The 144179-nt window shown below is 36.9% G+C and overlaps 1 protein-coding gene across 5 annotated transcripts; it reads left to right on the top strand.

Annotated features, from left to right (window-relative positions):
* The first annotated feature begins 41712 nt into the window (after positions 1 to 41712).
* PGAP1 (post-GPI attachment to proteins inositol deacylase 1) lies at positions 41713 to 129504 on the top strand. Of its 5 annotated transcripts, none has more exons than XR_004027858.1 (28): positions 41713 to 41981; positions 48280 to 48433; positions 51838 to 52013; positions 55347 to 55518; positions 59913 to 60070; positions 64341 to 64393; positions 65538 to 65604; positions 69480 to 69585; positions 70324 to 70379; positions 71801 to 71884; positions 76801 to 76847; positions 77215 to 77266; positions 82548 to 82625; positions 86880 to 86955; positions 88485 to 88558; positions 88664 to 88715; positions 89221 to 89287; positions 89700 to 89808; positions 91274 to 91312; positions 96888 to 96981; positions 114221 to 114311; positions 115050 to 115247; positions 116232 to 116367; positions 117689 to 117739; positions 118190 to 118377; positions 119435 to 119539; positions 121153 to 121872; positions 124675 to 124737. XR_004027858.1 is itself a non-coding variant. In XM_030803037.1 (28 exons), exons 1-28 carry the CDS (start codon positions 41835 to 41837, stop codon positions 124853 to 124855), a joined length of 2874 nt encoding a protein of 957 aa, XP_030658897.1. In that variant the 5' UTR covers positions 41713 to 41834; the 3' UTR covers positions 124856 to 124935. The 5 variants fall into 5 exon arrangements, 4 of the variants coding, with proteins under 4 accessions (XP_030658897.1, XP_003253927.1, XP_030658898.1 ...); XM_030803037.1 differs by having other exon boundaries at positions 121153 to 121215; positions 124675 to 124935; XM_030803038.1 differs by lacking the exon at positions 41713 to 41981 and adding an exon at positions 46242 to 46325 and having other exon boundaries at positions 121153 to 121215; positions 124675 to 124935.
* Positions 129505 to 144179: the final 14675 nt, after the last annotated feature.

Raw genomic sequence — 144179 nt, 5'->3', positions numbered from 1 at the left:
CCATACTGGTAGTCACTGTATTATACAGTGTCACAAACTTGTGGTTAAATAAAGATGATGACGATGCCGTGAAATTTATCTGTGAAGTAGGACATAAACTCCTTGGTGCACTCTCCCTGCCAGTGGCCCTTTGTGGAACTCTTCCTGGAGCCAATTTCAGTAACATCCTTGAGGAAATCTAGTATTTTCTGTCAACCAATTCCATTTCCACATTTGGTCTTTTCTGATAATTCACAGTTAATTTTCCTCTTGAAATAAATCTTTTAAGTTGCTATGGACTTGATATAGAAGTGTATTAGGCCGTTCTTGCATTGCTATAAAGAAATATCTGAGGCTGGGTAATTTATAAAGAAAAGAGATTTATTTGGCTCATGGTTCTGCAGGCTTTACAGGAAGCGTGGTGCTGGCCTCTGCTCAGCTTCTAGGGAAGCCTCAGGAAGCTTGCAGTTATGGTGGAAGGCAAAAGGAGAGCAGGCATGTCACATGGCCAGAGCAAGAGCAAGTGAGAGAGAGAGAGAGAGAGAGAGTGCCAAGCCATGAGGGGTCCACCCCAATGACCCAGACACCTCCCACCCCACCTCATAATTCAGCATGAGATATGGGCAAGGACAAATATCCAAACTATATCGAGAAGATAGCATAAACCTGTGAGAATTGTTTTTCAGATTCTTAATGACAGCATTTCTATCAGTTGAGTTTCTTTCCTAATGTAGGATCAGCTTTTGTTGCCATTGTATGAAATTGAGTCCTATATTGTTTATTGCATACGATTATTTGTATACTCAGTTTTTTAAAGAACTGGTTTGTACCGGTTTGCATTGGTATCATATTTCTGCAAATATTTTCCTTACTTGAGCATTCCCCATCCCCCATTTTGAGAACATTAACATAATTGCACTTTCTTTTTTACAGAAAAATGCAACAATTAACATAATTGCACACTTTTTCTTTTCTTTTCTTTTTTTAAATGGCAACTCAGGCTGTTAACCCTTCAAGATCCAAGAACATCGGTTGGCTGCAAAACAGGCGCCCTGAGGGACCAATTATGAATCAGAATGCGCTTTATCCCAGCCACAGAACGCAAAGGGTTACACTCTGCAGGAGCTGCGGTTGGGGAAGGGAAAGGGAGTAACCGGATTCGCCTTGCCTGTCTGTGATTGGGAAGCATGCACCCTTTATTTTCCAACTGGGAACAAGATACTGGAAATTCCTCTTTGCCTTAGAAAACAGAAGGCAAGGGTGTTGGCTATGGAAATTAGAACTGGGTAATATTTCTAGAGCACTTTGAAATTCTTTCAGGGTAAGTGTTATACGAACACAAATGATTTCTTTCATTGTTAAATTGTGTTCCTATCATTGGTAACGCCCCAAGTAAAGCCTTTTTAATTAAAAATCTCTGGATGCTATAACAAGTAACTGTGTAACTAAGTAGCAAGAGAACTTTGCCCTGTAGTGAAGGGGGAGTCAAAGATAGGCAAAACCAGCCTCTGATTAAATTACCTTTGCTTCCCACTTCCCATTACATATTATATTATAGTGTACTGCCTGCTGGACAAAATCGAAAGGAGATAAGATGGACCTAAGGGTAGGAAAATCATTCAAAATGTGAGCCTCTGAGATCACATTGAAAGGAAGAGGAGAAACCAGGTGTGGTGTGGAGACAAAGACAGGTGCCTAATGGATTTGAAGTCCACTAATGTGGGAGGGAAAATAAATCCTGGAGTTATAACTCCTGAATTATAAGACAGGAAGAAAGTCAGGAAGTGGAAACTCAAGAATGAATGTGGAAAGGAATTTGATCATATTTTGAAATGGCTTCTGAGCCACAGAAAATTAAAGTACCACACTTTACAGACCAATACTATCCGTAAAGTACACACTTTACAGACCGATACTAGTGAAAATGACATTCTCTCTCATTTCATTTTCCAGTTTATTTCATCTGTAAAGAATTAGCCCTGGGAACCATATTAGCTAATTTATATTAGTTTATACTATTAAGTTGTTCTTAAATGGGTAACTATTATAATTAGTCACGTTTCAGGGGATATGACTGGTACCCCCATTTTGTTTGCTACAACTACTCACTTCCAAAGATCGATTATATTTAAACTTTTCCATGTCTCCCTAAGGTAAGTGTGTGTAATAAACAGTTTGAACTCTCACCAGTTTTCTTATCAAACTCATTAAAGGCCCAGGTTCCTGGAATTTATTGCCTCCTTGTCCTTATCCCCTCCCCCCAGCCCCCACACTCTTTCTATATTAGCTTTTCTCAAAAGGTAGACTGCACACCTTCCCTTGTGTCCCAGAGATCCTTTGAAAGCGTCCACAAGTTAGAACCTATTTTCATTATAATTCTAAGAGGAATTGCCTTTTTCACTGATGGTGCCAAAGCAAGTTTTATAGTGGGTAAATCTGCTGGTACCTTGGCACAAATGTCAGTGTACTGGAACTGTACTGGCTATCATTGTATTCTACACTGTCACATACTTGCAGGGAAAAAAAAGATGCAGTAAAAATGGTCAATTTTATTAAACCTCAGTCCTTGAAGAAATGAAAGCACACACAAAGCCCCGTGCTGCATACTGAAGAACAATGGTTCCAGCACCGTGCGATTGCTGGAGCTGCTAGCTGAATTGGCTGCTTTTTCACGGAACACCTTTTCACTTGAAACACAACGATAAGATGAAGGATGGTTACTCAGACTAGGGTATCTGGCAGGTATTTTCCTGAAAATAAAAGAAGTGAGCCTGTCACTTCAAGGAAAACTGCTCACGGTATTTTTAAATGAATTAATGAATTTTTTTTAATGTCTCAGTTTTAATTTCTAATATCATAAATATTGATTAATATAACCTACATAAACAAAAGTTCTTTGGGATCCTCAATTATTTTTTAAGAGCGTCAAAGAATCCTGGGAACAAAAAGTTTGAGAACAGCTGCTCTATATAAATGCTTCCCAGAGTGTGTTCTTTGAAAGTCTGGCCCTTGGGGTGCTCTCATTCTGTGCTATCCAAACATACTGGATAATTTAAACTAGCCACATGTGGTTATGTATTTGTTTATTTTTAACTTTTAATTTTGATGGGTACATAGTAGGTGTATATACTTATGGGGTACATGAGATATCTTGATACAGGCATACAATTGAATGTGTAATAATCACATCAGGGTAAATGAAGCATCCATCGCCTCGAGCGTTTATCATCTCTTTGTGTTACAAACATTCCAATTATACTCTTTTAGTTATTTTAAAATGTACTATAAATTATTGTTGACTGTAGTCGCTGGGGTTATTTAAATTTACATTAAAATTTAATAATCAGTTGTGCAGTTGCGCTAGCTATGATTTAAATGTTCAATGGCCAAATGTTGCTAACAGCTTATACAACATTTTCATCATTGCAGAAAGGGTGCTGCAGTCAGGGAGGATTGCATACACCTCCTTCTCTCATTTATTCACCATGTTCATTGGAAGCAAAATTCTGAAAGGAGGAAATACTGTTTTCATTTAATTTAAACATTTCTCCAGTTTATTTGAACATAGACTTTATTTTTCATGTAACATCTCTTTCTATTTTATGAAACGTACTTCGAAAAATGCTATTCTGCCTTTTCCCAATATTGTTAACTATTCCATTGAATATGAAGTTTTGTTATAAGCAATTTTCATACCTCTTTTGAAAGTAAGTGGATATAAATAATAAAGTATAGAAGCCTGTCATCTAAATCTAAATTTCATTCCTTTGCTAGTTCACACTGAGGATTTCCTTCTATCAGTATATATTCCAGTTCATGTTACTTTTCTGATTATTTCTGAATTTTTAGTCCATGTAATGGTTGCCATCAAAGTTGTGTATCTGGGTTTTCTACACACAATCTCAAAGGCTGTACCCCTGATTGGGAATCCCTGTGACTTCTGAGTATCCCCACCAGTCAATAAGATTTTGCAAGCTTTAGAGATTTTTAATAATAAACTTTTAACTTTAGAATAGTTTTAGACAAAGAAAAATTGTAAGAGTCACAGATAATTTCCATATACCCCATACCCAGTTTCCCCTATTGTTAACAATATTACTCTAATTTGTCTCTAAGCTTTAATTTTACAAAAATGAAAGCTTATTTATTATTTTCCAAATGAAAATCATAATACTGGATATGTTTGTTCAAACCACATGCACTCCAACACCCCATCACGTGAGTCATTATTTCAGGCTTCCCTTAAATATAGTAAGCTTAGGTGCCAAATAGTTAGCTCCTAGTCTTATCAAGTAAAGCCAACAACCCCCATCACACACACCTTTCCCAGGTAGGTGAGCAGCTGGGCGTGACACTGGCACCAGGGCTGTGAGCAGGCAGTGCTGGCTGGAAGTTATTGGGCCAGAGGAAAACATGGCCCCCAGCCAGGGTCAGGTGGTAACAATGTGAAGTGAGACTCCAAAGTGAAAAGTCAGCAATGGAGAACAGGTAAGACAGACGCAGAAAGCTGAAAAAACTCCCAGAAGGAAAGGAAATGCACAGAGAAGTGGACAGCATGGGTTGCTTGCAGGTGAGTTCATGAGTTGGGTGGGAGCTGTTAAGAACACTGAACTGGTATGGATGAATTATACATTCTCTATAAGAAAATAGTTTATTAAAGTAGTATGCATATTGATTAATTTTCATGCTGTTTTTATTTTTTTCTCTCCTAAGAGAAATTCATGTATATTCATATTTATGTTTGTGAATGCATATACAAAGACAATCTGGAAGTATATACACCAAGCTATAGTTAGTGATTACTTCTGGGGGTGGGAACTGGGGGGTTGGGATTAGAGTTGGGTGATACTATATGAAGGGGATATTTTGTTTTACATTATACTTCTAGAGTGTTTCAGTTATTTACAGACTATATTAACATATCGCTCAGAGACATAAAGAAAACAAGCAGTAAAAGTAATACATGTTTGTTTATAAAAATCAGAAATACTGAGAAGTACACGGAAAAAACGTAAATTATTTGTAAGCTCATCACCCTGTGATAGTCACTTCTTTTAGTGAGTTTCTTTCTCATCCCTACTTCCCTCTCCTTAATATTTAGTTATATAGATGTCGTAGACTGTAATATTGCTCACAAATACTTGGTGCCCTTCCCTGTCCTGTTGAACACAGATGAGGCCATGTGACTTCCTTTGGACAATGAATCATGAGGAGGATTGATGAGTGTCACTTCTGGGCCAAAGCTTTAAGAACCTGCTCGTGGGTCTCCATGCTCTCCATTCTTCATTTCTGCAATCATGGAAGCTTGTCTTGAGATGGAGCGTCTGTCATCTTTATGTATTCCAGAGTATCTGTGAAAATTACAGCAACCCTGATGACTCAAGATGGACAGGCAGTATAAAGGAGAAATAAGCTCTGTTGTTGTAAGCAGCAGAGATTATCAGGTTTTTAATGTAGCATAATTACCTTACCCTGACAGAAAATATACTTAGATATTTGTGAGTATTTGTATGTAAATGCAACTGTATGTATATATGTATGTGTATACAGAGATACAGATATACACAATTCATCATCGGTATGAAGGTAGGTTCATACTCTATCATTCTTTTTTGACTTAATGTTTCACTACAAAAATTTTCCTATCTTACCAATTTTTGAAAATATGATTTTAATAGCCGTATATTATTCTGTTTCATGGACTATTCCATTTCATGGCTGTATATCATTCCATTTCATGGACTTACCATAATATATTTATCTCCTTTGGGCAGACATTTACATTGTTTCCAAGTTTGACCCATGTACATTGTCAGTAAACATGTTTGTGGACAAATATTTGTCCACACCTCTGACTCAGGATAAATTTCAAACTTAGGATAAATACCAAGAAATGAGATAATTGTTAATTCTAGAGCTGACTCTTTTCTCACTCTCTTGGCTCCTTATAGCTCCCATGATTGCCTCATCTCCATGGGGCTCCTCTATGTCAACAAGGTAAAACAGTTCAGCTGCCAACCCACAGGTACAGAGGCACTGAATCTCTGGCAGTTTTAATAGATGGGATAAAAATCCTATCCAAAGACAAGGTTGAGATTTTCTTCACTTAGGAATTTTCATTAAAAAACTAAGAATAAAACAAAACAATACTTACAAAATGGAACTTTCTGCTGCATATAACTTCTAGCCAAAGAGTACCCTTCAGGGTTTCCAGTCCTGAGGTCTTTTACTCACCTCCTCCCCAGCTGGGTTAGATGTGATAGTTGCCTGGTCCCTCCCAGAACCAGATTTCCGGCATTGTCTGCAGCCCACTCTCACATATGCGCTCATCCTACACTGTCGCTCCTCAGGAGCTCTGCACGAACCTGAAAGTAGCACTTTCTCACTCTATAACTGTTGGTTTCGTGTTCTGTCTTTCCACTAAGTTACACTGTGATCTTCTCGAAGGCGGAGACTGTATTTCACTTCCACAACCATAATGATTAGCATGGTACCCAGAACTTATCTGACTTAGATAAGTGAATACATGGATGCAAGCATGAACTAATGCGTGGACTCATACATACGTGAATGCATGAATCAATGAATAGTCAAAGGGAGACATGAGTATGTTTTTCCATCTCCAGCATCTCAAAGGGACTATCTTCCCACTTTCAGGATAGTTAATTTTTACATATAAATGAGCAGTTTATTTGTAAGGTGTGGGTGCTTATAAGATTGGTGTTCATAACTTGCAGAATTCGTGTACCTTTGAGGAACATCCTGAAAACCAAACAAGTATTTCTTTTTTCTTCCCTTAGGATTAAGTGGCACTTATGAAAAGGAAAGAGAAAATAAAGGAAAATAAGAGAATGAGGCAAGATTTTTATCACCATGTCTTTCTGAAGTGACAGACACATTCCTTTATTTAACTAGTCAGTGCCTTGATACAAAGTGTGAGGAGCATGTAGGGAAACAGGCTCTCTTAGTCGTCATTGGTGGGAGTGTAAACTGGTGCCAACATTTTGGAGGTAATTTTGGGAATATTTATCAAAATTCTAAATGCATATACCATCTGGCCAAGCAATTCAACCCCTGGGGGTTTAGCTCCCAGAATGCTTCCATAATGCATAAATACGAATGTATAAGGATGTTAGTTGCAGCACTATCTCTAATAATCAAAAATTGAAAATAATCCAAATGCCCATCAAAAGGGGATTGGATAAATAATGTTACATCAATATAGTGGGATCTATCCAATTTAAATTATTTAGTGATAAAAGCTAAATTGCACATAACATGAACCCAAATTCTAGAAAGAAGATGTAAATGCATCAGGATGTAAGACAAGAAGGATATATTGCAAATGTAATGGTGGCTACCTGTGGGGAGTAGGGATTGGGGTAGGAGTGGAAGAGACTTTTTTTTGAGATCAAGTCTCATTCTGTCGCCCAGGCTGGAGTGCAATGGCATAATCTTGGCTCACTGCAACCTCCACCTCCCGGGATCAAGCGATTCTCCTACATCAGCCTCCCTAGGAACTGGGATTATAGGTGCCCGCCACCACGCCTGGCTAATGTTTGTATTTTTAGTAGAGATGGGGTTTCACCATGTTGGCCAGGCTGGTCTCGAATTCCTGACTTTAGGTGATTCACGCACCTCGGCCTCCCAAAATGCTGGAGTCACAGGCGTGAGCCACCACACATGGCTGGAAGAGACCTTTTTGATCTTATGTATTTACTTCTGTATTTAAAAAAATTATCTAAAACAAATATGCATTACCTTTTAAATAAATATTTTAAAAATAAAAACAATAATTAATTGCTAATTTGTCAAGCCCTGGGCTGAGAATTGACCTATTCTTGGGCATTAGAAATCTTTAGTGATCGTAAATATTTCCTTTGAGGTCATTTAAATGATGGGAAGAACAAAACTGAGCAAAACACTAGAAATTTCAAAATTTCAGCCGTCTGATCCACATTAAAGTCCTGTTTTAGAAATATCATAGCCCTATGTTGAACTCTTCTTTACTATAGAATAGGAACTTCTGAATGAGACCATTTAAAATTCTCTAAGACTCCAATTCTAGAAGTTGTTTTTTTTTTTCAGCTTTCTGCTTCACCTACGTGTCAAGTCAGACTTGGTGTTGGTTGGATTTATTTTAATTTATCCTCAGCCTTCCAAGAGCAAGTCCCTCAGTAACAGTTTCTGAACAGCCTGGTATCTGTTATGTTTTGTTTGCACGTGGAAGTTGTCACGTGTTCTCTGTGACAACATGATTTCTCAGTATTCAAGGGCTGAATCCTTTTGCTGACCACATTTTCTACTTGGCTTGGGATCTTCTAGAGGTTACCCATACCAAGCTCTTTTCAACTTACATAGGAATTAGTTGCTATTTTGAGCCAGCACCACACCAAGCTCTAGACAACCTCAAGCTCCCTATTATTCTATCTACTTCTACATAATTAAAGCCATGGACAACAATATCTGGCTACATCAGCCAGTGCTTTGGGCAGGCTGAAGAATGGAGAAAGTTCACTGAACTGCTGCTATGTGCTTTATTGCCATAGCTCTGGGCAAAACCTTCAAGTGGTTGCATTGTGTATGCAGGATTGCTGGCCAAATTTTGAATTATGCTACACAATGTCACAGGCCATTTCAGCTGGCATCCAGACACTCCTAGTATAAACACAACCACCAGCACCCACTATACATTTTCTCTCATTCACGTGGCTGGGTGCTTTTGTTTGGTAATAGCTTGGGGCAGGGAAGAGGGGTGATGAGAATGATGGAGATGATAACATGACACTGAGGCCATTGGGTGGGTTGTGAGCCCCTAGAACCACAGAAATTTTTTTTCATGAACAGGACTTGCTTTGGGGCCCAGATGTCAAAGAGTGACACAGAGTTGGAGAGGGCCATTTTTTTCCCACCTCCCTATGGAATCCAGTATTGTTCTGGTACATGTGATGGGGGCTTTGGAGACATTGGGAGACAGTATTCTCAGCACATTCTTGGTCAAATGTTTCACAGTGGACTTCCTCAGTGAAGGCAGTGATAAAAATTTCTTCCAGCTACTTACCAGGACTTCATGTTGACAGATGAGAACTGGAGCAGACAATGAAAAATACTAGGGATGCTCCAAGAGGGCCAGGACAGAGATTTCTGTAGGACTCTGTCGTATCCTTTCACATAGTATGCACTCAGTACCTATTAATTAAGTGGGTGGATGATTCTAGTAGTGATTAAAGCTGATAGATTGGTTTGTGAATATGAGGAAAGCATATGTTCAGGGACTCCCAGAAATAACCAGGACCATTTTGAAGAAAAATAGCTACTGTTTAAAGCAAATAAAATTTGAATCCCATTATAATTTATACAATGTGTGACCTGAATTTGTTTCTACAGGTAAAGTGTGTGACCACATTTGTTTCTACAGGTAAAGACAGGTGACAATTGGATTAGAAATATTTTCTAAACCACAATTGGTAAAATAACTTGTATGAAATCAATGATCTACTTGGCTTTTTTTTTGGCAGGAGTATAAACATCATTTATAAAATTAAGTCATTTTCATTATGGTCTTGACTAGATTTTTCCATAGGATCTGTAACTCCATACCAAAATTATCTTGTTTCTAAAAATTTAGTGATAAGTTTGGCTCTGTGTCCACACCCAAATCTCATGTTGAGTTGTAATCCCCAGTGTTATGGGAGGGACCTGGTGGGAAGTGATTGGATCATGGGGGTGGATTTCCCCCATGCTGGTCTCATGACAGTGAGTTCTCACGAGATCTGATGGTTTAAAAGTGTGTGGCACTTCCGCCTTTGCTCCCTCTCTCTCCTGCCACCATGTGAGGAAGATGTTTGCTTCTCCTTTACCTTCCAACATGGTCGTAAGTTTCCTGAGGCCTCCTAATCATGCTTCCTGTTAAACCTGCAGAACTGTGAGTCAATTAAACCTCTTTTCTTCATAAATTACCCAGTCTCAGGTAGTTCTTTATAGCAGTGTGAGAACAGACTAATACATGCAGTAAATATGCTTAAGGAACAAAAATTCTATGGATACGATATAATTTACTGAATGTTTTTGTCCTCTAGCTGGATTAGTTGAAACTGAAGCCAAATGTGTGATTACTTAAGGCTGTGAATGCTTACAGACTTTGAATAGCCATTAGAGTCTGTTCAACTATAACTAATAAGCTTCCTTCTAGTTCTTAGACTTGGTTTATCACAGAAGTTCCTGTTTGCATTTTAAAATTCATTTCTGGGTAAGGTCTTGGCTAAGGAGGAGAAGGAAGGAAAGGAAGGTAGATTCTGTTTGGATTTTAAGGTCAGGCAGTCAATTTGGCAGCTGGGCTTATAAAACCTTCAACTTCTCCTAATTAGAAATTTTCAAAGTACCTGGCTCTCCCCAGGATGCCAATTTGCTAGAGAATCTGCTTGCAGCCTCCATGTAAGTCAATCTGAAGCTTTAACCAACAAAAACAACAAAAGGTTCAGCTCCATGAAACAAGTTATTCTCCATTGTTTGACTCATTGTGAGCCTGGGGTTAACCTGACAATTTTAAACTCATTCATCTCAATGTACACCCTATTCAATTACCCCCATGTCCTACAAATAGGTCAAACTTTCATAAACCTTCAGAGAGAAGCCAGTCATAGAGGAGAAGTGTTTTCCTCTCACTGGTGTTTGAAAGTAACTCTTTTAACATCATTTCCAGATAAAGGTTTTAAAAATATGGCCAGGCAGAGTGGCTCAGGCCTGTAATCCCAGGGCTTTGGGAGGCCAAGGCGAGAGGATTGTTCAAGGCCAGGAACTTGACACCAGCCTGGGCTGGTCTCTACAAAAAAATTAAACAATTAGCCAGCATGGTGACACACGCCTGTAGTCCTAGCTACTTGGCAGGTTGAGGCAGGAAGATCACTTAAGTCCAGGAGTTTGAGGTTACAGTGAGCTGTGATCACTCCAGCCTGGGTAACAATGAGACTCTGTCTCTAAATATATATATATATTTTATATATAAATATATTGATTGACCTCTCATGTCTTCATATATAAATATATATGATATAATATATAAAGACATGAGAGGTCAATCAATATATTTATGTATATAAATATATATATATATTTATGTACATAAATATATATATTTATGTACATATATATATATTTATGTACATATATATATTTATGTACATCTATATATTTATGTATATAAATAGATATATATTTATGTACATATATATATTTATGTATATAAATATATACATAAATATATATATAAATATATATGTATATAAATATATATAAATATATATATGTATATAAATATAAATATATATGTATATAAATATAAATATATATGTATATAAATATAAATATATATGTATATAAATATATATATAAATATATATGTATATAAATATAAATATATATATTTATATAAATATATATATATATATTTAGAGACAAATATGTGTAAGATGTACATTTGTTCACTCCAGAAAGGTAGGAGGGATCATAGGTAGATAAGAGACAATGGGTTGCATTTATATATATATACAAAGTTTGTTATTCTTTTACTATGTGAGAATGACAATTAAATTGTTAAAATTAACAATCCATTGAATATTGGTTGTGATAAAGAAATCAAGTATCTTTTTAACAAGAAAGTGAAAAGCAAAGGGAAATTTCAGCTTGTATTAAAAACTTAAGAGCTCAGTTTATTTCAATATAGAATTTCAGGATAATGTGCTACAGTGTGAATGTACCCATGATTCTATAACTATCTGTGCTTGTCTTCATCTATTGTAACTTTATCCCCTTCCATAGTTCCAATTACTATTTATAGCCTTTCTAAAGCTGAGTTCAGTAGCTTTCTTTCAAACTTCTTTCTTTACTTAAAAAAAAAAAAAAAAAAAAGTGGCCAGGCAAGGTGGCTCACACCTGTAATCCCAACACTTTGGGAGGCCGAGGCAGGTGGATCACCTGAGGTCAGGAGTTCAAGACCAGCCTGTCCAACGTGGTGAAACCCCATCTCTACTAAAAATACAAAAATTAGCTGGGCATGGTGGCGCGTGCCTGTAATCCCAGCTATTCAGGAGGCTGAGGCAGGAGAATCACTTGAACCCAGGAAGTGAGGTTGCAGGGAGCCGAGATCGCGCCATTGCATTCCAGCCTGGGCGACAGAGCAAAACTCTGTCTCAAACAGCTTTAATGAGATATACAATTCACGTAACATTACTATTCACATACCATACCATTCAACTTTGTTTTAAAGTTTACAATTCAGTGGTTTTTAGTATATTCACAGGATTGGCAACTATCACAATCTAATTTTAGAACATTTTCACCACTCCTGTGAACCCAGAAAGTATCTGAGACAGGTCTCAATCAATTTAGAAAGTTTATTTTGCCAAGTTTAAGGACGTGCCCATGATAAAGCCTCTGGAGGCCCTGATGATGAAACTGCCGTTGGAAAATTATGACTGAGACAGTGAAAGACACCTAACGTAACCGGGAGATTGATTTGAGTAATAATAAAACTCCAATCCCCTGCACAGCTGGCTCTGCATGAATTGCCCTTTCTCTATTGCATTTCCCCTGTCTTGATAAATCGGCTCTGGCCAGGCAGTGGGCAAGGTGAACCCACTGGGCGGTTACAATGACATGTGCCCAAGGGGGTCAGGGCACAGCTTGGTTTTATACACGTTAGGGAGATATAAGAGATCAATCAATATGTGTAACATGTACATTGGTTCACTCCAGAAAGGCAGGAGGGATCAGAGGTAAATAAGAGACAATGAGTTGCATTCTTTTGAGTCTCTGATTAGCCTTTCACTGAATACACAAAAGGGTAGAAGAATAGTCACTTATGCCTTAGTCTGGCTCAGTGATTTTTACATAAACAATAAGGCAGAGGAAGCAATCAGATTTGCATTTGTCTCAGGTGAGCAGGGGAATGACCGTGACATCAGTCCTTTATCCAGCACCTGTGAAGATTAGCTACCAATTTACATTGCCAAGGTAAAATACAACATAAATGTTTTAGGGTAAAAATCTTGAGTCTCACAAGGAATTTTCTTGTGGGCAAAGTGTGAGGGAGGTATGTATTATGTTAGGGCAAAAGTAATTGAGGTTTTTGCCATTTAAACATAGCAAAAACCACAACTGCTTTCGCACCAACCTAATAGCTTTTTTATCTTTGTAGCTATCTCATTTAGGAATAAAACAGGAGCAGGTTTGCCTGATGCAGTCTCAGCTTGACTTTTCCCTTTGGCTGAGTGATTTATTTTCTTTCATACCCCAAAAAGAGACACCATATCCATCAGCAGTCACTCCCCGTTTTTTACTCCTCTACCTCAATCCTAGGCAATCACAAATCTATCTTCTGTAGCTATGGAGTGCCTAGTCTGAAAATTTTATATGAATGGAGTCATACAACATGTGATCTTTTGTGACTGGGTTCTTTCACTTAGCATAATGTATTCAAGATTTATTCATGTTGTAGCATGCATCAGTACTTCGTTTTAGTTACTGAACAATGTTCCATCGTATGTCTATACCACATTTATTTATCTATTTACTAGTTGATGGACATTTGGATTGTTTCCTCTTTGTGCATATACTAGAGTCATCTTTGTCCTTTATTTTCCTCTATTCTTCAACATATAATCGGTAGCCATCTTAGTTTCATAATATCACCATTTCTCACTTTGTATTACTTCAAACAGCTTTCTACATGTTCTTTCCTCGCCCAATCTTGTCTCCTTCCCTAATCCATCCTGAACACTACAGTTTTAGTGTACTTTGTAGTCGCTTAAAAACACCAAATAGATTTCTGTATCCTATGGTGTTTCTAAAATGCAGAGCCTATGGATGAGGGATGGGTTTGAGATGGGGGTGGCAGGCAAAGACTTTTAAAATATTTTTATTTCTGGGCCCCCACATTCTGTAGAACTGGGGTAGAACTGAGGAATCATTATTTTAAAAAGATAGATTCACAGGGGAATTCTATTAAACCATAAAAGATGAGATCATTGGAATGCTATTTTATCCAGTTGAGAGTACTGGAAAAGTAAGAAAAGTTCTAAAATATTTTAAGAAAACCATAAACTAATCTCACTTATGAGATGTAAAAAATCTTAAAAATTAGCAAAGAGAACCAATGGCATACTGATATAGGAGTTAAAAAGAAACTATTTAGGCAGATAGTGAAGTAAAAAAGTCCTCAGTAAGGTTTTCTTTTTTATAAAAAGCAGCCCCCAAATCCTTTCTTTTCTAACAAAAAGCAGCCTGAAAAATCAAGCTGCAAGCGTAGATAAGCAAGCTAAAAGCTTGCATAGGTAGATACCAGCAGCTGTGCCAATAGAAAAAGGCTACCTGGGGGCCAAGCATGTTCAATAATGGAGGCTCCATCTTCCCCTTTCTTTGTCAACCATATGTACAGTAAGGAATAGACAACACGGCGCCGGCCATGTGGAGAGTCCATCTGCATAATAAAAGATTAGGGTGATATGGCCAGCTTTCTCATGTGTTATGCAAACGTCACACCTAGTCCAACCAATCTCCCTCAGGCCCTATGTAAATCAGACACCACATCCTTAAGCTCTTCTATAAAACCTCATGTGTTTCACCACGAAACTAGAAGATCCAGTCAGGGGTCTGCAAGAGAGAGATCTAGTCTCTTTTCTCTTTCTTTTGCCTATTAAAATTCTGCTCTTAAACTCACTTCTTGTGTGTTCACGTCCTCAATTCCCTTGGCATGAGATAACGAACCTCAGGTATTTACCCCAGAGAATGACACTGCTTCGATATTTAATAATAATATATAAGTATTATTATAAAATGTATTCCAAGAATATAAGAGTGGTTCCTTAGTAGAGCATCAATTAATACAATTAATCATATTAATAAAGCTAAGGAAAAAAATCAGATTGCTGCTGCCATAAATGCCAAAAAGGTATTTGGCAAACAAAATTCAATATGCATTCATGTTAAAAAGACTCAATTAATAGAAATTGATGGCTATTTCAGCCAAAGCCAGCTTCCCACTTAATGGGAAAACTTTCTTTTTTTGTTTTTTTTTTCTGAGATGGAGTCTTGCTCTGTCGCCCAGGCTGGTACGATCTTGGCTCACTGCAACCTCTGCCTCCCGGGTTCAAGTGATTCTCCTGCCTCAGCCTCCTGAGTAGCTAGGATTACAGGCACGCACCATCACGCCCAGCTAATTTTTGTATTTTTAGTAGAGATGGGGTTTTGCCATGTTGGCCAGGCTAATCTCAAACTCCTGACCTCAGGTGATCCGCCTGCCTTGGCCTCCCGAAGTGCTGGGGTTACAGGCATGAGCCACCGCACCTGGCTGGAAACATTATTAAAAGTAGTAAGAAGACAAAGATGACCACCATGTCCATTACTATTAAGCCTTGGAAACAGGGATTAGCCAATACAATTATATAAGAGAAAGCTTTTTTTTGTTTTTTTTTTGTTTTTTTTTGAGACAAGCTCTTGCTTTGTCACCCAGGCTGGAGAGCAGTGGTGCAATCATGGCTCACTGCCCTGGCTCAGGTAATCCTCCCACGTCAGCCCCCCATGTAGCTGGGACATCAGTTGTACCATCAAGCCTGACTATTTTTGTTGTTGTTGCTGTTGTTGTAGATGAGGTTTTGCCATGTTGCCCTGGCTGGGAGAAAGCATTTAATTACACAAGAATTGGAAGGAAAGTAAAAAACTATCTCTTTCCAGATGATGTGATTACATATCTAGGAAACAAAAAATAGGCCTGGCTCAGTGGCCCACATTTCTTGTAATCCTAGCACTTTGGGAGATGAAGTGGGATCACTTAAGCCCAGGAGTTCAAGACCAGCCACAGCAATATAGGGAGACCCTGTTTCTACAAAAAAAAAATTTAAAATTAGCTTGCCTGTTGTCTGAGCTAGTCAGGAGGCTGAGGTGGGAGGATTACTTGAGCTCTGGAGGTTGAGGCTGCAGTGAGCAGTGATTGCATCACAGCACTCCAGCCTGGGTTATAGAGCAAGACCTTGTCTCAAAAGAGAGAAAAAAGAAAACAAAAGTAAATGGAGAAATTAATACAAATAATAAGAGAATTTGGTAAAGAGATAGCATACAAAATTAATATAAATAAGTCAATAGTCTTATATAAATACATAATAAGCAGACAGAAGAAATAATGCTTGATACCTATAAGCATTTCTGTGAATTTTTGTAACATATTCTACAGCTGAGTAGGACTAGGTGGTTAGATATAGAAGTGGCAAGAACAGCTTTGACTTTTCCTTTTATAACATCCTGTATGAATGATTAACAATAAATTGATATGCTTAAAACAAAACTAATTAGTAATAGAAGAAAGAATAATAATTGTTTTAGTTTTCCAGAGGATTGTGGTGGATGAGCTAAGATGTAAGGCATCCACAGGAATCCTGGAAGTTCAGAAGCCTCCAGACCTTCACCTCTTGCCACACTCCACCCCATATTCCTTATGCCAGAAAAGCCCCGTCTAGTTGCGGTTCCCTGGAACAGAATGTTGTTTCATTGCTCTGTGCCTGTGCTTTTTGTAGGAACTATAGAAGGAGGTCTCCTTTCAAGGGTCACACTCACTGAGGCCTCTTGAGTGCCCTCCTCTCTCCAACCCACATCCCCAGCTCCGGGTAGAATTTACTACTTCCTTCTTTGTATCACTCCATGAACCTTGCTCATTTCCACATCTGCTTTATCCCTCAAGACTGTCTGACTCCTCTCCAAGCATACTCCTTGCCCTAACATATCTGGTCAGTAAATTGAGTGAGTGAGAAAAGAAAATATTTGGCTTAATTACTTGATAGGTGGCTGTCTCAATTTCTGGGATAAGAATCTTTAAAATATCCCTACTCTGGTTTTCCCAGCCAAAATATTTGTCACATATCATGATGGTGAATTAGTTTTGAAACATACTATAAAAGAAATATTCATACCTCTTTGAAGTAAAAAATGACTGTGAAAAATATTTCCTTTTCAAGTTGTATCATTTGCAACCAAGAGGTAGAGAAGGTACCATTGTATGTAATTAAACAGATTTTCAACTTTTTAATAGATTGTCTCTATAAGTTAAAGATACTTACGTGCACAATAGTCATTGCCCCCCCTAACCTAGTACTTCAGAACAAAGCTAGAGCTGTAGGACCCATGAGTGCTGTGTCCTCCAACGCCTAGGGGTACCGTTAGTGAACTACCTTAAGAAACCCAAAACAGAAATTTGCCATGCAGTCTGAATTCCAAATGACTTGCAAGCAGATTATGCTCCAAAAATTCATTTGTAAATTGAGGACCTTGAACTCATCAAATCAAGAGGAAAAGGTAAATGAAATAAAACATATCTCTGATAATACATAATTAGAAAAATAACTTTAGAAAGTAGTTGTCAGGATAGAAGAGAGACTTTTTACTGTTTACACTATACCTTTCGAAATTTGTACCATGTGATAATTATTCCTCCAAAAAAGTTTATTTTATTTAAAAAATGTTAAAAGTGTTAAATTATATATTTAGATCGTTTCTCTAATGTGAAAGTGAACATATATTGTTTCTTTAACTTCTGGCCTCTTTCTCCTACTGTTGAACTTGAACCTACTTACTGTAAAAATTACTCTACATGCTGACTTCTCCTTTCTGTAAAAATAAGCACATCATGGTGGGAGTAACTTGTTTTGTCTTAATCATAAAATTAGTATCTTTCACAGTAATATTTATTCCCTACTTCTGGGGTTTTCTTCTGTGTGAAGGGTCATCAGTTAGTATAATTCTCCTGACCCCTCTGCATCCACACACTCTACCCTAGGGAAGGGAGTGACCTACCTGCTGAATTTGGGAGCCCCATGCTTCCTCCTCTCCTCCTCTTGGGACCAGCTGCCCACAGGAAGCACCCTTGTTTCTAAGCCAGTGTTATAGGACCAGACCTCACACAGATCGCCAGCAGTGGTCCACACCTGAGTGGGAATGTCAGTCTAATTCTGGGATGTAGTATTGTTCCCAGACATAAGTGGCATTTTCCAATAGCTGCTTTACAATTAATCAAAATGATATGTTGATCTCCATCTGTCTTACCCCATGCCTATCTCTTCAAACCTCAAGGAAGAATGGAGGTAATATGTATTTGTCCCAGTGGATATCACCTGCTATGCCTTCCTTCAGTGGTGCTCTGAAAAAAAGTAGGAAAAAAAATATTCAAGTAAGATGCATTGAAAGCATATTGGTAATTCAGAAAAATATATTAAAATGAGGAAAATCTAATTTCAGACTGAATTTCCTGTGCTTTATTCCTTCGTTTCTACCTATTTTTGCCTCCTCCTACTATTTCCTGGCTCGCATTACATTCTTATTTCCTTAATCAGTTGTTCACTCACTACTCCTTCATTCATCCATTTAACAAACATTTAGTTAACTCCTATGTGCCAAATGAGAACATAGCATTCCAAGATGACTAAAACAGTCTGGTGGAAGAGATAGATAAATATATTGCTAGTTAAAATGCAATCAGATAAGTACAGTGGCAAAGAAGTGCACAAAGAGTTACGGAGGCATTGAAGTGCGACATCTAATCCAGCCAGGGGGAGCCAGAGAAGGTTTCTGGAAGATGTAGAACCTGAGTAGCATCTTAAAAGATGAGTGGGAGGCCGGGCATGGTGCCTCATGCCTGTAATCCCAGCACTTTGGGAGGCCAAGGTGGGCAGATCATCTGAGGTCAGGAGTTCAAGACCAGCCTGGCCAACATGGTGAAACCCCATCTCTACTAAAAATACAAAAATCAGCCGGGCGTGGTGACACGCACCTGTAATTCCAGCTACTGGGGAGGCTGAGGCAGGAGAATTGCTTGAACCTGGGAGGTGGAGGTTGCAGTGAGGCAAGATCATGCCATTGCACTCCAGCCTGGGAGACAAGAGCAAAACTCTGTCTCAAAAAAAAAAAAAAAAAGAGTGGGAAAAATAAGTTCTGATAGTTCTGATGAATAATTAAACATTTTTTTTCATTGCCACTTTTATCTCCAAGGGTGTGAATTTGCACAAATGATTTTTAAAATTTTTTGATTGTAAATTGACAATTTATAATTGTATGAACTTATGAGGTCCAAAGTGATGTTATTTATTAATACAATGTGATATAATTAAATCAAGCTAGTTAACTTATCCATCACCTCAAATATTTAACATTTTTTTTGTGGTGAGACATTTGAAATTTACTCTCTTAGCAATTTTGAAATCTAAAACAAGCAACCTGTGTGTTGTGAGTATGCTTTTCAAATGTGATGCCTGGCTCTGTCATGCTGGTTGTGGCAGATCCTTTGGTGCACCCTTGGCCTACCTCTGGTTGCAGCTGCAGCTGTGGTAGACAGTTCCATGTGTGCTGGTAGGATCTACTTCCTGTACCATTGTATGCACAATTCCTCTTCTGCCTCTAGGTTTCCTTGGGAGCCTTGTACCTAGTCCAAGTGCAAGCATAGCCCAGAAGTGTCGGTCAGTTAATACCCCTGGGAGCAACTCTCAACCAGTGGGGGCTAAAGTCAGTCAGTGCACAGTCTCCTGTTCTTCAACACAAATTCAGGAGACATTCTTTGTGCTTCTCAGAGGTTTTGGTGGAATTGAGCCCTTGCTGTCTACAGAAACAACCTAAATAATACATAATTTATTGACTTTTCTCCTTCCCTCTCAGTCTGCTTTACTGTATCACAATCCTGCTTCCTGTGATCAGCCCAAAAGTTCACTACCTGCACCCAAGCCCTCATCACAGGTTCAAAAAATCCAAAGATTTTAATTATTCAGAAATAAAGAGCAATGGGGCCACCCGGTTCATTGGGGAGTGAATTCTTTTATAGAACTGAGCTCTTATCTCAATCATATCAGCTAAAGTATCTCAATAATTAACAATCTCGGTTGTTTTTTTGCTTTGAAAAGATATTTTGTTGTGAAATATTTCATATCTACAGAAGAGAAAATACAGTGTAAATGAGTAGTGTAAAGGATAAAACAAGGCCAGGTGTGGTGGCTTATGCCTGTAATCCCAGGACTTTAGGAGTCTGATGATGGAGGATTGCTTGAGCCCAAGAGTTTAAGACCAGCCTGGGTAACATAATGAGACCCTGCCTCTACAAAAATTTTTAAAAATTAGCTTGATGTGGTGGCATGTGCCTGTAGTCCCAGCTATTTGGAGGCTAAGGTGGAAGGATTGCTTGAGCCTGGGAGGTCAAGGCTGCAGTGAGCTGTGATTGTGGCACCTGGGCAACAGAGCAGGACCCTGTGTCAAAAAAAAAAAAAAAAAAAAAGAATAAAATGAACAATTCGGCTTATAAAATAAAGCATAACCAGTGCCTTAGAAACCCCTTATATGCCCACACCCCTTCCGCCCTCACAGGTGTAACCCCAACCAGAATTTTGTGTTCCTTGTTCTCTTATTTTTCATCATAATATTAGCATATGTATGTATCACTAAACAATATGTCATTTAGTTTTGCCTGTTTTTTATATTTTACATAAATTATTTATATTCTTATTTAACTTGCTTTCTCTTTTCTTTTTTTTCTCAAGGTTGTTTTTCTGACTTCTCCATGGTGATACATTTAAGAGTAGTTCATTCATTTTCACCATGGTACAGTGTGTAATATACTATTCTTTATGTAGCCATTCTACTGTTGATGAACATTTAGGTTATTTCTGTTTTTGTTGTTGTTGTTGAAAGTATCCCTTTGTAACATAGTTACAAACAATGTTACTATGATCATCCTTGTACAATGTCTCCTGAGTACATGTACAAGAGCTTCCATTCTATGGAGTGGAAATACTGGGTTATGGTCTGTGCATGTTCAACTTTTTTATGTACTACCAAACCGCTGTACCAATTTACATTCCCACTGGAACTATATGACAGTTTCCATTGTACACATCATTTCCAACATTTGATGTTGTCTGAGTTCTTAATTTCTGTTAATATGGTAGAGGTTTAATGGTGTTTCATTGTGATTTTATGTTACATTTCTCTGACCACTAAAAACATTGAGTAGTTTAAAATATATTTGTATTCCATTTGTGTTTTCACTTCTGTGTCATTAAATCTTTTTATCCACAAGCATCATAGATTATTATCCAATTTTTATTTAGATTTTCTTTAAGGTCTTTCAATAAAAATTTAAAATTTTCCTATAAGGACTTACGCATTTGTTTTCCAGATTTATTCTTAGGTACTCTGCCTTGTTGCTATTATAAATAATACTTTTAAAATTATTTTTTTCTAATATGTTTTTGTTATTTAAAAATGCAATTCATTTTTTATATATTGATTTTTTTAATCCAGCAACCTTATAAAATTCATTAAGTCGAACAGTTTATCTGGAGATCTTTTGAGGTTTTCCACATAGGACATTGTATTATCTGTAAATTACAGTTTTGTTTTTTTCCTTTTTAATTCATATGCCTTTTAGTTCTTCTTATCTTAATACACTGGCTAGGATCTCAAGTTTAATGCTGGATAGTCTTGAGAGTGAATGTCCTTGTCATAAAATAGAGAATATAGAAAGTCATGGTAGTGAATATCCTTATTTTATCCCTCATCTTAAAAGGGATACTTTCAACATTTTGCCATTAAATGTATAATCTCCTGTGGTCTTTTTTTTTGTAGAAGTTTTATCAGATTAAGCAAGTTCCTTATAGTCACAGTTTGCTAAGAGTTTTTCTGAAAGGATGTTCAGTTTTACTTAAAAATTTCTGCATCCGTTAAGATAATCACATAGTTTTTCCCTCTAATCTGTTAATGTACTATGTTTTTAAATACTTCTTAACATCTTAAAAACATTTTTACATTTTTAATGTTAAATCAATCTTATATTTCTGGGAAAAAAACCTAACCACTCATAAAGTATCTTTTTATACATTGATAGGCTTGTTATTGTTGTTTAGGATTTTTGTTTCTGTATTTACGATTGAGATTGATCTGTACTTTTTCCTGTTTTGTACTAAATTTTGTATCAAGGTATTTTAAACTCATAAAATGAACCAAGGAGCCTTTTTTTCCCCTTCTCTGGGAATATTTGTTTAAGAATTGAAATTAGGCTGTTTAAGTCATCTTTATTTTTATTGATATTGTGTCTGCTTTATCTATCAGTTGAGATAATTGTGTTACTCTTCCACTATGGTTGTCTTTTTTGTCTCTTAATTGTTGAGTTTAGTGTGTTTTATGTTTATAGCGAGTATTGTACATGTGAATTTATTCCTAGCTTTTTATATAGCATTTTAAAATTTATTCCACTTGAATATTTGCTAAAATGTGCCTGAAAAGTTTTTGGGGCACAGTGTTTTTCTTTTAGAATGGTTTTTAAATTCTGCTTTAATTTCTTTATTAGATATAGGACAATTCGGCCTGCCCCATTCTTCTTAGGTCAATTTTGTAAATTAAACTTTTCTAGGAATTAATCTATTTCACAGGTTTTTCAAATTTATTGTATAAAGTTGTTCATATCAACTAATAAATATTTGAAGGAATATTATGCACCGTAAATTTGTGTTCTAGAGGCTATTTTTCTTTTTAAATGTGTGTGTGTTTTTTTTAGTTTTAACTGCTTTAAAAATAGGAATGCTTTGGTGGGAGTGTAAATTAGTTCAACCATTGTGGGAGACAGTGTGGCTATTCCCTAGAAATACCATTTGACCCAGCCATCCCATTACTAGGTATATACCCAAAGGATTATAAATCATGCTACCATAAAGACACATACACATGTATGTTTATTGCGGCACTATTCACAATAGCAAAGACTTGGAACCAGCCCAAATGTCCATCAATGGTAGACTGGATTAAGAAAATATGGCACATACACACCATGTAATACTATGCAGCCATAAAAAAGATGAGTTCATGTCCTTTGTAGGGACATGGATGAAGCTGGAAACCATCATTCTCAGCAAACTATCACAAGGACAGAAAACTAAACACCACATGTTCTCACTCATAGATGGGAGTTGAACAATACGAACACTTGGACACAGGGCGGGGAACGTCACACACCCAGGCCTGTCATGGGATGGGGGGCTGGGGGAGGGATAGCATTAGGAGAAATACCTAATGTAAATGACAAGTTGATGGGTGCAGCAAACCAACATGGCACATGTATACCTATGTAACAAACCTGCACGTTGTGCACAGGTACCCCAGAACTTGAAGTATAATAATAAAAAAATTAACACCTTTATTTATTTATTTATTTATTATTTTTTTGAGATGGAGTCTCGCTCTGTCACCCAGGCTGGAGTGCAGTGGTGCCATCTTGTTCACTGCAACCTCCACCTCACGGGTTCAAGCAATTCTCCTGCCTCAGCCTCCTGAGTAGCTGGGATTACAGGCACACTCCACCATGCCTGCCTAATTTTTATATTTTTAGTAGAGATGGGGTTTCATCATGTTGGTCAAGCTGGTCTCAAACACCTGACCTCGTGATCTGCCCGCCTCAGCCTCCCAAAGTGCTGGGATTACAGGCGTGAGCCACCACGCCCGGCCAACAGCTTTATTAAGATATAGTTGGCAGACAATAAACTGCACATATTTAAAGCATACAATTTGATCAAGATACTGAACATATCCATCACCCCCAAAAGTTTTTTCATGTTCCTCTGCAATCCCTTCAGTGTACTCAACTTAATGAATTATAAGAGTTTTCCACACTGGCTGGTGGGAGCAGGCACTATTCTTGGCCCTCTGTGAACCCCAAGTGCTGTTTCCTTTAATGCCTTCAGATGTTCCCCTCTCTGGCCTCAGGCAGTTTCCTCACACTCACGTGCAGATGTCTTAGGTTCTCTGTGCAGCCCTCTCAGTTCTGTATTCTGTCATGCAAACTCTAGCTGCTTTGGTCTCACTGAACTCTTAGCTCTGTATTCACAGGGGAAAGCAACTTCTTAGCAACTCAGGGAAACTGCTGGGCTCTACCTCCTCCCTGCATTACAGCCTGGAAACTCTGAAGATAATGAGTTGGGGCAATACTGGGGCTCTCTTCATTTGGCTTCCATCTCACAGATCTCACAGGGATTAATGTCCTTTGTCCCCTGATGTCCAGTGTCTTGAAAATTGTTGTTTTATATATTTTGTCTTTTTGTTGTTGTTGTTATTTCAAGTTTGTCTAATTAGTCATTTCAAGGAATCAACTTTTGCTTGTTGATCTTTCCTATTAAATGTATGTTTTCAATTTCATAATTTCTTTATTTCATTCCATTTCCTCATTATTCTGTTTTTCTAACCTGGATTAATAATATCAAGCTCTCATTTTCTTGTCTTAGCATGTAAGACAATAAGTTTACTTCTCAGTAATACTTTAGCAGCACAAATAAGCTTTGTTATACACGGTTTTCATTGTTCAATTCTAAAGAATTGCTAAACTTATCATTTTTTAATTTCACTCATGAATTTCTAGAAATGTTTTTAAATTTCAAAATGGAATTTTCCTAGTTTTTATTATTAATTTCTAGTTTAATTGCATTGTAGTTAGAGAAAGTCATCTTTGAGATACTGTATAGTTGACAGACAACAAACTATACATGAAGTGTATAATTTGATAAGTCGTAGCATATGCAAACACCCATGATACCATCACCACAATCAAGACAATAAAGTTATTCATCACCCTCAAAAGATTTGTCATATCTCTTTGTAATTCTGAATACTTCATCTAATCAAAGGATTGGTATAATACGATATGACTGTTAGGATAATGTTGTCTGCAAGTAATGGAAAATTTACCTTAAAGTCATACAATAGGGAAATTTTGTTATCTCACTTAACAGAGTCCTGAGAGAAGACACTTCTAGCTAGGGTCACTGAATTCAGCAGCTCAATGACACCATCGAGGTCTTAGGATTTTTATAACCTAAATAAATGTCCTTCAGTTCCCTTCCGAGTTGTAAGACAGCTGTACCTTATAAGAGACATGCAGCTAGTTGACATTCAGACATAAACACACCCAACAGAAAAAAAGGTGGCCACCTCCTTCTTATGTGCCCCTTGAAAGAGTGAGGAAAGGTTTCCCAAATGTCCCCATTAGACTTCCCCTCTTTTCAATCATTGCCAGAATTGCATCATAAGCCCTTGTCACATGCCAATCGAAGATATGAAATACCCCCACCCTCCATTCACAGAGCCGAAACTGGGACTAGCTTCTTACAAAGCACATCACTATGTGGATGAGAAAGTTCAGTTCACAAGGAAAGGAGAGGATGATGGGTAGCATCTAAAAGTGTCTGCTACATGCAGCTACTCAAAAGGCACAACCAAAAAAGGAATCATTTAAAAAACAAAAACTCCAACCTTAAGGGTGCAGAGCCCATTTGTGTGTCTTTGGGTCCCTGGGGGGTGCACTTCTGTAATGGAACTATGTCAGAACTTGTCTTCTTAGAGGTTAAGGGATGAGTGCAGGGTGTACAGAGGGCCAAGGTTTGCATTCTCCTAAGAGGCATACAGATTAGCCTTGAGGACATGATCCAGAGCATTCCCTTTGGATCTATTTAGGGGAAATGATTAACTCAATTATTTCTCAATGAGTATAGGTACATCCTTTGACAGATGAGAACTGAAACTGGTCATGTATTTCAGTTTTATTGAAATGAATATTATTCTTCTCCCAAATTATCTTTATTGAGTTTTCAAATAATAAAAAATGTGCATTCCATCTTATCAGCTAGCCTCAGCTTTTTATCACAAATCAAAGGAGAGAAACTCTGCTTCCTTTGTAACACTTCTTATGCAATGCTCTGAAAACAAGATATTGAATAATATTACAATTGCAAGCTAATTAATTCACTTAGGAAACCCCTGGAGTTATCTTTCTACCTCTCTAGTAACCACTGGAGGGAATACTCAAGGATTAAACATTTCCATAAAGGCAATATATATCCCTTTACTTTTGCTTATAAATCACCTGTCACAGGATGAAGTGGTTTCCATGGTAAATTTGGAGGATCAGAATGGCAGGTTATTATCTTGGCTTTGTTCCTAAGATTCAAATTTCAAAAGACTGTACAATAGTACAGTTAATTAGGGCTGGTTCAAAAGTAGTAGAGATGGATGCTGGGTTGCCAAAAAGTAATGCCTGCTACATATACCATGTGCCATGATACTACTTCTTGTACATGCCTCAATCATTTATTCTTCCCAACTACCCCACTGGGTTGGTATTATATTATTCTATTTTTATGTATGAAGAAAATAGGGTAGGGAAAGGTTAAGTAACTTGCCCAAAGGCATACTGCTACAAAGTGATGTTGCCCAGTTCTGTCTGACTCTAGAGTTCATACCCTTAATCACTGCATTAAGAGACAATTGGTAGACAAAGTCCACCTGGATTTAAATATTTAAATATTTTCAATATAGTCCCTTACTTCAGTTCTTAGATTTGGGCCTCCTTTTTAGGTGTTTGGGGAAAAAAACAGAAAACTTAAACATCCAATCACTAAATCCTGTATCTCTGTAAGTCTAGAGCTGCAGTTCTCATAGTGTGGTCCCCAAACCACTAGCATCAGCATCAACTGGAAACTTCCTAGAAATGCAAATGTTCAGTTCCCATCCACCCAAGGCCTACTAAAGAAGACTCTGTAGGTATGAGCACACTAATCTCTATTTTAACAAGCCTTCTAGGTGATTCTGATGCATGCAAAAATTTAAGGAGTGCGATTCTAGAGAGGGTATGTGGTTGTTGTTTAGGTCTTCTTTCTCCTACAGAGGGGTATAACAGCTCACAGGTCAGAAGTGGCTGAGGATCGTGTCTCAGTTTTTCTCTTTAGTCCTGTTTTGTTCCATAATGCCTTCTCCATTGAGGTCTTCTGCTGACAGATTACTGTACCTTAAAGTTTCACAGCCCTACTTGCTGCTGCAGGCTCACAGAGATCAAAAAAGAGCTATTGCTACATTTTCTTCTTTTGCCTCTGATTTTATATTGCTTTCTGCTTTTCATTCCTTGCTCTCTCCATTTACTCCTTTTTTTTCTCTATTTCTGGATTTTTCCTGAACACATTTTGCTCTGTATGACACACTGTCTTAATCTACTCCCTTTTCCTGTCCTGCTCTCTCTCATAGTAAGATGGGCTACTAATTACTCTTCAGAAAACTATCAGTTTGGCAAAAAAGCATTGGCTTCTTGGTAGTGTCAAAAAGAAGGCCCTTCCACTTGAAAGAAATTCCTAAAAATTCATAAAAATATATTTTATACTTTCTGTTTCTGGAGAAAAAGAATCACTGAATTTCTCACTAAACTGAAAATGCTTTGAGGATGGGATTCATATAATTAACACGTTACCCACTGCTATGAAAAGCGATAATCTTCCAAGACCACCATCCACTTAAAATATTGTAGTAAAATACACAACATAAAATTTACCATCTTAACCATTTTTTGGTGTACAGTTCAGTGACATATTCATTGTTGTACAACTGTCACCACCATCTGTCTGCACAACTATTTTCATTTTGCAAAGCTGAAACTCCATACCCATTAAACAATAACTCTCCCCCCACCACCCCTACCCTTGGCAACCACTATTCTACTTACTGTCTCTATGAACATGACTACTCTAGGTACCTCATATGAGTGGAATTATGCAGTATTTGTCTTCTCATGATGGCTTTTTTCACTTGGTATAATGTCCTCAAGCTTCATCCATGCTGTAGCATGTGTCTGAAATTCTTTCTTTTGTAAGGTTAAATAATATTCCATTGTGTGTGTGTGTGTGTGTGTGTGTGTTTGTCGGGGGGGGTTATGTATGTGTGTGTACATACTTCCCTTGGAGGGATTCCCGAATCCCTAAAAAAAACACATTTTGTTTATCCATTCATCTATCCATGGACACTTGGGTTACTTCTACCTTTGGCTAGTGTGAATAATGCTGCTACGAAACTGGATGTACAAATATCTGTTTGAAGGCTGTCACTCACTTTTTTTTTTTTTTTTTTTTTTTGAGATGGAGTCTCGCTCTGTCGCCCAGGCTGGAGTGCAGTGGCACGATCTCGGTTCACTGCAAGCTCTGCCTCCCGGGTTCACGCCATTCTCCTGCCTCAGCCTCCCGAGTAGCTGGGACTACTGGCGCCTGCCACCACGCCCGGCTAATTTTTTGTATTTTTTTTAGTAGAAACAGGGTTTCACCGTGTTAGCCAGGATGGTCTTGATCTCCTGACCTCGTGATCCGCCCGCCTCGGCCTCCCAAAGTGCTGTGATTACAGGCATGAGCCACCGCGCCCGGCTGGCTGTCACCCACGTTTATACAACATATTAGCACTATTAACTCCTGGGGACTCCCTATTTTTAGGATGATGAGGTAGATATGGATGAGCATGGGTAACAGGCAGGGCCACAGGATCATACCTAGAGCCTTAAGAGATGCTGGCACCTGACCTCTGTGGAATGCCCTATAGCCAACTTAATTACAAGCACATTTTCAGTTCTTTTGCTCTTGTCTCTCTGGCATAACCTACCAGCAAACATCTTCATTTTGTTTCTATGACTCTAGATCTCTCCTTCTCTTCTGTTCAGAATTGGTGTCTCTGATTGTTGACTTGGTTCCTGACCTTTTTCTGTTCTTCACTCTGCTGTTGCTAACTAAACTTTGGCATCCTGTGAGGTCCTCAGAATCTGACCCTTTTCTGACCCATATTTTTGGATCATTTTCATTAATTGCTTGAAGGAACCATCTCAGCATCAGTATGAGAAAGAAGGAGCTAAGGAAGGACACTCCATCTAGGTAACCATCAGGGTAAGTCAGAAGCACCAGGGTAGGAAATACTGGGCTAGACTGAGCAGACATGGGTGTCTGCACATACCTGACTGCCTAAAGCCCATGTCCATGTAACCCACCCACAAGACACAGGGGAAAAATACATTGAAAATCAGGCTAATTCTTCCCAGATAGACTTCTTCTGGCTCTGTGTCTCCTTAAAGATCTAAATGGTTATTAGTCATTCAAAATCTGCCAGAGGGGAGTTCTTGGAGCCTATATAATATGACTCATTGACTTGAGGGTTTGAGAACAGCAGAGCTAGGAACCCTTCTGTGTACCCACATCAGAATGTAGTCTCTGTAGCACCTGGCAATGTGAGCCCGGAATCTTCCCATGTGTTTCATTTCTCAGGGGCTTTGAAGCAAAGCTTTAGCAGCAGCCAACTGCCCAGAAAAGAGAGTGCACAACAGCAGCAGTAGGTTTTGCAGCAGGCCTTGCAGTAGCAGAGAGAAAAAAGTCATACAGTTCAGGAAGAGCCGCCAAACTGAAATGTGTTGGACAGCTGCCTTAGGGCATAGGTAGAACAGGTTCACAATCAACTGTCCACAGAAACTCTGTCCCTTCATTGAAATGCGTTTTCCTTGGAGGGATTCCCTAACCCCTAAGAGAAACTTTCACTATCTTTCAGCTGTCTGTATATAACGTGTACTCATCTCTCCTTAAAGATTTTCTACCTTCTTTCATTAAGTCAATATTTCTGAATGTCAATTTTGGGCAATGCACCATGCTAGCCTCTTTAACAGAAAGACAGCAATCCATGTGTCCAATGAACTGTTAGTTTTTCCTTTTTCTTTCTGTTTTGGTAGCAGGAAAGTCTTTACTGGGGCAAGTACTAGCTTTTCTATAAATAGGCAAGTGCTATAAAGCTCAAAGTAATAGTAGCTTTTTGAGTGCTTATTACATATCAGGCACTTCATAGAGGTATCTGTAATCTTTTCAACAACCCCTAGGATAGAATTATTCTTCCCATCTTGCAGATGAGAAAACTGAGGCTCAGAAAAATTAAATAACTTCCCAAATAATAAAAATAGTGGGTCAGAGGTAAAAACTGAACCAGGCCTCCTTACGTTATGCTATCAGTTAGAAGGAGTTTATTCTGGAGTTTGAATTCCTTGAAAACTCCCTCTGCTTCTTACTAAGTCAAAAGTAATTTGGCATTAAAAAGCGAACTAATCAATGAAAACAAGATACCCACAACAATCCTTCTTACAAGTGTCAATTTGCTTCCATCATTATCCCATTTTTACTGAGATTGTGTCTTAAACAGGCATTCATCCCTCAAGTATTATAGAAACCCTTGACTAACCATGTTTTTAACAGAAAGGTTCTAAAAACTAACATCTTTTTCCTCAGTGGCCTAGCCTTAGGACCAGGGAAGAAATACACTAAGAATTTTGTAGATGATATACTCATATGGTAAGAATGGCAAAAGTAGAATTTTGTGCAAGTTTAGTTTTCTGATACTGTTCTATAAACATGCTAACATTTCAGTGACTATTACTTTGGTTCCCATCCCTGTAAGAGGAAATCTAAGATTCTTAAAAATTAATAGCATTTATATAGCCTTAAAGTTCCATAGAGAGATTTTCTATATCCATATGTGTTTGAATATGCTTCATAAAAATATATTAGGTAGTTATTTAGAATGGATCTATTAATAAAATTAGTCATAACACTACATCAAGCAATGTCACAGTATTTCACATATGCACAGTGATACTAAATAGACAGAACTCTGGTTAAATTGACACACATTTAACTAAAATTTGAATTATATTTAATGCTTAAATTTGTCTCCTAATTTCACCATTAGTCACATTTCTTGACCAATGTCTAATGAGTTTGGAAAATCAGAAAATCCACGTTGAGTAATGCTAACATTCACAGATGTAGACTATTGAATGTAGAATACAGAATTAGATATCATTTACTTCAAGGGTCAGCAAAGCATTGCCAACAGGACAAATCTGGCCTACAGCATGTTTTTGTAAATAAAATTTTATTAGAATTGCAGGTATAATCATTCATTTACCTATTGTCTATAGCTCCTTTCATGCCTCAATGGCAGAGTTGATTAGCTGCAACAGAAACCTTATGGCTCCCAAGGCCAAAAATATTTATTATCTGGCTCTTTACAGAAAGTTTGCTGACTCTTGATTTAATCCAACCTCCTTATCCAGATCCTTCGCTAATATTTCCATAGGTCTCAAGTTCCACTCTTTGCTTAAATATACGAATATGTGCTTTAGCCCAAACCCACCATCTTTTCCTTACCATTCTCAAGACAAGTACATGCTTTTTCCACATGTTGTCGGTATCCTCTTTTAACATAACTGCATTATTGGTATTCTCTTATAACATTAGGTCCTTTTCATTAGCTAAGCTAATTTTCCAAAGTAATATTTTATTCTGCTAGTCTTTTTCAAAAACTTTATGTATTAAGAGTTGTTTAAAGTAAATAATCTACCTTGGCTATTAGTATTTACAATTAAAATGTATTTGAATATCACAGATTTTGTATGTCATAGCAAGAGGCCCAAATGTAGCTAAAACCTTTATTAAAAAGTATTCAAAAATAATTATGAAGTACCTCCAATTACAAGGTCCTCCACCGAGTTTAGGTATAAAAAGTGACCAAGACCCTTGCACAGCTTATGCCTTTGGAAAGTTTGAATTCGGGCCGTGTGTGGTGGCTCACGGCTGTAATCCCAGCACTTTGGGAGGCTGAGGTGGGCAGATCACGAGGTCAGGAAATCAAGACCATCCTGGCTAACACGGTGAAACCCCGTCTCTACTAAAAATACAAAAATTAGCCGGGCGTGGTGGCAGGCGCCTGCAGTCCCAGCTACTCAGGAGGCTGAGGCAGGAGAATGGCGTGAACCCAGCAGGCAGAGCTTGCAGTGAGCTGAGATTGTGCCACTGCACTCCAGCCTGGGGGACAGAGCGAGACTCCGTCAGCCTGGGGTACAGAGAGAGACTCCGTCTCAAAAAAAAAAAAAAAAAGAAAAGTTTGAATTCTTTGGGGGCAAATAGATATATAAACAGAAAATAGACATAAGAAAGAATTCCACATAATTCCAAAGAATTAATCATTCTTTCCCTTTAAAGCTATTATCTGAATTTCTGTATTCATTATATGAAATTATGTCATCTAAAGCCTATTAAACTGTATTTCCATTAAAATAAATTTTGATTAAGCATTTCACCCCAAAGAAAATCCTTTGGCTTTAACTAAAATTTTCCAATAAAGGAATATTGCCCTTATGAAACATATAACATTACTAGGTAATATAATAATGCTAAGTCAAGATTTTGTTATCTATGGCTGTTGTTTTTCAGCATCATAATTTTATCCACAGTAGGTATAAATACGTGTAACAAAGAACAAAGTTACAGTGGTATTTTGCTCTTTTGAATGAAAATCCAATTATTTCTCCTTGACTCCTTCCTATCTTTTTGCATTCTGTCCCCCACCCTTTTTTATCTCTTTAAATAAAATATTTCATTTTAGAAGTCTTTTTTTTTTTTTTCTGAGACAGTGTCTTGCTCTTGTCACCCAGGCTGGAGTGCAATGGCACAATCTTGGCTCGCTGCTGCAACCTTCACCTCCGAGGTTCAAGTGATTCTCCTGCCTCAGCCTCCCACGTAGCTCGGATTACAGGTACCCGCCACCATGCTCAGCTAATTTTTGTATTTTTAGTAGAGACAATGTTTCACCATGTTGGCCAGGCTGGTCTCAAACTCCTGACCTCAGGTGATCTGCCCACCTCGGCCTCCCAAAGTGCTGGGATTACAAGTGTGAGCCACTGCGCTTGGCCTCATTTTAGAAGTCTTTATCCTTTACTTATAAATTCCCACTGCTTTCTTATATTATTCCCAAGAAATATAAAATCTGAGATTCCATAATGTAAACATTTGACAGTTTAGAGATGAATACATATTAGATTATTCAGTACATATACATAGTGCTTTATATTGACAAGGTAGTCTTCATCCTTGTGAAGGAGTTTAGCTCTCTGCAAGCAAACATGCATTCAACCCAAGAGATTAATTTTTTTGGCTGGTTTTAATAGTGGGAGATGGCATAAACAGAATTAAAAATCTGAATTGCAAGGCTGACGTTATATTGCCTTTCATTATATAGCAATGGAGACTGAACTAGTGAAAAAAGGGTAATCAGGTTGAAAATTCTTATTTTGTTTTTGATGATCTACTCTCTGTTTCCTTGGAAACAGGGCTGGCAGCCACAGAGTTGCTAGCATTATATTTTCTTATTTTCTTTTTAAGCTTTGAAGCATCAAAGAAAATGTGAGGTTTTATTATTGTACTCTGTATTCTACTCTGTAGAATCTGGCTTATTTTCAAATAAGTTAAAAACAAATATTTATTGAATGCCTATTATATATAAGGCACTAGGAGGTATAACTAACAAGTTTGAGAAAGAGCTTTAAAGCAATTGAGTGGAATAAATGTAAGCTTCTAAGAGTCAATCTACTACATATTTGGGATTTTTTTAAAGGAAAAGAATAAAATAAAGCTTAATTTAAAAACCTATAGTGTGAGGGAAGGGCACTGAGATCAGCATAGTTTAGTGAAATTAGTTTTAGAAAACAACTAGATTTCCACACCAGACTGCGTGATTCCTTCTTCCTATGTATAAAATCTAGGTAATATGAAGGTGGTTACTCTGTGCTAGGAAAATAGCCTTTGCCTCCAGTAAATAAAATGAGTAAATGTAAAAAGTTTTCTAAGAAACTAATATTCTAATGATTTTACTAAATATTTCAGTTGAGGGATGATTGTCAAATGATTTTAATATGGTCTTTTCGTTTATGAAAGGTTACGTTAACTAAAGTTTAAATAGCTTTGATTCATTTAAAATATAAGTTATAAACTTTCAGAAATCATTTTTCAAATACCTTCATTTTACATATAAAAAAATGAGGCCTAGAGAAATAGAGGAACTTGCCCCAAATCATACCTGCTTGGCAGAATTGAAAGTTCTAGAACTTGTATCTCCTCATCCAGTACTCATTATATCTTCACTGAGGTTTCAATTTATAAATATTGTAATTTCATATAATTCTTAGGAACTCATCTATTGTTTAAAAATGAGATACATACTATAAGAAATAAAAACATATGAACATGTATCCAAATAAAAGAACTGCTAAACATGGCCTTAACACCATATGTAAGTTTTGAGTGAACTATGAAGCTGCCTGCTTTTCAGAAAGTATCAGAAGCAAACATTACCTGAAGAATGATCAAAAAGCCTCTCAGTACCTTGAACTGTGGAAGATCACCCTCTCAATTCTTTCAGCTGCAGCCATCTATCTATCCATTAACTCATTCACTCAATATTCCAACAAGTACTCACTGAGTCCCGATTACAACATTGTGTACATTACTAACTCTTCTCCAGGGTCCCTTTCCCCCTAAACAGTTAAATATTTCCTCTTTTTCATATATCATATTGAAAACTACAGAATGTCAATAAAAATCTTTTAAATGACCAGAGATGAAAGGCAGTTTTTCCACAAAAAAAAATAGCAATCTGACGGTGAATGGACTTTTTATCAGCAACAACAGATGTCAGAAAATAATAGAAAACTATCTTCAAAGTACTGAGGGAAATGAACCATCTATCCAGAATTTTATATGCAACTAAATTATCACAGAAGGGTGAAATAATAACATTTTCAGATGTACATATTTTAGGAGAGTTCCCATAAACCCTTCTTGAAAGAACTACCAAAGGACCTAATTAAACAAAAGCGAAAATGAATTATGCATGGAGGAATGAAATATAAGAAACAATGGATATTACAACGCAAATGCTATAACCAATTTGTAGGCTTTCTCTCGTCACTCTCCAAGTGTGAGAAAGGTGCCAAAAGTGATACATAACTGGCTATTCTCCCAGTAAATCAGGAAATTCTCTTCTCAAATGCTGAATACAAAATCATAATAAGTTAAACATTATGAAGTATCTATACATTTTAAGATATTTTAATGTATCATATAATGACATATATTTTAACACTTTTAATACGATATAACATGTTATATGTTTGTAAGAGGGGTGCAGTGGCTCAAGTCTGTACTCCCAGCACTTTGGGAGGCTGAGGCGGGCAGAACACTCGAACTCAGGAGTTCAAGACCAGCCTGGGCAACATGGCGAAACCCTACCTCTACAAAACAAAAACAAAAAATCAGCCAGGTGTGGTGGTGCATGCCTGTAGTCCCAGCTACTCAGGAGGCTGAGATGAGAGAATCACCTGAGCCCAGGAGGTCGAGGCTGCAGTGAGCCATGACCATACTGTTGCACTCCAGCCTAGGTGACAGAGTGAGAACCTGTCTCAAAACAAACAAACAAACAAACAAACAAAAAAACCCCAAACACAACTGTAAACATGTCTGAACCAAATTTGAATTTATTTGATGTAGTGATTGCATTAGTAATAGTGATAAAATAATTCTGATTAAAACTTTATTGAAACAATTTTGGAAAGTAGAGAAAAAAATTAAAAGAAGGCTGAAATGATCATTCATAATCTCATTACCAAGAGGTAAATAGTGTTAACATTTTTTCATATTCCCTGAAGACATTTTTCTATGCATTTTGTATAGTTGAGAATAACTATATATACAATTTTGTTTCCTAAATGTTTCCCTTACAGTCCTACGTTTTTTGTATGATGGGGATGATTATCCCCGAGGGATTACCCCTGATTATCCCCATCATACAAAATTCCTTTCTTCTTATTGTCCTTTTGAATAGGTAGTCTGTATTCCTCACCCTACTACCTATAAGACATTTGGGCTGTATCAACTTTAAAAACTTTTCTTTGATTTTTAATGCATCTTTATTCTCTGGCACTGAAAAATCTTAATTCCTAACAATAGTTTTATCGTAAATATTTGTTATAGTTAAATTTATTGTTTCAATTTTCAATTATAGAATTGCTTTTAAATTATTTTATTTTCTACTGGCTACTGCACTTTTATGGTTCAAAGTCAAAAGATATATAGAGAGGCGACAGTCCATGTTCTGCTGCTGTACTCAGGCTTGGTAATTAATTTATAAAGAATGGGTTTATTTGATTTTGGAGGCTAGGAAGTCCAAGAGCTGGCTTCTGGAGAGGGTCATCCTATGGGTGGAAGATGGAAGGCAGAAGTGAGTACACAAGAGAGGTACCAGGGGCCAAACTTGCTTTATAATAACCCACTCACACAGTAACTAACCTGCTCCTTTGATAGTAACATTAATCCATCCATGAAGGATCTGCCTTCATGACCCAAATCACATCTTATTAAGCCCCACCCTCCTAATACTATTGCATTGGGGATTAAGTTTCTAACACATGCACTTTATGACACATTCAAACCACAGCACACACACACACAAAATCCATAGAGAAGTTTTGTTTCTACTCTTGCCCCCTTCACCTCATTTCCTCTGCCTCCAGGTAACACTTACTTTCATTTTCCTTCCAGTATTTCTCTTTCTCTTTCTCACACAAAAGACAACATACATATATACTGTTCTGCACCTTGTTCTTTCCCTTAATGATATAATCTTGGGAACCTTTCCATTTTAGCTGACGGACCTGTTCTTCATTAGTTAACCAAATATTCTTTATAGTTCTTTATAATGAAGAATAACAAAAATTCCTTTTCTTTTATTCTTCTACCTGGACTAAATACACAGTTCTTGCTGGTCTGAGTTAGAGACTCTATGCCATGCAGTCGAGCTGGACTTTGATGTAAGCTGAATCTTCCTGAATAATTAGCTCTGAATACTTCCCATTTCAGTAGCTTCCACTTACCTATTGTATAAAACTCATTCCTTTTTCTACTCTGTTTACTGCGGTTTTGGCTCCTATTTACCTTTCTAGTTCTATTTACTCCAAATCGTTATTAAATAGTCTTTGCTATGTGAGTCCTGGTTCAAAAGAATCACCTACATCAATGGGAGATATCCCACCTTCCAACCTCCAAAGCAGGATTTGGATCTAAATTGACCAGAGGAGTTATAATGAGTAGTGACTAGCTAAAAGGTTGGTTAAATTTGGATTTGGGAGTGGCCATGAGGGAACCGTGTACACCCTGAAGTCAGTGTGTGTACTGACTTGTCAGCTTATTCTGGATTCCCAAGTTCCTTTTTACCTTAAAAAAAAATCCCCATTTTAACTGGAGTTAGTTTGTGTTCTTGCAACCAAAAGAATCCTGACTAGAATTCAGGCTCTGAGGGGCCACTGAAGGATTTTATGCTGGAAAGTAGAATGATGACTGGGAATAAAATCATGGGATTAATAAAATGTAAGGGATAAGTAAAAAACATAAGGCACATGAGATGGAGACTGACAGGCTACATCAACCGGAGAAAACCAGTGGAAAATGATGTTACAGAAGACAATAGAGGGCAGTGTTTTAAGAAAGAAGTGGCAAATGTAGTAGAAGGATCAAGTAAGACTGAAAAGTGTGAACTGGATTTGGTAATTAGGTCAATGGTTACCTTTGCAAGAAAAGTTTCACGGGAGTGGGAGGGGGGCAAAAATTACAGTGTAGCTGAGACATGAAGGGGAGATGAGGAATTGGACATAAGTATTGATCACATCTTTAAGAATCCTGACTGAGATGAGAAGAGCTACAGGTGAGAGCCACAAGGAAGATTTTTGAAAAAACAAAAAAAACCCACACATATTTATATGCTTTGGGGAGGGAGGATAGAAAGGGAGAGATTGATAGAGACCTTAACGTGATAGAACTAACTTCCTGAAAAGAAAGGAGCAGGAGATGGGAACATAAAACACAGTTAGAGAGATTTGCTTTTTATGTCCTCTAAGGATAGCAAAGTACCATGGTAATGCTTACTATATGCCAGTCATTGTGCCAAACACTTTAGATGTATTAACTGAATTAGGACTGGATGAAGATAATGAACTTAGGAATGAGGAGCTGAAGCAATGTGCATCTGAAAATCAAAATTATCTCTGTAATATGAAGATAAGGTTATGTACTAAAAATCTACTAAAAGGGAAGAAGAAATGCAGGGAGCTTAAAAAGTGGCAGGGAATTTAAAAAGTGGTGGTCTGAAATATAGAAGAGGAAGGTGGTGACCAGAAACATATATAAGTATTTTTTGAGACAGAGTCTCATTCTGTTTGTTGCCCAGGCTGGAGTACACTTGTGAGAGCTCAGCTCCCTGCAACCCCTGCCTCCCAGGTTCAAGCAATTCTCGTGTCTTAGCCTCCCCAGTAGTTGGGATTACAGGCATGCGCCACCACGCCTGGCTAATTTTTGTATTTTTAGTAGAGATGGGGTTTCACCATATTGGCCAGGCCGGTCTCGAACTCCTGAGCTCAGGCAATCTGCCCTCCTCGGCCTCCCAAAGTGCTAGGATTACAGGCGTGAGCCCTGTGCCTGGCCAAGTATTTTTGAAGAGTAATTCAAATGACTGTGTCATTTTCTCTAGCAGTAGTCAGATACAGTAGTGTCAGAGCTTAGAGCCAGATTATATTGTCCCAAGGTTGGAAGTTTTTAAGTAGAGTGGGATAGAAAGACAAGCGGTCAAGATAGTTGACAGCTCTGGCAGAGGGTGGTTGAAGTGATGCTCAGTAGGGTTAGGTTAGATATAAAAGTAAAGCTAGGAGTGGATAATGATGGATAGGAAAAAAAGACAGTAAAAAATTAGGATAGAAAGATTACAAACATGAAGAATCCATTGACTCTCTATCCCACTCCGAACAGTCAATGCAGCTAGTTGCCACAACTCATGAAGGCCACCAAAAGAGGAAGCTCTGTCATCTTGGAGTTCAGGGATTTCTCCATAGAACAGAGTCCTCAGGCAGTACAGGTCTGTGCTATTCAAAGTGTAGTCCACTGACCAGTATCATTGGCATCACCCAGGAGTTTGTCAGAAATGCAGAATTTTAGGTCCCACCCCAGAACTATTAAATCAGAATCTGGTTTTTTGTTTTTTGTTTTGTTTTGTTTTGTTTTGATAGAGTCTCGCTCTATCGCCCAGGCTGGAGTGCAGTGGTGGGATCTCGGCTCACTGCAACCTCCGCCTCCTAGGTTCAAGTGATTCTCCTGCCTCAGCCTCCCAAGTAGCTGGGACCATAGGTGTGCACCACCATGCCCAGCTAATTCTTTGTATTTTTAGTAGAGACGGGGTTTTGCCATGCTGGCCAGGATGGTCTCAAACTCCTGACCTCGTGATCTGCCCACCTCGGCCTCCCCAAGTGCTGGGATTACAAGCGTGAGCTACTGTGCCTGGCCCAGAATCTGCTTTTTAACAAAATCTCCAAGTGATTCACATGCACATTAACTTCAAGAAGCACTGAGATAGAGATGAGGGAGTATGGATTCACCCTGGGTTTATTTGTCATAATACTGCTCCTAACATGCTAGGAGAAATAAAGAGGAGACGTTCTGCCCATGATGTTCTTTAGCACCCAGACTCAATGTATTCCCCCCTTTTTATTTATAACTTAAAGCCTTCCCCAAATGAATGTATTCCCCCCTTTTTATTTATAACTTAAAGCCTTCCCCAAATGATTTGTAATCCTCTGTGCTCACTGGTAATTCCATCCCAAACCCCACATGCATTCTTTTATGGTCAACAATGTCAAAACCCTATAGTATATATTCCTCTTTATCACATTTATCTCTTAACATCTTGCGATCAAAATGGGTTCTTCTTGATAATCCCAGTCATGTTGGTGTAATTCTACAAATTTAACATATTCTATACCTATTAATAGAATATAACAGACACGACATTCCCAAGTGAAATCACCACCTCATAAAGAACTTCAGGCTGGGTGCCGTGGTTCACACCTGTAATCCCAGCACTTTGGGAGGCCGAAACAGGTGGATCACTTGAGGACAGAAGTTTGAGACCAGCCTGGCCAACATAGCAAAATGCCTTCTCTACTAAAAATACAAAAAGTTAAGCCCGGCACAGTGGCTCACGCCTGTAGTCCCAGTACTTTGGGAGGATGAGGCAGGTGGATCAAGAGGTCAGGAGTTCAAGACCAGCCTGTCCAACATGGTGAAACCCCGTCTCTACTAAAAATAAAAAATTGGCTGGGCATGATGGTGCGTGCCTGTAATCCCAGCTACTCGGGAGGCTGAGGCAGGAGAATTGCTTGAACCAGAGAGGTGGAGGTTGCAGTGAGCCGAGATCACGCCACTGCACTCCAGCCTGGGCAACAGAGCAAGACTCCATCTCAAAAAAAAAAAAATTAGCCAGCCGTGGTGGTGCACACCTATAATCCCAGCTACTCGGGAGGCTGAGGCACAAGGATCACTTGAACCCGGGAAGCGGAGTTCACTGCACTCCAGCCTGGGCGACAGAGCAAGACTCAGTCTCAAAACAAAACAAACAAAAAAGACACGTCTCATACACGACCTATTTCAATGACATATTACTTAATTGCCCTCCTGATCAGTACCACCTACAGCTCCCCTGTTATCCTGGTCCTTCCAGATGTATCTCCTTACAAAAAAGGAGACTGCTTCCGCATTTTCCCATTTCTGTCTTTCTCCGTCAATACTCCACATTCCGTAGCTAGCTGTGTTTGTTTAGACTTGCAACTGTTTCTGTGCAGGGTAAAGAACATCTTGATTTTCAGGATCACTCCACCTCTCCTTCATAGTTGCGTAATCTGAATATCAGAGTGTTGTACAAGATAAACTACAAGCTTCCTTTTGGTTTTAAAATTCTTTTATTTTATGTATTGTAACCAAACTTCCTCTGCAAGGAAAATATACCAGAAAATCAGCCCAAGTTCAATGAAATTCATTTAGTGCCAAAGACCATTCTAAGAATCCTGTAGTTAGCTACACACACACACACACACACACACACACACACACACACACACCATCTACGGTTGTCAGCTTTAAAGAGTGATGTCTTTTTCCTAACATTCTAATGTTTTGAAGCTGCTACACATGATTGATTTAGAGCTACTTTTTAAAAAACTCCTCCTTTGTACAAAACAAAACCGAAATTCTTCAAAAAGAATTAAATCATTTGCGAGTTTGAATGGAAGCTGGACGAAATTGCCTCCTCCGCTTAACGTAGAACCCATTCCCCAAGAGGTGGAGGTTCTGGAGAGCAAGGCGAGTCAGCGTCAAACTGATTACGCAGATACCTGTTGGGGACGTCAGTGCTAATAGATATTTTGGTAATATTTTTTAAGAACTAACGATGCTTTTTGTGATTCAGGCTTTCATCTGATACCAAGAGCAGAATCTCGTCGGCTTGCGGGTGTTTTTTTTTTTTTTTTTATGAGCCGGCGCTTTTACCTACTGGGCCCAAGTGGGCGGTGGAAGAGGGAAAATAAAGCCATTTGTTTCCTCTTCAAGCTAACTGCTCCAGAGAGCTGTGAGTGTGCTCTATTACCGTTGGGAAAAGCGAAATTGCGGAGGCCTGAGTCGTTTCAAAATTGAACGGGAAGGGTTTTTAAACTGCCGCAGGGAGAAGCGTTTGCGAGGTGACAGCTGATGACCCCTGGGCTTTTAAGTCCTCCTCCCCTCTCTCGGTCCGCTCTCGGTCCTTAATCGCCTCTGGACTCTGGGCTCTATTCCCCTCCCCAGATTCACCCATCTGACACCCGCCTCCTGCCCAATCCCCCGGCTCGTCTCCAGGGCTCCCGCGCTCCGCCCATCCCCCTCTGGATGCCTCCTCTCTCTCTCTTCTTTCCCTCCCGCCAGCCACTCCTCGCGCCTTTCCCTCCCCACTTCCCTTCTTTCCCCTCACCCTCCAGCCCAGCCCACCCTGCTTTCTCCCTCTTCCTCTTTCCCCTCAGATCCGCGGTCCCGCCGCAACACCTACTCCTCCCTCGGCTCTGGGAGTCGCCAGGCCAGAGGCGCCGCGGACCTGGTGCGCGCAGGCGCACTGCGCGGCTGGCTAGCGGGCAGGCCGGGCATCAGCGCAGGCGCGCGCGGCTGGGGCTCGGCTCCGGGGCTGGCGGTCGGACAGCCTCTGGCACGCTCAGTCCGGGCTTGGGGCCCCGCGGCGGAGACGGAGGTAGAGGGGGCGGCGGCGGTGGCGGCGGCACCATGTTTCTTCACTCAGTCAATCTCTGGAACCTGGCGTTTTATGTCTTCATGGTCTTCCTGGCAACCCTGGGGCTGTGGGATGTCTTCTTCGACTTCGAGGAGAATAAGTGCAGTATGAGCTACATGTTTGAGTACCCGGAGTATCAGGTAAGGTTCTGCCCTCTCCTCAGCCGGGCGCTCCAAGACTCTGGCTCCTGGTGCCTTTTTCCTTCTGTGGGTTCGTCCTGCCTAGGCTCTCTGCGCCTCTCGGGCCCCCTGTCCCGTCCTCGCCTCTGTTTTCTCCGCCCGGGGAGACTCTGCATCCCCTTTCTGCCCCCCTCACCTACCCTTTGTGTCCTTTCTTCACAGTGGGGTGTTTGTTCGACGATTTCCTGAGAGCATCCTCGTGGTCGTCCTCGTAGTTACTCCGCTGTCCTTCCGCCTCCTCCCCAGCCCCAAATCCTGGGCACAAGCTCTTCTGACTGGACGGGCCCACCCCCCCTCATGCCCAGAGAGGCAGCCTCAACCCTTCTCCCTAAACCGAAGCTCCATCCCTCTCGCATTCTTGCCTTAACCCCTGCCCCAGGACCTTCCTTTGCTTCCCACGCGCCTAAATTCCCCTCGCGCCCAGTGATTTGCGCGTCAGATTTCGCATTTCTAGAAAGGGACCGAGCGTCTGCAGAGTGTATATTGGCTAGATAGTTCCCAAGGCTGTTTTTAGAGACTCCAGGGTTTTGCCTATGGGTAAACTGGCGAGTCATTGAATTGGAAACTAGATTCCCTCTTGGAAAGATGTTGCAGATCCTCTTATTTTGCAGGTTAAGGGGCCGTACGTGTGTGGGCTTGCCTGTGTGTGTGCATACCTGTGTTTATGCATGTCTCTCAGCAGCCGAGCCTCTTAATAGTTGCATACAAAATCTATTTCATGGTGCTGTTTTTGTTTTCTCGCTGGGTTCGGAGTTTAAGAGAGACCCGACCCTTCTCTCTCCACCCCTACCGCTTCCATGCCATTTTCAATGTTTTCAATCAACGGCTTCGTCAGTTCGGCATAGTAGGATCTAGAATTTCATTCATGACTAGCTGTAAAAAGAGGCGCAGACAAATTACACAACTGTCCTAAGAGATTTTTTCCGAATGATTCTTTTATTTCTAAGTGCATCTCTTAATTATGGACTACCTATTATAGTAATAATTCCCTACCATAAAATGTATATGCACTATAACATATATTGATAAAATACATTTTTAGTATACTCTTAAAATCACAGCAGTTTTTTTTTTTTTAGGATGAAGGATGCAAGTCCTGATTGCTTCTTTGTACAAGTCATTATGGAGGAAGCCTGTTACTTGATTACGCTGCTATTATTTTGATCTTAAGACTACTTAAGGTTTAAATTGCTGAAGAGCATTCTTTCCCATGGGAAAAATTCTAGTAAATTTAGATTTCATTTGTGTTTAGATCCTTACCTTGGTTTTTCATTTATGATGATAAGAGAGTGGAAACATTTGGTAGGGATGCTATTGAAGGAGAAGATTTTGACATGTTACTGTCTTCTCTGTTCATTTCCAAACAAATCTTTTTAGTTTAGTATTTTAAAAAACTGAAAATAGAGCTATTATAATTCTCTCCTTATTTTTGGTTTAATAATTAGGAGACTTCCAATAGATTGAAGTAGGTCACTTTAGTTTTGTACCGCATTGAAGAGTTTGGTTAAAATCATTTTGCAACAGTACAGTACTAATTCCCATTTATTTTTAGATTTCCTACAATTATTGAAGCTATTTTAATATTCATAGAAGTAGAAATTGTTCTCCTTAGCGTTGGGAACAAAGCATATGGATCTCACAGACGCATTTCCTGCCTCATAAATTGACTGGAAAGACAGAAAATTAGTGTAGCTAATGATAAAGAGCTCTTTGGGTTTTTATTGTTGTTGAGTAGTCTAGGTTTAGTTATTTTGGTTTGAGTTGCTTTTTGGGATTTTACACTTCTATTAATAATTTGCTAATACAGTAATAATCACAGTGGCAGAAGTTTTTGATTTTTAGCAGGTTTTTATGATGTAAAAAGCTGTGTTAATTCATGATAGCATTTATATTGTATTCTTAGTCTTTTTGTTTTGCATACCAGGTCATGTTATTTTACAAATACAATTAAAACCAGCCTATAGAAATGAGTCATTTTGAACATAGTGAGATTTCTGGATAAATGAGGCCATTCTGTTGAGAACCAAATGGCTTTCATGAATAAAAATGTTTTAAAGATATTTTACATATTGCTTACTTTTAATTATATTTTATAGTCAGCTCTCTAATTGTTCACAGGTTGATACCCAGATGTGAGATGTCCTAGTCATTGGGTTTTCTTCTCTCTTTTGATGACTTTCTTCTCTCTTTTGATGCCTTTCTTCTTTTTTACTGCTCATTTGCATCTTCTTTAGTTAGCCAGCAGAAATAGAAAGGTAGTTGAAACACATTCAGTTTTATTCTCCATTTTTTTAAAAGGTGGAGCATAAATTTGAAACTCTTTGCAAAAATGAAGTTTTGAATTTAAAATTGTTTGATTATCTCTATTCATCTTGTACCTCTGGTTTTCCCAGATTCACTTATTCAGAGTTAATTGAACATCTCACGAACCCATATCTCAAGCCTAGTAGGCAAAATATACTTTATCCTTTAAAGCTTCTTGCCCTGTTATGACAGCAAGGCAAAACTTTTATTTGGTAGCAAATGGTTTTAGGCAAATTGCAGAATTTTAGAAGAGTTGTTTCTCTCATACAGTGATTTGTTTGGCTATCTTCATGTGTGTAACCTAACGGTTGCTCTCTGAAAGGAAATGTTGGGGTGCGTCTATAGTCCCAGGTACTCAGGAGGCTGAGGCTGGAGAATTGCTTGAACCCGGGAGGCGGAGGTTGCAGTGAGTCAAGATTGCGCCATTGCACTCCAGGCAGGGCGACAGTGTGACTCTGTCTCAAAAAAAAAAAAGAAAATATGAATCATATATTTTGTTATTAAGTGTGTTATTTATTTAGAAAGTCATTTATTGAATGACTAGTCTTTGCCAGGTGTATCTAGCTACTTGGTGTAGGTGAAAGGGAATTAGAACTAAATTATACCTTGTGTCTTTATGTCTTGATAAATACAATGGGGGAAATGGGCATATAATGTATAGTTACAGTATAATGTACTGAGTTTTATAATTTCACAATAAGAGAGTATGTACAGAGCTTATCATATAAGGGAGAGCATCTAAGTTTGTCTTGGGTGTTCAAAGGCTTTAGAGAAGATGCAAAGTGAATTGGGACGTGGAGAGAGTATGAAGTACTGAAAGAACATTGCAGGCATAAATAGTATATGTGAAGGTGGTAATGAACCGGGACACATTGCATGAACAGTATTTATAATATATTATCATTTATGTTAAAACTAAAAAATAATCGATAAACATATTTGCTTGTATATATGTAAAATATTTCTAGAAGCACACACAAGCTGGTAACAGGTTGCCTTCTAGGGTCAACTGGATGGCTGAAGGACCATGGGTAGGAGAGATCCTTTTCAATGTATATCCTTTCGAATCTTGAATTCAAAAACATATTAAAAATACATTTTAAAGCATGTCACGTGTAAGTTATAAGAAGGTAGGTAAGGGCGGGATGAGGTGGCTCACACCTGTAATCCTAGCACTTTGGGAGGCCAAGGCGTGCAGATCACTTGAGCCCAGGAGTTGAAGACCAGCCTGGATAACATGGCGAAACCCTGGATAACATGGCGAAACCCTGTCTCTGCTAAAAAAAAAAAATTCAAAAAATTAGCCAAGCGTGATGGCATATGCTGCCTGTAGTCCCAGCTACTCAGGAGGCTGAGGTGGGAGGATCACTTGAGCCCGGGAAGTCGAAGCTACAGTGAGCTGAGATTGTGCCACTGCACTGCAGCCTGAGCAACAAGAGTAGGACCCTGTCTCAAAAAAAAAAAAAAAAAAAAGTAGGTAAGAATAATTAGAGCCAGATTTTAAAGGATGTCTCTCTCTTAAGCCTTTGTTGTGTGTGTGTGTGTGTGTGTGTGTGTGTGTTACCAGTATGAACTATGGATTATAGAAGGGAGACGAAGGCAAGGATAGAGACAAGTCTGAAAAATTCAGGTGTCCTTAAGGCCTTTTTTTTTTTTTAATGGAGCCCCTGTAACTATTCTTATGGGGGGTGGTGAGCAAAGGGCTGACCGAGACCTCTTTGTGAGAACTTAAAAACTATGTGTATTCATCTAGATCAAAATCTTTTTTCTTTTTGGTTAGTTATGGAAATCAAATTTTATTTTTCAGTTTAAGTTTACAATTAAATAATATCATAAATAGATATTTTAGTTTCTTAAATCAGCATTTTTCTATTACTTGGGAGTTTATTAGAATTTTTACCTTTTGAGTTTATGTAGAGATGAGAAGAACCTGAACTAAGGCAGAGTCAAGGAAGGAGGACAGCAGAGGCAGGACTGTGGAGATAATATTTAAATATAAAGGTAATTGATCTTAATATGGTAGAGGGGTTGCTCATTTAAAATAAACTATATAGAATAAAACATTTATGTTGGAGTCCTCCTCCTGTAAGTATTTTCCTTTTATATCCCTTGACCGTCTTCTGTTTTCTTATCAGCATCCTTTGTGTATGCCTACGTTTTTTCTGTCAATGTGGTCAATTACCTCTCCTGGGTCTTTGCTGTTCCCTTTCAACTTGAACTCTGTCTGGAAATGGAGTTTTGCCATTTGCTTACAACTCCCACCATTCTTGCCTCCTCTCTTATTTTTTTGTTCTATCTTCTTTGTCCATCTCCATACTTTTTAAAAAACTCTGTATACATTCATATTTTAAAAAACATTCTTTCTCACTATAAAATTGCTTTCATAATAGTATTTTATGAAATATATAAAATATGTTTTTTGCTTGCTTTTCTGTCTCAAGAAAATTAAATATTTCTTTTTAGATATATTTGATAGTTTCCCATTCTTCTGAGTTAATTTTCGAGTAGTCCAAACTCTGTTTAGCTACTGTACTAAAAGAATAATGGTGTACTAAATTGGGAGGAAATAAGAAACTATTTATTTGTTTTCTTATGTTTTCTTTTTGTTTAATTTGTACCTAAAGAAGTAAACTATCATGTCATTTTCATTTTTGATTGTATTCTGTGCACAATCAGTATTGGGACTAATTTGAATTGAAGTACATATACCAAATATAAAACGAATAATGGGGTTAGTATTTCTGTATTTTGAGTATTTGGGGAGATAACTAAGATTGCTAGTATCTTAATAAGCTTACAGTCTCTGCAGATGTTTCTGTGGTGTTATTGGCATAGATTGTTTACAAAGGGATATTTAGGAAGGTGCACAAATGATCAGAATTTTGTTTTTTGTTTTTTGTTTTTTTTAGAACAACGAGGATTTTCAGTAGTCATTATCAACATTTACAGGTTTTGAAATTCACTCCATAGTTAAATTCTTTTATCAAGCACATGCCACATGTACAGCACTGCTAGATATATGTATACCTAAATAAGTAGACATTACTGTCCAATGTAATTGGTTTCATTCTTAATGGTTTCTCTCCTTTAAAATAAAAAAAGAAAAGGAGCAAAAGGGTGTATGTATACTTTGCTACCACTTTTATAGATGTCTACCTTTGAGGATGACATTAAGAGATAATTTATACTAAGCTGAAAGAAAATGTAGGTGAACTACTGACTCAGTAGTTAGGTGAGCTGCTCTATTATTGGTATACAATAATAGGAAGTGCAGGGTAGTTTAAAGTTTGCCAGCAAATCATGCACCTGGTCCATGAAAACTGAAATAGATACTAATTCACTGGAATGTTTACGGTAAGAAGAGTGTACATGTCTTGACCAAGACATGGCTATAAGGTTAAGATTAATTTGTTACACATATTGTAGGCCAAAGCATATTAAGTTGAGAAATCAGAAAGCTGCATTATAAAACAACTTACTTTCTTTTGAAGATATAACAACTGAAATAGATAGTTGGGTCTGAGTAAGAGGAGAGACATTACAAAATAGTTAAAAATGGAAAAAAGAATTGATTTGTTGATGGAAAGCCTTTATCATTTCTAAGTATAATTGATGCTTATCCAATTATGTTAACATGTAACTTGTTGACATATACCAGTGCTTTCTGCCATTGTCAATGGCTATTTTGAGTAATTTGTATTGGTTAGAAATTCAGGTAGTCTTCTTTTATGTTTTCCTAAAGACTGCATAGTTCAAAATATACTCAATTCAAAACTGGTTCTCTATATGAATAAACTACAAGTAGAACTTGTTTTGTGTTTGAAGTGTGGTTTTAATATCAGTAATATTTTTATATTGCACTATTTCAAATTTGCGTAATTCAGAATTGCATATGGTGAGGCTGAATTGTATTAGTAAAACTGATTAAAGTGAAACTACATTTTTCTTAATGTAGAAAATAGAACTTCCAAAGAAACTGGCAAAACGCTATCCCGCATATGAGTTGTATCTTTATGGAGAGGGATCCTATGCTGAAGAACACAAAATTCTCCCTTTGACGGGTATTCCAGTTCTCTTTCTTCCTGGTAATGCTGGAAGTTATAAGCAAGGTAAGTCTTACTGGAAGTAAATTTTGAAAGCTATAAAATTCAACTCAAGAATTTGAATCATATCCATACTCAGTGAATCAAATAGAGTAAATGAAATGCATGCTGTGTGTGAAGTACTGTGTTGGGTTTACAGAGAGACCAAAATATGATATTTTCTCTGAGAGAAAATAATGTGAGAAATACTTAGAAAAATTGAAGACCACTTTGCAAAGAGAGGGATACAAAGAATAAGATGGAGCGGGATGGGATAAGTAGATGATAAAGGGGAACCCCTTGGGGAATCAGCAGAGGAAACATATTTATGTTGGAAATGGAGGGTAAAAAGAGCAGAACCTTAAGCATTGATTAGGGAGGTAAATTAGTGACTAATGTTATGCAGAACAAGAGAGATTAGTTTTCTTCTTTTGGAGTTATTTAAGTTAGAGAGATTTGGAAGTACTGGGGGGAACATAGAAAGGTGAGGATAGGGAAGTTACGTATACAGATTCCAAATTGATGTTGGCTTGGAGATACAGCAGTTATTTCTGGCATAACAGCCAAATAACCTGGAATTAATTTCGTTTTAAACTAAAACCTGCTTTCTTGTTATTTATTGGACTAGAATTGTTATTTAATGAGACTAGAATTGTTTCAACATGTGCAGTCATTTACGTGTTTATTCATCTAGCACGTGTCTACAGGTATCTACCATGAGCCAGGCCTTATTCCAGGTATTAGGGATCCAGAGCATATCAAGACAAAGTCCTCTCATCAAATTTATATGCTTATCAGGAAGACAGCAATCAAACAAATATGTCAGTAATGTTAAAAGCTAGAAACAAAAACAGACTCAGGAGGTAGAAGATAAAAGGGTCAGGAAGTGGCTAGTTTAGATGAGGTGGTCAGGAAAGGCCATTGTGAGGAGATGACATTTGAGGAGAGGCTTGACTGAGGGAAGGTCCTGTGGCAGGAACGTGTTTTGTGCATTGGAGGGTACTGTGACTAGAGAAATTAAAAAGAGATAAGAAGGAAAAGTAGCCACGGGCCATATCATATAAGCTGTGGAAAAGACTTTGAATGAGAAACTGTTGGAGAACTTTGGGTAAGAAAAATATAACCCGATTTTTAAAATTAACCTTTGTATTTGAAATATTACATACAGAGAAACACATAGAACATAGATATTTGGTTACAAATTATTATAAAGTGAACACCCGTGAAACCAAAACCCTAGTCAAGAAGTAGATTACCGGTAACCTGGAAACCCATTATGTGCCCCTTCATGATTAAAACTTTGTTCCCTTCTCTCTTTCTTGACATAATCACAGTCCTAATGTTAAGAGAGTAATTTCCTTAACTTTCTTTGTAGCTTTAATGCAATCTATGTATTTGAGGCTGTTTTTAAATTTTGTAATATGAATATAGTCATTCAGTATGTATTATTTTGTGTCTGGCTTCTTTCACTCAGCATTATCTTTAACATTCATCCAAGTTGTTGTGTGAGCTGTGATTCATTCATTTTCCTTACTCTATATTATTCTGTTGTATGACTATACCATGGTTTGTCCATTCTGTCTTTGGACAGAATAAATGTTTACATTTATTGGCAATTACAAATAATGAATATTATTCCATATGTTTCCTGGAGCCATATAAACCTGTGCTTCTGTAAGCTAGATACCCAAGAGTGTAATTCCATGTTACAGGTTATGTGTATCTTTTTAATCTTTACTGATTGTGCTAATTTATATTCCTAAAAGCAGTATATTTTACCTTCCTTTGCTCCACATCCTTTACAACACCAGAATTGTCAGGTATTAAATTTTTAAGCAATTGGTAGGTGTGATTTACTTTTAAAAAAAGGTTGCTCTGGCTTCACTATGAAGAGAATTTCCTGTGAAGGGCAAGAATGGAAGCAGGAAAGATACTAAAACATCATAAGTCATCAGAGAACTATAAATAAAAAATGAGATAGCACTTCATACCTCCTAGGATAGTTATAATAAAAAAGATGGATAACAACAAGTGTTGGTGAAGAAGTGGAGAAATTGGAACCCTCATACATTGTTGGTAGAAATGTAAAATGTGCAGCCGCTTTGGAAAACTGTTTGGGAGTTCCTCAGAATATTGAACATAGAGCTCTCATGTGGCCCAAAAATTCCACTCCTAGGTATCTACCCAAGAAAAATAAACAGATACCCACACAAAAACTTGTATATAAATGTTCATGGCAGCATATAATAACCAAAAGGTGGAAATAATTTAAATGACCATCAGCTGATGAATAGATGAATCAAATGTGACATATTCATATAATGGAATATTATTCAGTAAAAAAGAGGAATGAAGTACTGATACATGTCACAACATGGATGAACCTTGAAAACATCGTGCTATGTGAAAGAAGCCAGTTCCAAAAGGCCACGTATTATATGAGATGTCCAAAATAGGCAAACCCATAGAGACAGAAAGTAGATCAGTGCTTGCTAGGCCTAGGAGTTGGAAGGAGTGAAGAAATGGGGAGTGACTGCCAGTAGGCACAGAGTTTTGTTTTTGAAATGATTAAAAAATATCTAATGTTAGATTTCAGAGATGGTTGTACAATATATACCAGAGATGGTGAATATACTAAAAACCATTGAATTTTACAGTTTTATATAGTGAGTTGTATAATATGTGGATTATAATGTATCTATAGTCTATGTTTTTACAAAATGAAATGGCAAACAGGTATTTTGTTTGCCAAACCATATGCTACAATTGTTGTGCCACCTAATATAAATTTATAATATATTTTTTAAAAAGATTTGCAAAACAACAACAGGAACAAAAAGAGTGGAAGCAGGGAGACCAGTAAAGAACCTGTTAGAGTAGTTCAGGTAAGAGATAATAGTGTTTGAATTAGGACAATAGTGGTGGGAATGGTGAGAAATTTCAACTGGGGATAGATTTGCAAGGTACATTATGGAGGCGCTTACTGATGGATTGGATGTCCTGTGTAGGAAAAAAAGACAAATCAAGCGTGAGTATCTAAACCAAGTGATGAATGAATATTTATTGTAGGAACTTTGTCATTCTTAAAAACCTCAATAAGTGTGGCAAAATTTATATGTCTTATTCTTCAAAGAATCCTGCCCTTTTAGCTATTGTTGCTCCTACCAAAGGAAAAGAAGGTAGAGAGTGAGTGATCTGTTTGCTTTTTATTTATTTAATTTTAAAAATATTTAGGACACACTTACTGCATTCAAGGCATACAGTTGCTAGATTAGTTTGTTCTAAATTGGTACTATTAATTAATTTCATCTTGAAGTAGGTGGTTTATATTCGTGATGCAGGATAAGGTTATTTACTAAGAAATTCTGAAGAAAGAATGGATGAAACCTGTAAATATTGTTTAATGTGCACTTCACTCTTTTCCTCTGCAGTTCGTTCTATTGGCTCCATTGCACTTAGAAAAGCAGAGGACATTGACTTCAAGTACCACTTTGACTTCTTTAGTGTGAACTTCAATGAAGAACTGGTGGCTTTGTATGGTGGAAGTCTTCAGAAGCAGACCAAGTTTGTACATGAATGTATTAAAACAATTCTCAAACTCTATAAGGTGAGAGATAAGTATGCAAATCAATAGTGGTGCAACCTATCAGCACCTTTTTAAAAAAGGGATTCAGTATACTTTAAATCATGTATTTGTTTATATGGAAGTTGAAGCAGAGAAGGCACAAAGATTTTTTTGTGAGAGTCTGTTGTCTTGGCCTCTGTAATGGTTTTGAAGTTTAAATTTATAAGAAACATTTCTTATGGTGAATTCAGGAAGAAAAACTTTTTAAAACTTTATATATAAATTAGGAGTGCAATGCATTACCTAAAAACCATTGGTATAGATTTCTACCTCTAGCTATGACTAAGTAACTGGTACTAGGGTAGACCACCTGCATATGTAAACAACTGTAAAACTGGTCAAGATATCTGAAGCGCCTGTTTTGAGATGTTGGACAACAGAGCAGCAAAGGACTGTGATCCCTGGAAGAAGTAAGCTCCATGATTGCTCTGGATTTCTGCCCAGAAGCATTTTCCAGACCATGGGGCAAGTAGGGGGAGATCAAGCAGGGCACATTGATATCACTTAGCTAAAGAAAGCAGAGAATTGGAATTGGGGGCTGCTGAAGCAGCTAAATGTGACACGGTATGAGAAAGAAGAGAGTGAGGCAAAGAAAAGGGCTCTAAAAATGTGCATTTTTCAATCTTTGAATGCCATGCTGCACAGGGAAAGTAGCTATAAAACAGTGGCATGCTAAGGAGGAAGTGGTGAAGTGTGTTCAAGACATAGTGGTGGTTTAAATCAAGGTGGTGGCAGTTGAAGTGATGAGAAATTGTCAGATCAGTGTAAATCTTAAAGGTTGAGGCAGTACAATTTGCTGGCAGATCAGATATGGAAGGGCGAAGTGAGAGGAAAAGAGGAGTTAAGGATGACCCCGAGTTTTTTGGCTAAACAACTGGAAAGATTGAACTGCCATTAACTGAGGTAGGGAAGAATATAGGAGGAACAGATACGGAGGAGATTAAGAGTTTAGTTTTAGACAGATTCAGTTTGAGATGCACATTAGGCATTCCATGTATGCTACTGTACAGGTGGAGTTCAAGACTAGAGTTCAAGAGAAGGAGTACAGTCTCGAGATAAGTACTGAGAGGTTGACAGTGTGTAGATATACTTAAAGCCACTAGACTGGAAGAGATCACTGATGGTTTCAACAAATATATGAAAGAGAAGTGATCTAAGGGCTGAGGCCTGAGTCACTTCAGTTTTAAGAAATGAGGAGAGATGAGAAGGAACCAGAAACAGAAACTAAAAAAGAGGAGCCAGTGAGGCAAAGGGAGAACCAGGAGAGTTTGTGTCAAAGAAACTAACTTAAATATTTCAAAGAAGGAAGAAGTGATCAATTGTGTCAAATGTTACTGATAGGTCAAATAAGATGAGGATTAAGAATTGACCATTGTACCCTAGGCAACATAGTGAGATCCTGTGTCTACAAAAAAAGAAAATATATTAGCTGGAAGTGGTGGTGCACACTTGTAGTCCCAGCTACTTGGGAGGCTGAGGTAGGAGGATCTACTTGGAGCCTAGGAGATTGGGGCTGCAGTGAGCCATGAATCGTGCCGCTGCGCTCCAGCCTGGGTGACAGAGTGCGACCCTGTCTCAGAAAAAAAAAAAAAAAGAATTAAGAATTAACTATTGGATTCCTTGGTGATTTAGCAAGCGCAGTTTTGGTGGCATGTTGGGGTGAAACTCTGATTGAAATGGATTTAAGAGTGTATGGAAGTTGAGAAATTGGAGATAGCAATAGCAAGTACTGTGTATACAACTTGTTTTTTTGTTTTGTTTTTTGAGACAGGGTCTCACTCTGTCACCAGGCTGGAGTACAGTGGCACAATCTCGGCTCACTGCATCCTCCGCCTCCTGGGTTCAAGTGATTCTCCTGCCTCAGCCTCCTGAGTAACTGGGACTACAGGCATGTGCCACCACGCCCAGCTAATTTTTGTATTTTTAGTAGATACCAGGTTTTGCCATGTTAGCCAGGCTGGTCTCGAACTCCTGACCTGAAGTGATCCACCTACCTTGGCCTCCTAAAGTGCTGGGATTACAGGCGTGAGCCACCGGACCTGGCCTGCAACTTGTTTTTAGAGTTTTGCTGTAAAAGTAGTCACTAAGGGGAAAGTGAGAATTAAAAGGGAGTTATTTTTATTTTTAAGAGAGAACACCAGTATATTTATACACTAATGAAAATGATCTAGTTGATAGGGAAAAGTAATAATGCAAGAAGAAAATGAGAAGGATTGCTAGAGTGATGTACTTGAGAAGGTCAAAGGGGACAGATTTCAGAGCACAGTTATAGGGGTTGGCTTTTGCTAGGATCAGGTCTGTATTGGAGATCACCAAGGATCCACTTAATTCCTATACCAGCATATTGTGACATGGCTAAAATAGTGTCCACAAGGGAAGCTCATTAGAGACTCAGTGCCCAAGGTTTTTACTGGGGACTTATCACATAGATACCCTCTGCCTAGCACATGCCAAAATTCCAGCCTGGAGGACAGCAGGTGTTCAGCATAAAACATGTTGTTTGCACAAACAGTTTAGGCGCTCATCACTGAGGGAATGGTGGGACTCTCCCCCAAATATAAGGTTCCAGATTCCAGCCAAGAGCCAACCTTGTATCCAGCCCATGCCAAGGACAGCAGTCTCTGGCCTCCTATGTTAACTCTTCTGCACAAGATTCAGTCTGCTCATTGAGAAGAGATGGTACATAGGAAGGATCTGTGTTGGGGATGATGAGCAAAAGTTTGGTAATGAGACTGAGGAGATTGTTGAAAACAAAAGATTTTTTGGAAAGCACTTATCTAAAAAATAAAATATGGAATTGTCAGTGAATAAATGTTTGGAATGCTGCTTCATTTTTAAACCAAAATGCACAATAGAGAAATAATTTGATGAGATAAAAGATAACAACATAATAATGTAGTATATTGCTATGGCAACTATAGTTGTCTTGGCCTTTTTTGGGTGATATTTTCAGTTTCAAACGAATTATCCGATTTCTTATGTCTTGTAAAGCCTAATAATCTGGTATATACCAAATATAATTACTCCTCAGATTACATGTAGAGTAACAACCAGTATAAACATGATTTGCTAGACCAACTGTTCCTCTTGACCCAGAAAACCAAGATATACCTGTTAAAAATGTTTGTCAGAACACAAAATAGTATGTATACACTAATTAAAACTATATGAAAATGTATTTCTGTACCTTATGATGGGAGGTTGTATAGTTTGATTTTCTTTTTCCTATAAAATTGCTCATATACAGAGAGAAATATTTAGTATTTTAAAAATGATACAAAGCCTTAATTATGACATGGTGATTTATTTTAATAGGGTCAAGAATTTGCTCCAAAAAGTGTGGCAATAATTGGTCATTCTATGGGTGGCCTTGTTGCAAGAGCATTGCTTACACTGAAAAATTTTAAGCATGATCTGATAAATCTTCTTATTACACAAGCCACACCTCATGTTGCTCCTGTGATGCCATTAGATCGTTTCATTACAGGTGAGTACTGTTCCATAAACATTAACCTCCCCATTGTTGTTTAATATTAAATAAATAAATCTATGGCTGTTCCCCTTAGAGTATGCTACAGATTTATGCATGTACGAAGCAACTCAGTTGCAAATCAGCACCTCCAATTCTGAGTGTCTGTCTCTTTATATTTTTGAACTTAGGCTTATAATTGAAACTACTGTTAAGTTTTGTCTGTCCATAGCATCTTTTTTTTTTTTTTTTTTTTTGAGACAGAGTGTCGCTCTGTCACCCAGGCTGGAGTGCAGTGGCGCAATCTCGGCTCACTGCAAGCTCCGCCTCCCGGGTTCACGCCATTCTCCTGCCTCAGCCTCTCCGAGTAGCTGGGACTACAGGCACCTGCCACCATGCCTGGCTAATTTTTTGTATTTTTTTTTTAGTAGAGACGGGGTTTCACCGTGGTCTCAATCTCCTGACCTCGTGATCTGCCCACCTCGGCCTCCCAAAGTGCTGGGATTACAAGCGTGAGCAACCACGCCCGGCCTTGTCCATAGCATCTTAACATGGTTGACATGTGTTTTATAATTTCTAGGCACTAGGGCTTCCGTTTATTTTTTCTAATTATTATTTTTTTTTAAGACAGGGTCTTGCTCTTTCTCCCAGGCTGGAGTGCAGTGGTGCCATCTTGGCTCACTGCAACCTCCACCTCCCAGGTTCAAGCGATTCTCGTGCTTCAGCATTCCAAGTATCTGGGATTTTTGCTGTATTGCTCAGGCTGGTCTCGAACTGCTGACCTCAAGTGATCTGCCTATCTCAGCCTCCCAAAGTGCTGGGATTACAGGCATAAGCCACCATGCCTGGCCAGTTTAGTTATTTTCGAGGATGGTACCCTGTCTCTTAAGATGTGTTTAAACTTTCTATGCTTTGTTAATTGTTTTAGGACTGTATCCAAAATAAGCTTATATTTAAGTAAAATAGTAACGATGTCTAGTTTTTAAGTACAAAGGTATGCTAACACTTTATATAATGAGGTATAATTCCTAATATTTATTGTGCTCTTATCATGTTATGGGTTTTAAAGACTTCACGTGGTATATTACCACACTTAATCCTCACTGCAGTCCCGTGAGGTAGGTACCATTATTATCCTCATGTTTATGGATAGAAAAAGGCCAAGATATTGTTCTTGCCCCGAGTCATGTGGCAAGAAAGTAGTGAAACCAATATTTGACCCTGGAAAACTTGCTTCTGGGCTTGTGCTCTTAACCTTTGCATGCTGTACTGCCTCTTAATTGAAGTACATTAACATAGGAAATAAAACCATAGATAATACTGTAATCTTGCAGGAATTTTGAATGAAAAGTAGGAATTTGTGATTGACATCGTCTAATCAAATAGTGATAATGTCACAGAGTACGAATTAAATGTCTGTTATCTCAACTTTTTGTTAAAAAAAAGCCAGAGATTATCCTCACTGCTTATAGGAATATTATATGAGTAGAAGAAAATCTTTAGAAAGAATTCTTCCTGGTTAGTAAATGTATATAGCTTCTTACCTATAAAAATTTGCGTTATCTTAATTTTGATGAAAATTTTGTTTGTAGTTAAGTGAGAAATATTCTCCAGTGACTCCAAACCAAAGTAGTTTTTCTAAAGTGCCCATCTTAACATAACAGCATTGCCAAAGAATAATTTATTTGCTGTTAAGTATCTGGTGCAACAGTAATTATTATGAGGCCCGGTTTTTCTGTTGGTACATTTAAAACTTTGCTTGTAGAAGTCTTTTAATGAGGAAACATTTTAATTTTAATAATGAACTTGTTTAAATTTGTTGTAGTCTAATAATCTTAAATGACCTTAGGTTTAGGAAAAAAATTAAAGGCTAAAAGTCATAGTGCTTGTCACCGTAATTGAGAACTCTTTATATTATTACATTCTGTGTGGTATATGTAGATGACCCATATAGATTAAATTAGAATGACTCAAAGATATTTTAAAAATTATTTGAGGAATGCACCCTCAATAGGTTTTATTGCTTTGGAGGGTGGCACTGTTCTGCCTCTATAAGGCTCAGGCTGAAAGTGACTCTTAGGGTCAAGAATCCTGTACGTTTCCTGTAATTAGTCTTTCCTTTTTATTCTATATTGATTATTTTTATTTTACTAAGTCAAAATTAGAATGAAAATTTTAAGGTTTTGAGAGACAGAGATCCATATGACCTCAGAAGTAGATTCCCTGTTTATACTTGATGAAAATACTGCCTTTCAATAGGAGGAAGGAGGCCCTGCACTGGGCTCTGCACTTTAGAGGCTCCTGCTGCTCTGCCCCTACCCTTTCGCACAGGGTGAGGAGTATGAAGGCTAAGTAGCCTCCCCACGTGGAGCCTGTGTCTTTACTTCTGCACTGTGATCTAGCTAACCAAGCTTCCAGACTTTTTTTTTTTTTTTTTGAGACAGAGTCACGCTCTGTTGCCAGGCTGGAGTGCAGTGGAGCAATCTCGGCTCACTGCAACCTCCGCCTCCTGGGTTCAAGCAATTCTCCTGCCTCAGCCTCCCAAGTAGCTGGGACTACAGGCACGTGCTACCATGCCCAGCTAATTTTTGTATTTTTAGTAGAGACAGGGTTTCATCATGTTGGCCAGGATGGTCTCGATCTCTTGACCTTGTGATCCGCCCACCTGGGCCTCCCAAAGTGCTGGGATTACAGGCGTGAGCCACCGCACCCAGCTGCCTCCAGACTTTTCTTGTCTATATGCTCTAAGCCTGCTTCCAACACCTGTGTGGGTCTCTTCATTTTCTTTGTTCTCCTGAGGGCAGGTATGTAGAATCCTAAGCTTGAGTTGTGGCCAAGACATAGCGCTGCAGAAAGTACAGACAGAGCTTGCATGTGCACATGAGGCCCTTGTCATGCAGGATCGAATTGGGGTGGGAAGAGAAGCACAGTAAGAGACTGGAGATCTGCTCTTCCCATGCTGCCACCATCCAGTGGCTAACTCTGAGGTGTCTGAGAATTCTTAATTTGAACCTGGCCTTCCAGGTTATTTCAGTGATATATTTTTCAAGATAGGCAGAAAAAATATATTTGATTTAACAGGTTATTAGCTGGATTTTTGACTTTTTAAACTATCTAGACATATGGCATGTGTGTCCCACTGGTACTTACATCCTAGGCTCTCCAGATGTTAAGAGTCAGTCTGCTAGGTGGTAATCTAAGTAAGTACTGCTGAGATCTTTAGTGGGGGCAGCTTGCTATAACCAATGTTTGAAGCCCTGAGTGGGATCAAATGCCAGGATAAAAATGCATTAAGTTTTGATAATCAGAAAAAGAATTGAGAAATCCCCTGCCCTAGCCTCAATTTAATCTTTGACACTAGACTTTTTTCACCTTCAATAGACAAAGTGAAAAATTGTCTGCAGGTTCTTCCCTTTGAAGTACTTGTTACAATAAATGGGTTGAACCCTAACCCTGAGGTTTTCCACAGCAGCATAGTCCTAAGACTAATGTCAATGGTATTGTCCTGATAGATTGTAAGAATTTAAATAGTACTTGTGTGGTGGTGGTTGGCCACAGAAGAGATTTGCTAAGCCTTTTTCTTTTCCTTTTTTTTTTTTTTGAGACAGAGTCTCGCTCTGTTGCCCAGGCTGGACTGCAGTAGCACAATCTCGGCTCACTGCAACCTCTGCCTCCCAGGTTCAAGCGATTCTCCTGCCTCAGCCTCCCGAGTAGCTGGGACTACAGGTGCACACCACTATGCCCAGCTAATTTTTGTATTTTTAGTAGAGATGGGGTTTCACCATATTGGCCAGGCTGGTCTCAAACTCCTGACCTCGTGATCTCCCTTCCTCAGCCTCTCAAGCTAAGCCTTTTTAAGCTGGTATACTGCCATCATAGGGATCTACAGCTCATTTTTTTTTAAAACCACTTTATTGAGGGTAATTGATATATAAAATACTGCACATATGTAACAGTTTGTAATGTATACATTTAATGTATACAGTTTGAATATGTGCATATACCATGAAACTAACACCACAAATGTCTACAACTCTAGCATGGTAAATTCTTATCTTTGGAAGAATATTAGGATTTTCTCTTTTAGCTATACTTTGTGACTCATAAATAAGTATCGTCCTTGTGGAATGTAGAAATGTGTTTGCTTATGGATCCAAAGCTAGTAAAATTTGTTTTTTTTAATTGATACCTTTAGTAACTCTTAGTATTTATACTTTTATTTAGTGGGGAAGTAGGAATATATGTAAAGATACTGATTTTACTGAAAATAGGGAAATGTGAATAACACACTGTTTATAGGTGAAATGACTTAAGCAAAACTTCAGTTAAATATTAATATTACTGTATAGATATCTTATTGTTTCAGGGAATGGCTACTGTTTTTTAATGTCTCTTTTTTTATTCTCTACCAGATTTTTATACGACTGTAAACAACTATTGGATTCTAAATGCTCGACACATAAATTTAACCACACTTTCTGTAGCTGGAGGATTCCGGGATTACCAAGTTCGTTCAGGATTGACTTTTCTACCAAAATTAAGCCATCATACCAGTGCCTTATCTGTTGTGGTAATCTTTTTTTAAGATTCTACTGAAATAGTAATGTAATAGACCCAGTGGAGCATGAAAGAAGAAATAATATGTAGCTGCGTGGTAATGACTGCTAAGTTAGTGGTGTTGGACTGCTGTATGGGCATGCATGTGTGTGTGTGAGAGGGAGAGAGAGGGAAAGAGAGAAAGAGAATATGAATGAATGAGTGAATGAATGAATGAATGAATATGAATGTGTTGGGAGGGCAGAGTTGTGGATGCTTATGTCCATAGGGAGTAAAAAGGATGGCCAGGAACCACGGCTTATGCCTATAATTCTAGTGCTTTGTGAGGCCAAGCCAGGAGGACTGCTTGAGGCCAGGAGTTCAAGATGAGCCTAGGCAACATAGGGAGATCCCCAACTCTACAAAATACAAAAAAAAATTTAAAATTAGCCAGGCTAATTTAGGCATGGTGTTAAGTGCCTATAGTCTGAGCTACTCAGGAGGTTGAGGCAGGAGAGTCACTTGAGTCCAGGAGTTCAAGGTTACAGTGAGCTGTGATTTTATCACTGCACCTCAGCCTGGATGACAGAACAAGACTCTGACTCAAAAACAGACAAAATAAAGTAAGTACAAAGGATCTTAGAAACTTGATGAAAATGACCCTTATTTATGAGGAGTAATGGTTTCTTGTCCAAAATAAGAGCCTGTTCATTGATTAGAGTTGTGAATATAAGAATGTATGGACTGGAATCCAGGGGAATCCAGTTATATCTGAGTGTTGTACTAGATATAATCATAGTTATATGATTATATATGGAATATCAAACATATCACATACTTCTGAATGTTAAACTTGAATGAAAGTTTACCAATTTTATAACAACATGATTAGCTTTGACAGTATAAGTAGTATAAGTAGAACCTGATTAATTAATTTGCTACTTATTCTTCCCTGCTAGGACATCAAGTATTTGGTCTTTAATTGGGATACATAATCTATGTAAAGTGAGTCAAGTTTCCTTTTAGGACTTCTTTCATGTATATTTAACCTTGAAGTCTTCAGTTAAGATCTCAGCTTCTTAACTCGGTATACACATCATCTCCAAATATAACTTACTTCCTAAAGAAAAAATGCATAGAATGTAGTCTGCCTATTCCTTTTGCTTTTTAGGAGATAACACTAGAAAGTCACTGTTTCATAGTTATACCTCTTCATAGATACTCCTTTGTTCATCTCACCTATTGTTGTCCTACTTTAGATTACTGTTCATTCATTAAATAGGTTATTTACTGAATGCTTGCCATACATAGAACAAAAATTATTAAGCTATTCTGCTATTACCCACCATTTTCATGTAACTAGAAGAATTGGGATGTAGCCAGAATAGCTTTGGAACTAAATTAGTAAAACTATCAAACCTCATTATTAGAGGTATGAATGTTGCTATTTGGTGTTGAATATTTTGGTCAGATATTTGTTGGAAGTCCTCAAAAGACTAAATGTCAACTCCATGTAAACACAGATGATTTAGTCATATGAAATTTGATGTAACTTATTTCCTGGACCTTGTCTGGAGAATGATGCTGTATTGATACCACATCCTAAAGCTTATCTTTTAAAGAACTTTAATCTTTTTCATTGTGTGTGTGTGGGCATGGGTGTGTGTGTACTTCCCTATTTTTTCTAATCTATTTGATAATGTGTTGCTTTCTTTCTTTTTTTTTTTTTTTTTTGAGACAGAGTCTCGCTCTGTAGCCCAGGCTGGAGTGCAGTGGCGCTATCTCCACTCACTGCAAGCTCCGCCTCCTTGGTTCATGCCATTCTCCTGCCTCAGCCTCCTGAATAGCTAGGACTACAGGCGTCTGCCACCAAACCCAGCTAATTTTTTTTGTATTTTTAGTAGAGACGTGGTTTCACCGTGTTAGCCAGGATGGTCTCGATCTCCTGACCTCGTGGTCCACCTGCCTTGGCCTCCCAAAGTGCTGGGATTACAGGCGTGAGCCACCGCGCCCAGCTGATAATGTGTCGCTTTCAAGGGAGCTTGTTATCTCTGATTTCTGTATCTCTGATGAAGATATTTTACTTATGGAACTTTATCAAAGCTGGCCATTGTATAACCTAAGATTTATTTTTTAGCCTCCAGATATTCCAGTCTTCTGTATATTTACATGTATATTCACTTTAAAAAATTATTAACAAGTAACAATTTTTGAATGATTAGCTCAAGAATAGTTAAATGATGTTTACATCCATTAGGACTGGAAAAATCTTTTAAGTTAGAGACCATAATTGTATTAAGAGGGTTGATTAAACTGCTGTAATATAGTCCCACACAGGTAATGACACTTAAGCACGATAGAAGTTGACGTTTTACTCATGTAACTGCCCTGGGTGGATATTTAGGTTGGTGGGTGGTTTTCCAAGAGGTTCCATTCAGGAACTCAGGCTGAGAGTAGGCTTTCCATCTTGAATGCTTTTCTTTCAGGGTTGCTCCAGTCATCTTCAACCACAAGAAGGAATAAAGAACACAAGGCAACTGTCAGGCCTACAAATGGCACACATCACTCCTGCTCACATACCATTAGAAAAAACTCACTTTGTGTTTTTTTATTTTTTATTTTTGAGACAGAGTTTCACTCTTGTTGCCCAGGCTGGAGTGCAATGGCACAATCTCAGCTCACTGCAACCTCCACCTCCAGGATTCAAGCGATTCTTCTGCCTCAGCCTCCTGAGTAGCTGGGATTAGAGGCACACGCCCCCATGACCAGCTAATTTTTTGAAAATTTTTTAGTAGAGATGGAGTTTCACCATGTTAGCCAGGCTGGTCTCGAACTCCTGACCTCAGGTGATCCGCCCACCTCGGCCTCCCAAAGTGTTGGGATTATAGGTGTGAGCCACTACGCCCGGCCTCAGTCACATATTAAAGCAAGAGAGGCTAAGAGCTGTAGTCTAGCCAAGTGTGCAAGAAAAGAAGAATAGATTTTGGTAGACATTTAGCAGTTTTCAACATAACAATCATGAACAACTGACTTTTTGATTTGTGTTGCCTTTCCTTTTTCAACTCTAGCACACATGCATTAATTAAACTGAATGAAAGTAAACCAGCTTTATATTCTTGGTAATGGTAAATGCTGTCTACTAAGAGTTCTTATTCTACTGACCATTAATGTAATTTAAGAACGACAGTGAACTCTGGTTGTCTAATTTTTTTAGTAAACTATCAGCAGTAATTTCTAAATATATCAAGTACTTACAAGTTCATCAAGTAAGCTGTAGATTCTTCCCACTTCAGAACGTGGAACCCAAAGATACATTATTATTTATAGAGTTCAGGGTGTTAGTGATTCCTTAGAAGTTGTACATATTTATTTTTTTCAGTTCATTTATTAAAGAGACATTTTAGGCCTCTGTAAATTTTCTTGCATCTATGCTGTTAGTCTTCTATTTTCATTTTGTTTTGACAGTTCTGGTGATGGCAGCTCCTTGTCTCTTTGATGGAACATAAAAAGATGCTATGAAAAATAAAATCAGATTTACTTAATGAGCCCCTATTTTGTCTAAGATGCTATTCACAGAGAGATCATTATCTGGTGTGAAAAGGAGTCTCTAGTTCTTGAAGGGTGCTGTGCCATTATTAGGAAGCCTTCTGCAAATACTTATATTTTTTAGAAGCCTTTTGGCCTTATATATTTTACTAGTCGTATACATCCTAGTCAGCTAGGGATTTTTTTTTTTTTTTCAAAATATATAACCCTGGATCCCACTTGGGAAAGTCAGATTTGGTAGTTTTGCAATTGTGATTAGGCATATTTGGTTTGAAAAATCTCCTTAGGCCTAGGTGTTTCTTAGGTACACTATTGATGAAGAAGTAACATCTTAGAATCTATCAAGTGGTAGTTTCATCAAAATTAAAATTACTAAAATGTCTTTTGTAACTTATACATTAACTATGATTTATTAAAGAATCTTAAACTTGTCTCTCATTAGAGTAATAAAAAGTTAGACATTAAACTTTAGGAAAGAGTCTGTGGTTGCTTTAGTAATTTTTAAAAGGTAATTTAAACTTGACTAACCAGGAGTGATGTTTAGAAAGAGTTATGTTTTATAGAGAAAAACTTATACAGAAAATTCTAATATATTTGGATCACCTTTTATAAGAATATCATTTAAAAATGTCTAGGCCTCACAATATAGTGAAACTATATTATGTGTTTCTAAATATTAGCTTGTAAGAATTTCAAACCTTTTAGAGAATAACAAATGTGCTTTTCGTAAGTTTGATTATTTTTTTCTTTTCTTTTAGAGTTCAGCAGTGCCTAAGACCTGGGTCTCAACAGACCACCTCTCCATTGTGTGGTAAGTTAATACTTGTATAACTTATTTTGATGATTTGTCATGGTCCTCTTTCTCCTCAATGCAGTAATTTAATTGGCTTGTTAACTTTTTTTTTTTTTTTTTTTTTTTGAGACAGAGTCTCACTCTGTTGCCCAGGCTGGAGGACAGTGGTGCAATCTCAGCTCACTGCAACCTCTCGCCTCCTGGGTTCAAGTGATTCTCATGCCTCAGCCTTCCAAGTAGCTGGGATTACAGGCATGCACCATCATGCTGGCTAATTTTTGTATTTTTAGTAGGGATGAGGTTTCACCATGTTGGCCAGGCTGGTCTCAAACTCCTGACCTCAGGTGATCTGCCCACCTTGGCCTCCCAAAGTGCTGGGATTGCAGGGGTGAACCACCACGCCTGGACTGGTTTGTAACTTTCTTAGAACTTCATCCATAAATAAGACTATGGGAGAAATATTAATTTAGAAGCTTGGAACTCTCATCTTGGTTCTTGTTTCAGTTTGACCAAGGTTCTCTTGACAACACGTAAAATAATCTCCCAAAAACCCAATAGCATTAGTCTCAAATGAAGTAAACATCAAATACTAAAGTTTTTGAGTTTTTACTAGTTGGGTGGAATCAACTGCACTTTTGGTAGGACTGTCTGAGCTTCTGGCCAATCACCATATTCAGATTTGGTTAATGGAGCAGTGACTATTCTAGGGAGCAGCACATGAAAAACCAAGTAGGAATTAGATTTATCCATATGGGTCAAGAAATAGGCAGCCCCTAATATGTTTATCTCATTGTGTTTCAGCTTAAAGATTCTCTTTTGACTTTTCTCTGGCTGTGCGAGCAGTAGTATCTGCTAGAATGACATACTTCAAGCATATAAAGATGGGGTAGATAGTACATCTATGGCTAGGCTAGGTGAGGGGATTTAGGGAAAACAGAAGGACCCTGAAAATTCTGGCAAACATCCAGGAAGATTTAATTTGCTTTATTTTTATGGGTTTCATATTTAAGATATATGCTTAATAAGAATGATTTGTTACATAATTTTTGAGTTTAGAGCACTAAAGGAAACTCAGATGTTCCACTAAACAATAGAATTGTGCATATTTTGATCAAAAGTATATGTTTTAAGAAAGTTTTATTTGTAACACTTTATTCCTTAGGTGTAAACAATTGCAGTTGACTACAGTTCGAGCATTCTTTGATCTTATTGATGCTGATACTAAACAAGTATGTATTTTTAAACTAAAAATTATTTAAGTGAAAGCTTTTACTTTACTATATCATTTACAGCCATGATGGATTTAATGTAATTTTTTTACTTTGATGAAAATAGAAGCACATACCTTATATCAATTTTAATTAGTTCCAAAATGGAAATATCTTTCTTTTTCTCATAATACTTCGACTGCTGTGAATAATTTCTAAAATGCAATGAAAATGAAAAGTGAAAGAACCTTAAATCTTCCCACAGTTCTTTCCAATGCTTAAAGTTTGACATATATCCTTCTTTTTTTTTTTTTTTTAAGATGGAGTCTCACTCTGTTGCACAGGCTGGAGTGCAGTGGCATGATCTCGGCTCACTGCAGCCTCTGCCTCCCAGGTTCAAGCGATCCTCCCACCTCAGCCTCCTGAGGAGCTGGGACTACGTATGTGCACCACCAGTATTTTTAATAGAGATGGGGTTTCACCATGTTGGCCAGGCTGGTTTCAAACTCCTGACCTCAGGTGATCCGCCTGTCTTGGTCTCCCAAAGTGCTGGGATTACAGGCGTGAACTACTACACCTGGCCTTCTTTTATTTTTAAATGTAGGGGAAATACTTCTTACAAACTATTTTATAATTTTTTTTGTAATACATTATAAACATCATGATCTATCTTATTAGACTTTTTTTCTTTTTGAGAGACAAGTTCTCACTATGTTGCCCAGTCTGGACTCAGATTCCTGGGCTCAAGTGATTCTCCCAACTCAGCCTCCTGAGTTTATTAAACATTTTTGAACCATGCTTTTTTAAAAACCACTTTAGCTTTCTGATAAGATCGAAATGTGTAATTTATTGAATAACCTAAGCTCACCAGAACTTAAATTATGTACTTCTATAAGTTTTACCTTCTCTGTAATGAGATTTCACAGTGTAAACTCTTCAAACTAGTAATTTTCCAAATTGTTCAATTAGCAGAACATATGGAAATCATAGTATCCTTTACAGATTATCACATTACTCTTTTATCTCTTTCTTGTCTGCTAGCACATAAATGGTAGCAGGATTTCAGCAAAATTCAAGAATTCTTTCCATTAACTTAAATTTTTTTTCTGTAAGTTGGGAACAGATTGCCATTATTCATCTTAAACAGCATTTTACCTCAGGTCATCTTGTTCCATGGAAATATATTTTGAGAACTATGGCTCTGGCTTATTCTTTTGGAGAAAAAATTCCTTCTTTTTTAAGTCGTCTTTTTCATGGCAAAGCATTGCAGCCCAGATATTTTTGGAGTATTTCCCCTGAAGACTCCAATTCTTTGGGAAACTAGTATGGGTGACGTCTTTCTCAATAGGTCTCCAGGCAATACTTAATTCTTAACAATGAAGAAAGCGCCTTTACCCTGTAGTGTACTATCTTAGAAGGATAGGGATTTTTTTCCTTAACTCTTCAGAAAGCTGTATAACCACTCTTAGAGAGAATCATAGATACTTAGCTCTCTCCTGAAGGTCCAGATCATTTTGTGTTTTACCACATTTTAAGCTACAAGATTCAGTATTAAGTTAGTATATTTATTGATTTAAACAAGCTTCACTGAGTTGACACTGTGACTTGCTCATGCAACACAAACATTTTTTGGTTTGTTGACATTGTTTTAATTGTGAGACTTAACTGTGGTAAAAGTTCTAAGCCTACTTGAGGGAGTGCAACTGGATACAATAATAGAATCAATTAAAATTGCTAGACCAGTTTTTACTTGAGCTGACATTTTGTAAACTTAAGAAAAACCTTATTCCGACTAGTGAAGAACAGTATACCTCAGACAGGTATATTCCTAAAAAAATTGGACATAAAACTAATTTCAATAAATAAAATCATGTTTTTCCATTAACTTGTAAGATGAGAAAAGAACTATAGTACTAGTATGTAATAAATTATAATTCTGAATATATAAATATGTTATGCATTTTAAGGGGAAAATGAGAAATTTTTGATAACCATATTGCTAAGAATCAAAAATACTGTTTATGAAACTGAGTTTTAAAAACTCACTATGTATAATTGACTGGACTAAATAGTAGAAAATAAAAACTTATGATATCTAACCCTCAGGAAGCATATAGTCCAGGAGAAAAGCAGAACATATATATTCAGGGAAATTAAAATGCAAAGAATAATTAGTCCTAAGCATGGTGATAAGGCAGGAATCAGAGTAATTTCTAGTGGTTATTAGCATAAAAGTCATAGCTAAAAACTTGTGAGTAGATGGATTGCCTTGAGAGTGAGTAAGGATGGTGGAATCCAGTCTTAATTAAAGTTTTTTTTGTTTTTGTTTTTGTTTTTTGAGACGGAGTCTTGCTCTGTTGCCCAGGCTGGAGTGCAGTGGCATGATCTCAGCTCACTGCAAGCTCCGCCTCCCAGGTTCACGCCATTCTCCTGCCTCAGCCTCCCGAGTAGCTGGAACTACAGGTGCCCACCACCATACCCGGCTAATTTTTTGTATTTTTAGTAGAGACAGGGTTTCTACGTGTTAGCTAGGGTGGTCTCGATCTCCTGACCTTGTGATCCACCCATCTTGGCCTCCCAAAGTGCTAGAATTACAGGCGTGAGACACCGCGCCCGGCCTAAAGTTTTGATAGACAGGCTGTAACATTTAATTGATTGCAAACAGATGTGGCCCCTTAAGAAAATCAAACAAATTTAGTATAAGACTGAGTTATTTGAAGTAGAGAGTTTGCATCAATTAGTATAAAAGTTCCACTGTCCTCCACTCTACTGACACCGTATCTAGAGAACTGTATTCTGTTTCATGCGTCATATTTTGAGGGGGACATCAACAAACTTGAGTTTATCCAGAGGAGGCAATCAGAATGTTGAAGGGACTAAAAGAGTTCTATGAAAAACACTTGATATGTTTGAAGTTGTTTTATCTGCAGAAGAAATGTTTTATTTGAATGGAGAACATAGCAAGTTTCTAATTTTTGAAGGACTGTCTCCCAATCTAAGATAGCAGTGTAATAAGGAATCAGTTATTTGCTCTAAATAAAGCATTCTCCTGGCAAGAGTTGTTAAAATTGGAATGCATGATCTTACAAAGTAGCGAATTAAAAATGTTCAAGCAAATGCTGGGTGACTTCCAAAGGGATTGGAAAGGTTTAGTAGACCTGGATCCTCACTGTTAGTTCTTTGCCATTCTCACTCTGTTGTTGAGAAAGTCATTTACTTGTCAGGGCCTCAATTATTAAACTAGACAGTTGAATAATGGTCAATACCAAATGGATTTTATACCCCAGTACACTTTTTTAAAGGGATGACAAATTTTTTAAAGTTGCCAACTTTTTATTGTGCCAGGATATTTAAAAAACAGGTAGAAGGACAGAATAAAAGAGAGTAATTTCTATGGTAGGAAAGTTGACAATATTTATTTTCTCTAACGACCAGTGGATTCTTTGTTATGGTATTGGCAATAGTCTGAATTTGGAAACTGGTACGTTGGAATCACACGACCAGAGAATCTCTAAAATTCTCTTCTGCTTCTATACATTTTTATGATGTTTTATTCTTAAATGTTACTTGAGAGACACTATTGCATAATAATGAAAGCATGGACTCTAGAGCCAGAATGCCTGGGTGTGAATCCCAGCCCAGACTTAATAGCTGTGTGAACTTGGGGCAAGTTTCTTAATTTCTCTGTGCTTTAGTTTCTTCACATTTCAAATGCAGATGAAATCATTATCTCTTAGAGTTTTTGTGATGATTGAGTGAGTTCATGTACAGTGCTCAGAACAGTGCCTGGCTCAGAGTAATAAATGTTGGCTGTTGTCATCATTACTGAAGCAATGTTTCATCAAGCTATTACAATAGATACAAAATGATATAGAATGTATCAATGTTCTTTCTAGATAACTCAAAATTCCAAGAAGAAACTGTCAGTTTTGAATCACCACTTTATAAGACACCCATCAAAACATTTTGAGGAAAATCCAGCTATAATTTCTGACTTAACAGGTTGGTGACAATAACATATTTTAATTTTAAATGAAGTATTTCATTATTAATTTTAGGTAAATTTGTTTATAGCAGACAAAATATTTGAAACTGTGATACTTCCAGTTTTAGGATCTATTATATATATATACATATATTATTAATTTCCCTATGATGATGCTGGTGCAGTTCTTGGTTAGGAAGGGAAAAAGAAGCAACGTGTAAGAGGTTGCTGGTAAAAATTTTATCTTGAAAATAACATGACAAATAGAAAAATTTCAGTTAAATGACTGTTCTCCTAACAGTTCCATAAACTAAGTGCCATATTATTCTTGACTCCTTTTAGTTCCTCAATTATCAGTTATTCTTCATTCTTCCTTTGGATTGCCAACATATTTTTTGCTGATAAATTTTGCTTTTAACAAAATAATGCTTTGTCTATTTAAATATAAAGCAAATTATACCTGTTATATTTAATTATATGTGTTGTTTGGGAAATGAAATATTTATTTCCTTATATTGATAATTCCTTAGAGTTAAAGGACACCAAACAGATTTATACTTTACTTGATGTGAATGCTAGTTGGTGATGAGTATATAGAAAATATATTACTAGATTTTCTGTTTTAGTATAGCCAGTGTTCAGAAAACCACTACTTTATTGTGATTGAGAAATATTTCACCAGGATTCAAAGAAGAAAGAAACTATGTAGTATAAAAACAAAACAAGGCAAATAAATTAATTTCCTTTACCTTCAGTGACATCTATGTGGGTTCCAGTAAAAGTGTCCAAATGGACCTATGTAGCTTACAATGTAAGTATTCCACCAATGGATTTTTTTGATGTTTTTTCCAGAAATAATTTAGTATTTATCTTTAAAAGTTAAAGACGCTTTAAAAAAGATAACTGCATGCCATTTTCGCACAATTTAATAATAATTCCTTAATAAGTAGTCAGTAATCAGTTTTATCATAAATTTATCTTTTTTGCTGTGTTCTTTGATGTTCAATTTGTTTACATCAGGATCCAAACAAGGCCTATACATTGTTATTGATTAATGTCTTATTCCTTTTTAATCTGGAAGACTTTCTCTTACCACCATCCTCCCCTTTTTTTTCTTGAAACTTATTTGTTGAAAAAAACACGAAGTCATTTGTCCTCTAGAGTTTCACAGTCTTGATTTTATTGATTGCATTCCTGTAGTCATTCAGCACGTTCCTTTGCCTGTTGTGGTCCTGTGATTTAGTAGTTGGATCTAGCTGCTTGTTCATATTCAGATTTTTGTTTTGTTTTTGTTTTTGCTAGACTCTCTCTCTTTTTGTGATGTTAGCCACTATTGATGAGGAATGCCTGGAGTTATTCATTGATTTAGGAGGATGCAAAAATGGTGATGTTTAATTCTATTATTAACTAGAATAGTATTCTAGTTAATTCTATATACTTAGAGAAAAACTGCTCATCTACTAAATTTATCAAAAGTAGAATAAATCATATGGGAAAGGAGTGATAATTGTGTGGATCTTTGGATCTTACCATATATTTACTCATTATCAGAATGGTGAGTTGTCTCACAAGCTTCTTCTTATTAGTGACCATTAGAGGGTTTTTTCCTCCAGTATTATTATGCACTCATGCATTTAAATATGTTTCCTTTCATGTTGATACTACAATCGTTCCATATTTGGCCAGTGGAAACCATTTCAAGTTTAGTTCCTGAGATTTTTTGATACAGCTCTTTAGTTATCTTTAACAGTTTCCTCACTGTTGAGTATGACAAGATATTTTAGCTTATTTTGTACATTTCCTGCCCCAAACTGTGAATCAGCTGTTTCTTTAAGGAACAATTCCTTTTCTTTGGGAAGTGGTATCTCAAAACCATAATCTGGTACTAGAAATGCTTGTGACTATTGGGTTGGCATTTCTAGGCCTTTTCAATGGCCAGAGCTAAGAACTGCATAAAATCTTAACTAAAAGACCAAAAAACCCACAATAAAACAACAAAAAAAAGTGCATTCACACAGATACTTCCAGGAGAAACTGAGGACTACAGAGTTTATACCTAATCTTTCTCTTGCCCTTCTGTATCTTCCTCCTCCCACTCCTAGAGAATTGGTTCTCAACAACACCAAGAATGGTAGAATTAGAATAATTACTCATTTGCTATATCTGGATTTTTGAATGATGAAATTAATCTGCTCATTATAGATATATTGAGTGTTTTCCTTCTTTTTCTAGGAATCTGAGAAGATATATTTTACATTTCCTCTTGAAAATCATAGAAAAATCTACACTCACGTCTATTGTCAGAGCACTATGCTGGTAAGATAATTGGTACATTTTATGTAGATTTAAGAGGCCAACTGTTGTGCATTTTCCAAATTCTACTGGTGGACCTAGCTATGAAATATTAAACCTAAGTAGTTGAAAAATAATTTCTCTGGAAGAGTGTTTTGATTGAAAAGTATTAATCAAAAATTTTTTTTATCACAGATACTATGCTATTAAGTTGTAACTTTGGTTCTAGTTTAGGTCTCCCACCCTGTCTTTCTGCCTTCGTTTTATCTATTCATGATGAAGGAATGGAATTCAAAACCCCATTAATTCTAAGTTTCTATTAGTACTTTAAAGAATAGATGTAATTGGCCAGGCGCGGTGGCTCACGCTTGTAATCCCAGCACTTTGGGAGGCTGAGGCGGGCAGATCACGAGGTCAGGAGATCGAGACCACGGTGAAACCCCGTCTCTACTAAAAAATACAAAAAATTAGCCGGGTGTGGTGGCGGGCGCCTGTAGTCCCAGCTACTCGGAGAGGCTGAGGCAGGAGAATGGCGTGAACCCGGGAGGCGGAGCTTGCAGTGAGCCAAGATCGCGCCACTGCACTCCAGCCTGGGCGACAGAGCAAGACTCCGTCTCAAAAAAAAAAAAAAAAAAAAAAGGAATAGATGTAATTAAGCAAAGCTATTCGATAGGAATTTTATAAAGTGAATTTTGTTTTCCATTGGCTTCCATACTAAAATTTGAGGTACTTTTTATACCAAATATTCTGTAAGATAATAGAGTAACTTACAATGTTATCTAGATTTACTGTATCAGAATAATGATTTTTGTTTTTGTGTTTCTTTTTAATGAGTACCTACTATGTTAGGCACTATTAAAAATGTGATATTGTTTAAAAATGCTGTAGCATGCATTTATTATGATATTAGGAATGGAAGCTAGGTGTGGTGGCTTACACCTGTAATCCTAGCACCTTGGGAGGCTGAGATGGGTGGATCGTTTGAGCTCAGGAGTTTGAGACCAGCCTGGGCAACATGGTCAAACCCCGTCTCTGCAAAAAATACAAAAAACTTAGCTGGGCGTGGTGGTACGCACCTGTAGTTTCTGCTACTTGCGGGGCTGGGGAAGGAAGATCACTTGAACTGAGAGGTTGAGACGGCAATGAGTTGAGATCACGCCACTAGCACTCCAGCCTGGGTGACGAAGTGAGACCCTGTCTCAGAAGAAAAAAAAAGGAAAGGTTAAGTAGTACGTCAATAATTTATCTACATTTCTTACTTTCAGGATTTTTTCTTAATTTGGATTCTTTTTCCTCTATTCTGATTTTTTTTTTTGGCATATCTCATGATTCTTCACTCTATGTTTGTATCTGTTCCTTCTTCTCCCTTTTGTTAGGTTGTTTGTATTTATTTAGAACCAAGATCGGTTACTTTGCTGGAGATGCTGACATTTGATTATATAGTAAAATCTTTTAAAAAAAGATGATAGGCATTGTGGGCTAGATGCTAATGAATACTACATTTTAGTGAAATTACCAGACTTTTGCATCTCTCACAGAGACTTGCATCTCTCAGCCTAAAATCTAGATGGGCATTTTACCCTGGCAGATTCTGGCCTTGAGAGTAAAGGCTTAATATATCCTTTCTCACTTAATACTGAATTTCAAATCAGAATGTCAGTATTATATTAAGAAAAATGCTTGTCAAAGTGCAAATTATTCATTTGGCTGATGGGAGGATCTTTTTTCTGTATTTAATATTCATGGGTATTAATTAACATAAAGTCGTGGTAAATTTTTTAAAAATCTTTTCAATTTTTATTATAGAAATTTTCAAGCTTATATAAAGGCAGAAAGAAAATATAAGAATGAATTTTTTATAATCAACACACAGCTTTAACAGTTATCAATACTCTGTCATTCTTATATCATTTATTTCTTTACACTTTTTTTGACTGAAGAATTTTAAAAGTAAATTCTAGGCATTTTATTAGTTCATCCACAAAGTATGTTTTCCTATGGGGATTTTATACATTACCATAATACCATTATTTCATCCAGCCAAATTAATACTAATTCCTTAATATCATCTGATATTCACTCCATGTTCAGTTTTCCTTGGTTCACTTAAATTTTAAGTTTATTTGAATCAGGATCCAAAGTATACATTGCCTTTAGTTCATAGATCTTATGTCTCTTTTATAATAAATAGCCCCACCCCCTTTCCCCCATGCTACTTACATGTTCAAAGAAATGTATTATATGTTTTACAGAATTTCCCACATTCTGGGTTTAACTGATTGTATTCCCATAGTGTCTTTTAGTACGTATTTCTATCCCCTATGTTTTCTGTAAACTGGTAGTTAGATCTAGAATCTTGATTAGATTCAGATTAATTTTTTATAGTAAGAATGTTTTATAAGTAGAGCTGTGTATCGCCTATTTTATGGTATCAGGAGGTACATAATATCTGGTTTTACCACTTTCAGAGACAAAGATGTTGGTGGGCTCAGTGGTGACAGCATGATCCATCCATTATAAAGTGCCCAGTCAGTCTTTCACTTGATGGTTTTTAGCAGCCATTAAATACAGTAGACAGAATTTTTTGAGAACTATAAATTTTTGATCAGTAGCATTTTCTTTCCTGTATACTTTAGGAATTAGTCAATAACCCTTGAGTGACTTCTAAGGTTTTTAGTATGATTTTTGTAATTAGTTAACCTTTTGACATCTAGGTTATATCAACATGGTGTTTTAGGGTGGACTTGAGTAATACATTATCTATCTATTCAATCCATTGATGAATGGGACAGAATTCCCAATACACCGAAGTAGTATGGAATATCAGCAATTTTCATGATGAGGGTTACCTTTGAGGATAGGCCCCTTCTTAGTAGCTGCAAAAACCCTTTACAAAAGTGGGTTGGATCTTTACGGGCTGCTAGATTTTCTGTGTCCAGGCTGTGCAGATCTGTTCTTTTGCCTTGCTTCTTTAATGTCACATTATTGTTCTGGGAAGTACAGGTAACTGATATAGGACTCACACAAGTATTTTGCCTACAGAGAAACACCACACTTTTTTGTTTGTTTCCTGTCAGCTTTCTTTTATATATTCCTGAAAAATGTCTTAACATTTTATGTAAGCTGAATGAGAGCAGAGACTAGGTCTGCCTGATTCATCATTTTCCCTGAGGGCTTAGTATATCATTCTTTGGCCGTAGAATGGACTTTATAAGTATCAGTTGAATAAAAGCATTGATTTCTTGGTTGTCCTATCTGTGATTCAAAGGACAAATTTATGTAGCTGTGTGAGCAGTGCTTCTCATCCTCTTATGTCTTGGTAGGATTTCACTAATTAGATAATCATATCTCAGAACATTGCTCTTACGTCCTTAAAAGTTGCAGTTAAGATCTCAAGTCACACTGCTTTTTTGTTTGTTTGTTTTTGTTTTGTTTTTTGAGACTAAGTCTCGCTCTGTCGCCCAGGCTGGAGTGCAGTGGCGCGATCTTGGCTCACTGCAAGCTCCGCCTCCCGGGTTCATGCCGTTCTCCTGCCTCAGCCTCTCGAGTAGCTGGGACTACAGGCACCCGCCATCACGCCCGGCTAATTTTTTTGTATTTTTAGTAGAGACGGGGTTTCACCGTGTTAGCCAGGAGGGTCTCGATCTCCTGATGTCGTGATCCGCCCGCCTTGGCCTCCCACAGTGTGGTCACACTGCTTTTAATTGCCTAAAGCTGAATACAGAATATGTTAAAATGTCACAATCATCTCTACACCATTTCCATCCTGTGCTGATGAATCATAACCAGCTTTAGTCTGGAGCCCTTGGAATTGTGTTTCAGTCCAACACATTCTTGGTTGTATAGAAGTTATTTGCTGGTCACTTTGGGAGGTCAAGGAGGGCAGATCATGAGGTCAAGAGATGGAGACCATCCTGGCCAACATGGTGAAATCCCGTCTCTACTAAAAATACAAAAATTAGCTGTGTGTGGTGGCATGCACCTGTAGTCCCAGCTACTCTGGAGGCTGAGGCAGGAGAATTGCTTGAACCCAGGAGGCAGACGTTGCAGTGAGCCGAGATCGTGCCACTGCACTCCAGCCTGGTGACAGAGCAAGACTCTGTCTCAAAAAAAAAGGAAGTTATTTGCTGGTAACCAAATGGAAACTCAAACGATAAAGTGAGACGCAGTATATAAATTATTTTTAATTGCTTGACTCTGGATTTACGTTTGTATAAAAGTCTACCTCCAGCTTTTCATTCTTCATTTAAAAAATGTAGATTACTTACTATGTAACTATCTAATTAAAGTATGGACATTATTGAAATCTGAAAATTGTGGTTCAATAATTAGAAATACTTAGGTGATATGCTGTAGAAAGATGGCCAGGCATGGTGGCTCACACCTGTAATCCCAGCACTTTGGAAGGCCGAGGCAGGCAGATCACTTGAGGTCAGGAGTTCAAGACCAGCCTGGCCAATATGGTGAAACCTCGTCTCTACTAAAAATACAAAAATTAGCCAGGCATGGTGGTGGGCGCCTGTAATCCCAGCTACTTGGGAGGCTGAGGCAGGAGAATAACTTGAACCCAGGAGGAGGAGGTTGCAGTGAGCCAAGGTCATGCCACTGTACTCCAGCCTAGGTGACAGAGCAAGACTCCATCTCAAAAAAAAAAAAAGGAAAAAAAAGAGAGATAACCTGTGAGGGCAGTCTTTCTCGTACTCTTGGCTCCAGGATAACTGCTTACCTGTCAATGTTGACATTAGACTTCTTTACCCATCCTTGATTTATTTGACTTTGAGAACATCTTGGATATGTTTCTCAACAATAAGCTGTTATGTTTCACTTGCTCCTAGTCACCCTATCATATAACAATAAAAAGTGTTGAAAATGGGTATTTGTTCTGTACAATTATTTTCTACAATACTTAGTGTGTTTTGTTTTGTGCTGTTCATCAACAGGATACAAATAGTTGGATTTTTGCTTGCATAAACAGCACTTCTATGTGGTAAGTCTTTTGAATGCATGGCCCTCCACTTCATTTATCTCAACATAAACAATACTTGGAAATCACACTTTTAGAATAGTTTCATACATTGTTATTTTCATTTTGATGCTATATGAAATTATAGTATTGTTTTTAAAATTAAAATTAAAGGAAATGAATATACTAGTAATTTTTGCAAACATTGAAATTAGCTAGGAAAAAACATTTTTGTTGCTAAGGGAACTATGTGGACAGAGTATATTGGATTAGACTCAATAGACATCTCTACTAGGTGTAGAGATGGTTTCTTTTTCCTCTGAATCTTATTTATAATTTGTAATACTTCCATATATTTGTCCTTTAATTATATTTTCATATTTATTTCAAGCCTGCAAGGGGTTGATTTATCATGGAAAGCTGAACTGCTGCCAACAATTAAGGTAAATTATGGCTTCAGAATTTTAATATTCAGTTGAAAAAAATACTTAAGTCTATATACATTTTAAAATATTCTCTTTCATTAGCTTATCTTAGTATTAAATAAACTTCAGATTTACTAACCTACATTTAAAAAATATTTTCTTAGAAATATATTTGATAGGGAATAACATACAATTAGTGTTATTTATATTTTTTTTACTTTCAGAGATAAAAACTATAAGTTAACATTCCTCTAAATCTCTATATGTTATAGCTTCATACAAAAAGAACTGGATGGATTTCTAACATTCAGTTTGAGGATATGTTTGAATGGCCTGCCTTAAAATATGAGCTGAGTTAGTATACTTAGAACTCATTTTGGGAGGAAAGGCCTGCAGTTGGGAAGTGGACATCTCCAACAGATATGACACATGGTCATGCACTCAAATAACTAGTTTATCTAGTGCTCTTCAGGGTGATAAGTCACAGCAGGGATTTATTTAATAGTTGTTTGTGATTTGATTAAGCAACTCTGGTAGGTCAGCACGTTCTTTTATAAAGGGCTTATTTGCGTAGTCTCAAAATCTATTGTTGAAAAAGCAAAATAATTCTAAAATGTTATGAAAATATCTGTTCTGATTTCCAAATTGTATTTATTGTAACTGATAAAGTTTTATCAGGATTGATGGTTTTCAGTCTTCAAGTAAATCTGTACTTTAAAAATATAGTTTCATAATGAATCCTAGACTCATTCATTGACTTGAAAGTGAAATCATCTGGTGGTTTCCAATTATTTCACGATTAACTCCAATTAAGTTAGTTATTTTTGCTCATGAATGTTTATAATTATTTGTATGAATAGTCAACTGTATACTATACAAACAGAGAATGAGAAACTTATGCTAACATAGAGGAATGGTGACAGAAGAAATAATTGCAAGTCACACTTCACTTTGGAATGGTTGCAATTTTTTTTGTCACCTTGGTCAATCTTATTTGTACATATTCATTCATGTGACCTTGTGTTTATCAAACAAATATGATAGGAAAGTAAATTGACTCTTGAACATTTTTAGGGTCTCTCACTGGTACTATCCTAACCAGGATCAAAACAAACAAAAGTGTTAGGATATACTTACTGCACAGTCATTTATAAGGTGTTATTAAATATTTCCTCAACTTATTTTTTTATTTCAATAGCTTGAGGGGTATAGTTGATTTTTTTATTACATGGATGAATTATATAGATTAATTTGGATGTTCTATCCAGCCTATAAAGATTAAGAAGAAATAAATTATTAAAAACCCAATAAAAAGTACTTTGCTTCTATGTTTTAAAAGGTATTTCTTAAATCATAAAATTTTTATATTATTCTTTTAAATCTCCAAAGATTAGTCAGTCTCTATATCAAACAATAGGTTCCTATGTTGTTTGTTCTGAATGTAAGAAACAGCTGGCTGAACAGCAGGAGAACAAGCTATTTCAGCTGCCTACTTTTCATGGCAAATGCTGAAAGAGAGAAGTTAGAAAACAAGTATTATAGCATTCTGCAATCTTGTGTGTTCTCAGCTTAGGAGGATAGATCTTTTATTTTAATGAAAATCAAAATTGAATGTAGTATGTATTAGCCATTTATAAACAGCACACAAAATTATTTTGCTTTGAAATTGAAGGGATGACTAAAGCAAATAAATTTTGTAAATTTTATTCATATTAATATCTCAATAAAAGTAATGTCAGATGAGAATTATATCATTGTTAGGCATTTCTGTGGACTGAACTTGTAATAAATAGATGGAGCCCTCCATCAAAGCACGTATAAATTCAACACTTGGCCATTGTTGAGAATAAATACTTAAAAGCCATTAGAGTGGATAGCTGCACAGATTATCCAGGTTCTTCCTAATTAATGTTTCATATTAGCTACCATTTGTCTGGTGGGTCTTAGCTGCTTGTAGCTGTGGCTTATGTGGCCCTTTTAAGGCTCTTTAATTTACATTAGAACATGTGAGTCTGTCACAGGGACTTTGCTAAGTTGGGGTGAAGCCCAGGAATTTATGTTTGATAAACATCCCATATGAATCTGGTCAGGTTGTTAGAAGGCTACTCATTAATGGTTCTTTAGCTTGAGCATCTCTGTCCTCCTTGCCCACATTGGTGCTTCTGAAGAAGATTGGGGAAAGCTAAGTGTCTTTAGAAATGTTTAATGCAAACATATTGTTAGAACATATAACTACTCCCACCCCACACATACTTCCAGAACAAAACTCGATTAAAAACTGTATTTGGGTGATTCATCACATAAACAGAACTAAAGACAAAAGCCACATCATTATCAATAGATGCAGAAAAGGCTTTTGATAAAATTCAACACCCATTCATGTTAAAAACTCTCAGTAGACTAGGTATTGAAGGAACATATCTCAAAGTAATAAAGCCATCTAATGACAAACCTAAAGCCAACATCATACTGAATGGGCAAACGCTGGAAGCATTCCCCTTGAAAACCAGCACAAGACAAAGATGCCCTCTCTCACCACTCCTATTCAGCATAGTACTGGAAGACCTGGCCAGGGCAATCAGGCAAGAGAAAGAAATAAAGGGCATCCAGATAGGAAGAGAGGAAGTCAAATTATCTTTCTTTGCAAATGACATGATCCTATATCTAGAAAACTCCATCGTCTCAGCCCAAAAGCTCCTTAAGCTGATAAGCAACTTCAGCAAAGTCTCATGATATGAAATCAATGTGCAAAAATAACTAACATTCCTACTGACAGCAACAACAGTCAAGCCAAGAGCCAAATCAGGAATGTAGTTCCATCCACAATTGCCAAAAAAAAGAATAAAAGACCTAGGAATACAACTAATCAGAGAGATGAAAGATCTCTACAAGGAGAATTACAAAACACTGCTCAAATAAATCAAAGATGACATCAACAAATGGATAAACATTCCATGCCCATGGATAGGAAGAATCAATATCATTAAAATGGCCATACTGTCCAAAGCAATTTATAGATTCAGTGCTATTTCTATTAAACTACCATTGACATTCTTCACATAACTAGAAAAAACTGTTTTAAAATTCATGTGGAACCAAAAAAGAGCCCAGTAAAGCCAAGCCAATCCTAAGCAAAAAGAACAAAGCTGGAGGCATCACACTATTTGACTTCAAACTATACTACAGGGCTACAGTAACCAAAACAGCATGGTACTGGTACAAAAACAGACACATAGAGCAATGAAACAGGATAGAGAACCCAGAAATAAGGCCACACACCTACAACTCTCTGACCTTTGACAAACTTGACGAAAACAAGCAATGGGCAAAGGTTTTCCTATTCAATAAATGGTGCTGGGATAACTGCCTAGCCTTATGCAGAAGGTTGAAACTGGACCTCTTCTTTACACCATATACAAAAATTAACTCAGGGTGGATTAAAAACTTAAATGTAAAACGCAAAACTATAAAAAACGTGGAAGACAACCTAGGCAATACCATTCTGGACATAGGAATGGGCAAAGATTTCATGATGATGATACCAAAAGCAATTGCAACAAAAGCAAAAATTGACAAATGGGATCTAATTAAACTAAAAAGTTTCTGCACAGCAAAGGAAACTATCAACAGAGTGAACAGACAGCCTTCAGAATGGGAGAAAAATTTTGCAAACTCTGCATCCGACAAAGGTCTAATATCCAGCGTCTATAAGGAAGTTAAACAAATTTACGAGATAAAAACAATTCATTAAAAAGTAGGCAAAGGACATGAAGTGACACTTTTCAAAAGACATACATGCAGCCAACAATTATATGGAAAAAAAGCTCAACATCACTGACCATTAGAGAAATGCAAATCAAAACCACGGTGAGATACCATCTCACACCAGTCAGAATGGCTATTATTAAAAAGTCAAAAAATAACAAATGCTGGCGAGGTTGCAGAGAAAAAGGAACACTTACATGCTGTTAGTGGGAGTGTAAATTAGTTCAACCATTGTGGAAGACAGTGTGGAGATTCCTTGAAGACCTAAAAATAGAAATACCATTTGACCTAGTAATCCCATTACTGGGTGTATATCCAAAGGAATATAAAGCATTCTATTATAAAGACACATGTATGCGTGTGTTCATTGCAGCACCATTCACAATAGCAAAGACATGGAATCAACCTAAATTCCCATCAATAGTAGACTGGATAAAGAAAATGTATTACATATACACCATGGGATACTATGCAGCCATAAAAAAGAATGAGATCATGTTCTTTGCAGGAATATGGATGGAGCTGGAGGCCATTATCCTTAGCAAATGAATACAGGAACAGAAAACCAAATACTACATCTTCTCACTTATAAGTGGGAGCTGAATGATGAGAACACATGGACATGTAGGGGGAACAACACACACTGGGGCATGTTGGAGGGTGGAGAGTAGGAGGAGGAAGAGGATCAGGAAAAATAACTAGTGGGTAACTAGGCTTAGTACCTGGGTGATGAAATAATCTGTACAACAAACCCCCATGACACAAGTTTACCTTTGTAACAAACTTGCACATCTACCCCTGAACATAAAATAAAAGTTAAATTAAAACAGAAAACAAAAAAACCTGTATTTGGTGCCTTGGCTTTTCATTAAATAGAGCAGTCTTCCACCAATTCATTCCTCAAGATATAGAATATAGGACTGGTCTTAATTTTGAGAAATAAATAGTTACTCATTTGGTGAGGTGCATTATTTAGACATACTTGTCTTTATCATTTGCTAAATAAATTCCAGGGGATGGTGTGCAGATATGCCATTAGCCAGCAACTCTTTACTACTTGGGCTAGATCAAAATAATTTGAGATTAAATTGTAACTCTTTCATTATATTTAGCATTTATTCATTCATCAGCTATTGAATGTTTTTTGTTATATACTACCAAAATAAATGTAGAAACAATACTGTGATACTATATGTAACAAATAACCAAATTATAAAAAAAAAAGACACCAAATTTGGAAATAATTATTGACAATAATTAAATTTAATGTTAAATATCATTTGTTTTATGTGAAGGGATCCAAGGAATATTTTTGGCAGTTCCTATTTAACATAATAATTATTAGGAACTTGATTTTCAACAGGATTATTGACCTGGAAATGTAAACATGGGCATTTTATGAAGTACTGAACATAAATTGGAAGTCTGCTTTTTAAGATAACTAATTAAGTAAGAAATAAGTGTTATTTATTTTTCTTTAAACATGCATTAATCTTTAAGAAATAAAAGTAGTTTCTTTCTTTCTTTATTTTAGTATCTGACATTAAGACTTCAAGACTATCCATCTTTGTCTCATCTTGTTGTTTATGTACCATCTGTTCATGGAAGTAAGGTAACAAGTGGGTTAAGATTGTTATCAGAATGTTTTGGAGACACATGCTAAATTTTACAGTTCTTTTTCAATGAGTTGTTCTGCAGAGTTTATCTACAACAGTAGCCAGTTTGGTGATCCACCTAAGACTGTTAAATTATTAGGATCATCTACTCTAACTTGAACTAAGCAGAATAAACCCAAGTTTCTTTGTTCCAAGTGAGAACTGGTTCCAGTTTATCAATCAGTCTTTCAAAATCTATGAATTATTAGGCACATAATAATAATTCATAGGTGCACAACCTGTGAATTATTAGGTACTCTTTAAGTACAAGGCTATGTACCAGGAATTATAGGAGGTACACAAATGAAGACATGACCCTGATTTTGTTTTGCCTTTTTGAGACAGAGTCTTGCTCTGTCACCCAGGCTGGAGTGCAGTGGTGCAACTTTGGCGCACTACAACCTCCACCTCCTGGGTTCAAGCGATTCTTCTGTCTCAGCCTCCCAAGTAGCTGGGACTACAGGCGTGTGCTACCACACCGAGCTAATTGTTGTATTTTTAGTAGAGATGGGATTTTGCCATGCTGGCCAGGATGGTCTTGAACTTTTGACCTCAGGTGATCCGCCCACCTTGGCCTCCCAAAGTGCTGGGATTACAGGTGTGAGCCACCACACCTGGCTGACAAGACCCTGTTCTTAAAAAGCTACATACTATTGGGAAGGGGGAGAGAAATGTAACTGGAGCAGAGGGAAGAGTGGAAAAAGAACTACCCAAATACACATAACACAAATCAGAATATAGCAAGTACATAAAAAGAATGGCATTATAATAAGGTGATATTTAAAATGGCTTTCAAGTGGGCATGGTGGCAAGTACCTGTAGTCCCAGCTACTTGGGAAGTTGAAGCAGGAGAATCGTTTGAACCCAGGAGGTGGAGGTTGTAGTATGCTATGATTATGCCTGTGAATAGCCACTGTACTGCAGCCTGGTCAACATAATGAGACCCCACCTTTAAAATGAAATGAAATAAAACAAAATAGCCTTAATGGATAGTTAGGATTTTTATAGGAAGAATGAACATTGTAGAGCCATGCTGTCAATACAGGAATCACTAGCACATGTGGTTATTTCAATTTAAGTTAATATAAAATTAAAAATTCTGTTCCCTAGTTGTCCTAGTCACATTCCAGATGCTCAATAGTGACATCATTGCCAGGAGTTATAATGGACAGCACTGTTTAGACAAAGTAACAGAGCAAAGCATGAAGTATATTTGAAAAACATTGAATAAGTAAATAATAATTTTGAAAGGATGGCCACGATGGGTTTGAATAGTAGTGGAGGAAAAGTCTGGAAAATTAGTTCATGGCCATATTGTGGAAGTCTTGATTGGAGGATTCAGGACTTTACGGAATTCAGAAGTCAGTTGGAAGCCATAAGATTTTTCACTATAGTAGTAATGGTATCAGAAATCATTTATTTGAGAAGATTAATCTCCTTATGCTGTAGAATAGATCAGAAACAGACTAGGCACCTCATAAGGGGCTTGTACAGACTGAGCACCCTTAATCCAAAAATCCAAACTCTAAAAACTTTCTGACAGGTGGGGATACTCACTGCTATAATAATGAGGACGCGCCATCTAAAACTTTTTGAGCACCAACCTGACACCACAATTGGAAAATTCAACCCCTGACCTCATGTGGTGAGATGTAGTCAAAACAGTCAAAATTTTGTTTCATCCACAAAGTGATTAAAAATATAAAAATTACCTCAAGACTAAGTGTGTAAGATACGTATGAAACATAAATGAATTTTGTGTTTAGACTTAGGTTCCATCCCCAAGATATGTCATTATGTATAGGCAAATATTCCAAAATCTGAAAAAAATCAAACACTTCTAGTTCCATGTATTTTGGATAAGGGATCCTCAGCCTGTATTAGGGAAGTGGGAATAGAAAGAAAAAAATGGTGATTTTGATAGAATTAGTGGGTAAGAAAGAAAATGGAGGTAAAGGGCCCTTTGGACTCCCGTTTTCCTGTTTCACCCAGCAAACTTACTCTTCAAGATCCAACCCATGTCCCTTTTTCCCTTTTCCAGAGTCCCCCAGTAATCTTTTACTTATTCCCATGATACTTCGTTTATAACTTCTTTGAAAAATTTATTATATTGAATTATAATTTATATCTCAGTTGCCATGACCACATTGTGAACTCTTTAAGAGTAATGAACAGATAGGTTTTATTCTACTTTGCATCCTCAACCTTCAGTGACTACTGCATAAATGCTCAAGAAAATGTTTATTGACTGAGAAGGTTGATAAGATTTGTAGCCAAAATAATCAGAAAAATATAGAAGAAATAGAGAAAGGAAAAGGGGGATGTAGTTGGGAGTCATCTCAATGACTAAATCTCGCAAGTACCTTATAATGGATTCATTGTTCTGTTTTGCTTAGCTCAAGTGAGAGGTAATTCAGCATCTTCAATACTAAAAGCTCTCTTTAAGGGTTTTTCTGGCAGGTAAGCTGGTTTTGAATGAATCTAACATTTTTCTCAAACTTGAAAAGGCCCTCTCTGGTTATTCCAAGAAATTAATGAGCCTTTCTGCAAATAGACAGTCTTAGCAGCCTAATAAACATGTAATGCATCTTAATGCTCTTTGGAAAGTAACACTGCTGAATCTACTGTTGTACAACCCCGTCTCACTAGAATTATAACTTAAGTCTTTCATAATTTTTGCATGTCTATGTATAGCTCATCATCAGAACATGACATATATTCAAATCGTGTAAAACATTTTTGAGTCAACTTGTATCAATATATTTTTAGAAATGCGAATATGGAATTTATCTGTATTTTTTTGTAACAGAAAACAAAATAATTAAACCCATTAGAAATTTACTTATCTTGGGTGTTTCAGAGACAGGCCTTTGAATTTTTTCTTTCTTGGGTAGGGTTTTTGTCATTATGCAAAACTAAAGGCATAGCCAAATTTTTAAAGCAATAATAAAAATTCTGTTATTTTAAACTTGTTCAAAGTGATGAAATTGCTTTTAAAAACTGCTTCCCTGTCTCATATAGGCTTATCCAAAAGTACTTTGTAAAAAATGTAATGAATAATCCTGTTCAATAAATGATTTCTATAATCTTTTAGCAGCTGTTTTCTGTAATGAAAATATCTGACTGTGTTCTTTGCTTTGTAAGTAAGGAGGGAAAAATAAAAGCAAAACCCCTTAAAAGTTTTTTCTTTTATCCCCCCAAGTGTATGGTATAATCTAATAGCAATTTCCCTTCTGTTTTGCACTTTTGAAAACAATAAAAAATCTACCCAAGAGGCAAACAAAGTAATACTGCTTCAGACAAATCCAAAGTATAGTTATTAGAAAAGCCTAGGATAGACCCCACTAGCTTTCCACTTTTATATACAGCAAACTACTTGCTAGCTACAGTTATGCATCACATTAATTTTTCTTTAGCTTTTATAGATTAAAATAATATGATTGCATTGTAGAGATTATTTTAATGGAATTATTCCTTTACCAGAAACAGTTCTTGCAGATAAGTGAGAGCAAGTTTTCTTATGCAGCTAATAGAAATGTTATGTAAAAAGAAATGTCACTACAAAAAATTGTAATGATACACGTGTCACATTATAGTTTTACTTTCTTGAAAAGCATTTCTTTTTCTGGCTTCATACATAGTAAACCTTTTTTCCACTTACTGTAATAACTGTTTAACCTGAAATAATGTTCCACAAATAACATTAGCCATGTGTCAATGAATGGCAGTATTTCTCCAAAAGCCTTTTATAGTCTAATTAGACTATCTTTAATAAATACAGGATTTTTCAAAAGATATAAAGCAAAATCACATTTTCCTTTTGACTATGAAAGCATTAAGAGACATAGTATCTAAATCTTTAATTAATCTTGAATTAGCTTAGGCTGATAATACTTTCATCCATCCTTTACTGTCCTTCTTATGCAAACACCTAAAGCTAACTATAAAAAAACTGCTATGAATCTGTTCTAGAAATGGCCCTCGAATAATTTATCTATTAAGTTAAGCTTGTGTATCAAGTTTTCTCAGCATAGTATCTCTCCTTGAGAAATTCTTGCCACCTAAGTATAGGCAGAATTATAGTGTAATAGATGATACTTTCCCCAAAGCTGAGGTTTATAGACTTTTATTTTCCACTCAAACATCAAGTAAAGATACTTTACTATAAATGTAACTTACTTTTTCTAACAAATCAATGTTTTATATTTCAGTTTGTTGTAGATTGTGAATTCTTTAAAAAAGAGAAAAGATACATACAGCTTCCTGTAACTCATCTTTTTTCCTTTGGTAAGTACTTTGTTTTTGGAAAGCATAAGAATTGCTTTTATTTTTAACAGAGCTGCAGTAAAGCAGAGCTTTGTAATATCAAATGCTGAATATTTCAAGTTTTCCACATTGCATTTAGTTGTCATGACTCCTAAGTCTCCTATAATCTGTGACAGTTCCTCAGTCTTTCCTTGTCTTTCACAACTTTGAAACCTTTGAAGAATACTATTCAATTATTTTGTACAATGTTCCTTATTTGGAGTTGTCTGATACTTCCATTTTTGTGGGGGGAGTGGGGAACAGGGTCTCACTCTGTCACCTGGGCTGGAGTACAGTGGCATGATCTCAGCTCACTGCAACCTCTGCCTCCTGGGCTCAAGCGATCCTTCCACCTCAGCCTCCTGAGTAGCTAGGACTACAAGCATGTGACACCATGCTCAGCTAATTTTTTTGTATTTTTTTAGAGACAGAGATTCACAATGTTGCCCAGGCTGGTCTCAGACTCCTGGACTCAAGAAATCTGCCTGCCTTGTCCTCCCAAAATGCTGGAATTACAGGCATGAGCCAACGCGCCCAGCCTAATACTTTCTTATGATTAGATTGAGGTTATGTATTTTTGCCAAAATACCACAGAAGCAATGAGGATTTCCTACTATATCATCTTGAGTATACGTGATACTGGTATCTCTAATTACTAGTTATGTTCATTTTCCTTTCTTGGTTAAGGTGGTGTCTGCTAGATTTCTCCACTATAATGTTATTGCTTTTTCCTTTTGTAATTAATAAATATCTGGGGTGACATACTTTGAGAATATATAAATGTACTGTTTTTCTTTAGAATAACCCACTATTTTTAGCATCCATTGGTTCATCTAGTACTTAGCAAATATCACTCTGGTATTCTACATTTAGTGGAATTCTTCCTGAGATAAAGTAGACCCTTCTCCCCCATTATTTATTTATTCAATTTTTTTTTTGTCACTATGGACTCAGGGATATCTATTTTATTCACTGGGCTATAATCCAATTCTATTATTATATATATTTTTGCTTAAGTTGTTCTAGCTTTGAATATTGGGAACTTTTTTACGTTGACTCCTGTGCCCTTTAAATATTTTTTTTACATTCTATTTATGAAAAGAATCTGTGTTAATTGGCAAAACTTTAGGATTTTTATTTTTCCCCCTACCCTTTGTTTTGGTACAAAAATACCCAGAACAATACAGAAATGACAATTCTGAATCACCCATATCATTGAAGATAAGAAGCTTGTAAAATAAAAGATCTACCAAGAAAGTACACCTTTCTGAAATTGGAATTATATACCTGACTTTTTAAAAGCAGATTGATGTGATTGGAAGTCATAAAATTTATTTTGTCTAGAGTTTATTGCTGGGAGATTAGATTTTTAGGAGTTAACTCCATACAGAAGTGAAAACCTGTAAATAAATTTTTAATTATTGGCATTGTCTTAGTGCTAATTAAATAATCAGTACGTTTTTAACAACTTTCTTGATATTCTAACTAATACAGTACTTTTAATTCAACAGGATTGTCTTCAAGGAAGGTGGTGTTAAATACAAATGGCCTATACTACAATATAGAGCTTCTGAACTTTGGACAGGTAATTAATCCTGACTACAAGAAGAAGGATTTGATTTTACTTTAATGTTTACTTTAACATACAAGTAAACCTTTATCTTTTGTTTTTGTGGTCAAACTCTATTAGATATACCAAGCTTTTAAAATCAACGTGGTAAGCAAGTGCTCAGCAGTCAAAGGTAAATATGTTTTCTAAAAAATGTATAGAAAATAATATTGTCATTTGAAGACTCAATAGGTGTTAACTCGAATTTTCTATAATACTTATTCTTCCATATATTTTTATGTGAAGTAAAATTAAATTTATAATAGAAAAGTTGTTTATATTTCCAGGGGATTTAACATAGACCCTTTCTTAACAGTAAAGCATTTTTATCTGTTTCACTTTAAATACCCACATTTTAAAAATGCCGTATATCTTTATGTCTTATAGTAGTAATTCAGATTTAGTTATTTAGTATTTTTCCACTTTCTTAATACTGCCTATCTGCTGTAATATCTATTATAAATCTAATTAAAGCATTATTATTTAGGAATTCGCCATAATTTTTTATCATGTAATATAACCTTTACTGATTTTTTTAATGAAATGGACAATTGTATAATTAGTTAGATATTATGGTAGTTTATGTAACGTTTAGGGTAACATGTTGTTAATAATACATTTTTTTAATGTTTTAACAGAAGAAATAACCAGTATCTATAAACTTCATATTCCTTGGTCTTATGAAGATTCACTAACCATCGCACAGTAAGTATTTGAAAGAATTTACTTTAAACTTTGGTGTTTTTGAATAATAGATATTCTGCTTAGTTTATTTATTTAAATCATGAATTATTAAAATGCCTCAGTAAAATGTATGTATCCTTTATGTAGCATTGTTCCTGTAATTTAATATATAGTATTCTTATGAAATGATAGAGAACTTAAACTTTACTTCCTTGGAACCTGAACCCCCCCTTCCACCCTCTCCCAACTCCTGTGTCCTAGAGGGAGCATTCAAACAATTGTGATATCATTGAAAAAGTGCCCATCCACAATTATGTGTCTGGCACCTAGCTTCCTCTACATTATTCAGTTATATTGTGCTGAGGATTAACTTAGCCATGGCTCTTTACCAGCATTTTGTATTTGAGAATTGATATTTAAGTTATCTCTTCAGGGCTCCATCTTCCACAGAAATTTCTCTGAAACTCCATATTGCTCAACCAGAAAATGATACCCATGTGGCATTATTAAAAATGTACACGTCATCAGACTGTCGGTACGAGGTAAGTTGTATGTTTGATTAATTTTTAAGATTTAGTTGTAGAATAAGCCAGAAATGTTCTTTTTATATAAGCTTTAGATATATGATGGTATGGAAGCCAATGCATATAAAAAATAGGCATTTAAGATATTTTAAATATTCTTCATTTTTCCTGTTAACACCACCTTAGCATCTCCATAGCTGGGCCATTTGAAAATGTATACATCTTAATAAGTAATAGAAGATAAAGCAAAAAAATAAGACTGTAGATTAACCTTCTAAATTTGGAAGCCCCAAGTCCAGAATCTTTTTTATAAATTGAAGAACATCATGAGGTCAGCTGACATGGGCTTACTGCAGTAACTGACATGATACTTATTGGTGTATAGCTCTACTGGTTGTTAGCTTAAGGATCTTCTTTCCTTTTCACTAACTATTTTAAGCTCTGCTAGTCATTAAAATGTGTGATTTCATACCTATTGTGTTTATTTTGTAATCAAAGTACATCTCTTTGTGTTAAGGGGAATAGACTTGAGAGTAACATTTTACTTACTTATGGATTCATGACTGAAGAGCCCCTAGATCCCAGATTTAAGTGGTTAAAGTACTCATTTCAGTGGTTATGACATCATAGGCTTCTGGTTTATGTGAAATATTTTATTTCTGCTCAACTGCTTTAAACCAAGCTTAAATGTTTGGATTCTTTGTTAGAACTAACTTTTCAAGGGTAAACTAGGATTGATATTGTCAAATTAATAGAATCTGTTCTTCCAGCCAAGTTTCAGTTGAACTTATATTATGAATTAATTTAGATTTTGTGGAATTTATTATTGCTTTGATATCTTGTATCCTGTTTCTAACAGTTAAAGGTTTTTCAGGGCCACAGTAGTTTTTAATTTGCATGTTCATATTTATAATATTAAAGCAATAGAAAAAATTGTGATAAAAATTTGAGTCCAACTACTGCATGCTCTCAAAATGTCCATTTTTTTTACAAATACTGCATATCTTCAGAAGTCCATATTTTGACAAAATCATTTTAAACTTCCCTAAAAATATTTATCTCCTTTCTAATATCAAATAGACTTCCTAATTATCAAAAAAGTTGTATTTGTGGTAGAGATAATTAAGGATGATTTCTTTTTAAAATATTATTTTGGCTTAAATTTCTTTAGCTGGCATGATATGGTAATGGTAATAAGATATTCTACTTAATTAAATATTTTAGGTAGTAAAGGGGCATAATGGCATTCACTCAACTGTCAAATAATTAGATATGTGGGAAAGTATACTAAACAGTAAAACTATACTTAATACAATTTACATGGTGGTTCGGAAGATTCTTTAAGATCTTGAGTGCCTTTAAGGTTTACCATTATAGAAAATCAATTATTATGCTTAGAGATATGCATAAGTGCTCAATTTAATAAAATGTAAAGGAGTTTAGAGGAAAATAACCTTTTTTTTCAATAATTGTTTTAAACTAGGTGACAGTTAAGACTTCCTTTTCACAAATACTTGGACAGGTAAGAGAGATTCCTGGCTGGTTGATTATTTACTGCTTTATGAATAGATAACTCTAAGGAAGGGGTTGTAGATTTTTCCATATGGGGCTGGATAATCAATAATTTTTTGCAGACCACATACAGTATCTTTTGCTACTGCCACTGCTGTAGTTGCTTCTGTCTTCTTCCTTTTTTCTTTTTCTTTCTTCTTACACTTAAATAAAATCCAAAAATTATTCTTGGCCCACAGACCATAGTTGCCCACCCCTGCTTTAAGGTGATTCTTTCATGTTTGATACATCCAAAAAATGAGAGCTGATACCTGATTCTCAAAGAAATTAATATTTTTGCCTAAATGAATTTCATGGTTGGCCATGGTGGCTCCCATCTGTAATCCCAGCACTTTGGGAGGCCAAGGCAGGCAGATCACTTAAGGTCAGGAGTTCGAGACCAGCCTGGCCAACTGGTGAAACCCCCACCTCTACTAAAAATACAAAAATTAGCCAGGTGTGCTGGCACACACCTGTAGTCCTGGCTACTCAAGAGGCTGAGGCATGAGAATCGCTTGAACCTGGGAGACAGAGGTTGCAGTGAGCTGAGATTGTGCCACTGTACTCTAACCTTGGCAACAAAGGGAGACTCCATCTCAAAAAAAAAAAAAAAGAAAGAAAAAGAAAAAAGATTTCATGTTGCTCATACTATACTATAAATTCATAGTACAATAAAATATGTAGGCTCTGCCATATAAATGAATGTTTTCAAATAACTTTTTATATTGTGCATGCTCAGTTTGTAAAAGGTAAACATAAATTCTATTAAAGATAAATGTGTTGAATTCATTAGCAAATAATATTTAAAAAATACTGCATAAAGCAGTAGAACTATAGATATTACTCAGCATCACTATAATTTGCACAATTGTGCAACCTGGACATAAATAAGATAACAACTGATTAGTTAGGGAGGTTATATAGTTTTAATATTCAGTCAAATTTGTATTATAGTTTTTATTACTTTCACTTTTTTTTGGTCTGTTGTATTTTGCAATGCAGGCATAGTAGAATTTTGTTTTAACTCTAAGTCATTTAATACAGTAATAAAACTCACAAGGCAAAATTAAATTAGAAACATTTTTATACGCATTATCTCATTTAATCCTCAGAGCAACTTGGTGAGAACTAGATTATGATCATTATTGATTTGTGAACATTATAAAATTCTAAGTTAATATATAGAAATTTTGTGCTAAATTAGGAAGGGAAGATTAAAATCTTAGTATAAGTTGGAAAATAGCATCATGGATAATTACAATACATACTATAAAATGTTAAGGGACCAATTAAATCTCTCAAATTCATACTATTGTATATTTAGTATGGTGAAAGAGCATATTACTGTAAACAGTGGTTTGGGGTAGGAATATAACATACTCTCGTATCCATATAATTCCTGTGTCTCATAATTCAGTTTAGTAACAAGAAAAGTCAAGTCAGCTTGATACACTAGAGTCAAGCATAATTGTAAACCAAAAGAGGACAGACCTAGTATTCTTGTTTTGATGTGGAAATCTTTCTAAAGACTGAGGATATACAGGTGTTACAGTATCAAAGGTGGATTCTTTTTAAAACGTCAATTAAAGAATTTATATTATTGAAGCTTAATCTTAGTTCTGTAAAAAAAAAATTAAAGAAAAAAGAATTTGTATTAATTGAATTCCCAAATTATTGAAAAGACATAAGATGTTCTTCCTTCATGCTTGTTTAAAAATGTAGCTTGTAGGTAGTAAGAGAATGAATGAAAGTTGTAGATCTTACTTGTTTTAACAAATAATACATATTTTTAATGTTGCTGATTCAGTCACAGAAGATTGGAGAAAATGAATAAAGAGAAACTTCGGCCTTCAATAGATAACTTTTCATAAAATTAAATTTTTTTCTGGAAAAGGAAAGAGGAAAATATATTCACATATTCTGTAGTCTGCTCTTATGAAAAAGAGGGCAAAGCATGAACTGAAAGTTACTTTCTCAAGAGAATTCCATAAATGCTGGTAAATCATTTCTGTGCAGAAATGAAGTCCAGTGTTGCCAGATCTTCAGCTTTTAAGAGAAACTAGAAATCTGAATTTTTAGACGAAATATTTTAATTTTTCAATATTGGCTTGTAAGTCAAAATTTAAAGAAATACTGCACCAAATGCTAAGTATGGCTACAGTTTGACTATGAGACAGGGAGGCCAGTTTATGATTGTAAGTTTAGTAATATCTTATATACCCAGCTGTATCTGTAGCCCAGTATAACATTTAATACTCATAACAGTGATCCTCTATCATTGAAATAAATTTTATATTCAGAATACTCTGTGTAGGACCTGTTACACGAGTCTAAACACAGTGAAGGGCATTAAAGGTAACAATAACAGTTAATATTTTCCAGTCAGTTACCATGTACCAGTTACTATTCCAAATGCTTTATGCAAGTGTGAACATATTTAAGCCTTACATCCCTGTGAGGTAAGTGCTGTTTATCTCGTTTTACAGATGAGGATATATATAGAGAGAAGGGAAAGTAATGGAGGAGTAAAATAACTTGCCCAAGGACACAGAGCTAGTGAGAGGCAAAGCTGGAATCTAAATCCAGGAGTCTGACTCCTGAGCCTGCTATGTTGCTTAACTCTCGATAAGTAGAGTATATTTCCCAGCTTGTCATGTATGATTTGGTATTAGGTAGCAAAATGGTCTTTTCCCTTTTACTCAGCTTTCCCAACCTTCCATGCAGAGCTGTAAACTGTAAGTCACAAGTATGGGCTGTACGTTATCTGATTTTTTCTCTTCTCTTTTTACCTGGGAATTCATGGAGGAACTTTAAGGAGACCCTGAATTTTCTGAAATTTTCTGCAACTTGTAGTAAGCTTGTACTTCCACAGTTTCCCTCAGGTTGCCAGAGAAGTCTATACATGTTCTAAAAAAATTCTGTGGAATGGAGAACATGCTTTAGAGTAAATTTACTTTTAATAATGTGACATTAAAAGAACTTAAGGCTTTTTTTAAAATTATACTTTAAGTTCTGGGGTACATGTGCAGAACGTGCAGGTTTGTTACATAGGTATACACATGCTGTGTTGGTTTGCTGCACCCATCAACCTGTCATCTACATTAGGTATTTCTCCTAAATCTATCCCTCCCCTAGCCGCCCACCCCTGGACAGGCCCTGGTGTGTGATGTTCCCCTCCCTGTGTCCATATGTTCTCATTGTTCAGCTCCCACTTATTAGTGAGAACATGCAGTGTTTGGTTTTCTGTTCTTGTGTTGGTTTGCTGAGAATGATGGTTTCCAGCTTCATCCATGTCCCTGCAAAGGTCATGAACTCATCCTTTTTTATGGCTGCATAGTATTCCATGGTGTATATGTGCCACATTTTCTTTATCCAGTCTATCACTGATGGTCGATTCCAAGTCTTTGCTATTGTGAACAGTGCTGCAGCAAACATATGTGTGCATGTGTCTTTATAGTAGAATGATTTATAATCCTTTGGGTATATACTCAGTAATGGGATTGCTGGGTGAAATGGTATTTCTAGTTCTAGATCCTTGAGGAATTGCCACACTGTCTTCCACAATGGTTGAACTAATTTACACTCCCACCAGCAGTGTAAAAGCATTCCTATTTCTCCACATCCTCTCCAGCATATTGTTTCCTGACTTTTTAATGATCGCCATTCTAACTGGTATGAGATGGTATCTCATTGTTGTTTTGATTTGCATTTCTCTAATGACCAGATGATGATGAAAGAAACATATGATGATTTTTTTCATATGTTTGTTGGCCACATAAATGTCTTCTTTTGAGAAGTGTTTGTTCATATCCTTCGCCCACTTTTTGATGAGGTTGTTTGTTTTTTTCTTGTGAATTTGTTTAAGTTCTTTGTAGATTTTGGATATTAGCCCTTTGTCAGATGAGTAGATTGCAAAAATTTTCTCCCATTCTGTAGGTTGCCTATTCACTCTGATGATAGTTTCTTTTGCTGTGCAGAAGCTCTTTAGTTTAATTAGATCCCATTTGCCAATTTTGGCTTTTGTTGCCATTGCTTTTGGTGTTTTAGTCATGAAGTCTTTGCCCATGCCTATGTCCTGAATGGTATTGCCTAGGTTTTCTTCTAGGATTTTTATAGTTTTAGGTCTTACTTTAAGTCTTTAATCCATCTGGAGTTAATTTTTATATAAGGTTTAAGGAAGGGGTCCAGTTTCAGTTTTCTGCATATGGCTAGCCAGTTTTCTCAACACCATTTATTAAATAGGGAATCCTTTCTCCATTGCTTGTCTTTGTCAGGTTTGTCAAAGATCAGATGGTTGTAGATGTGTGGTGTTATTTCTGAGGCCTCTGTTCTGTTCCTTTGGTCTGTATATCTGTTTTGATAGCAGTACCATACTGTTTTGGTTACTGTAGCTTTGTAGTATAGTTTGAAGTCAGGTAGAGTGATGCCTCCAGCATTGTTATTTTTGCTTAGGATTGTCTTGGCTATGCTGGCTCTTTTTTGGTTCCATATGAAACAAAGTAGTTTTTTCTAATTCTGTGAAGAAAGACAATGGTAGCTTGATGCGGATAACATTGAATCTATAAATTACTTTGGGCAGTATGGCCATTTTCATGATATTGATTCTTCCTATCCATGAGCATGGCATGTTTTTCCATTTATTTGTGTCCTCTCTTATTTCCTTGAGCAGTGGTTTGTAGTTCTCCTTTAAGAGGTCCTTCATATCCCTTATAAGTTGTATTCCTAGGCATTTTATTCTCTTTGTAGCAATTGTGAATGGGAGTTACTGGTGATTTGGCCCTCTGTTTTTCTGTTACTGGTGTATAGGAATGCTTGTTTTTGTTATTATATGTATTTTATAGAGAGCTGATAGAATGACTTGAGGCACTATAACATAATGATTGTGAACTTAGGCACTGATTTTAAAACTTATAGTTCCATAAGATTTTCAAACACAGTGAAGGACATAAAAAGTTAATAAAGCAATTAACATTTTCTCATAACTTGTTATATATGAGTTAATATTCTGAATGCCTTACACAAATATGCATGTCTAATCCTAATAAGTACCTATAAGGTACATACTAGTATTGTCCCCATTTACTGATAAAGACATAGAGAGGGGAAGCTAAGTAACTTGCCTATTATGTTTTAAATTATGCAAGTTAGTTGGGCTCTCATGCCTGAATTTCTTTGTCTGTAGAATAGGGATAAGAACTACCTCAAAAGATACTGGGAGAAGGACATGAGATAATGCATATAAGGTGTTTACTGTCGTTCCTGGAACGTATTAAATAATCAGTGTGTCCTGAAAAACAGTTTTGTAGTATATGCTACTCAATTATATGTTCTCTTATGCCTTTGATGAAAAATTCAGATACATTTTGAGTTTGCTATGTATTTTCAACATTTATTTTACTTAGAGTTTTTGATACTTATTACTGGAAATATCTTTGTGGCCATGTCAGGTATAAATTGAAGAGCAACTTTTAAATTTTATGTGAAAGTACACTTATTTCATTAGCATGAATATTCAGGAGTTGCCCACTGACTTACCTGTTTTTTAGGTAGTTAGATTTCATGGTGGAGCTCTTCCTGCTTATGTTGTATCTAATATCCTTCTTGCTTATAGAGGACAATTATATTCTCTTTTCTCAACAGGTAAGAATGCTTCTAATTTTTAAGTTACTTTTGTTATGAATATTAAAGTAGAACAACTATTAGTTCCACATATGTGTTTATATATATAATTCTATTATATTGAATCAGGAGACATAATTAGGAGAGTTCTTAGAACTCCCTTTTTATTATTTTTATTATTTATTTATTATTTTATAATTATGCCACATAATAGTAGCTACTATTCTGTTCTTGAAAACTCCAAAATAGCATGTGATTTTTTGATGAGCCTTCTCTGCATCTTTATTACTTTTCCACTATCAACCACCAATCCCAAATAGTTTGAGGAAGCTAGTCCAGAGACCTTCAGTTTGTGGTCTTAAGACCTGCAAATTATTAACATTCTCTTAGCTTGTCATTTTTGTATCAGTGTCGTTTTTAATGGAAAGAATAATTTTGAGTCTAATCAGATTAATTAAGTCATTTTTAAAAATACATATAGGAATCAAGCAGTGTAATTATCTTCATATAATAATTTGCTAGTATTTATGACTTAAAAAGGGGCAAAACATTTAACCATAATACACATCAAAAAATTAACAATAATGCCCTAATATTATCAAATGCCTTTTTTTTTTTTTTTTTTTTTTGAGACGTAGTTTTGCTCTTGTTGCCCAGGCTGGAGTGCAATGGTGCAATATTGGTTCACTGTAACCTCCACCTCCCAGGTTCAAGTGATTCTACTGCCTCAACCTCCCAAGTAGCTGGGATTACAGGCACCCGCAACCATGTCGGGCTAATTTTTGTATTTTTAGTAGAGATGGGGTTTCACCATGTTGGCCAGGCTGGTCTTGAACTCCTGACCTGGTGATCTGCTCGCCTCAGCCTCCGAAAGTGCTGGGATTACAGGCGTGAGCCACCGGACCCGGCCTCAAATTACTTTTTAAGATGTATTTTATTTTTAATTTATTTGGTTGATACATAATTGTACCTATTTATTGGGTACATGTGATATTTTGACACATTCATATAATGTGTTAAGATCAAATCAGGATAACTAGGATATCCATCAACTCAAGCACTTACCATTTCTTTGTGTTGGGAACATTCCAAATCTTCTAGCTATTTTAAAATATACAAGAAATTATTAACTATAGTCATCCTGGCCGGGCGCTGGCTCATGCCTGTAATCCCAGCACTTTGGGAGGCCGAGGCGGGCAGATCACCTGAGGTCAGGAGTTCAAGACCACCCTGGCCAATATGGTGAAACCCTGTCTTTACTAAAAACACAAAAAATTATCCAGGCTTGGTGGTGGGCGCCTGTAATCCTAGCTGCCCGGGAGACTGAGGCAAGAGAATCGCTTGAACCCGGGAGGCAGAGGTTGCAGTGCTATCAAATGCTAGACCTTATTTCTTCTAACTGTATTTTTATACCCATTAACCATTCTTTCTTCATCCCTCCACGCCTCTTTACCTTTTCCACCCCCTGGTAACCATCTATTCTCTAGCTCCATGAGATCAACTTTTCAAATTCCCAGATATGAATGAGAGCATATAATATTTGTCTTTCTATGCCTGACTTATCACTTAGCATAATGTACTTCAGTTACATCCAGGTTGCTGCAGATGATAGAATTTCATTCTTTTTATGTCTACATAATATTCAATTGTGTATATATTACCACTTTCTTTATCCATTCACTTATTGATGGACTTTAGGTTGATTCCATATTTTGGCCATTGTGAATAGTGCTACAGTAAACATGGGGATGCAGACATCTTGTTAATAGACTGATTTCCTTTCTTTTGGATAATATACACAGCAGTAAGATTGCTGGGTCATATGGCAGATCTATATGTAGTTTTTTGAAGCACCTCCAGTCTGTTTTTCATAATGGCTGTACTAATTTACATTTGTACCAATTGTGTACTAGCATTCCCCTTTTTCCATATCCTCATTAGCACTTGTTATTTTTTGTCTTTTTGATAAAAAGCCATTTTAACTAGGGTGAGGTAATATCTCATTGTGGTTTTGATGTACATTTCACTGGTGATTAGTGATGTTGAACATTTAAAAAAATATATCTGTTGGCTATTGGTATGTCTTTTTTCTTTTTGAGATGGAGTTTTGCTCTTGTTGCCCAGGCTGCAGTGCAATGGCTCGATCTCAGCTCACCACAACCTCCACCTTCCGGGTTCAAGCGATTATCCTGCCTCAGCCTCCCAAGTAGCTAGGATTACAGGCATAGGCCACCATGCCCAGCTAATTTTGTATTTTTAGTAGAGACATGTATCGGGGAACCTGCCCCAATAGTCATGTAGGTTCTTTTCTATTTTCCCTAAGTGTCGGCTGGCTTGAGAAATAAAGGGAGAGAGCACAAAAGAGAGAAATTTTAAAGCTGGGTGTCTGGGGGAGACATCACATGTCAGTAGGTTCCATGATGCCCTACAAGCCGCAAAAAACAGCAAGTTTTTATTAGGGATTTTCAGAAGGGGAGGGAGCGTACGAATAGGGTGTCGGTCACAAAGATCATGTACTTTACAAGGTGATAGAATATCACAAGGCAAATGGAGGCAGGGTGAGATCACAGGACCACAGGACCAGGGCGAAATGAAAATTGCTAATAAAGTTTCGGGCACCGTTGTCATTGTTAACATCTTATCAGGAGACAGGGTTTTGAGAGCAACCGGTCTGACCAAAATTTATTAGGCGGGAATTTCCTCTTCCTAATAAGCCTGGGAGCACTATGGGAGACTGGGGTCTGTTTCACCCCTACAGTCTACAGACCATAAAAGACGGCCACGCCCAGGGGGCCGTCTATAGACCTACCCCCAGGCGCATGTTCGCTTTCCCAGGGATGTTCCTTGCTGAGAAAAAGAATTCAGCGATATTTCTCCCATTTGCTTTTGAAAGAAGAGAAATATGGCTCTGTTCTGCCCGGCTCACCGGCAGTCAGAGTTTAAGGTTATTTCTCTTGTTCCCTAAACATTGCTGTTATCCTGTTCTTTTTTCGAGATGCCCAGATTTCATATTGTTCAAACACACATGCTCTACAATTTGTGCAGTTAACACAATTATCACATGGTCCTGAGGCGACATACATCCTCCTCGGCTTACGAGATGACAGGATTAAGAGATTAAAGTAAAGACAGGCCTAGGAAATCACAAGAGTATTGATTGGGGAAGTGATAAGTGTCCATGAAATCTTTACAATTTATGTTTAGAGACTGCAGTAAAGACAGGCATAAGAAATTATAAAAGTATTAATTTGAGAAACTAATAAATGTCCATGAAGTCTTCACAATCCACGTTTTTCTGCCATGGCTTCAGCCAGTCCCTCTGTTTGGGGTCCCTGACTTCCCGCAACAGACAAGGTTTCTCCATGGTGGTCAGGCTGGTCTCGAACTCCTGACCTCAGGCGATCTGCCTGCCTTGTCCTCCCAAAGTGCTGGGATTACAGGTGTGAGCCACCACGTCTGACCATCCATTGGTGTTTCTTCTGTTGAGAAATGTCTGTTCAGATCTCTTGGCCACTTTTAAAATTAGAGTATTTGTTTGTTTTGCTGTTGAGTTGTTTGAGTTCCTTATATATTCTGGTTATTAATCCTTTATCAGATGGATAGTTTGCAAAATTTTTTCCCAGTCTTTGGCTTATCTCTTCACTTTGTTGATTGTTGCCTTTGCTGTGCAGTAGGCTTTTAGCCTGATATAATCCCATTTTGCTTTTATTGCATGTGCTTTTGAGGTCTTACCCAAAAAATTTTTGCCCAGACCAATGTCCCAAAGCATTTCTCCAATATATTCTTGTGGTAGTTTCATCGTTTTGGGTTTTAAATTTCAGTCTTTATTTTGATTTAATTTTTGCATATGATGAAAGATAGGGATCTAATTTCTTTCTTCTGCATATAAATATCCAGTTTTCCCAGCACCATTTATTGAAAAGACTATCCTTTCTCCAATGTATGTTTTGTTTGCCTTTAGTGAAAATTAGTTGACTGTAAATGAGTGGATTCATTTCTGGGTTCTCTATTATGTTCCATTGGCTTATGTATCTGTTTCATGCCAGTACTAAACTGTTTTGGTTGCCATATCTTTGTAGTGTATTTTGAAGTCAGGTAATGTGATTGCCTCCAGCTTTGTTCTTTTTACTCAGGATTTTTTTGGCTATTTGGGGTCTTTTGTGGTACCATATGATTTTATGATTGTTTTTTCTATACCAGTGAAGACTCTCATTGGTATTTTGATAGGGATTTCATTGAATCTAGACATTGCTTGAGGTAGTATAGACAGTTTAACAATGCTAAATCATTCAATCCATGAACATAGATGGAATTGCTATTTTTTTGTGTGTCTTTTTCAGTTTCTGTCATTGGTATTTTATAATTTTTCACCATAGAGATATTTTACTTTGGTTACATTTATTCCTAGATATAATTTAATTGTAAATGGGATCACTCCCTTGATTTCTTTTTTTTTGTTTTTTGTTTGTTTGTTTGTTTAAAGCTGGGTGTCTGGGGGAGACATCACATGTCAGTAGGTTCAGATGGAGATGGATTCTGGCTCTGTTGCCCAGACAGGAGTGCAGTGGCACGATCTCAGCTCATTGTGAACTCTGCCTCCGATGTTGAAGTGATTCTTCTGTCTCAGCCTCCTGAATAGCTGGGATTACAGCCGTGTGCCACCATGCCCAGCTAATTTTTTTGTATTTCTAGTAGAGATGGGGTTTCACCATGTTGGCCAGGCTGGTCTTAAACTCCTGACCTCAAATGATCCACCTCCTGTGGCCTCCCAAAGTGCTGGGATTACAAGCATGAGCCACTGTGCCCAACCCTCTTGATTTCTTTTTCAGATTTTTCACTATTAGTATATAGAAAGTTACTGATTTTTATATGTTGATTTTGTATCTTGAAACTTTTACTGAGTTCAAAAAAACCAATTCTAACAGTTTTTTTTGGTGGAGTTTTCAGGTATTTTTTAAATCTAGGATCATGTCATCTGTGAACAAAGATAACTTGACTATTTCTTTTCCAATTTGGATGTCCTTTTTTTCTTTCTCTTGCCTAGTTGCTCTGGCTAGGACTTCTGGTACTCTACTGAATAAGTAGTGAAAGTAGACATTCTTGTCTTATTTAGATCTTAGAGGAAAAGCTTTCAATTTTTTTTCCCATTTTGTATAATGTTAGCTGTGGGTTTGTCATATTTGGCCTTTATTTTTTGAGGTATGTTCTTTTTATATTCAATTTGTTAATAGTTTTTATCATAAAGGGATTTTGAATTTTGTCAAATGCTTTCTCAGCATCTATTGAAATGATTTTATACTCCTTATTCTTGATTCCATTTGTGTTATTTATCACATTGATTGATTTGTATATATTGAACTATCCTTGCATTCCTAGGATGAATCCTACTTCATCATGGTGAATGATATTTTTAATATGTTGTTGAAGTCAGTTTGCTAGTATTTTGTTGAGGATTTTTGCCTTTATGTTCATTAGAGATATTGGCCTGTACTTTTCTTTTTTTGTTGTATTATTTTCTGGTTTTGGTGTCAGGGTTATGCTGGCCTCATAGAATGAGTTTGGAGTTACTTCTTTTTCTTCAGTGTTTTTTTGGAATATTGACTAGTATTGATATTAGTTCTTTAAATGTTTGATAGATTTCAGCAGCGTAGCCGTCGAGTCCTATGCTTGTTTTTGATGGGAGACTTTTTATTACTGCTTCAATCTCATTACTTGGTTTTTGTTTGTTTGTTTGTTTGTTTGTTTTTAGACAGAGTCTCACTCTATTGCCCAAGCTGGAGTGCAGTGGTGCAATCTCAGTTCACTGAAACCTCCTTCTCCCAGGTTCAAGTGATTCTTGTGCTTCATTCTCCCAAGTAGCTGGGATTACAGGTGTGTGCCACCACACCTGGCTAATTTTTGTATTTTTAGTAGAGGCAGTGTTTCACCATGTTGACCAGGCTGGTCTTGAACTCCTGACCTCAGGCGATCTGCCTGCCTCAGCCTCCCAAAGTGCTGGGATTACAGGGGTGAGCCACCATGCCCAGCCTCATTATTTGTTATTGGTCTGTTCAGGTTTTCTATTTTTTTTTCTTGATTCAACTTTGGTAGGCTGGATGTGTCCAAGAATTTATCCATCTCTTCTAGATTTTCAAGTTGTTGGTTAAATTTGTTTATAATATTCTCTAATGATCCTTTCTATTTCTGTGGTATCAGTTGTAATAACTCTTTCTTTGTCTCTGATTTTATTTGAGTCTTCTCTCTTTTTTTCTTAGTCTAGCTAAAAGTTTGTAGATTTTGGTTAACTTTTCAAAAAAGCAACTTTTCCTTTTGTTGATCTTTTTGTTTTTCCCTGAAGCTTGTTCATAGCTGATGTATTTTTTTCAGTCTCAATTTCTTTTATTTCTGCTCTGATCTTTATTATTTTATTCCTTCTACTAATTTTTGTTTTCATTTGTTCTTGCTTTTCTAGTTCCTTGAGATGCATCATTAGGTTTTTTATTTGAAGTCTTTCTACTTTTTTGATTTAGGCATGTATTGCTATGAACTCTCCTACTAGAACTTTCTTTATTATATTCCATAGCTTTTGGTATATTGTGTTTCCATTTTTATTTGTCTCAAGGAATATTTTAATTTTTAAAAAATTTCTTCATTAGATGGAGGCTCGCTCTGTCGCCCAGGCTGGAGTGCCGTGGTACGATCTCGGCTAACTGCAAGCTCCGTCTCCCTGGTTTACACCATTCTCCTGCCTCAGCCTCCTAAGTAGCTGGGACTACAGGTGCCCGCCACCATGCCCAGCTAATTTTTTGTATTTTTAGTAGAGACAGGGTTTCACCTTGTTAGCCAGGATGGTCTCGATCTCCTGACCTCATGATCTGCCCACCTCGGCCTCCCAAAGTGCTGGGATTACAGGCGTGAGCCACCGCGCCCGGCCAGGAGTCAAATATTTTTTTAAAAAATTTTAAAGAGTTTTCAGAGAAGATCCACACGGTCCAGTTGGTCATTCGTTTCATTAAGTTTTGTCAACTTAAATAACAGAGAGAGGCTCTCTAAAGGAAAATGATGTTTATTTGTAATAGGGCATTGCAATGGGAATATGTGTGCTACAGTAAACTTATGCATATTCAGGGAGGTAAAGGACGACAAAGGTTGTTGAAGGAAAAATAAAAAGGATTACAATTGTTTTGAAATGATTATTCTTGGCTACCAGGATGAATAACAAGGGTGATGCCAGTTTGAGGTTGAGCAGGTAGTTGCTGGGCAGATGTCCTCAGAGACTTTTTTTTCTGTATAAGGTTGAGATGACCTTTGTTCTAGGTTGCAGTCTTTTGTGTTAGTTTTATTATCAAGCATATAAGTGTGAGAACTCTCTGTTCTTAGCCTTCCTCAGCTCTATCTGTCAGGGTTTTTTGTTTTTTTGTTTGTTTGTTTTTGTTTTTTAACACAAATGACTCCATGTTGATTCTGGCCAGTTTCACATTTTCCCCTTTTGATTAAGATATTTCTCCAAAAGTGTCACTGATCAATCACCCCATAGTTAGATTTTGATATCCCTTGGTGCTGGAATAGACCTGTCCCAGGTTGCTGGTCTAATCCCACATTGTAATGATTGGTGACTAGAAGTCAGTGTCATAAACCTTTTAGCCACATTTGAGCACTGAGGGATGTTTGAAGGGAGTGGCTCTGAGGCTAAGTCTACCTGGAGTCCATTATTAAGTTCAGTTTAGTTTGTTCCATAGTCTTTTGCCATCATTTCAAAGTGCTGGGCCAGCATTAAGCTGTTAGGAGTTGTATTTCTACAAAAATTTAAACAAGTTAACAGATAGAGGAATGCTAGTGATTTTCGTACATTGATTTTATATCCTGAAACTTTGCTGAAGTCGTTTATCAACTGAAGGAGCTTTTGAGCCGAGACTATGGGGTTTTCTAGGTATAGAATCATGTCATCTGCAAACAGAGATAGTTTGGCTTCCTCTCTTCCTATTTCGATGCCCTTTATTTCTGTCTCTTGCCTGATTGCTCTGGCAAGGACTTCAGAAAGGCAATCCCATTCACAACTGCCACAAAAAGAATAAAATACCTAGGAATATAGCTAACCAGGGAGGCAAAAGGTCTCCACAATGAGAATTACAAAACACAGCTCAAATAAATCAGAGAAGACACAAAGAAAAACAGAAAGTTTAAAAAGGGAAAATACAAAGTAAAATGATCAGTTTGCATAATAGTTTTGAACCATGAACCTAGGCTTAAACACAACCAGTTGAATACATCAAATGACCATTATCCTTCAAGTAAAAAAGGTCACTAAGAAGGGTAAGGGTCTCATGATATGAAGTCTTGTTCTGACATCTTAGGAAAAGCTATCTGAAGAGTGAAAGTGTCAACTTCTCATCCTGGTTTGTAGTTTGAATGACTCTGATTATGACATCAGGTGCCTTGGTGAACTTTTTGTGTGGCCCATACATCGAATATGAAGTTTATTTCTTAAAATGCATCTAGTTTCAGCTTATAGGGCTTTCAGAACAAAGCAGTTCTCATTTTTAGTAATTCCATGGAAGAAAGTTGGATTGGAAGAATCTAGAAGAATGCAGGATCTAGTCTAGTTTACCAAGTAGTATAGTCTATCAGGAACTTGAAAACAATGAACAGAGCTACATTCTAATAACAGGTGTATTATAGCTTTTATTTAGAAACATAATTTTTTTCTCTCTACATTGATCACATAGCAATCTCAGATTTAAAAACCTTGAGGGCTGGGCATGGTGGCTCATGCCTGTAATCCCAGCACTTTGGGGAGGCTGAGGCAGGTTGATCACCTGAGGTCAGGAGTTTGAGACCAGCTTGGCCAGCATGGCAAAAACCCCATCTCTACTAAAAATACAAAAAATTAGCCAGGCATGGTGTTGTATGTCTGTAATCCCAGCCACTCAGGATCCTGAGGCATGAGAATCGCTTGACCCCAGGAGGCAGAAGTTTCAGTGAGCTGAGATCGTGCCACTGCCCTCCAGCCTGGGCAACAGAGCGAGACTCTATCTCAAAACAAAACAAAACAAAACAAACAAAACAAAACACACACACAAAAAAAACAAAAACAATAAAAACCTCTTGAGGTTTTTAAGGTCTTAAGGTTCCTAGGCCTGCCAGCAGTTGACAGTTTTCATTTACTCACTATCAGGCTGGGAACCCTTAAAGTCAGATATTCTGTGCATCTTCTCAAATATAACATTTTTGATAAAGCCTTGGTAATATAACTAACATTCAATACAATATTTCCAGTTGTGTCCTGTTATAAAGAGAGGCCAGATTTTTATTGGACTTATGAAAAAAATCATACGGCCATAAGAATATGCAGATAGTTTCCAAATTTTGTAGGAACCAAGTAGAGAAAAAAAAGCATATGATTCCATCTTTGTTCACAAAAGTATACTTTACCAAATTGCCTGCTTAAGAGATAAATTTTCCTTAAATCTGGAAAATAAAACCTTTAAGTGAAGAACCAACATTTCAAATAGAAGTCATAAAAACACTATCAGTTGGTCAATCTTATGTAAATAATTTTTGTTCTGCTTGATTTTGATTAGCAGTTTCCTGAGCCCATCAGTTTTTTCATCAGGGTTTTAGAAATTTTTATTTAGTTAATTAATCTTAAAGTTATCAGAAATCTGTGTTTAAGAGTGCTTATTGGACAGGTGTGGTGGCTCATACCTGTAATACCAATGCTTTGGGAGGCTGAGATATGAGGATCTCTTTTTTTTTTTTTTTTTTTTTTTGGTGACAGAGTCTTGCTCTGTCGCCAGGCTGGAGTGCAATGGCTCGATCTAGGCTCACTGCAACTTCCACCTCCCAGATTCAAGTGATTCTCCTGCCTCAGCCTCCCCAGTAGCTGGGACTACAGGTGCCCACCATCACACCCAGCTAATGTTTTTTTGTATTTTAGTAGAGACAGGGGTTTCATCATGTTGCCCAGGCTGGTCTCAAACTCCTGAGCTCAGGCAATCCACTTGCCTCGGCCTCACAAAGTGCTAGGATTACAGGCGTGAGCCACCATGCCCTGCTGATATGAAGATCGCTTTTGAGGTCTGGAGTTTGAGACCAGCCTGGGCAAGGAGGCCCCGTTTCTACAAAAAAAAAAAAAAGTTTTAAAAAAATACATTAGCTGGGTATGGTGGCACATGCCTGCAGTCTTAGCTATTCAGCAGGTTGAGGTGGGAGGATCACTTGAGCCCAGGTGTTCAAGGTTGCACTGAGCTACAGTTGCAACACTGCACTGCAGCCTGGGCAACAGAACGAGACCCTGTCTTTTTTTTTTTTTTTTTATACTTTAGGTTTTAGGGTACATGTGCACAATGTGCAGGTTTGTTACATATGTATCCATGTGCCATGTTGTTTTGCTGCACCCATTAACTCGTCATTTAGCATTAGGTATATCTCCTAATGCTGTCCCTCCCCCCTCCCCCCAACCCACAACAGTCCCCGGAGTGTGATGTTCCCCTTCCTGTGTCCATGAGTTCTCATTGTTCAGTTCCCACCTATGAGTGAGAACATGCAGTGTTTGGATTTTTGTCCTTGCGATAGTTTACTGAAAATGATGTTTTCCAGTTTCATCCATGTCCCTACAAAGGACATGAGCTCATCATTTTTTATGGCTGCATAGTATTCCATGGTGTATATGTGCCACATTTTCTTAATCCAGTCTATCGTTGTTGGGCATTTGGGTTGGTTCCAAGTCTTTGCTATTGTGAATAGTGCCGCAACAAACATACGTGTGCATGTGTCTTTATAGCAGCATGATTTATAGTCCTTTGAGTATATACCCAGTAATGGGATGGCTGGGTCAAATGGTATTTCTAGTTCTAGATCCCTGAGGAATCGCCACACTGACTTCTACAATGGTTGAACTAGTTTACAGTCCCACCAACAGTGTAAAACTGTTCCTATTTCTCCACATCCTCTCCAGCACCTGTTGTTTCCTGACTTTTTAATGATGGCCGTTCTAACTGGTGTGAGATGGTATCTCATTGTGGTTTTGATTTGCATTTCTCTGATGGCCAGTGATGATGAGCATTTTTTCATGTGTTTTTTGGCTGCATAAATGTCTTCTTTTGAGAAGTGTCTGTTCATGTCCTTTGCCCACTTTTTGATGGGGTTGTTTGTTTTTTTCTTGTAAATTTGTTGGAGTTCATTGTAGATTCTGGATATTAGCCCTTTGTCAGATGAGTAGGTTGCAAAAATTTTCTCCCATTCTGTAGGTTGCCTGTTCACTCTGATGATAGTTTCTTTTGCTGTGCAGAAGCTCTTTAGTTTAATTAGATCCCATTTGTCAATTTTGGCTTTTGTTGCCATTGCTTTTGGTGTTTTAGACATGAAGTCCTTGCCCACGCCTATGTCCTGAATGGTATTGCCTAGATTTTCTTCTAGGGTTTTTATGGTTTTAGGTCTAACATTTAAGTCTTTAATCCATCTTGAATTAATTTTTGTATAAGGTGTAAGGAAGGGATCCAGTTTCAGCTTTCTACATATGGCTAGCCAGTTTTCCCAGCACCATTTATTAAATAGGGAATCCTTTCCCCATTGCTTGTTTTTGTCAGGTTTGTCAAAGATCAGGTAGTTGTAGATATGCGGCATTATTTCTGAGGGCTCTGTTCTGTTCCATTGATCTATGTCTCTGTTGTGGTACCAGTACCATGCTGTTTTGGTTACTGTAGCCTTGTAGTATAGTTTGAAGTCAGGTAGCGTGATGCCTCCAGCTTTGTTCTTTTGGCTTAGGATTGACTTGGCGATGCGGGCTCTTTTTTGGTTCCATATGAACTTTAAAGTAGTTTTTTCCAATTCTGTGAAGAAAGTCATTGGTAGCTTGATGGGGATGGCATTGAATCTATAAATTACCTTGAGCAGTATGGCCATTTTCATGATATTGATTCTTCCAACCCATGAGCATGGAATGTTCTTCCATTTGTTTGTATCCTCTTTTATTTCCTTGAGCAGTGGTTTGTAGTTCTCCTTGAAGAGGTCCTTCACATCCCTTGTAAGTTGGATTCCTAGGTATTTTATTCTCTTTGAAGCAATTGTGAATGGGAGTTCACTCATGATTTGGCTGTCTGTTTGTCTGTGATTGGTGTACAAGAGGCCTTCTCAAAGGGAGAGAGGAAGAACAGATCTAAGGAGGAAATGTGGCAGAAACAGAAACTCTGGACAGTGTAGAGGATGGCTGTTAATGAAGCAAAACCTTTTCCAATTTTCTGAGGAAGTGAATATTTCAAGAAAGCCTTGCTGCTTTTACATAGGGGACCAAATTTTTAGTTTTGCATTAGTGTATCTTTAATATAGAAGCTTAATCTTTAGAAAGACACAAATCTCTTTTATAGCCAATTTGATCACATGCAGAATTTTCTTTCATAAGTCACTCTCCATCAACTTTTTTCGTGACTTACTCAGACCTTTGATAACATGCTTAGCCTTTCTGTCTTGTCCAAATATTTCCTATTTCTTAAATAACCAGTCATTTTACTTTAGGACAAAACTGGATCACATAAGTTGTTCTTATAAAAACTACTCTGTTTTGTTTTTAACCTTCCTTACCAAAAACACATTCTCAACCCATAACTTTATTCACATCTCTCTCTTACTTACTGCTTCCTTTCTATCTTGTTTCTATTTTTTTCTAAATCTATATTTTGAAACAACCTTTAAGTAACATCCAAATTAGACAAAATTATTTTTTCTCAATAAAGAACACATTTGTATGCCTTTCTTATAATTTTTCTCATCAATAATACATTATTTTTTATATATTTGATATACATTAATTAGAATTGTTATTATAAATTAATTTCTATTTTTAACTAGAAGTTGAACTCTTAGTAACCTTAAATTTAACAAGTAATTTGAACTGTCACTTATTAGTATTTAATAGATGAGAACCAGCTTATTTATTAAAGATTTACTTAAGTAACTGAACTAAAAGACACTTGGGTTAATTAGTATATAATTTATATGAGTACTCATTTATTGAAGCCAATCTGAATAGAATTTCTTAGGAGATTTTTGGCCAACTATGCCAATACATGTACATATGTATAAATGTACCTGAACATATATAGACATACTCAAAAGCCTTATAGATTTCATTTTGGAATTTTAATTATAAAGTAGTAATACAAACTCACTGGTTTATGAAAGATAATTAGATTTTAATTATAAAGTAGTAATACAAACTCGCTGGTTTATGAAAGATAATTAGATCCAAATTACGTTTCTGACAAAATTGGGCCCCTATTTGTAATTAAGGCTGTGGAACAAAATTTGGGGTAAAGTAGCCTGTAGGATGCAGATCAAGTAAAATATTAAATTAGGCACACAGAAAACCAAAAGTAAATTCCCTAGAAAAGACACGTCTAACCGACAGAATGTAAATTCCATAGAAACTCGGGTCCTCAAACCACAAAGACATTTGTCTTTACACCAGGGAAGACTTGCCAGAAACGACAAAAGGTCTTCTGTCATCCCAGGAGAGATGTAAGGTCCTTTATTTACCAGATCCAGAATAAAGTCAGGGGTTCTACCTTAATTTTAGAGGGAGAGAGAGTCTTGGCCTGACAACAGGTGTGCCGTGGAAGCAGAGAGCTCCAGGGACTCAAGTGAGTACCACACACCAGTTCTAAGCACCACAAACTGTGTCCGAAAGTAATCCAATTCCAAATCCTACCTCTGGACACTCTTCATGTCAACCTAAATAATAAACAGAGAGGGGCTCTCTAAAAGAAAATAATGTTTATTTGGGAATAGGGTATTGGAACAGGAATCCACAGGTCATAGTAAATTGTTTGCATATTCAGGAAGATAAAGGAAGAAAATGGGTGTTAAAGAAAAAATTAGGAGGATTTACATAATGGTTTTGAAATAATTATCCTTGGCTATAAGGATCCATAACAAGGGTGGTGGCAGCCCAAGGTTGGACAAGTCGTTGCTGGGCAGATGTCCTCAGAGAAGTATTTTTGTGTGTGTGTAAGGTTGCAGTGGCCTTTGTGCAGAGTTGTGGTTTTTGCAGAGTCTTCTGTGACAGTTTTGCTATTAGGTATACAAGCATGAGAACCCTCCCTTCACAGCCTTCCCTGGCTCTATTTGTCAGGGGTTTTTTTGTTTTTTTGTTTAAAAAAAAACAAACAACAAAAAAACAGTGACTCCATTTTGATTCTGACAACTTTCATTGTCAGAACTGAATTGTTTCTTTATCTGTAGGGTCTATTCTCCATCTCGTTTTCTCCCCTTATAATTTATCAAATAAAGCTTTTTTATACTTTTGCATTTTCTATGTTTGGAGTTTACTGATTCCATCCCCTTGGTGGAATTGAACATGTTTTTCTATTTTCTATAAATTGATAATTAGAGCTATAGGTGTGATCAGATTCAGGTTATTTCCCACCGATCCCCATCCCTGTTCTTTTTTTGCTGTTGCTGCTGCAAGAATCGTTCATAATATGTATACTTCTAATAAGAGACACTCACTCCCTAATTTCCTTCCTTGCCATCCTAGTTTGTTTCCTTTTCTTTCTTCCCTTCCTTCCCCTCCCATCTCTTTTTTTCATCTTCCTCTTTCCCTCCCTTCCTCCCTTCCTTCCATTTTTCCTTCCTTCCTTCTGTCCGTCCATCTGTTGTTCCTTCCTCCTTCCCTCCTTCCTTCCAAGAGCCAATGCTTCATTGCTGCCTTTTCATCCTACATGTGGCTAAACAAGACAGATGATTTCTTAAATTTATCATCCCTCTCTCCCAAATTTGCAAGAGTTTGGGATCCTCTTAAGTTTTAAGACATCCCCAAGAAAATTCCTCACTTGTTTTCTCCATTTTATACCCTGGCACTTGAAGTTTTCTTCCTATAGTCTGAACACTTCTTAAAATGTAGAGCCTGATCTTGTTCTCCATTCTGTTCCTAGTGCCTAAGATAGTGCCAAGCACACAGTAGGCATTTATTGTAATATTTGAGCTGTATCAACTGTGTCAGTTAGATCCTGGCATACTGAATGGAATAATTCAGATTTTAATGGACTATTTCAAAGGTATATGCAAGGTTAAGAGAAACGAACAAGAAATGATAAGATGCTAAACTAGTAACAGAGCCATCTGGTACTCCAAGTTACCAGGACAAGAGAAGGAACAAACCTAGAGGGCTGTAGGAGTGGATAACATTCCTGGAGCTGTAGCCTTAGGTGCAGGAACACTACAGCCACTGGCAACCTGTGGCTCAGCAGGAAAAAGATGAGGAAATACATACCCTAACCTTATTTTCTCCTACCCTCCTATCTGCTGATACCTCTAATTCCTGAGCTTACCTAGAAGCCAGTCCATAAAAGTCAGCCTCCCAGAATTCAGGAAAAAGTGAGGGGTGGAGAATGGATCTGGAGAAGCAGATGTAGAAACTGTAGTATAATGGACAAAACCTTCCCTGGAGTATAGCAGTTATTACAGTTTCCCAGGAGGCTAAAGCTTTGTTTCGTTGGGCTTGGGCAGTGATTAAGGGAGGCAGGAGCAGGGAAAAAAGAGTTTGGCCTGAATATATTAAAGCAGCAGTCCATAAATCCCCTCCGCTCAAATCTTTCTACAGCTACTTAGTGCCCTTCAGTTACTTTTATACAACTTCAAGTCTGCCTTTAGTGTTAATTTTAACCTGATTTAACCTATATTCCAGGAAGAGGTAAGCAATATTCAGTTGATCTGTGCCAGACCCAGCCTTTTAATTAAGAGATTATTCCGGCTGCATGTGGTGGCTCATGCCTGTAATCCCAGCACTTTGGGAGGCCGAGGCGGGCGGATCACGAGGTCGGGAGATCGAGACCATCCTAGCTGACACGGTGAAACCCCGTCTCTACTGAAAAAAAAAAAAAAAAAATTAGCCAGACCTGGTGGCACGTGCCTGTAGTCCCAGCTACTTGGGAGGCTGAGGCAGGAGAATGGCGTGAACCCGGGAGGCAGAGGTTGCCGTGAGCCAAGATCGCGCCACTGCACTCCAGCCTGGTGACAGAATGAGAGTCTTTCTCAAAAAAAAAAAAAAAAGAGAGATTATTCTGACACTATGACATCAACCAGACTTGAGTATAAATGTCTATCTTGTTTCGAAAGTCTGAAAAAAGTCTCGTTTTTCTTGGTTTCAACTGACTTGATAATTGATTCTCAAACATATAGAATGTACATCTAGGGGATATTTGATGCTGGTTAATCTAAAGGCTTTAAGTATTGGCTTAGGTATCCAGCCAATTAAATATGTAGTTCTAAACCAAGGATGCTTATCAAAAATCACCTGTGGGTTATACCCACTAGAACAATTATAATTTTAAAGAGACAAATAATAAGTTTTAATGAGGATGTGGAAAACCTGGAACCCTCATACACTGCTGGTTGGAGTGTAAAATAGTGTCACTACTGTGAAAAACAGTCTGACAATTCCTCAAATGGCCAAATATAGAGTTATTGCATAACTCAGCATCTGTATTCCTAGGAATATAACCAAGAAAAATGAAAGCATATATCCATACAAAAACTTATATGCAAATGTTCACAGGAGTATTATTCATAACAGCCAAAAAGCAGAAATAACCCAAATGTCTGTCAATTGATGAATGGAAAAATAAAATGTAGTATAATCATACAATGGAATAAGAGGAATTTGATTAAAAAGAAATTAAACGAAATACTGGTATATGCTACAACATGGATGAATCTTGAAAAATGCTAAGTGAAAGGATCCTATCACAAAAGACCACGTATTATGATTCCATGTACATGAAGTGTTCAGAATAGGCCTATCTTTAGAGAAGGAAAGTAGATTACTGGTTGCCAAAGGATGGGAATTTGGGGGGTAATAGTTGAAAGAAAACTTTCTTTTGTGGGTAATGAAAGTGTTCTAAGACTGTGGTGATGGATGTACAATTCTGAATATACCAAAAACCACTGAATTGTATATACTTTAAATAGAAGAATTGTATCAGAATTTTGTCCCATAAAGCTAATTTTTTAAATCACTTGTGGAGCTTTGTGAAAATACAGCTGGTGAAACCCCAGCTTTGACTTCCTGAATTTGTTTTTACAAGTGATTGAATGTGTACTCTAATATAAGAACCATTGAATTACAGCTATTTTTAATCTTTCAAGAAGAGTCTCTGTGATAGTAATGAAGACCCTTGCTTTCTCTGACATAAAATATGTTGCTGTTATACAGAACGTGGGATATAGTGTGTCTCATACTTAATTACTGTGAATTGCATGTAAGTAACTTTTTTTAAATCACCAGGTTGTTGCTTAGAATATGCTACCATGTTGGATAAAGAAGCCAAACCATACAAAGTTGATCCTTTTGTAATTATCATTAAGTTTCTGTTGGGGTAAGTTTTATTATCTGTGATAATGATTTTAATTGTGTTTTACATGTAACATTTTATTTGGTTCCGTAATGCAATATAAATTTTCATACAGATTTGGCAGTTGACTTGTTTCATTAAATGAGATTTTTTTTTTCTCTTAGGCAAAGGTCTAATAAGTATGTCAATGTCTACTTCAGTAGTATCATTTCAAAAGTAATTATTTACTTTATGTATATCAGTCTAAACTTAGACTGCCTTTAATGTTTGTAAATAGGTGTATATGGTCCGTGATCTGTGAGTATCCTAGATTCAAATGCAAATCGTTACAGGGTATTGATGAAACAGTGCCTCTCTGATCACTTTTAAAAGTATATTTTAGACCTCTCTACCCTAGTTAACATTCCATTCTTAATTTAGTCACATTTTCAGATTTTTGGTTAAGCATCAATATGTAGATCTTTTTTTGCATCATTACAACTAACTTGGCTTTCTAAAAAAAAAAGAACATATTACTTTCTACTAGGATCAACAGAGAGTAGTAAAGCTATACTGAAACGCAGATCTTCGAAGATCAGTGGGCTCACTTGGAAAATAAATGACTTGTTCATACAAAGAATTAAAAATTTGTTTTTCAGTATAATTATAAATTAAGTATCATGGAACTTTAGAGACTCTCTTGAATAGTCAGACACCTCAAATATTAAGTCCTTAAATTTCAGTTGTTGGGTTTTTTGCTTTTATATTTTCTTTTCTCCGCAGGTATAAATGGTTTAAAGAATTGTGGGATGTATTATTGTTACCAGAATTAGATGCCGTCATTTTAACTAGTCAGAGTATGTGTTTCCCCCTGATATCCTTGATTCTCTTTCTGTTTGGAACGTGTACTGCCTACTGGAGTGGCCTACTGTCTTCTGCATCTGTGAGACTTCTTTCTTCATTGTGGCTAGCTTTGAAAAGGTAAAGAATGAATGATTAACAGCTTTCTTATTGCTTTAAGAAGAAATATATGTTCTGATAAGGAACCTGAAATTAATTATTTTTACTAAACTATTTTCTAAGGAAAAATATATAACTAGTGAAAGTATGGGTTAGTGTTCAAAGTTATGTCTGTGGAAGCTAATCATTTATTACAAGTTAAATGTTACATTTGATTTTGACCTTAGCGCTCAAGAGTTAATAAGAAAAGTTTGACAAATTACACAGATAGTTTTAAATTTCATGGTTGTGAATCTTTCCCAGGAGGGATTGTTTCTCCTATAATACTGCTTTTATATGCTGACTTCTGTATTGAAACCAGGGGGCAAGAGACTGTAATCCAGATATTAGGATCAGATTAGATGAGATGTATAAAAGCTCCAAAAACATTGCCTAGAGTTTTATTACGGGCCCAATGACACAGTTTGAATCTGAAGTTACTGGTAGGCTTTCCTGGTAAATCATCAATCTAGTGCCCATTGCCACTCCTCCTTACCAGACATGTCATGTGATTTCCTGTCACAGAGGGGATTATGGTGGGTGTGATGCTTCTTCCTCCACCCTTCTGAGATGCTTCAGATAGAGGTTCTGATAGTAACACCATCAAGGGTCTGAGTGGTCTCTAGGCTTTAAGAAATAGAACATAGTTTCTCCTCCTGTCAAGACTGGAGATGTATGGCACAGAGTGTATAATTAATGATTATCTTTGGTAACATTTTTTCACCTGTAGTACAAGTATCAGCTATAGTATTATCAAAATGGTAGAGGAGTTATCACAATACATTACAGAACTTAAAATCAAATATTGGGACCACTTGCCTTTATTTAAAAAATATCTTACTGTTTACCTTATGTATTTGCATATAAGCAAGAGAGACTGGGAGGGTACTATATTGTTTTCTTCTTATATGTGACTATATAAATATTTGTTAATATATATTTTAAACTTTATTCTTGTAATTCCAGACCCTCTGAACTTCCTAAAGATATCAAGATGATATCACCAGACTTGCCCTTTTTGACAATCGTCTTGATCATAGTTAGTTGGACAACTTGTGGAGCACTAGCCATACTTCTTTCTTACCTTTACTATGTGTTTAAGGTATGTCAAATCAGTAAAGCCAAAATGATTGAGCTTTGTATTAGGCACATGTAGGATGCCCATAGGCATTGTTAACAAAAATTCTCATAAACACTGTAGTAACCTTCTGTTACATAACGGGTTTGAATGTAATTAGTTATTTAAATTACATAAAATTAACTGGAAAAGGGAAATTATTGATCTAAGTTGGGGTTTTCTTGTTGTTAAAAAGGAAAGGGAAAGGAGAAGATATAATCTGTTTCTGCTTGCTTCTTGGTCTTTACAAGTGTTAAGTTTTTTTGTTTTTTTTTTTTAACATTTTACTAGAGCAGTTTATATTCACACCTCTTTTTGAACATGGGTAAGAGACGAAACAAAAAGTGATGTCAGTAGGATCAAGCTATTAATCATGCTAAGATAATATAAAATGTTACAAATGTTGCTGAAGGATCAGAAGATGACAATAAAAATAATTAGGCTAATATTTTTACTGAAGAAGTGAAAAACACATCTGATATAGCTGACAGCTTTGCAAAAAAAAAAAAAAAAAAATCCAGGAGGTAATACAGGTGTATTCTCTCCATGTTATTCTTAGGAACAGACAGTTGACATCAGAGTGGATAATTCTTTTTTTCCTTAAAAATGAAATTTTTAAAAGTGTAAATACATGCGTATCATATATTATTTTCAGCTTTCCAAAGGAAATTTATATGCTTCTTAAAAAATTATTTACGGCTACTTTGATTTATAAATAATAATTTTAGTATTTTTTAAATTAGGTAATTCAAACCACTGACCCACTAAGCAAAGATTTCTTAAGTACTTAAATAACCCTAATAAATTAAATTTAAAGATTTTTTCCAGTTCTTATAAACATTTCACCACTGTATATAATTGGGTTCTGGTTTTCAAAGACTTAAAATATGTGAAATGTGTTATATCCTTTTACTATATTGAATGTAATGAACTCTTTGACTTACAAGACACTTTAAGTTGCCATAACAAAGCATCATTCAAACATAGGCTTTTACAGGTTATAAAAGGTATAGCGGTATATCCTGGCCCCACCATACTCCAGAAGTTTGTATTGTTTTGTTTCTGTTTCCGGTTTTTTATTCATTTGTTTGTTGCTTTTGTTTGTTTGTTTGCTTGTTTTTTAATCCATAATAGCCAGCATGTGTAGTTGTTGTTTTGTATAAGAATGTTTTTAAATGTTTAAATGACTTTTTGGTTTACATTTTAAAAATTTCAGATTACAGTGCTTCTCATTTTTAATACCAAAAGGCTTATACGTTTTGTTTCAAAATAAAAGTAAAATTAAACAGCAATTTATTTTTCTTAGGTTGTTCATCTGCAAGCCAGCTTAACAACTTTTAAGAATAGCCAGCCTGTGGTAAGTTTTATTTTCAAACCTCTACATAAATTTAAAATGAAAGAACATGGGGAAATATGAGTTTTTTTTTTTTAAGGTTAGGATTTCATAGTGCTTAAAAGATACAGTATTATGAATTTAAGTAAAGTGAACCTAATGAATATTTTAAAAGACTTACAAGTTCATCTTTTGTCAGTACCTATGTCATTTTTTAAAAGTTTATTATCTATTAAATTTTATTTTGAGTAATTACTTGGATATATTCTCAGCAGTAGAACTAGCAAGTCAAAAGAATAAAGGTTTTGTAACTATTTTAAAGTATTTTTAAGCAAAGTAATTTCAGGATTTTATGTCAGTTTGGTAATGGAAAGATGTACTTATTTAGCTAATAAGTAATGAGTATGATTCTAAATAAAGTAATATATTTTTGTTTAGTTACTGTCTTGATATTTTTACTTTATTGTTTTATAGAATCCCAAACACTCTAGAAGAAGTGAAAAGAAATCCAATCATCATAAAGACTCCTCAATACACCATCTTCGTTTATCTGCTAACGATGCTGAAGATAGCCTTCGCATGCACAGTACTGTAATTAACTTACTAACATGGATTGTATTACTCAGCATGCCTTCTCTAATTTATTGGCTAAAGAATCTTAGGTGCGTTTTATTTATATAATTATTGTTTATGTGGTTCAAACAATAAATATCCCTAAGTAGAGACTTGCTAGAATCCTAATGGTTAATGAAAATTCCTCAGGAACAGGAAGCTATACATTACCTGAAATTTATTTATTTATTTATTTTTAATTTTTTGAGATGGAGTCTTGCTTTGTCGCCCAGGCTGGAGTGCAGTTGCACGATCTCAGCTCACTGCAACTTCTGCCTTCCGGGTTCGAGCAATTTATTTTTAATACATTCACATTTTCTCCCTTACTGTGTGTATATAAACTTCGGGAACATAAACTTTTCAAAAAATCAGCCCAAAAGGGTGCATTGTATTTTTATTCATTGGTCAATTACTAAATAAAAGGCCACTTCATCCAAGTAGTAGTTGAACCCCTATTCAATGTAGTTTTCAAAAATGATATAAAACTTTCAAGTAACTAAATACTGGGAAGTTTTTTAAGTTGGCAGAACCAAAATAAGTTCAAATTAAATCAAAGGTTGCTAGATTTTAATATCCTTCTTTTATATCTGTTTCTTATTTTAGTCAATATCCAGATGTTTGTTCACAGATTTGCTGTCAGAATTATTTGAGGAGCACAAATTTTTGATTCTGAAAGGCTATAGACATTTTACTGTCAGTAAATGCAAGAAATGAATTGGATTTTTTAAAAGATAAGGGACAATTAACTTTATGAACCTTCATTTTATCTTTTTTGTTATAGAGTAGCACTCATGTATTTTAAGTAATTTGTTTTTTTAAACTTTATGCCGTTTTAAACATATACTGCTTATAAAAAGAAAGTGCTTTCATACTGATTATTTTCATTTCCTTTAGTAGTTTCTGATCATAATTCTCTTTCTAAAACCTTGGATACAAAGATGATATAGAGCAAAAATTATTTATCAGATATTTCATGAACTGTTTAGAGCTCTCTTATATCCATATTGCTACTGGAATGTCTTTAACAATATTTATCCTATTGATTCTGAAAATTTAAAATGATCAGGTCATTGTTGATTTGTGGGTTTTTTTTTTTTAATATTATAGGTATTATTTTAAACTTAATCCTGATCCATGTAAACCTTTGGCATTTATCCTTATTCCGACTATGGCAATTCTTGGAAATACTTACACAGTTTCAATAAAATCAAGGTACAGTAGTTTCATCTTTCTTTTTCTCATATCTGTTCTTGGGCTTTTTCCCCCTTTATATCTAAAGCATACTCTTTATTTCTAATTAATTTAAATATTCCTAAAAGTAAAGCCATAACAGTATTATGGTTTATATGCAAGTATACTTGTTTTCTTTTTTTTTTTTTTTTTTTTTTTTGAGACGGAGTCTCGCTCTGTCGCCCAGGCTGGAGTGCAGTGGCGCAATCTCGGCTCACTGCAAGCTCCACCTCCCGGGTTCACGCCATTCTCCTGCCTCAGCCTCTCCGAGTAGCTGGGACCACAGGCGCCCGCCACCACGCCCGGCTAATTTTTTGTATTTTTAGTAGAGACAGGGTTTCACCGTGGTCTCGATCTCCTGACCTCGTGATCCGCCCGCCTTGGCCTCCCAAAGTGCTGGGATTACTAATTATAGGTTTCATTTGATAGAATATAATGCAGTATTTTTTTTCTTTATGAAGTTAACCCTATAAAGACATGATCTAAGATTTGCTTCCCAAAAAGCAAACAAGAGAAGTGGATGGAGATATCGGTGAGATAAAATTGGCCATGATTTGATAATTTTTGAGGCTGAGTAATGCTTGCATGAGGGTTCGTTATACTGTTAGTCTACTTTTGTAGTTTCAAATTTTCCGTAATAAAACCTGATTTTTCATTCACTTGTTGTTTGCTCTGGGAGTCTTTTCAGTTGATTCTGCCAGACATTTGCAGATATTTTAGAATCAGGCCAACCTGGAGTTTAAATCCTGGTTCTGCCATTTAATAGCTCTGTCTTTAGTTAGATTTCTTAACCCCTCTTATTCTCAGTTTCTCTATTTTCAGAGTAAAAAGGTAATCATCTTTTCTGATAGAATTTTTCTCTTTATACTCCTTGTTTTGGGAATGTAAGATGGTTCTTTGGTTGTTTTTTTTTTTATAAGTAGGGTTAAAATAAACATTTCTGTAGCTATGTCTTATTGAACATTATTGATTATTTTTGTTAAGATAAATTTCTAGAAGTGGAATTACTTGAGTAAAAGTCCAACTAGTATTTTTCTGTTTTTAAAATTAGAAAGACTAAATAAAACTGGCTATTTTTAAAATAGAAATATTTTTCTTTTCTAGCCAAATATGGCTTGTATTGATCTTTTTAAAAATTATGAATAGGGAGGCCGGGCGCGGTGGCTCACGCCTATAATCCCAGCACTTTTGGAGGCTGAGGCGGGTGGATCACGAGGTCAGGAGATCGAGACCATCCTGGCTAACACAGTGAAACCCCGTCTCTACTAAAAATACAAAAAAATTAGCTGGGCGTGGTGGTGGGCACCTGTAGTCCCAGCTACTCGGGAGGCTGAGGCAGGAGAATGGCGTGAACCCAGGAGGCGGAGCTTGCAGTGAGCTGAGATCGTGCCACTGCACTCCAGCCTGGGGGACAAAGCGAGACTCCGTCTCAAAAAAAAAAAAAAAAAATTATGAATAGGTAGATTCATAACAATAAAAATTCATTTAAATTCACTTAGAATATTTATCTTTCCAAAACTGTATAAAAGATTGATATAATTTCGGCTCACAATGTAGTTCACATAAGTAATGTATATTTCTCTGTCTCTTTACAGTAAATTGTTGAAGACTACTTCACAATTTCCACTTCCTCTGGCTGTTGGTGTGATTGCTTTTGGGTCAGCACATTTATATAGGGTTCCATGCTTTGTCTTCATTCCTCTTTTACTCCATGCATTATGCAACTTTATGTAAGATTGGACTTAAGGAATGACGAAGATAATTTATGTGTTTAGGGCCAGTGATAAGAGGGAACACACAGATCCATCAGTATGGACAGCAAGATCCTTTGGAGAAGACAAGTCTATTTTTACAATATTGAAAATAGGACATTAGTTTTGTAATGTTTGAGGGAAGTAGTTGAAGCATGGTTTTGTTTTGTGGTGTGGAATCCATGTACTAATCATTTTTGAAAAATTCATGAAGGGATATATGGTGATCACTATCGTTGAGGACTCCTGTGCATGTCAAATAGTCTGTTTTATCAACCACACGAGAAGTCTGATATAAGAGATTTAGTAGATGCAGCATTGTTTGTAATCTCACTGCAAGCATTCTGCTCATTTCATCAAAACTTTTTTCACAAAAGTAGGTTATTTTGAATTTGCTATAGTTTACCTATTAAGAAATAAGTCTTTAAATAACTGATGAAATTTACAGCTGTTCGGTTTCTCAAAGGTTAAATAGCCACAGAAAGTCTTTGGTTAGTTTTTGGCAGCCACCATGAACGAAGTGGATCTTGTCTTCTTACATCTATGAAAATAGAGCTTTGAATGGTAAGGAGACATGTTTTCTTGGTAACCAATGCAAGATTGATGAGTGGAAACATGATTCAAACTTAAACAATTTTTCTTGCTATTTTTCAAATATGAATCTTATTATATATTCTCGGTGAACATCAGGAGACTATTAAAGAGGTCTGTTGTTAAATGTAAAGAAAAAATGCTCATAGCTATTTGCTTCCTGGTATTGGAGCAGTTCAGTTGTTTAGTTTATATCATTGGGTTCAATTCATTGCACCATGGTTGCCAAAAGTGCCTAAGGTCATAATGGATTGTTAAAATAACTAAATTCCAGTGGTTGGAAACTCTAGGTTTGTACCATTTTTTCTGCTGTGGGAAAAAACAACAACAACAACATGATCAAGGTAACATCACATTTGATGTATAATATTATACTATTAATGGAATATCAGTAGACAACTGTTAACCCATTAATAGCATGAGTATAAACAGTACGCCTGAATAAATTGGAGACATTAGCCACTAGGTTTAACAGTGGAATCTTGATTTGCCTAGGTGACTTCTGGGATTACTGTTTGACAAACAAGAGAGTAACATTTTATTTCATTTCAGAATTTACTTCACTTTTAGCTACAAGAGTAGGAAGAAGGTAATCGGCAAGGCAGAAGAGTATACTCTTTGCCTTAGGATAGCGTAAACTCAGGCTGAGACATACCCAGCTTATAGAGTTCTTCTAGATGTGTAGACTATAAATACCCAAATCCTCTTAACTAAAGTTTTAGTGATTCCACAAAGCCTCTCATGTAAATTTCCAGTGATTCCACCATTGCACTTGTGAACATGTATCCTTGTTAGTACCCAGGGATGTCCTCGAGCACCAGTTTCATTTTATCTGCCATTGCATCTGGATTCCATTACAGCCTCTCAGCTGTTACTGCCTGTGGACGGTTACTTCTACTTACTGCCTGTAGAGAGTCACCTAACTTCTCTTCTCAGTTCTTCCTCAGGTCCTGGCTCTTTTGGCCTCAGTTGAAGGCGGTCTTGCTCTCACCTCTGAGGGTTTTAAGTTTGTTTGATCTCATTGTTGTCTTTTCTAGCTTTGAGCGTGTTTTTCAGTATTCATATTTTCACTTACTGAGAACATTAAAGGGAAATGATAAACTCATGGTGGGGATATGGCAGACAGGTGCTTGTTTGTTTGAGAGAAGTAGCAGAAGGGGTAAAATACAAAGTGCTATATGTTTCAGCTGGAGAGGAAAGAGAGATAATTTATTAGATTGTATACTTGTCCCATGGCATACCACATATATATTTAAATAGGGACACATCTCCCTATGTTTAACTATACTTATAAACAACTTTGATACACATTGCATCTTTTATTCTGTCACCTGATATTTAAGTGTATCTCAAGTTACAGATTACATGTGTCCTTAAACTATTTCTGAATTTGGACTTAGTTCCATATACAGAAAGAACTTTAGAAAATTCATTAATTTGGATCTTCTATTGATAGCTATAAATATTGTTTATGTATTCTAAAACCTCTTTGTTTAGTTAGTACTGTTCATGAATGTAACAAGCTTCAATTTCTCATTTGTGAGTAGTACATTTGCCTTTTGTTTGTTTGTTTGTTTGTTTTTGAGACAGAGTCTCACGCTGTCACCAGGCTGGAGTGCAGTGGCGCAATTTCAGCTCACTGCAACCTCCACCTCCCAAGTGCAAGTGATGCCCCTGCCTCAGCCTCCCGAGTAGCTGGGACTACAGGCACCCGCCACCACACCTGGCTAATTTTTGTATTTTTAGTAGAGACGGGGTTTCACCATCTTGGCTAGCCTGGTCTCAAACTCCTGACCTCGTGATTTGCCCACCTCTGCCTCCCCAAAGTGCTGGGATTACAGGCGTGAGCCACCACGCCCAGCCGTACATTTACTTTTTAAAGCAGCAGACTAGGTACACTAATTCTCACTGAAATATTTTCATGGAAATGTAGTTATCACCAAGTCCTAAAGTCTTATTTATGCCAAAAAAATTTCATTTTAAGGACTACAAAAATGATTCTAATTAAACATTTTATAATCAATAGTAGGTTGAGTCTTTAGCCATTATATATGTATATATACAGACACATATGTGTACACTTACATTTTGACAGGGTCTTCATTGAGTCTTGATGCACTTTAAACCCAACTGGCTACCAGAGATGTGAAGGTAGGCTCTTTGAAGATTAGCAAAATGGATGTTTCTGTCACTTGAGAAAAGGAAAGTCCTTTGCCTTTAAATTACACAGTTTCCATCATGCCCACAGTCTATATTATTGGCTGGTTAAACAGCACTGCCCTATTAGCAATGTTAACAAAAATGAAATTATTTATTGGCAGTTATAGATTATCTAATTCAGGAAATTTCTGAGCTCAACTTTTACAGCAACTGTTACGCCTTCTAATTTAGCAATTGTTGAGTTATGAGTAAGTTTTTTGCTTAACTCCTAGACCTTATTGTTGATAACCAGATAAAATATAGTCTGTACAGAGAAAAACACTGGGTACATTTAGTATTTCTAAAGCCTCCTTGGAGTTACTACTGATTGTAATTTGGAACTGATAATAGGTAGAGATTGCTAACACTATTTTTTTTCCTGGATCTTTTTTATGCCAGCAATTAAACAGGTTCTGCTAACCCTTTTTTTTTTTTTCTTGGTTATCACCAGAATGAAAACATTTAAAGTCGTGACTCTAGAAAAGCCATTTGTGCCTGGTTAACATTGATTTTGAGTCTCTTCAATATATATTGATCATGTGTTGATTAATCTTTATGTTTTCATATTTTGGCTAGACAAATTCAGATCTATATAATGGAATACCCCTTCTTGAGTGAACTATACTACTATCTACATGATTATATAGTAAGGAAAAAAGAAGAAATAACTGTAATAGGCATAGTAAGTGTTTGTTGTTGGTTGTCTTGTCACTCATGTGATACTACACATTTCCACAATACACACAAACTTACATGAGGTGGATTATTTGTTTTGTTCATTATTTAGTTCCTATATGTTTTTTCTTTAGAAACAGAGTCTCATTCTGTCACCCAGGCTGGAGTCCAATGGGGCAGTCATAGCTCACTGCAGCCTTGAACTCTTTGGCTCATGTGATCCTCCCATCTCAGCCTCCCAGAGCAGGTGAGACTACAGGTACATGCCACTGTTCCTGACTTTTTAATTTTTTTATAGAGACAAGGTTTCAATTTGTTTCCCAAGCTGATCTCGAACTCCTGGTTTCAAGCGATCCTCCCACCTCAGCCTCCCAAAGTAGTGAGATTTCAGGCATGACCGCCTGGCCTAGTTCCTATACTTTTCTTAATTCTTCAGATTTCTCACATCTAGTACAGTGCATTCATTTCATCTTGCTGTTTATTAGCATCCTTTATGGCCAAGGGAAATAAAAGATGGTAAAATTCAGTTTTCAGTTTAGTTCTTGAAAGCTCTGGGAAATGGAGGACACACAAAACTATGAATTAAACTAGGGCTGTTGATTTCTGAACCCCCAGATAAATCAGTTGACCCACACTTTCATTTTAGGTGTTAGGTCCATATTAGCATAATGTCTTGCATTATTATTAGGTTCAGTGTGAAACTTTACAGTGCTGTATTTGAAGTTTTAGTAACTAGTTATTATTAATCATTTGGGAAAAATGAAAATGCGTTGGGACCTTCTATGACTAGGCATTTATTGATTGTCTTTCATGATTGCTTTTTGTTTTCTCATTGTGTAGGATTTGTGAACTTGTATATCACAGGAAACAAGATACTTTGTAAAATTTACTGGGGAAAATTCATTTGGAGTGCATGACATTTGCCAGGATAAGAAAGCAGTAATATGTTTGTATTATAAAATTACACCCTGCCAGAAAACTTTCTTTCCTAGTAAAGTAAATGTAGAAGGCACTTTTACAGCATAGTAAGTTGATTAGGAGCCAAAATTTTATCCCAGTTTTTTTTTGAACTAAGAATGTTTTAAATTCTGTAATGAACTTTTATGTTTACCCACTACTCATGCATTCTTTCACAATATGTTTAATAGCCTGAGGAAGTAGGAAAGCTGTGAAGGTACTCCCATTCTTTACTTTTAATAAGAATAATAGGAAAGAAAAGTCAGGTCAGTAATCCAAATCCAAATATGTGTACTGCAAATGCTCAAGAATTCACATTTTTTGATAAATTGCATTGAGTACAGAAGAACTTATATGAATTTATTATCTGTTAATAGTTTTGACAACAGAATAAAATTTGGAAATTGTGAGAATAATCAAGCTGTTTTTCCATTAACAGTGTAAATTCATAACATGTCCTTCAAAAGGTGATATTCTAAGCTGTCTTAATTGTCTACGGTTGATAACTTTTAAATAAAGTACAGTACTTTCTGAAAGTGTTTGGCATGTTATGCTGCCAAAAACAATCTGTGTTTTGACATACCAATTAATCAGTTAATTTCTGAAGACTTTGTGTAGGACTTGATATATGAGTCAGAATCTGTCTGTACTCATTCTGTACATTGTAACTTTGAACACTTATGAAAAACTGTATCTGCTGGTGTGTTTTGATTAGTGTAGATTTGTTTGCATATTTGAATTCTGATTTTAGTTTAGGAAGTCTAAAAGTAGCCATTTTTGTAAAGTTCATATGCTATTTTTTAATGTCATTTTGGTTTTTAATATTTATACAATAGTGATGTTACTAGTAAAAAATGTTTATAGATAACACGTAGAACTATTAACTGTTCAAAAGCCTATGTGATAGGCATATTTTGTATTTCATGTTGCACTTGTTCTGTTTCATATTGGACTTTTTACATCCCTTTTTTAGCAAAAAAAGAGACACATTTGAATACTCTTTAGCATAAAGCTGTGCATTGGAAACTATATGACTGTATCCATACGGTTAGCAAAATACTCTTTGCCACCAAAGGTAAATGAAACTGTAAAATACCTCTGGATATTTGTGCCAATGAACTTTTCTTAGCATATTGGGATTAAAGCAAAAATAATCTTTTCAGTATGTTTCATCTAGGACTTACAATAAATGTTTAAACCATGAAAACTTATATTTCATACCCTAATTTTTCTTTGAAAATATTCAAGATTTGTAGCCTAGTGTGTTCTATTTTGTGTGATTGCTTGAATCTTTTCTGATTTTATTGGGTAAAACTTTGCCTACTAATGATCTTTCAGCAATTAGTCGAAATAATTATTTGAAGTAATCTTGCTTCAGATTTATTTTTTGATGTACATTGTTGTACAAGCCATTTTAGTACAGGTGTCTCATTTATGTAGTTGAAAGTTGACTGGAATTTCTTTTGTTTTTTATGTATTTCCATTTAGTCTCTTTATATAGTCACGTTTCACAGGGGAACTTGTCCACTGGAACCTAACATAGTACAACCTTTTAACATGCGTATCTTAAAGGAAAATATTATAAAACAAGATGTTAATACTAAAATGTTAACATTAATATGTTGTTCTCATGGAAGAAAAGTAGAAAATATGATAGGCTCAGAAATTATTTTTTATCTGCATTAAATGCTTCAATTTCTCCCCATAAAAATTCTAAGGAAATTTCAGTTCCTCATATTATAGTTTTCCCCATAATTTAATATTACTATTTCTCTGCCCAGTAATGTTGATGCAGTTTGCATAAATAGCCTTGGAAGTAAGGAGGCAGGACAGAAAGCCAAGTATCAAAATCTTTGGCCTTGATTTAGTGACAGTTTATTCTAATGGGGACCATAGGTGTTATTAGTAAAAAGAGGGTGTACAAGGCCTAAATTCAGTTTACATTGTTCTTTGAAATGAGTTCATCTTTTGTGTTGAATAATTGCATTCTAAGTAGGAGATGCCTGTATTTAACATAATCATGCTTTCTACATAATCGAATATGTATTTGTTGGAATAGTGGTAGAAATAACCTTCCCTTCCTCTACTGTGGAGTGGAAAAAAAACTCCCAATTTATACTGTATATAAATTAGGAAATTATGTTACCATTTTTAAAAATATAAAAATGACTTAATATATTATTTTGAAGTGATTATATTATAGTTTCTTAAACTTATGACTGGCTATAAATATAACAACATACCCATGAGAAACCAGACCAAAATTGAATATATATCATCACTGTGACCTTGAACTTATAGTCATTTGGGATAAAACAGAGTGTGCCTTAAGATGATAAAAGAGTGCCCTGCAATTTTATAACTGTACATTTTATTATGGGTGGTCCTCTCAAATTGGCCCCAAATCCTTGTCTTTGAGGTTGGTGAAATAAAAGTTTAAAATAAAAGTTGACTGGTATTTCCTTTAATATTTCCAGAACTATTGCTCTAGAGGCCTCCCTTAATTTTCAGAGTTCTCATTTTGAATTAAAGTAGACTCATGCTACATAGATGTAGAAAATTAAGTTTGGCTAAGGTTTCTGAAAAAATATTCTAGGAGAAGGTGGTGGCATTGTTGTTCTGAACTTACCACACTTGGGAAAACTAATCTTCAAATGTAATTTTTTGTCTTATTAATGAGTAATCTATCAAAGACATGAATTCTTCGACTTGTGCTCATTCTTTCTCAAATTATTGAGGCTTGTATATATCAAAAGGTTAATTTACACAATAATGATTTTTAATAATTAATAAACTCAGATTCATGTAGTATATTTTAAAACATTATTTCCCCTCATTTTTCCTTCTCTTTTTTCTTCCTATATATTTTCAAGGTTTCAAGAGAAAACGGGCTTCATTTTCTAAAAAAATGTAGACTTGCATTTTTACTGTGCTTATTTAAAATAATGGATATAATTTATATTAAAGTCCAAATTATTTTATTCACAGGATAATCATGGTCTCTGATAAAAGATGCCCACATTTCTGTGTACTCACAGTTGTATATTTTTCAGTTTCAATTTTGAACGTAAACTCAACACATTGTTTTCCCATTTTACCTCCACTACCTACTCGCCAGACAAAAATATAGATTTCTCTAAAAACACATACAAAGAAAATGTCTTTCCTTAAAACATGATCTTATTGACATGAAAGTAGTTTGAGCAAGGGTATGTAATAAAATAAATGGCTCTCAACTTGCATCAATTTTTATACTATAGTTAAAAAATTTATAGAGGACAACCTATGTGTTATGCTGAGATAGACTCAGTAATCATTTGTTTGCAAATTGATAATTTTTTCTCATCCATCCAGAAAGTACAGTGCATAACAACAACACTTAACAAGTGCAGAGGAACCTGTCCTGTAGTATATAATAAAAAATGATTGTCACCTTGCAGATCTTTCCATTTAAACATGCATGATCTCCAGTACTTTGTACAATGGATAGTATATTAAATACATTTATGTGTAATTTCGTGTGTATTTTTATATGGTATAATTAAAATTATTACATTTATGTGATTGTAATTCACAAAAAGTACTACTTACTATATTCTGTAGAGTGTTGTGAATGTTTTTACCTGTGTTTCAGCATTATGGTGTAAGTTTAATAGATGAATATCTGCCTTCAGTCTCTGCTCAGGTATTAATGTGTAGTAATTTTTGGTGCTTTCTTTTTAATCTGTGATAATCTGGTGTTCTGAATGTTCAAAAATAAATTTGGTTGAATACGCACATGTGGTAAAAAGATTGCTTACCAATTAACATACTCTCTACAATACCATCTTGGTAAAAACTCTTTAAAAAGGATTTATTGGCTGGGCATGGTGGCTCATGCCTGTAATCCCAACACTTTGGGAGGCCAAGGCGGGCAGATCACGAGGTCAGGAGATCGAGACCATCCTGGTTAACATGGTGAAACCCCATCTCTACTAAAAATAAAAAAATAAAAAAAATTAGCCAGCGTGGTGGCGGGTGCTTGTAGTCCCAGCTACTCACGAGGCTGAGGCGAGATAATGGCATGAACCCGGGAGGCAGAGCTTGCAGCGAGCCAAGATCATGCCACTGCATTCCAGCCTGGGCAACAGAGCGAGACACCTTCTCAAAAAAAAGGATTTATTTACATATCTAGCATTTCAGAAATTAGAATGCGTAAGCCTGGGACGTGACACATCACAGGTAAACATTGAAGCAAGACAAATTCTTGTATTTTCCTACTTTGTATTTTGTAGTTTTCCACAAGCATTTGTATGGACATTTCATGGTTCACATTCTGTTTTAAAGAATTGTAGATATTTTTCTCCCAGAGACTATGCTTTTCACATTTCTTTTTTTTTTTTTTTGGAGACGGTGTCTGGCTCTGTCTCCCAGGCTGGAGTGCTGGAGTGCAGTGGCGCAATCTCGGCTCACTGCAAGCTCCACCTCCTGGGTTCACGCCATTCTCCTGCCTCAGCCTCCCGAGTAGCTGGGACTACAGGCGCCCGCCACCACGCCCAGCTAATTTTTTGTATTTTTTTTTTTTAGTAGAGACAGGGTTTCACTGTGTTAGCCAGGATGGTCTCGATCTCCTGACCTTGTGATCCCCCTGCCTCGGCCTCCCAGAGTGCTGGGATTACAGGCGTGAGCCACTGCGCCCGGTGCTTTTCACAATTCTTATGCTAACTTGATATATTCCTGATGTGAGAAAAAAATTTTAAATGGTCCATTTTCAAGGCATGATAAATCTAAGTACTGGCAGCCAGCCTGCAAATGTAACAAACCACATGGCTTATGCACCAAAAGGCCACGATAAGTGAACAGAATGTACAGGAGGGGTCAGCCCATAAAAGGGAAGAAAGTTTTGTTATTGGGAAATCAAAACTTAAGTGGGGAAGGGGATGGGGTATAACCTTATAAGGGGGATAATGAAATTCAGGCGATGTCTGGGAAGATTGTAACCCCATAGTACTCCACCAGTGAGGAACTGGGAGAGGGACTTGTGTGCTAGGAGATAAATTATCTGTTGTGACTGCCCCAGGTGTGCCTGCCCATCAGACACCCAATCTTGCAAGACCATTATTAAAAGTCTCACTTTCGCTGTTCTTCGTGCCTCTAAGTCCATTCTTTGGGTTTGGACAGGTGAGCATGTCTCTCACAACCTGGGGGCCCATCCGGGGTCTCTGTGCCTGCATGGAGTGAGATTCCAGCCAAGAGAGGAGATATGTCCCACCTGATTCAGGTGGCCCACTCTGTCCGGGCGTCCTGGCTCCCCACAGAAGCCATAGACAAATCTGAGACTGTTATTCAGGAGGCAGCAGAGGTGACACAGGGAGAAAAGCAGGCACCGTGGCAACCAGGCCACCTCATGCATGAGCCAAGGTAGGAAAATTGGACTATGAGTAGAGTACTGCCTTGGTGGTTGGGCCTTTTCGAAGGTTCTGGAGTATGCAAGAAACCTCCAGTAAGGGGGGCGGAGTACACAGGGAAAAACTCAGACACAGAGACTGGCCGAAAATGGGAGACAGAAATTCTAGGCCTAGGGGACAAAGGGAAGAGGGAGCCAAAGAGACTCCTTCTGACATTCCCCCAGATAGTCCTTTGGGGAGAATGTTGCAGGTTTGGAGGAACAACCCTTGAACCAGAGACAAGGAAAAGCAAAACATTTAGAGTATTGCTGTTTTATCTGGCCCAAAGACCCGATTTGTAAGCCTTTGGTCTTTTGGCCTAAGTTTGGCTCAGACGAGGATTGGGTGTGCCAAGCTTTAATTCTCTATGTGAATTAGAGAGATAGGTTACACTCTCTGCTGGATTAAGGAATTAGCCCCCTTGTTCCCCCTCGAAGAAGAAAGCTTAGTAAAAAGCCCCTGCCCAGGGAAAAGCCCTGGGACCCCTATCATGCTCACCCCTCCATAAGCCTCACAAGATAGGGGACAGGAAGATCAAGGGGCAGCAGGAGGGTTAGAGGAAGAAAGACCCAGGGACTATGTGGAAGCCAAACCAACTGATCCTTTAAATCCTTATCCAAATTAAAGAAAAGAATTAAAACAGTGTAAGAGAGAGATTGAGAACTTACCTATCCCTTCCACACAGCAGGCATCTAGCATGTTCACGCTTAGGAAAGTTCTCATGGGACAGGGAAAAATTGGCTTTGTAAATGCTCCTCTTAGAAGAACTGAAGTTAGGAATTTCAAGAAGCAAATGAAACCACTCCTACAAGATCCCAGCCATTTAGCAGACCAATTCCTGGAACCCAGCTTTTATACCTGGGCTGAAATGATGTCTGTCATGAATATCCTGTTCGCAGGAGAAGCAGGGAATGATTAGGAGAGCTGTTCTTCTTGCCCCTAAGTCCATTCTTTGGGTTTGGACAGCTGAGCATGTTTCTCACACTGAGCGCCTAGTTTCTCAATTTAGTAGGAATGAGAATGATTTAGACATTGTTTGTAAACAGATTTTCAGGTCACTCCAGAAATTTGATCTTTAGGGGAGGGGCCTGGAATTTTTTTAACAAGTGCCCCAAAAGTAATTCTCAATCAAGTTTGGTGAACATTCCCTTAGTCAATAGAGTTAACTTGCTAGGCCTCCTAGAAACAACTAGAAATGCTGTCCTGAGCATTACAAGGTGCCAAAAGAAACAATAATTTGAGAGTTTTAGTACAGATTCCAATTTTATTATAGAACATATGGGAGGAGTAAAATGGGGTAGGATATATTTTGAGGGATGAGTACCTTGTAAACTTTTAACCAGCATCCCTAAATATATGAACACTTACGAATTATCTACCTGTCTTAATGTTGTGTATGGTTTTGGTTTGTTGTTGTTGTTGTCGTTTTTTTTTGTTTTGTTTTGTTTTGAGACGGAGTCTCGCTCTGTGGCCCAGGCTGGAGTGCAGTGGCACAATCTTGGCTCACTGCAAGCTCCGCCTCCCGGGTTCACGCCATTCTCCTGCCTCAGTCTCCCGAGTAGCTGGGACTACAGGCGCCCACCACCACGCCCGGCTAATTTTTTGTATTTTTAGTAGAGACGGGGTTTCACCGTGTTAGCCAGGATGGTCTCGATCTCCTGACCTCGTGATCTGCCTGCCTTGGCCTCCCAAAGTGCTGGGATTACAGGCGTGAGCCACTGCATCCAGCCCTGGTTTTTTTGTTTTTTTTGTTTTTGAGACAGAATCTCGCTCTTTCGCCCAGGCTGGAATGAAGTGGCAGGATGTTAGCTCACTGCAACATTTGCCTCCCCGGGTTCAAGCGATTCTCCTGCCTCAGCCTCCCGAGTAGCTGGGATTACAGGCGCCTGCCACCATGCCGGGTTATTTTTTGTATTTTTAGTAGAGATGGGGTTTCACCATGTTTGCCAGACTGGTCTCAAATTCCTGACCTCAGATGATCCACCTGCCTCGGCTCCCAAAGCATTGTGTATGTTATTAAATATACCCAAAGAAGTACATTTTTAAGGGTGAAAAATACTTAACTAGAAACTTTAATATTTCTTTGGATACCTAGGGGATTACCTTGAATGAGGCCACATCAATTTGGAATCCACAGCATGGAAACCTCGTGGGCCTTCCTCACTAGTTTTTCTCTTTTTCACTTTTTTCTGGAAAAGGGGGTGAAGATGAAGAAGGAAGTGAAAAAAGATTGTGTGAAAAAAAAATTTGTGCATGTATGTATACATATATATGTTAACATATGTATGTTAATTGCTGCATAACAAAAGACTACAATTTTAACTGCTTAAAACAACACCCATTTATTTGCTCGCAGTTCCGTAGGTCAGAATTCCAGGCATAGCCCTAGTGTGTTCTCTGCTCAGAGTCTCACACCTCTGAAATCAATGAATTTGACCAGGCTGCTGTCCCATCTGAGGCTCATTCCCTTTGTTGTCAGAATCCACTTTCATGCGGTCCTAGGGCTGAGGTACCTGTTTTCTGGCTGTCAACCAGGGACTCTTGAATTCTGGTGCCATGCCCTACCACATAGCATTTTGACATCATGGCAGTTTGCTCCTTCAAAACCAGCAAGAGAGTTTCACGTTTGAATCTCTTTAACTTCCTCTGTCACTGACTTTTAGACCCAGATTTAGAGGATTCAAGTGAATATCTTAGGTCCACTGACATAATTTCCCTTTGAGTTGATTAACTCAAAGTCAACTTAATTATATCTGCAAAATCTTTTGTATCATGTAAGGTAAACAATCATATTCACAGGATTTCATCCACAGTCAAGAGGAGGGGATTATACAAGGTATACACCAGAGGGTGAAAACCTTGGAGACCATTTTAGAAGTCCGCTTGCTACACGTAACATGGAACTAAAGTCTTTTTTCATAATTGCTATACTTAATATTCCATAGTTTTAACTCAAGGAGCTGATGAATTAAACATAAAATGTTTCAGTGAAAGAAAAGTCCCTTGATTGAATTTTAAACAGCTCTTAAAGAAGTCTCCCACCCCTAGGTTGCTAGGTTGCTTTGCGTGTGTGTGTGTGTGTGTGTGTGTGTGAGAGAGAGAGAGAGAGAGAGAGAGATTTTGATTCGTCTAGAAATGGATTTGCTCTGCTTGTTTTGAACAGTCAGAATTTGGATATAGCCTGAAATTAAGAAAGAGTGGACCAGCTTGCCTTATCAAGTGAGCTGAATCATTTTCTGTGCTTAATAGATGTAATTTCATATTGGGTATGAGTCAAGAGTAATGACTAACTCAAACAAAATTATATAAGGTCAAATTGACCTTTAAAAAATGTTTCTAGAAATTCTCTTTTGACTATGTTTGGAGAAAGAATTAAGTTAGATGGACTTTCTAGTTGTGCCTTAGTCACAGTATATTGTGTAAATGAAAGCTTCAGGTTTTGCAGAGCTACATGCCCATTTGAGTATTCACATTTGTAAATCATCCTTCAGTATGGAATAGTTCTTTGAGGTATGTTCATATTAACACATGCTCAACACAAAAGACAATCACCATGCTTTTTACATTTAATATTTTGCACGATTCTGATTAAGAAAGAACTTTAGAAAGTTTGGAGAAAAAAAAATCCAGCTAGAATGATCTAGGGATTAGAGTAGAAGATTTGACTGAAATATTAAAGACCTCTTCACTCTGCAACTACATAAGTTCAGTGAGAAGGTCCTTGATGAAGAAACTTTATGATTCAGACTTTCTCTTCATTTCCCGGCTTGCAGGAAATACAGCATTGTACATCGTAGGCAGTACAGAGATTGCTGCCTGAAGAAGGTGGTGTACAGGATTGGGGTGGAGGGAAGAAGAGGAAATTTATTTTCTGGAAAAGATTTTGACCTACTGGAGAAAAAAATAATTTATGTTAAGAAAGGAAGTAGATTACCCTTTTTAGAAAAAGTTTGTCATATAGTTGCATTTTAGTTAGGAATGTGTAACATTTACTGTATTTTAAATTCTTTGTTCTAATAAGTTTTTTCTCCCAATGTTGTTGGTGTTTTCTTGTTCTGATTTGTTCTTTTTTTTTTTTTTTTTTTTTTGAGACAGAATCTCCCTCTGTCACCCAGGCTGGAGTGCAGTGGCGCAATCATGGCTCACTACAGCCTTGGCCTCCTGGGCTCAAGTGATCCTCCTACATCAGCCTCCCAAGTAGCTGGACTTCTAAAGTTTTTTGTGGAGAAAGGGTCCTCCTGTGTTGCCCAGGCTCAATTGCTTTGTTTTGTTTGGTTTTGTTTTGTTTTTGAGACAGAGTCTCGCTCTGTCATCAAGGCTAGAGTGCAGTGGTGCGATCTCTGCTCACTGCAACCTCTGCCTCCCGGGTTCAAGTGATTCTCCTGCCTTAGCCTCCTGAGTAGCTGGGACTACAGGTGCCCGCCACCATGCCGGCTAATTTTTTTGTATTTTTAGTAGAGACGGGACTTCACCGTGTTAGCCAGGATGGTCTCGATCTCCTGACCTCGTGATCTGCCCACCTCGGTCTCCCAAAGTGCTGGGATTACAGGTGTGAGCCACTGCGCCCGGCCTCAATTGTTGTATTGTGATAAAATACACATAACATAGTTTATCATCTTAACCATTTTAAAGTATATAGTTCAGTGGTATTAAATTCACAGTGTTGTGCAGCCACCACCACCATCCATCTGCACAATTCTTTTTCTTTTTCTCTGAAAACTGCAACTATATCCATTACACAAGAACTCCTCATTTCCCTCTCTCCTGATTGCCTGGCAACTATCATTCTCATTTCTATTTTTGTGATATTAATGTAAAAACCTTTTGTTACATTCATAAATTACGAATCTGTAGAATACCATAAAGGGAAATGTGTTTTGGAAAATCATCTCAGACTTTTTTGATTGCAAACTCTTATTGTTAAAAAAGTTTAAATGTTCCACCATAAACATACTACTACAATACTAACATGTAAATAAAAAAATTTAGAAGGTCGTGATGAAGACAATATACTTTTAAATATTTTGCTAATTATAATAGTGCCATGATCAACAACTAGTATCTAAATACACAAAAATATATTTAGGGCAATAGTGGACGTCATTGATTTTTCAAATAATCTTGATAATTTTTAATGGGGAGGGGTGACATTACCTGATCTGATTAAATTGTAATTTTCAATTCCTTATGAAGCTGGCAAAGGAGTAGAAGTGTCAGTGCTTATTATTTTCTTTTGTTGGTTTGTGCTTCCATTACTGGTATTATATTCAACCTGTGGTTTCTTGGGAGGAGTGTTTTTAAGCTGCTTATTCATTTGTGGTAGTTACGCTGGTTAGAACTAAATAACATAATAAATATTTAATAATATAATACATGAATCATATACTGAATCACATTATTCTTAAAGTGAATAAGCCCATGAACAAATTGGGGGCCCTGTCTTCCTGTATGCTGTAGAATTCTCACTGTTCTCTTAGGGTATCTCCCACGCATTGTGTGCAGCCATCTGTGATAAAGGCTGAATGTGTGAGAGCATTAGTGTCAATCCATTTATAACTTGTTGGTAACTTCACTTGTTAGATTAAAAACATGAAAGTGAATTATGTCTTCCTCCTACATCCCGATGTGTTGTCTTGCACACTACTTGGAATGTACACACCCTCCTTTGGAGAAACTTAGTTTAGGATATATCTTGTAACGCTTTGAGATTGTCTCCCCTTCCAACAGCTTTACTGAGATACTATTGACAAGTAAAAAATGTACAGTTTTACGCTGTACAACATGATGTTTTGATATATGTATACATCGTGAGATGATTACCACAATCAAGCTAATTAGCATATGCAAGGTAATATCCAGTAACCTTGTGTGTGTGTGTTGAGAATATTTAAGATCTACTTTCTTAGCAAATTTCAAGGGTACAATATAGTGTTATTAACTATAGTCATTCTAACGTGAGGTATTATCTCATTGTGGTTTTGATTTGCATTTTCCTGATTATTAGTGATGTTGATCACTAATTTTTTCATATACCTGTTGGCCATGTGTATGTCTTTTTTTGAGAAATATCCATTGAAGTCCTTTCCCTTTTTTTTTTTTTTTTTGAGACAGAGTCTCACTCTGTTGCCCAGGCTAGAGTGCAGTGGCTCACTACAACCTCCCCATCCTGGGTTCGAGCACTTCTTTTGCCTCAGCCTCCTGAGTAGCTGGGACTACAGGCACATGCCACCATGCCTGGCTAATTTTTGTATTTTTAGTAGAGACGTGGTTTCACTGTGTTAGCCAGGCTAGTCTTGAACTCCCGACCTCAGGTGATCCTCCCGCCCCAGCCTCCCAAAGTGCTGGGATTACAGACGTGAGCCACTGTGCTCAGCCCCTTTACCCATGTTTTAATCGGGTTATTTTCTTGCTATTGAGTTGCTTGGATTCCTTGTATATTTTGGATATAATTCCTTATCAGGTCTATGGTTTGAAAATACATTCTCCCATTCTGTAGGTTGTCTCTTCACTTTGTTGATTGTTTCTTTTGCTGTGCAGAAGTGAGGTTGCCTTTATATCTAAGTATAGTGACGCACAAGTGAGGTTGCCTTTATATCTAAGTATAGTGACACAAAGTGAGGTTTCTAATATCTGTGTATACTTATATTATCCTGAAAGCAAAAATGAAGTTTCCGGATCAGAACCTGTCTATTATTACTTAATGACAGCAAAGGGTATGGAGAATGAGTGTTATGAATCTCCATTGTGTTCTTTCTTCATCTTGTTGCTGGACCTTACAGTTTTAAATTTAGAAAGTTTATTGTTCCAGTGAGACTGTATAGTGCAGTAAGATATTTACGTACCAAATACAACTAACTGAAAACCTTAATCAGAAATATATGCTATAATTCAACTTCGAAGAAAAAAAAACAAATCAGAAAAAATCTAAAAGAGGTAAGCAGTTTCTTTTCATAAAATCTTCTGGACTGTATTTTGGGGTTTGTACACTTCCTTTTCATGTATACTTTGTCCTTTCAGCAGATGGATTGAGTACCTGTCACAACAAAATCTGTGCCAGACACATTCACATTCAGCTTCTCATTTCATTCTCAAAAAAAAAAAAAAAAAAAAAGAGAGAGAGAGAGAGAGAAAACCCTTACAAGGAGGATTATTATCCCCATACCATAAGAAAGGATGTAGGCTCAGAGAAATTAAGTAATTTGCCTGTAGTAGAATTCAAGCCAGATTGCCTGTCTAAGAAATAGTGTTTTTAAATGAAGACCTGAAATATGTAATTATATTAGTTCACTTCCTACTCTCTGTCAAAATCTTTTCTGACCATACTAATTATTACTCTTAACTTGAAAAAAATTGTTTCTAATGATATGTCCACAACCTTCCTTGTTACCCTTTAGATATTTCATCCAACTCTGTGACTTCAATGTTATATTCTTGGTGGATGATTCACCAAGTCAGACAGATTTGCTTCCTCAATTCCATATCTAAGTATCTCTGAGTCAATGGCAGTACATTTAGCCTCTCTGAGTCTGTGTCTTCATTGATAAATTGTAGCTAGTAATATCCATCTTACAAAATTTGGATGAGGATTAAATGAGATAATGTACCTGACACAGAGTAAGTTCTCAAGAATGATAGGTGCTTTCTTTCCAGCCCCCTAAACTCTAGTCTTCACTAAACTAGACAAAGTTTCAAATTACTGTTGAAATTTAACATAATAATTTCTTTCTTTGGTTTGGTTTTCTTGTTTTGTTTTGTTTTGTTTTGTTTTGTTTGAGACAGGGTCTCACTTTGTCATACAGGCTGGAGTGCAGTGGCATGATCCCAGCTCACTGCAGCCTCTACCTCCCAGGTTCAAGTGATCCTCCTGCCTCAGCTCCCCCCAAGTAGCTGGAACTATGGGCATGCACCCCCACACCTGGCTAATTTTTCTATTTTTTTGCAGAGATGGGATTTGGCCATATTGTCCAAGCTGGTCTTGAACTCCTGAGCTCAAGCCATCCACCAGCCTCAGCCTCCCAAAGTGCTAGGATTACAGACATGAGCCACTATGCTCAGCCCCTAGAGCTCCTAAAGAGCTCCCTAATCAGCAGCTCTTTTTAGTTTCCAAATTTCTATTAAATCCTCCCAATTACACAAGTTTAAAGTCTATTTAACATTCATTTTGGCAGCTTCTTACTTGCCTACTACATCTACTTGGTTGTTAAGCCTTAAAGAGTCTAGCTCTTTAGGGTCACCCTTTCTAGCTCCCACCCTAGACCATCATTACTATTATTCCAAATTTTATAGCAGCTTCATAAATGGTCTCCCTTCTTTGCTCACTCACTTCCCTTCTATCCTGCATATTATAATCCCATTAGTCTTTTTTTTTTTTAACAAGAAGTTTATTTAAACAACAAGACACTTGACTTGAAAGGAAAACTATCTAGGATTCTTTTTTGTTTTAGGGTAATTTATCCCTACTTAAAGACAGATTGCCCTACACGTAACAGCTGCATACAAAAAAGTTATAAAACTGTCCTTGGTTTTACAATGATAAATGAAAAACATTAAAATTCTCCCACTGAACAAGGTATGCAAGGATTTTTGTTGTTGTTGTTAAAATAGAGCAAAATAACTTACTGGAATATAAAGATAAGAGCTGAATGAGCATGCCACTAATGGAGAAAGGGAGTATTTTCACAGAATCAGTATTTTTCCCCATCCCGTCTCCACTTGATGTCAATCAAAACATACCATTGGCTGTTTAGTTGAAAAAAATGCAAAATGCTTGTGCACATATACCAGTTACTTTATGTACAATAAAGGAATGGGGAAGGGGGAAGTGAAAGAATAGAGAAAACTATACCGTAGTAGTCAGGATGTGGTGGAACCAAATTGCAGTTTTCTAATTGAGAATGCAATCTTGGTCTTTAAAGAACAGAGTTCTGGAGTAAAGAAGCAGGTTCTGAGATTTCTCATGTATTTTTCCAGAGCTAGACTTACAGAATGCACTTCTGAAGGGGGAGTATAAATGTTTGCTATTTATTCTATTTTGTTTAAAATAATTGGATAACAGTTTATGTACCTACAGTGCTCTCAGCATGCTAGGAATGAACTATCATTTTGGAGGTGGGGTAATATTTTTGTTTTTGTTCTTTGTTAATTTTTTTTCCCCTTAAGATAAAAGCTCACTGGTTGTGGCCGGGTGCAGTGGCTCATGCCTGTAATCCCAGCACTTTGGGAGGCCGAGGGCGGGCGGATTTTGAGGTCAGGAGATCGAGACCATCCTGGCCAACATGGTGAAACCCCATCTCTACTAAAAATACAAAAATTAGCTGGGCATGGTGGCACATGCCTGTAGTCCCAGCCACTCAGGAGGCTGAGGCAGGAGAATCACTTGAATCCAGGAGCGGAGGTTGCAGTGAGCTAAGATCGTGCCACTGTATTGCAGCAGCCTGGCAACAGAGCAAGACTCTGTCTCAAAAAAAAAAAAAAAGAAAGCTCACTGGTTCTGTTTCAGAGCTTACAATTGATGAATAGCACTAAAAGAAAATCATTTCCCCAATTATGTCCCAAAATATCCAAAGAATTACCCATCTGAATTGTCCTTATTTTTTTCTCTTCTCTAAAACTACTCCTTTTATCATACAAAATATGTACCTGGAAATTTAAGTTATATTTTAAGAATGGTATTTCTTTCAAATACTTATATAACTTTATTAATAGGCTAAAATGTGGTTCATTACAAAATTATGTGACTCATGGATAGGGTCTTATCTAGTTTAATATTCTGACGTGGCCTCTTTTCTCATCCCTTTTGTATCAAAAAGATATTCAATTATAGTTTGACTTATGTAAAATCCCAGGTTCATAATAGATATTTCAGTCCAAATCCATTTTGTGTTGTGATCTAGATGACAGAAGAAGCTCAGCCTTCTTCAAAAGGGAATAAAAATTTGAATCCAGGTTCTAAGTCTACTGCAGCTTAGTGTGTTTAGTAGGACCTAAAGCAGTTGTGGTGAGTCATGAGTCTTCCTCCGTGATTGGCCTGATGTCTCAACATCCCCTGTAGTCTTTTCCTTTGGCTGCTGTAACAAATTACCAAAAACTGGATGGCTTAAAACAACAGAAATATATTCTCTCACAGTTTTGAAGGCCAGAAAGTCTGAATTCAGTACCTCTGAGCCAAAATCCAGGCACAGGCAGGGCCACGCCACCTCTGGACACCCTATGGAAGGACTTGTTCCCTCCCTCTTCCAGCTTCTGTTGGCTGCTGGCATTCCTTGGCTTGTGGCCACATCACGCCAGCCCTCAAGGCCAGCACTGTCAAATCTCTCTCTGCTCTGTGCTCACACTGCCTTCCCCTCTGTATGCCTGTGAAATCTCCCCCTGCCTCTCTTAAATAAAGACAAGCAATCAAATTGATTGCTTTGAGGGCATACCCTGATAAATCAGGATAGTGTCATCTCAACAGCCTTAGCTTAATCACATATACAAAGACCTTTCTTCCAAATAAGGTAACATTTACAAGCATTAGGGCTTGATGTCTTTGGGGTGGGCATTTTCACCCTACCATGTCTTCTAAGGTCTCATACTACTTTGGGCCATATAGATCTTAGGAGGCCCAAATTCTCAGATAGAATTTAAGGTTTAAATCTGCACTGCCAGGTTTGCTGCAACCCAGGATCATCTCAGAATCCTTTCACAGAATTCTTATTCATAAGTATGTCTTAACCCTAAACTCCTAAGAAAACACATCTAGATTTATACTAAGTAACATGCTAGGAATTCAGTCTTAAAAACTCAATCTCTGTTATAACCTCCACTTCCAATGTATAAATTGAGAAGAGTATGTTCTATACATTGGGTTGTGAAAATTAACAATGATTAGTGACAAAGCAGAGGCCCTGACACATGGTATGTATTCAATAAATACCATGCTTATTACCCTACATCAGAAGGGCAAGCCATCCTTAAAGTTTGATAGTAAGCCAGAAATCTAAATAATTAGTTAAAAGGAACAAAGAGAGAGGAGAGGCATCCCAAGGTGCTCTACATGGATGACTAATGGAAGATATCTCCTATGATGTATGGGCCTTTAGGCTCCTAAATAGCTTCAGGGCAGGATGCACCAAATAGGGCCCGAAGTTTCCATATCCCTGGAGGGGAAAAATAAATAAGTAAATAAATAAATAGGAACTGCTTTGCTTCTGAAAGGGGGGGAGAAAGCTGTATTAATAATAATTATTCTGGATGGTTCTAATGTCCTTTAACTCCTTTAACAGGCCCATGTTGTGATTTGAGGACTACCATATTGAATATGAATTATTTCTTATTGACTGGGCTTCCCCATCTGAGTTATCTCAGGAATTGGACAAAACAGCTCTGCCCCACCCCCTCAAATCCAGAACAATTAAAATAGAAAAGTGTGTGTGGTCATGAATACACCACAGTTTCCCCAGTCTCTATTGGTTTGTGTACAAGAGATAGATCAAATATTAATTTACACTTTACTGGTCTATTGACTATTCAAGTAAAATCGACAAATACTGGCCAACTACAATTATCTCCCCCCTCCTTATTAAAATATGACATTATGTACATCTCTGGTGAATGATACAAAATAGAAATGTAACAAGGCTGAATTAACATAAGAATCTAAGTTCAAATTTTACCTACAGAATTTTTAATTCCATAAACATTTGTGATATAACTACACTGTGCCAGGCGTTATACCAACCTCTGAAGACAAGACCAAGCTCTGAAGAATCAATGATAAAAAAGACATGGTGCCTCCTTCAAGAGAGCACCTTGTGAACAATGAGCCAAGTGGAAACAAATGCAGTCATCCTGATTGTCTTAGTTTGGGCTGCTGTAACAAAGTACCATAGACTGGGTGGCTTGTGAACAACAGACATTCATTTTTCACAGTTCTGGAGACTGGAAATCTAAGATCGGGTGCCAGCACAGATTGGGTTCTGGCGAAGCCATCCTCTGGATTGCAGACTGTCATCTTCTCCCTGTATCCTTACATGGCAGAAAAAGGGCAGGAGAGTTCTTTGAGGTCTCTTTTAGAAGGGCACTAATCCCATTCATCAGGGCTCTATGCTCACGAACCAATCACCTCCCAGAGGCTCCACCTCCTAATAGCATCACATTTAGGGTTATGTTTTCAAGATACAAATTTGGGGTCAGGGGGACACAATCATTCGGTCAATTACATTAATTTCACCTGGCAAGAATGGTTGAACTGACACAGTGGTTTCTTTTTCTCAAAAGAAGTGATATTTGATCTGAGCTTTGAAGAAGCAAACAGAGAGAAATTATGAGGGCATACAAGGGTTGGAGAAGGTATTCCAGACAGAAGCAACAGCAATTTCAAAGGCACTCAGGCATAAGTGTAATGGTGGTCACCGGAGGTCAAGTGGCTGGAATGGTAGGACTGGATCATATTGAGAGCCTTTACATAATAATCAAGAATTCAGACTCTATTTTATGGGCATCCAGATACCATGAGAAGGGGATGTGATGCAGGTGAGCGTTACCTCAGCAGTGAGACCTTGTCCACCCTCAGGCTCTCTGCTACAAAAGCAGGCTGCCTGCCAAAGACCTGTTTGCAAAACTGTAAGCAATGATTCTGCCTTCTATATTTTAGGAAAAATATTTTACTCCTCTGATTACTTTGGAGATATCATTAGGGCCTGAGATGAGAGAAGGGGTTGGGAACCTGGTTCTCAGTTCAGTTTAGGTCTCAGTCTATAAACGGCTGCTCTGGGAGTGTCTGTCTTATGCAGTTGAGATAAGGACTGAAATGCCCCCAGTCTCCTGCAGTACCCTCAGGCTTACTAGCATGGGGAAAAACCCTGCCCTGGTAAATTTGAGGTCAGACTGGTTCTCTGCTGTCAAACCCTGTTTTCTGTTGTTTAAGATGTTTATCAAGACAATACGTGCGGCCGGGCGTGGTGGCACAAGCCTGTAATCCCAGCACTTTGGGTGGCTGAGGCAGGCAGATCATGAGGTCAGGAGATCAAGACCATCCTGGCT

Source organism: Nomascus leucogenys, chromosome 22a (assembly GCF_006542625.1).
Source record: "Nomascus leucogenys isolate Asia chromosome 22a, Asia_NLE_v1, whole genome shotgun sequence".
In the NCBI taxonomy this organism is placed as follows: domain Eukaryota; kingdom Metazoa; phylum Chordata; class Mammalia; order Primates; family Hylobatidae; genus Nomascus; species Nomascus leucogenys.
The sequence above is the reverse complement of the archived record's forward strand: the minus strand, read 5'-3'. Positions and strand labels throughout refer to the sequence as shown.

Bases quoted from the DNA above. Each gene is read 5' to 3' on its own strand.
- PGAP1 (XM_030803037.1), top strand. From the start codon at position 41,835: ATGTTTCTTCACTCAGTCAATCTCTGGAACCTGGCGTTTTATGTCTTC. The intron at 89,288-89,699 runs GTAAGTATTTGA...TTATCTCTTCAG, and splicing joins GATTCACTAACCATCGCACA to GGCTCCATCTTCCACAGAAA. The intron at 119,540-121,152 runs GTACAGTAGTTT...GTCTCTTTACAG, and splicing joins ACAGTTTCAATAAAATCAAG to TAAATTGTTGAAGACTACTT.